Source organism: Trachemys scripta, chromosome 4 (assembly GCF_013100865.1).
Source record: "Trachemys scripta elegans isolate TJP31775 chromosome 4, CAS_Tse_1.0, whole genome shotgun sequence".
NCBI classification, from domain to species: domain Eukaryota; kingdom Metazoa; phylum Chordata; order Testudines; family Emydidae; genus Trachemys; species Trachemys scripta.
The window spans coordinates 64,117,200-64,248,789 of NC_048301.1; the positions used below are offsets into that span (position 1 = coordinate 64,117,200).

At 42.9% G+C, this 131,590-nt stretch overlaps 2 protein-coding genes and 1 long non-coding RNA gene across 9 annotated transcripts; 1 reads left to right on the forward strand and 2 right to left on the reverse strand.

Moving 5' to 3' along the window:
- Window positions 1–10,756: 10,756 nt before the first annotated feature.
- On the reverse strand, window positions 10,757–63,732 carry PSEN1 (presenilin 1). Of its 5 annotated transcripts, none has more exons than XM_034769246.1 (11): window positions 63,667–63,732; window positions 53,141–53,284; window positions 47,535–47,788; window positions 45,796–45,937; window positions 41,126–41,193; window positions 39,625–39,845; window positions 26,853–26,951; window positions 23,339–23,425; window positions 20,986–21,159; window positions 15,736–15,854; window positions 10,757–15,079 (listed from the first exon to the last, which is right to left on the reverse strand). In XM_034769246.1, exons 2-11 carry the CDS (start codon window positions 53,222–53,224, stop codon window positions 14,924–14,926), a joined length of 1,404 nt encoding a protein of 467 aa, XP_034625137.1. In that variant the 5' UTR covers window positions 53,225–53,284; window positions 63,667–63,732; the 3' UTR covers window positions 10,757–14,923. The 5 variants fall into 5 exon arrangements, with proteins under 5 accessions (XP_034625137.1, XP_034625138.1, XP_034625139.1 ...); XM_034769247.1 differs by having other exon boundaries at window positions 63,607–63,699; XM_034769248.1 differs by lacking the exon at window positions 63,667–63,732 and adding an exon at window positions 63,341–63,435.
- Window positions 63,733–63,765: 33 nt separating this feature from the next.
- On the forward strand, window positions 63,766–94,572 carry LOC117876821. 2 transcript variants are annotated; one of them, XR_004645556.1, is made up of 3 exons: window positions 63,766–63,931; window positions 65,498–65,600; window positions 94,315–94,572. It is a non-coding gene; the product is annotated as an uncharacterized LOC117876821 (long non-coding RNA). The 2 variants fall into 2 exon arrangements; XR_004645557.1 differs by lacking the exon at window positions 94,315–94,572 and adding an exon at window positions 66,616–66,652.
- Window positions 80,609–121,186, reverse strand: RBM25 (RNA binding motif protein 25). Of its 2 annotated transcripts, XM_034769249.1 has the most exons (19): window positions 120,996–121,186; window positions 113,109–113,229; window positions 106,027–106,076; window positions 104,276–104,446; window positions 103,874–103,931; window positions 103,306–103,466; window positions 99,551–99,733; window positions 97,292–97,345; window positions 96,966–97,049; window positions 93,178–93,458; window positions 90,401–90,623; window positions 89,952–90,041; window positions 88,832–88,905; window positions 88,009–88,159; window positions 87,235–87,559; window positions 86,310–86,584; window positions 85,573–85,671; window positions 84,249–84,296; window positions 80,609–82,235 (listed from the first exon to the last, which is right to left on the reverse strand). In XM_034769249.1, the coding sequence occupies exons 2-19, from the start codon at window positions 113,212–113,214 to the stop codon at window positions 82,143–82,145; spliced, it is 2,526 nt and encodes an 841-aa protein (XP_034625140.1). In that variant the 5' UTR covers window positions 113,215–113,229; window positions 120,996–121,186; the 3' UTR covers window positions 80,609–82,142. The 2 variants fall into 2 exon arrangements, with proteins under 2 accessions (XP_034625140.1, XP_034625141.1); XM_034769250.1 differs by lacking the exon at window positions 97,292–97,345.
- Between the last annotated feature and the right edge of the window lie 10,404 nt (window positions 121,187–131,590).

A 131,590-nucleotide genomic window follows, 5' to 3' on the forward strand; every position in this document is an offset into this window, starting at 1 on the left:
CAAGATTAATCTCATTCCTTTTAAAGCTCTAGTACAGCAATTCTCAAACTATGGGTAGGGATCCCAAAGTGGGTCGCACCCCCATTTTAATGGGGTCACCAGGACTGGCTTAGACTTGCTGGGACCCAGGGCCAAAGCCCAAGCCCCACCGCCCAGGACCAAAGACTTCAGCCCGGGGCATTGAGGCTCAGGTTACAGACCCCCTCGGGCTTTAGCTTTGGGCCTCCCTACCCTGGGGCAGTGGGGCTTGGGCTGGCTCAGGCTTGGATCCCCCCTCCTGGGATCATGTAGTAATTTTTGTTATCAGAAGGGGGTCATGGTGCAATGAAGTTTGAGAACCCCTGCTCTAGTACAACCGCTCCAGGGACCTGGTGTTTAGTTCTAGGTATCTCACTATCTGAAGGGGACTGACAAATTGGAGGGTGTTCAGAGAAGAGCAACATAAATGATCAGTGTGCTGCAAGGATTGGTTGATGAGGAAAGGTTAACAATTGCATGGTCCAAAGCATTTTTGAGACTGTTTTTCAGTCGTGCCTAATCCCCAAGTGCTCTGGGGAGAGGACTGGTACAAAAAAGTGCTTCCATCTCATTATTAAAGAAGGGGCTAGCGTACAACCAGTGGCTGCTAGTCTAGTCACATCAAGGTCAGACTAAATCAGAAGGCTTGAGTTAAGCCACTCATTGGATATAATGTGTCTAGAGCAGCCAAAGACCCCAACTCCTAAATGACCACCAACCCCTGCCACACAGGAGAGTGCACGTTTGAGAAAGAGATGTCAACAGATGGGCAGCACTAGTGGAGAGGCAGGAGAAGGGGAGCAAGAAAATTACAGGGAATAGCATAGGCTGAGGGAAGGGACTTCTTGAGGTTTTCCGTACTGGTTGGGAACTGCCACTACTGGCTGCAGCAGTACACTCAGCCATACTACCTTTTCAGCCCCAGAGGCAAAGGGGGGGGGGCGGCACACAAGCTCACCTAACATGTACCTGTATGTCGAGCTAAGGGGTGCTTGGAAGAGGGTGACACAAAGGCCTTTTATCTCCCATTAGAGTGACTGTACCCTGGGCATTTTAGTTTCTGGGCTCTTCCAAAGGAGCACAGGAGACACCCATGGGATAAGTCAATGTGCTCCCTCACACTGCCTCCAGGAATTCCTCCACACTGCAGGGAGTACAACTTGAGAATAGACATTTAAATTTGCAAACAACCAAACAAACAAAAAAAGCCCATTAATGACAGTGGATGTTAAAGCCAAACACAACCCAACTCAAAACACAAAACCTGGGAAATATGGAGTAAAGCCATATATCCACACACATTTCCTGCTCACTCATATACTCACCCCCCTTATCTACCACAAGAAACAACAGTAATCAACCAAGTCACCAACAGGGCCGGCTCCAGGGTTTTTGCCGCTCCAAGCAGCGCGCAAAAAAAAAAAAAAAAAAAGCTGCGATCACGATCTGCGGCGGCAATTCAGCGGGAGGTCCTTCGCTCCGAGCGGAAATGAGGGACCATCCGCCCAATTGCCGCTGAATAGCTGGACGTGCCGCCCCTCTCCGGAGTGGCCGCCCCAAGCACCTGCTTGGCAAGCTGGTGCTGGAGCTGGCCCTGGTCACCAAGGTGACACCCATACAACCTTAATTCTTAAAAGTAGCAGCACTATATTCCACAGTTAGGATGAGTGGTTTATGCCTTCCACTTCCTTCCAGTTGGATTTTGTATATGTAACCCTTCTGTCAAGTCAGGTGTTGTCAGCAGCAAAAACATGCCAGGTACAGTTTTCTAGAGGTTTCTATTGAAAACAAACACCAGAAAACAAACCCCCCCAAAAAACTGGGAAGCTAAATTACCTCCCCTGGGTCTCCATGACAGGCAATAATTCCCAATCTGCAAGCATTAAGTCCAGGGGTTTAAAACAAAATCTTTTTATTAGGGGTGGGGAAAAGGAGACACAGAATGAACTTGGGAAAGCCAGCTATTAACAAATCAACCATGTTCTGCAGGGTGTCTGAGCAAAAGTCTTAACCTCCTCACACAGCTGTGAGTGGCTAACACCTTCTAGCCCCGTGACTCTCAACCTTTCCAGACTACTGTACCACTTTCAGGAGTCTGATTTGTCTTGCGTACCCCCAAGTTTCACCTCACCTAAAAACTACTTGTTTTCAAAATCAGACATAAAAATACAGAAGTGTCACAGCACACTGACTGAAAAATTGCTTAGTCTCATTTTTACCATCTCAATTATAAAATAAATCATTTAGAATATAAACATTGTACTTACATTTCAGAGTATAGTATATAGAGAAGTTTAAACAAGTCATTGTCTGTATGAAATTTTAGTTTGTGCTGACTTTGCTAGTGCTTTTTATCTAGCCTGTTGTAAAACTAGTCAAATATCTAGATGAGTTAATGTACCCCCTTGAAGATGCCTGGTTGAGAACCACTATTCTAGGCACTTCTCTCCTTCTCCCCACCTCCTCCCTCACAGTTTGTTGTCCAGGATAGGCAGTCCAAAATTCAGGCAGGTCCTTCTCCAGCCTCTAAGGGAAGTATTGTCAGTGCAGTGCCAAGAACTCTACCACCTGACCCAGGTAAAGTGATTTCAGCTTTGATTGCTGGATAGGGAGGCCCACACCTGAGTCCCTTAGCTGTTGCGCTGTCTGGCTTCAGCCCAAGCCACCTCAGTGCTGTTACCTGTCTCAGCACTGCCTCTGCACTGTCTGCTGCCTTAGCCTGCCACCTTGAAGCTACCACAGCTCTGTATTCTGTATGCTGCCTCAGCTCATTGCTGATTTGCAGAAGGAGCGGTGGTGTATAAAAGTGGTTCTCAATCAGAGGTCTGGGGCCCCCTGGGGGGCCTTTCTCAAGTTTCAGGGGGTCTGCCAAGCAGGGCTGGCATTAGACTTGCTGGGGCCCAGGGCAGAAAGCTGAAGCCCCACCACCTGGGGCTGAAGCCAAAGCCTGAACAACTTAGCTTTGCAAGGCCCCTGTGGCATGGGGCCCTGAGCAACTGCCCTGTTTGCTACCCCCTAACCCTGGCCCTGGGTTTTATATGCAGAAAAAACAGTTGTGGCGGTACAGGTAAGCCGTGGAGTTTTTATAGCATGCTGAGGGGGCCTCAAAAAGAAAAAGGTTGAGAACCCCTGGAGTATAAGACGCTCTACAAAGTCCTTACCACCAGCCAGGTACTCCACTCTTCTCTCCTTTTCACCCTGTCCAGCCTCCCTAACCCAACTGTTCCTGCCTGCGATCTTGGCCATGGCGACCCCCTGCCTCAGGCACATTTGGTGCTGTTCTATTGTTCTTTCATTTCCCAACAGGGAGAATAGCATTTTATTGCACCCCAAGCTCAAAACTTAACTGAATTTTAACAAAAATGCCCCAAACTGCCAAGCCCCTTCAGTTGTTCTCCTGCTCCCCCTACCCTATGGAGCCTTTGCCCATCTGGAGTTCTCAGGCAACTCTGGGTCATTCTTCTCCCTGTTCACCAACAGGTGTCAGTAATGAGCTCCAAGCGCTCTAGAGCAGGGGTTCTCAAACTGGGGATCGGGACCCCTCGGGGGGTTGCTAGGTTATTACATGGGGGGGGGTCGCGAGCTGTCAGCCTCCACCCCAACCCCGCTTTGCCTCCAGCATTTACAATGTGTTAAAAATATTAAAAAGTGTTTTTAATTTATAAGAGGGAGGGTGGGAGTCGCATTCAGAGGCTTGCTATGTGAAAGAAAGTTTGAGAACCACTGCTCTAGAGTTTCAGACCATAGGGCTTACATACATATTGCTAGTCAGAATACCATGTTAGATGGATTATTGGGCCACTGCAAGATGACAATGACTGGGTCCTTGCATATACTTAGAAGTGATGATAGTGTAACAGAGAGTAGCTGATTTCCCATATCACTACATATGTATGTTTGCCTTGATACTTTTCAATCTCGTGAAATTCAAGGCAGCCTTTGTAGGTTCAGCTGCATGTACAGCTATACATTTTATTTATTTTGAACTAAAACTCCACACTGAAGGGTTCCCATCCACAGCCCTGGCCACACTTACTTACATTAGAAAACACAATATTAGAAAAGTTTACAAAATAAATCAGCAAATCATTGAAAGCAGCAGCACTTCCCTCCATGCTTCACCTAATCACCAGTCAGAAGATCAATACACTGCAGAATTGGTTTTATATCAGATGGCTGGGCAAAGGAAAAAATGTTGACATGAAGTGCACTTATGGATTTGTCTCAAAATTAGCATGTTAGGGAAATCAAATATGGAATAGTGGAAATCAGTTCTAAAAGTGACCACAATTACATCAACTCCCTCCTGGGCGTTGATAGGTCCTTAGAAAAATAAAACAAATGCCTTAAACCCATCCTAACAACACATGGAGAAGATGACAAAGTCTCAAGATCTAGCTACAAGGTCACCCAGACATCAAGCTGAGAGAGAATAGCTGTGACCTACAAATTTTTGAATCCTTGCCTGACTGAGAATAAAACAGACTGAAGAGTTTTGTACTATCACCTTCCTTGCAAATAAAATGAGATATTCCACGAGGCTATGCCTTATTTACATAAGGCTTCAAAGCATGAGGAAAACCAAAAACCTCCCATTCACCATCACCCCCATGACAGAGTGCCATAAGAGATTTCAGTCAACTGTACAAAGAGGTGGATGACACTGAAAATAATATATACACACACCATACATTTCACTTTCTGGGCAACATAGTGCCAGGCAGTGGTGGGGGTAGGATGTGTTGCTGCACAAATTATGGCAGCTGAGTATGGGAGGGAAGGGGGTGCAATGGTATCTTCTGGGAAGTGTAAGGAGAGGCAGTTAGGTAGAAAGGTGAGTGCAGGAGGATGTCCTAAGGTTATAGGGGGGCAGCAGGGTGTCTGGCATCCGGAACCAAGTGGGAATGTCTGAGGGAGCTTGCAACCATTGTGGTTGGAATTATTAATATTTATATGGGAAATCAGCAAACACAAGTTTATTAAATCCAAAGGCCAAATGGTATTTTATGCAGCTGCCTTAAACATGTCTAACAGCCTAAAAATAAACAGTCACTACACCCAATACAGTAACAACAAAGTATTCATAAGCATGTGTTCAGTATACTTACAAATGGGCCAGACCTAGTGATGACCATCTCATTTTGGCATATTCCAGCATGATTAGGTAGAGTCTGACAAAGAACCGGTCAATTCATAACCCTTTTACAAACAAATGATGTCATCACCAATCAGGGCAGGCCTTAGGGAAAATGGCACCTTGGGCAAACTTGTATTTTGGTGCCCCCCCACGATCACCTTGACCCCCGCTGGCTCCCCACTCATCCCCCCAGACTCCTGCTACCCCCTCCAGCCCCCCAACCCATTGCCCCGACCCCCACTGCCTCTCCTCCCCAGGCTCCATCCCCCTTGGGTCCCCGCTGCCTCTCCCATCTCCCCCTCCCCGGTCCCAAGCTCCCGTTCTGTGGCCTCACACAACAGGCAAACCCCTCTCCTTGCATCTTGACCAGGGTGCCCCGGGCTGTCACCCATCCGTAAGGCTGGCCCTGATGCCAATTATTAACTGTCGCTAAAAACCAAATTTGAGACAGTTCACCCTTATTTCCATTCTTAATCCAGATAAGATTTACAACCTCCTTTCTTCCGAAGGCTTCTCCTCCCCTCCTTCTCGCTGATGAACAGTTTTTGCACCTGGGTTCACATAGGCCCTAACGTCTGAGGTAACACTGGTGTGTGGGTGGGGAAGGGCCATGTTGGTTCATTTAAAGACAGATTTCTTTTGTCTTATTTAAAGCCATCTGCAGTCACCCCCATGTCAGAGGCCGCCATCTTAGAAATTTCCCCTTATTTCATTAAATTATTTTTTGAACCAGACATCCTTCCTACTTCATTCCGCCTGGCCTCTTAACTCATTATTTTCAAGGCCTTCCTTCTACTCGCTAGTCATGGCCTCTCTTTACAACATATATATATTTCCTTAAGGAAACTTAAGATAAATATAAAATTAAAGAATTAGAGTTATCCTACAATTGTTGTGCCCTTCATCTTCTCTTCCCACCATCACCACCACTTCTTCCTCTCAGCTGCTGCTTCCCAGGTTGGCCCAAACAGGGAGACTAGAGGTCCCTGGCAGGCAGCAGCAATTACAGGACATTTCTAGGGCCTACCTGGATGTGTGACCTCTCAGCCTGAGTGCAGGGATGTGTAACAAGACAGCCAAATGCCTGGGCGTGGCACAGCCTGTGTGACCCTTGGCAGCCCTCCGGAACATGAGTTTGGCAACCCCAAGTTAGATCAATGAGTAATCAGACAAATCACATTTTTCTACAGATCTGCAAGACATCAAATAAAGCTTATCAAATAGATGTTTTATGATTAATAAAATATTTGAGACTGAAATGCTAAAATGCTGTTATCACTTTGCAAATCCATTCGGGGAGGAAATAAGAAAAGGGTTGGATAACTGATTGACTTCATACTAATGTCACAATCCCACCAACAGGGACAGAACGATTGGCTGGTCTAACTCCAGTGTTACAATCTCACCACTTAGTACAGAGAGTTGTTCGGGGCTACAGAGCTGGAAAGAAGGAAGAGGAAAGATGAGGTAGGAGGTGAAGTTACCTCTGTCATCAGAACCCTGTGGAGGGCTGATCAGCTATGGATTTAGTATTTGTCAACCAGCGAGCACCACTTTGGAGAAACACTTTACGCAAACCAAATGGTTTTATTTGTACGGGTAAAGCATGCATCCTGCCAGGGGCTTGTCTCAGGCTTCAGAAAACACAAAAATGAAACGAGGTATATAGTGAATACAGATACAGACAAAACATATTGGCTTACACATACAACACTCAGTGGATTACTTAACTCCAGCGTTCCATGGAGACTGCAGTGGAACTAATTATAGTGATCTAGTAATGACTAGGCCTCAGTTCTTATGCTGAGAACCAGAACTGCCAAATCTTACTAATTGGGAGGAAAACTACCTCAATCTTGGATTCGTAGGTTTAAAGTCATTCCTGGTGGCAGTGCAGAATTTTGCAGTGTTTCAATGTGACATTTAATCCCCCTCCCCGCCCCTTCAAATTATGACAGCTTTATAACCATGCTGATTTAGATGGTGTTGCCCCTTGCAGAATTTGAAAAGTTTTCTGCAGGTTTCTGATGACCCTGCAGTCACAAAGTGGTAATCTAAAACAAACAAACAAGCATGCCCTACTTTGCAGCTAGAGAGTACATTTATCCAAATATATCAAGGCACTGCACAAAGAGGTATTTCAAATTCACTTTACAGACTGAGTGTAAACTCTTGAGGGGAGAGACTATCTTTCTGTATGTCTACCAAGCTTTTATGGGTCCTAAATCCCTGATTGGGGTCTACAGACACTACTACATATAAATAAAACAGGGAAAAAACAAAACAGAGGATGAAGCAATTTGCTCAAAGATGATTCTATTTCTACCTCTGCTATTGGCAAACTTTGGTTTCTTTCCTCTGTCTAGTTCTCCAATCCCTAGTCCATATTGCCTCCAAAAAGGGTCTAGTAGATTCACATAGTCAAGTGAGAGGTCTGTCCTATCACGTTCATTTTGCATTGTTTTCCTAGTGGCAGTGTTCCTATTAACCCTTTGTAGACTGCTCGCTTCAGAAAATCCTCATCAAATGGTATCAGACTGGACAGCAGCTTTAAGACAGTAATATTTCTTCATGCCGTTGTCGCTCTACTCCTCTCTCACATAACCTGCCTTGAAGATCCCAAAGAAGATAATCAAATGACAGCTTCAGCTCCACAGGAAGTGAGATTAAAGGATTTATTGCTGCTATGGCAACGGCCAAGTTCTACAGTCCTTAAAATAGTTTTGAAACCTTAGCAGATAACTGGGAGTTTATCTATGACTCACCTACAGGGATTCAGTACTAGTTACCCGAAGCCTTGACACTCACTTTATAAAAAGAAACCCTATTATAAAATGTAACACTTTTTCTTTTTAACATGTATTTTTATCCTGTACTTGGAACTCCCTGTTAATTGATGCTGAGAATAGAAACAGTGGTTGGATCCTTAATTATAGCGCTCTGATCACAGCTCTGTAAATAATATTTGGTGGGAGTTGCCCCAGATATTTTACATTGAGAGACCAGCTCCTGTTTCAGTTCTGTCCTCCATGTGGTGCCTGTTTCATGTCCTGAGTTGGGAACATGTCCCCTTTGCTGAAACTGAATGTGACAATAAGGTAGTCAATAAATAACCAAACATGTAGTTACAACATAAAGGCCAGACACCACCATCTTTGTCAAACCTCCCATTGGCATATGTGGGTGTTTTGCTGTGGACTGAAGGTAGGGTGTAATCTTACATTTATATCCTGGTGCACTGACCATAATTAAAAAATGGGATTAGGCTCTGTGTGCCAAATACATTTGATACCAGTGCAGTGGGCCCTGGTACTTCAGGGGATAACACAGACACTAACTGAGGGAGTTAGGACACTTCTCTTTGGGGCAGATTATTCCATGATGGAGTTGTTTGCAATGTCCTCTGCAGCATCTGGCACTGACTAGAAGGACCATCGGGCCTATATGGTATGACAATTTGTATGCAACAATTACACTGGAGAAGCAACAGAATTCAGCTTGTGCTGTCTTCTGAGGAGTGTTCTCCTTGGTTTTCAGCCATCACATCAATGAGCATGGAACCGTGCTTAGTTGTGGCTAGTGCTAACCCGATCAAAGGGGTAAACAGCTTAGTCACTGAAGTTTGCATTCAGAATCTCCTCTTCTGACAAGGGGAAGTTCTGTCGAGTAAGATGTTGCCCTTTTCACATTGTTTACAGACTAAAATTGCACTTAAAAAACCAAGAGTACACAGGAATTATCTATTAATGCCACCTGAAGACAAATTAAAAGCATCACCCAAATGTGAATGCAGTTTTAAAAATTGTAAAGGCCCCAGTTCAGACTTGGCGTAGCCTTACTGAAGGCTAGTATTTATTTATTATAGCACCCACAATATACCAAGTACTTTACAAACAATGAAGATGAATGGTCCCCTGCTCTAAGCTGAGGAGTTACTGCCACTTACAGCAGACCAAATTTGATCCTAAACTTTTGCTAATTAATTCAGTCACCTCTCATGCCTCAGTTGCAATTTCCCAGCAATTCCGAATCTAACAATGTCTCCATTGCAGGCAGAGCAGCCCTTTCCATGGTAATGGAGGGATGGCAAAATCTCAAACATCAATTCAGAGTAATCTCATGTTACACAGACCAGGTGATTATATTAAAGAGGAAGGGAGTAAGAAAAGAGACTCAAAGTGAAGCGGTGAATAAATTGTTAGCATTTTACTTTGCAAATCCTGAGATTTTAGAATGGTAAAGCAAGTATGCTCAGTTCTGTATTTAAAAAGATACACATTTCAGCAAGACAATACTTCTTAGAAAGACCCAACAGCCTGAATTAAGTCCAAAGTCTTCATTCTAGAGAAGGTGCTGCTTCTCTGAGCATTTATATGTAACCTTGAACGATCCCCAAGATATCAGACCTTAAAACTGGGACATTATTTAAAACATCCCTGAAATGTTGTTAGCTAGAATTTCTCCCTCTCAGGTCTTATATGGTTGGATTCATGGTGACTATGATACCAGGCTTTATAGGCAGAAGCATACAAAAATAGTACCAATAGTTTGTTTTTTAAAACGGAACATTTCTTGTATGTTAAACAGAACAGAAAATTTCTTACCAATACTTTCCTCCTACAATTCTGGATGTCTGAGAAATAGCAAGCCGTGAACAGATGTGGGGAGGGTTATAAAAAACCAAAGTTCTGAAGGAAAGAAGTACTCCTGTTGGTGAGCTTGCTCAAAAGTTGGTATTTATTTCTGGGCCACCCCCTGCAGCACCTTCAGGCCAAAGGAGGCCTCAGCAGAAGACAGAAGATCCACCTCATAGTGCTTGGTTAATGAAGGTGTTAGCTGTAGACCAAGTGGCTGCTGTGAGAACTCCAAAGAAACCCATGCAAACAAGCTACAGACCAAAATTATGTACTGAACCATTCTTGAGCAGCTACATTTGAGAAAGTCTTAAATTGCTTGTGGATAATTCAACAATACCACCACAGCTAATTTCATCACAAATTATTTGCTGAGTTCTGTTCATAATTTGAGTTCCATTTTCCTTTTTAACAGAGACAGGACAAATCCCAGTAAAGGAAACTTAAGTTTCCACACAACAGTGGTAAAATTGACTTAAATTTGCATCACTCAATAGGAATAAAATGGCTATGTTACAGTTTGAGGGGTGTAAGTCTTTCCCCCTACTCTTACAGCTGTGAAATCAGTATTCAGTGTTGTACATTTAGATGCTGTTTGTGAGGGGATTTCTTCCCGAATGACCTACATAAACGTTGCCTGACTACGATTATTTTTGCTGCATAAAACATCCTGAATTTCAACAATTTTATATCGCTTATTTCACGCCTTAATTATGTCTCATGTGGGTTCCTATAATTGGTTTTGACAGATTCTCCAAATTAATATGAAAGGAAGCTTTAAAAATGTGTTTTTATGGGAATCTAGTTTGAAGAAATTATTCCTTTGGGAAATAAGAGGCTTTTAAACATCTCTTTAAGACAAGATTCTTGTTCTTTAAACACTGAAGCTAAAATCTGCAGTGTTTAGGCCTCCAATAGAAGTTTAATGTTTAATATAATCATATTGAAACCACGACAATCAGCAAAGTTAAGATCCATGCATTCTTTATTTTAAATGATTAGACAAAGGAAAATTTGCAATAATCTATCAAAACTGTGTTTTATCAAGGATTGGAAAGGTGTTTAAAAAAACTTATTCACATTCAATTCAGATTATGTACAAACCAGTGTCTGTAAAAAAGAAAACAGCAAATGCTTGAGTGTAAAATAATCCAATTCCAATTCATATTCCAGCATTCCCAATGACCAAATTTATGCTGTAAAACAAGATACTACCATAGTGCAGACGTGTTCCACAGTCTTCATTATACTGGTCTCAACAGCATAGCTGTCAAAACAGTTCCCCCCTGCCCCTTTTTATTTAAGTGTTTTGAGAAGTTTCCTAACACTTCTTCATCCGTCCGGAAATTCCACTCAAATGTAGTCCAGGATAATTCTCTCTCACTGTGGTAATGGCAGAACAGTTGCCATGTACAGTACCAGAGTCCAAACAACAAATGCATGGTCTGCTTTTTACTCCAAGGAGGTTAGCCACTTTCAGCAGAGTTCAGCCCTTGAGTATTTGGCTTCAAATCAGGATTTGCTCCCAGGACAGTTTGAACATGGCGCTCTCTACACAAGCACCTCGACCTCCAGACTCGCCCTACACTGACTACATCTGAACGCAGATGCACCACAGTCAGGAGCTTCCAGTTATTTATAGTAGCAGCATTCAGTATAGCCATGAAAATAATTCCCTATTTACAACTATCTGTTATACCTATCTGCTCTGGACTAAATCTGAAAATAAAAGCAATGAGGAAGAAAACACATGGTATAAATCCAAGCGGACATTTTTAAGCACTCTTACAACTTGAGGTTTTGGTTTATGACATTTTGCAGATGAGTAGCCACGAAAAGGGACTAATCGCTTAGGAAAGTTTGAGAAGTAGGGAAGCGATCAAAGATGACAGAATTTAGTCTTGAAGCCACAACAATTACTGGTGAATCAAATGTGACAGACATGTTTGGAACACAGAGGAGAAAGAGCCACAGCTCCTGGGATAACACAATAAAAGCTAAGAGCTTCTGCAGATTGAGGTGTTGTCAATAGTGTTCTAATTTAGGAATCAATAACCCCCTCAAAGAGCTATAAAAGATACCAGAAATCTCTGGATTATACAAAGTAGACCAGATTGAAATAATCCAACAACAAATTAGATTTGTATTTTTATGGAAGGGTAGAAGAGAAATTATGATAGGACTTAACTTCATACTTGTGCATTAAACTCCAAATTCAGGAAATGCACAATGAACACTATTCAGTACTTGGTCCAGAAGGGTTAATTAAGAAGTGGTTTAGCATCACAGTATCGCATTCAGCACATGTGCTACTGTACTTCGGTGTAAAAGGGCAAATTCAGGAAAGAGTTTCAATCTTACTTTTGCATTTCCTGGCTTTAGCAAGTGTACTCAAGGCTTGATGTTATTATATTGGTGTATAATCTCCACCACAACCTTCTGTAACATAGCTAGAAATTAAAACTCCAGGATGGCAGAATTTTAGGCAGTGGAAGACTGGCAATTTAAATGTTTTGAGGATTCTGAGTTGTTCTTCAAGGGCCAAATTCAACACTCAGTGAAGTAAATACAAAGTTTCCTGTTTACTTCAACAGGCATTAGATTGGGCGCTAAGGGAGTCAGAGTTCCAGCAGTGACTATTTCTAACAAAAGATAACCTCTGCATTTTACTAATAACTCTGTTAACTGAGACTTGGCTCAAATGTACAAACAGATGATAGTGGTACCAACTTTTGGCAATCCTTTTCTATATAAAGAACAAGCAATAGTTAGAATGCCCAACAAAAAAAAAAAAAACAGCTGAATTTCTCAGAGATTAATGCTGATGAGAGGATCAAGTAACAACAGTAAAGAAAACTCAAACTGTAGAAAACTTTGTATTAAAAATCCAATTTTAAATGAAGTTCCACTCAAGTAATATCTGGGACAATGAACTAGTCCTTACAATTACACAGGCAGTTCTGACCTAGACAGCCAGAATGAGTACCAAGATGTGGTTACTTTATTAATGCTATCCATAATGAATTCAACAGGCAAATGCAGCCACTACCTAGAATGCAAATACTTTCAGATTAGAAGTGTGTGCGCACCTTATTTGATGTAACTGCCCTGATTTCCAGGTGCAACATTCTGTGGCTAGTAGAGATTTCACTGGGCAATACATAGAAGTTCCCAAGGACATTAAAGATGAGGCAGTTAAAGAAAGCAAAGCCTTCTTGGTATGCAACACAAATGCAAACACCTCAACATATTACCCAGTACTCAAACAACAACTTGAAAACGTGCATGACGTCTCAGTCCTATTACTACTCCAAGTTTTCTGAAGTTGAGCTCCTTCTGGAGGGGAAAAAGTTTACTTCAGAGGCTCTGTTTATACTGGTTTTGTCCATTAGGTGTCCAATATTAAACTTACATGAACTGCAATGCCATCAACAGTCAAACCTTTCCATCCACTCTATGCTTCATTGAGCTCAGCTGCACCAAAACCAGGCTCTTCACTTACACAAAATGTTTTTCTCCAATCTCATCCTCCCAAAAATGTCCCATTCTAAAAAATGTTCACCAAACACCAAATCATTGTAGTTTTAAATAAAGAATGACAACAAAACAAATTAAGGTGGGGTTAATTAAGTTTAGTTTCAATTTTTCACTTTGTATAAAGGCTAACAACCCATAGGCCTCCTTTCAGCTGTTCTGGGACTCTCTTCTCCCTTCTTAAGCTTCTCCAGGTTTCTCCAATCTCGTATTACATCACGCCTCACTATAACTGGGAAAAAAGGCCATACTTTTTATTCCCAAGCAACACTAAGTGATGTCTCACTTGACTAATGAATATTCATTTATCAATACACTACATAAAATAAAATCACTCAGCGTTAGGTGTTAGCCTGAAATAAACTTGAACGGCTGATACTAAAGATTAACATGTAACAGAGAAGTCAACTGACTGTTACTTAGGAAAAACATTGCCCTTCATTTTAATTTGCTGTAATCCAGATCCTTTCAACTATATGTTTTTGGAGAGAAAGGTTTGAAGGAAACTGCAGAATGTTACTAAAAATAACTCTCCATTTCTCTACACCTGACAATAGAAGGTTAAAATCCTGGAATGCTTTGGATGGAGATGCTGCTGCAAATGTCTGCCTATTTCATATGCCCAAAGATCCAGTGGGGGAGAACGGGAACTCAGAGCAATGCAGTCCTGTGTGGCAAATTGCCATCTAAAGGCAGGGTTTGAACTGATGTTATTCTAGCAAAGATTAGCAAGACGACAAAAATAAATCCAGAAATTGTCATGTAATTTTAGTAAAGAAAATTTTAGAGTATTAGTCCTCCAACCTTCTACAAGGATCCATGTTAGGACCTCACGATTGACTTGTTCCAAACTATTCAGTCCAAGCCTTGGTAGCTACATTAGAAATTGGCAGCGGTAGTACAGGATGCACGCTCTGTGCTTGAGAATGCAAAGTGTTAGTAAATTTGAGTACAGGCTCTTGTTCCAGTGTGAAAATAAGCTTTTAGACTTATCAAAACCAAGCACACTTAGGCACAGAGGCTATTAAGGGGTGGAACTCTCTTTAGGAGAGACTATTCTTTCTCCTTCGGTCCCATTGTTGCAATACCTGGCCTTTTCCTAATGACCCAAAGTGGGGTCAGGACTCAACTGGTGAAAAACATTGCTTTAAAGGTTTATATTGGATTGACTCTCTTCAAATGGTTTACCTGTCAAATCAAACAGAACTTTGCTAACTTCCTTTGTTTAACCTCATGGCAGTCTGAGTGCCTTCAGCGTTGGGAAAATATCAACCTATACCCAGGGCTCACGTTGCTGGTAGAAGCATTAGCAGCTTTTACACAGGTGGTCCTTATTACATGTTATCATTTAGAGATTGCTTATGACATAATGGCATCCAAGTTAGTCCATCCATTGAGAAAAAACCCTTTTTACACAGAAGAATCATATGGTACCCAGTGCAGTAGCTCAGGAAAACATGGGAGGAAGTTGCAATGATTCAGGCCAGAAATCTTGAGCATTGAACTTCACTGTCATGTGAGGACCAAGTAAAAATCCCTTTTTCCTCCCAGATTTTCTAGAGTCAATATAAATGTCCATAGAATATCAACTTCAACTGTGCTAGATATAAAACTGATGGAATGCTAGCTGGTCCATAAAGGGCTGCACCAAGTTATCTGTGGCAAAGTAGAAAACGAGCCCAAAGGTTATGGAGATTGGAAGAGCTGGTAAAGCCTTCTTAAAGATGGCAAGAAGCAGTAGAGTAAGGCACAGACCCTGGAAAGAAGAACAAGGAGACGTTACATGGTAAAACTCAAGCCAGCAAAAATATTTACACTCTACCCCGATATAACGCGACCCAATATAACACACATTCGGATATAACGCGGTAAAGGAGTGCTCGGGGTGGAGTGGGGGAGGCGGGGCTGCACGCTCCAGCGGATCAAAGCAAGTTCGATACAACACAGTTTCACCTATAACGTGGTAAGATTTTTTGGCTCCCGAGGACAGTATTATATCGGGGTAGAAGTGTATTACAGAACACATCAAGCTGAAGGGCTGACAAAAGGGTTGGTCAATTACATTCTTTTGCTTTTCCACATTGTGTAGTAAGTATTAATCCTGACATTAATAGCATTCAAAGTAACTCACTAATGAGCCCACTGAGTAAAGCACTGAAGTATATATTTAAAAGCCCACTGAAATCAATGGGACAAACATGAACTTAGGTGCTGTGCTGAACTGAAACTTAAGTGACTGATCCTGCTCCAACTGAAATCCACAGCAAAACTTGCAGTTTAACACCATGACAGCAAGATCAGGCACTGAATAACCAATATGCAAAATCCCAAAGGAAAATATACAACAGCAGCCCGCTTGGTCACTGAAGAATGCACTGAAATATCACCACCACCACATTACATTATACTCACAATTAGTATAGCTACAAAACAGGCTAAAGTTGTGTTCCAGTCTCCACTTGCTGTTGCTGAGGCCTTGCCAACCAGAACACTGTAGAAAATGAAATCTCCTAAACCGAGCTTTACTCCCCCTGCAATGGTAAAAATATGGGAGCATTACATAAAGACCCAAAACAACTCGCACCAATAGCCACAGCAAATGACTTCCGTTGCACGTATCTGACAGAATAATCCAAGGAACCAATAGAACACCCAAAAGCAACTAGCAGATTCTTCTTGACCGTCCTGCTGCAGAGCTGTTCCAGTCTCCAATACACATGAATGATATGTCGCAGCTTGCCAGTACACTTCATGGTATCGAGTTATAAAATGTCACAGATCAAACATAAGAAAATTTTTTTTATGCACACCCCCATTTTAAATTAAGTTAGCAAGGAGTTAAAATGGGAGGCTGGGAATTAATGAGAAGTAGAATTTTTTCAGAAGCCATTTTAAAGCAACAAGGGAAGAAGCACTTATCAGCATGACTATCTCTACCAGATAAACACTGACATCAGGAAAAGGAATTTAAAAGGGAAAAATGAATAGAATACTCAAAAATAAAATGTTCTGGAAGAAAAGGATAGCCAAAACGCAGTTCATAGAGTTCTACTATGTAGCTGACTTCATCTTTCGTACAGAGGTGTGACTAGCAAAAACTGCAGGTCCCAACAGAGTACTCCATTTTGACACAAACAGAGGTCATTTCTAACATCTCTAGAGTAAAAAGAAGGACCTCTGCCCATTTGCTCCACTTTATGCAAATTAGATAAGGTCTTCAGACTCCTAATAATTGCAAGTGTGACTCTGAATTGAGCAAGTTTGGATGTTCCTGTTATATTTGTTATAGATCTAAGTCACTTTCAATTGTTTCATTTTACAGCAACATTTGCCAAAGACTATTCCTACTACCCTGCCTAGTGGGCAGATGAGTCACTTGTTATTTTGCAGTTTCCACTTACATATCTTCCAGTGCACAAACCAACATCCAGCAAAACATTCCAGTGACCTCTTGTGTCTCCTACAGAGTCCTTCTTATGATAGCTCTGAAAGGCTCTTTGTGTAATTATGATGCATCTTTCAGATTAAATGGGTGTTTGTGGTTCTGCAGTACATGGACCCTTCAAAAGTGCATGAGCCAATATGCTCGTTTTTGTGGTAATTACCACCTTGGCAGGGACTTTAGTAGCATAATTTCCAACTAACAGCATTTCTGTAAAACAGAAGTAAAGAAGATTTCCTGTATATTTGTTCTACTAAATAAGGCTCAGACAGTGCCATAGCTTTTTCAAAGCCTCTATGTCAACACTGTCAAACACCCAGATGGTGGGAAGATCCAGCCCCTTGGATACTCTCATCTAGCCCACAGCTCCCTTCGTCACATCAGTGCAATCCAGCTCTGGACTCGCTCTGCAGGAACCAAGGGAGAGCTGGAGATTGAGTGGGCACCTGCTGAAGAGGAAGAGCTCAGGAGTGAGCTTATGCCTGATTGGCCATATGCAAGGAAGCCCCAGCATGCCTCCTCCTGCTATGGCAGCTGCCTTTGCATCTTCTGCCACTGGGACTGAGCCCCATTGCTTCGGAGCTTCCCTTGCCCCTCAAATTGTTTCTGCTCATCCTGGCCTAGCGGGAAGGGCCCCAGAGCTCTGCTACCCTAGATGAGGCACAGGTGGTCTTCTGCCCTGGGGAGGAAAATCTAAGGCTCCTCTTCTCCCAGCAGCTCCTCTCTCCTTCTCTCTTCTCCCCCTTTGTCCCCTTCTTCCCTCTCCCTCTCCTCATCTTTCCCTCAGGGTTCCTGATAACCCCATCAAGCCCTGCAGCACGAGGTTTATGGGAGTGGGTCCTCCTCTTCCCACCATGTTTTTCTTGTCACTGCTGCCTCCACCAACCAATCCAGCCTTCTGTTACTTTTCAGACAAGGGGAAAGGAAGAATTAACTTAAACAGGTGCAATCTACAGTCAGAGGAGACTGGAAAACATGCTCCTTACCGGTGAGTTTTGTTTCTCTGGCCCACAAACCCCAAGTCAAAGTACACTTTGGCCCTCACCTCAGAATTAGTTTGACACTCCCACTCTAAGCTATAATTATTGGATTTTTCTAGAGAGATCCTCAACAGTTCCCTTCTGAACTCAAACGAGTTCCCGTATTTTAACCATTCCCCACATTTATTTTTCAGCCTAGGTCTACACTTAAAAATTAGATCAATCTAGCTATGTTGCTCAGGGCTGTGAAAGATTATCAACCTATCTGCTGCCTGGATGGATTGACTGATGGATTATCTACATCGATGGAAAAACCCCTTCCATAAAGGTACGAAGGGTCTATGCTAGATCGGCATAGCTGCAGTGCCATAGCTGTGCTGCTGTAGTGTAGACATACTTCATTCCTATGGCCATTAGCTGGATGAAACTCTCTGCATCCCATCAGCACTGATCTTTCATTTGCAAAGTGGTCCTCTGTTTTGCAGGGACTCAGCATGGCTGCCCCTGAGCCTCTGCTAGCACAGGAGCAGGGTGTTACCGTACACCCCTTCCACTCAGTTCTTGTCCATGTTCACTAGAAATTTCTTGCGAATCTGGGAGGACTGCAGCTCAGGCTGCAACAGTGTGGGGAAAACAACTCCTAGACTGTCATTAGACAGGCAGTCCCATGAGGGACAGACTCCAGAAACCCTTTTCTTTACTACCTCTTAAACCTCTATGGTGGTTTCAGCTCTTTCAAACTGTGAGACAGACAGTCCCAAAACCACAGAGTTTGTAGTAAATCAAGATTACTGGTGAGGGGAGGGGAGGGGAGAAGAGATTAAAACAAAAGAAACAGACTGCATAAAACAGCTAGTCTTAAACCCAGCAAAAGCTAACTTAGGTCACTACTGGAAAATCAGCAGCACCTTATACGTCTCATCTCCCTGGAGTCCCTCAGTACCACCGCTCAGGTTACTCTGATCTGTTTACTGTGATCTCCCCTAAGATTTAACCATTATGTGTTTCCTAAATTCATTCAGGATCATGTTCACTGCTTTGGACCAACTCTTTTGGTTCCTGTTTATCCTGTAAGAACTATTACAGTTTGGAGCCTTTAGAATATGTACACACACAATAGGGTCTCCCAGCCCCACTTCAACATCTCATTTACAAGGATAGTTTCCCATACCCCTAAAGGCCATGCTTTCGCATCTTAATTGTCTTGACTGGAGGTGCCAATCCAAACATAACTCAGTCTGTCTTTAAAGAGACCAGTTTTATTTTTCTTATAAGTCACCTTTCACTTTATTGTACTCTATCAGCTATGAAGCACTGTCAAATTAACACTGATCTGTCACAGACGATACCAAGCTAGACGCCAAGTGAAACACTGCATGGCAGCACATTCCAATCCTACTAGATTACCAGGCTCCACGAGTATTAACATTTATTTTAATTCCTGGTGGAAAGGTTCCTTGTTAAAACTAAAAAGTCATTTTGGAAACAACTTCTGAATATCTAAAAGATCCGGAATTGCAGCTACTATTCAAAATTTAATTTCTCATCATATTGGGAAGCGCTAATTTAATGAAAAATGAAGTATTTGAAAATGGAAAGAATTATGCAGAGTTAGGACTAGCAGTTGTCCTGATCTCAGTTCTAAAGGGCTTTCAAGAGACAGCTGTAGAAGGAAATTGATGCCTTACAGTTACTTATCAGTGACTACAGTGATTAATAACCCAAGCTCCAGAGACAGATGCTAAACTTTAAGGGAAAAATTCAGTGGGGTCCTTACTGGATGCATCCAGTACAGAATTTGTTCACTTACCTTTATTAGCAAAGTGACATTAAAAAAAAATTACTTACAACATCCCAACTCGCTCTTAAAAACACAAAACTAGTGCTTGCAGTAACAGACTGTATCACTGTTTGCTCTGCACAGTGATCACTGCATGCTAAAACAATTCTCTCTCAAGTCAAGTTGTGTTGAACAGTAACTTGACAAAAAAGGCAGTATTCAGAATGCTGTCTTACCATGCTGATGATATTAAACATTTAAATACTGTTGCAGCGTATTAAACGCTCAGTGATCAGTGCAATGGCTACAAAGCTACTGCCACACAACGTGAATTTCCCAACATACTTCTAACAAGTTACTGCTGGCAGACAAATATGACCAGCAGCACTGTAAATATACTACTAGAACTACTGATTGTAGAAATAGAGGGAGAAAGACACACATCTTGGAACAATTTATTATTTTCTTCATTTAAAATACCCACGGGGCAGGGAGAAAAAGTGCCTACAGCCTGGGATAGGAGTCTAACAGTTACTTTAAATAACAATCCATTCAGAAAACTATAACTGTCTACCAACACAGCCAGTCTACACATAAAAGCATTAGGTCAGTTATTAAAAGACTAAAATACACTTCACCCCACTCCCAAGACCCTCTGTGCCCTTACGTGTCCTCCCCAAAAGCTCTAGCAAAGAAAGAGGCTTTGCAGTTTACTCCGAAGGTCAACAGAGATTTGGGTTATTTTGGAGAAAGGTAGGCAGTAAACGCCAAAGATGCTGTTATGAAATACACCCTACTAACATCCTACCACTATAAACAAGTACCTTCACTGATCACAACTATGGCAGTAACATATGGGGGGGGAGAGAGAGAGAGAGAGAGTCTGCCAGACAGGCAGGTCTGAAAATGCTTAGTGCTCTACTGGTCCAACAACACCTTAAATTCCACTGGAAACGAAAAGCCTGCCTGTGCAGATCCCTGACTACTGATGTTATGTGCTCAATGCGAGACACTGCATTTAACAAGGAGGCTGCTACGGGGGGGGGGGGGGGGGGGGGGGAAGAGGGGGAGAGAACAAGCAAGCAAGCTGCAACATCCCACATTGAACTTTGGTTTCTAATGAGACTTAACATGTAGTTTTGTGCAGAGTGTACTGTGGTATTCTAATCTTGAGGTGACAAAGGCATGGATCGCAGTTGAAAGGTCTGTATCCAAATGGATGACAATCTCTGACCACCAGCGGATTGAAAAAAGCCATTCAGATCTTTGCTGTTATATGATGGTTTAAGTCCATCCAGTCCTGTGAAGGACATCAGGTGGGTCAACATGTCCTAATCACTGGGGACTTTTCAGCCTGTCCTTGAAATACAGCGTACTATGAAATATGAATGAATAGGTACATTATCTTTAGCTGACTGAAAATCAAATGTACATTTATTCAGTCTTGGAACGATACTTACTCTCTTCTGGGTCCTCGCTGGTTTGGGAGTTACTAGGGAGAGCCTGAACAGCAGCCCGGGATTCAGGAGTGGATTCAAGGGGCCCTATTCTGCTATTCCTTTGTTGCTCCCATTCCGGATTGAAACCTCCGTCATCCATGTCAGCATCTTCATTCTGAATCTGGTTCGCTGCGGCTCAAGGGAAGAAAATAATATAAAACCTATTTCAAAAGTGTTTCTCATACATAGACACTCCTGTTAATACAGTAAGTGACATCAGGTAACTGTCCTCCTCTAGTCGGCACTGGTGAGACCTCAGCTGAAGTCTTTAGGAAAGATGTGGACAAATTGGAGAGAGTCCAGAGGAAAGCAACAAAAATGATGAAAGGTTTAGAAAACCCGACCTATGAGGAAAGGTTAAAAAGACTGGGTACGTTTAGTCTGGAGAAAAGACGACTGAAAGGAGGGACCTTCAAATATGTTAAAAACGGTTATAAAGAGGACTGTGATCAATTGTTCTCCATGTCCACTGAAGGCAAAACAAGAAGTAATGGATGTAATCTGCCACAAGGGAAATTTTAGGTTAGATATTAGGAAAAAACCTCCCTTGTAAGCCTATTCCAGAGCTTAATTATCCTAATACACCTCTACCTCAATATAACGCTGTCCTCGGGAGCCAAAAAATCTTACCGCATTATAGGTGAAACCGCGTTATATTGAACTTGCTTTGATCCACCGGAGTGCGCAGCCCCGCCCCCCCGGAGCAATGCTTTACCGCGTTATATCCGAATAAGTGTTATATTGGGTAGCGTTATATTGAGGTAGTGGTGTATTAGGATAATTAAGCTCTGGAATAGGCTTACAAGGGAGGTTTTGTAATCCTTATCATTGGAGGTTTTCTAACCTGTTTTTAAAAAACACCTGCTGCCTTCCTCTGCCTCCCAGTACCTCTATGGGCCTTGGACCAGGCCTTGCAGCCTGGGGAGTTGCCAGCCTGGAGCTCCCCTGGCTCTCCCCAGCCTTGCTTCACTTCCAGTACCCTTTGTGCAGGCAGCCAGACCCTGCTCTCTCCCAGCCTGAAGAGAGACTCCCCTTGGGCCTCTGGCTCACAGCCTTTTTTATACAGGCCAGCTGTGGCCTGACTGGGGTGTGACCCAGCTGCAGCCGCTTCCCCAATTGGCCCAGCTTTTCCCCTGCCACAGCCCTCTCCCAGGACTGTTTTAAGCCCTTTAGGGCAGGAGCAGGGTAACCACCCCGCTACCAGTTGGTATTGTGTTTTCCAAAGTGCATTACTCTGCACTTATCAATAGTGAATTTCATCTGCCATTTTTATTGCCCAGTCACCCAGTTTTGTGCAATCCCTTTGTAACTCTTCTCAGTCAGCTTTGGACTTAACCTTTCTGAGTAAGTTTGTATCACCTGCAAATTTTGCCACCTCACTGTTTACCCCCTTTTCCAGATCATTTATGAATATGTTGAAAAGTACTGGTCGCAGTTCAGATCTTTGGGGGTGGGGAGTGGGGGGAGTCCACTATTTACTGTGAACACTGATCATGTATTCCTACCCTTTGTTTCCTATCTTTTAACCAGTTACAGTGAGATGTGTTGATGCAATATGATGTTACAGCAAAATGTCATCACATTATATCATGATCTGGCATGACAACAGGAGGACATTTTGTCAGCAGAATGTCTTTGAATCTCTCCAGTGAAACTCCAGCTCTATACCACATGCTCTCTGGATGGGTGCCCTTAGAAAAGGGAAGAAAGCAGAATCACTCAGTATCATAGAGAAATCTATGAATGGACTATCAGGAAACCTGATCAAATCCTGCCCTTTCAATGTGGCCTTATTCTTTAAAATATCATTTTATAAACTTTGTCTTTCCCTGCACATGGATGTTGACTTACCACAACTATCCTCTGCATTGAGCTGAGCTCAGTCAGTACTTGTTGTTGAGACAAGTCTCTTAAATAGAAACCATGAGTTCCATAATAATGAAAAGCTGCAAGAATATTAACTGCATATTAACTGAATATCATTTGCAGTCAAGACAGATTATTTCTAGCAGGGCTTTCACTCTGAGGGAGTGGAGAACCATTTGTTGCCCTGTCTGTGCAAAAAAGTGTGTTTAAAAAGCTCCATCTGAAAGCAGGGACAGTTCTCTATGAAGTATCAGAGGGGTAGCCGTGTTAGTCTGGATCTGTAAAAAGCGGCAAAGAGTCCTTTGCATGCATCCAACGAAGTGGGTATTCACCCACAAAAGCTTAAGCGCCAATACATCTGTTAGTCTATACGGTGCCACAGGACTCTTTGCCGCTTTTCTCTATGAAGATGTTCTATAATAAGATAACATGCAAAAGAAATCCTTACCTTGTTTATCATAAGTGGAGCTTTTCGAAGCTTTCCGTTGGGCTTCCGGGTCTTCCTCAGCCATGTTCACTAGCCATATCATCGTTGCTGTTGAAGAAAAGACGTTGGTCAACATGTGTCAGAGGACAAACTGTGGTGTCAGCATTGGGCTATCGTTTCTCTACTATTTTTTCTGCTGCAACTATCTTCTGTCACAGGCAGTTTTACTTCCTTTTAAAATACTTAAAGGCATACTAATAGTTGGGATGAAGTCAGTTTCAGCTACAACACATCTTCCAGATCTGACTGGATACAGACTGGTCATAATAAATGTTATAAAAATGAAAACAGTCAAGTTGCAGCTGCCTTAGAGATACAGTTTCCCATTAAGAGTACACATTGAAACACTGAACTGATGATTCTCCTCCTACTCTCCTGTGCAGAAGCAACCAGATTTTCATTTGGAAGTATAATGACTGGTATTGAAGTAGCATCAGTTTACACAGACAGCGCTGGTAACTATCTATAGAAGCTATTTTTCTTTTTTAAAAGGCTGGTCACTTCTCCTATTTCTCCAATTCAATTTTATTCAATTTAAGTTGTTTATTTTTAGTTCAAGTTTGCTGTTTCCCAGCCCTAACTTCCACTTCTTGGGCATACAGAAGGGCTAAGACAGCTATGGGCAGATGTTACCAGTACAATAGAACTAAGGTTGTGACAGGTAAGTCAACCCTCACTCCATCCTACTCTTACCTCCCCACCCCCCCCCCCCCCTCCCCCCCCCCCCCCATCACCACACCCTTCTCTCCTAAGCAGCCAGCTGGAGTCTACAACATAAGACATTTCTACTGTGCTTGACATTTTAATACAGATGCCACCTGGGTTACGGAAACCCGACTTACGCAAATCCGCACTTACAGAAAAAGTTCCATAAGCTAGAAATAGAAGGGGTTTTTTTTTGGTGTAATTGTCGGGTATATGTTTCTGACTTGCGCAAAATTCGAGTTACGCAAGGCATTCCGGAACAGAATGCTTGCGTAAGTCGGGGAGCGTCTGTACAATGATTTCTGAATTAACATGATATTTGCTAGGTTTTCAGGACATAATAGTATCCCAAAGCTAGTATGTATGGAAAATGTCAGCGGTGGATACCCTAACAAGTCAGATCTCCAGGTAACAATCTGTCTCATGAGTTGGACTTCATCACATATGCCCCACCCTTCTATATCTGAGATGGCAATATCCAGATAATAAACTGCATTTATCATGAACTTCTGGCCAGCTTTTAAAACACTGATCTTTAATGTTAAATTTTTTTATTTTGGATGAAAACACTGCAGTTCCCCTTAAACAACTAGAGTCTTCCATTCAATTGTCAAAGTATTTTGGATTCTTTATAACTTGCCTTCTGTAGAGCCTTTCAGATGGTCTCAAACAGTTCCCCCCCCCCCCCCCAAACAACCCCCAACACCCCCCCCCGACAGGTATTGGCCCCATTTTATACAAGACAACTGAGGTGGGGAAGATCAGATAGCGAGTTAATGTCAGAGCTAGGAAAAAGACAACTCCTGACTCCCTGTCACCCACAAGACCAGAGTCCCTCCCCCAATTGTAAAGGGTCTTATGTATTTCAACGCTACAAGAGAGCCGACTGGGTAAGCAGTTTAACCAGATGTTCTGAACTTATCCAATCTGAATAAACAATGTTTAAAAAGCTCTTTACACTCCCACTAGCCAGAAATCAAGATGCAAGATGAGCAGGAATCCCCAGTAGTGAGCTCCATGGGTGATGCCCTGGTGAGAAGTCCAGCCCCAGCTGCTAGTAACGGAGAGGAAGTTGGCATTACCATAGTGGACCTCACTAGGGGGCTCAGTTTTTTTTTTTTAAATCAGCTTCTGTCTGCTGGGTACCTGATTAGTCTAAAATATGGCTGCTGGAAGGGAGAAATAACTCTCTTCCCTCTATCCCAGAGACTCTTAGCTGCTGGAGGTGAAAGTGTGTGTCTGGTACTTTATCTTCACCTGGCATTTTAGTTTCAGTCCTCCTCTTTCAACACAGAGTTTTCCTGAGCAGCAGCAAAGTAAAATTAGTTGATTCTTGACAATTTCATTGCTGCTCCCAGGATTATGAACAGCAGCAGTGAAAATGATCAGATTTGAGCTAGTTTTACATTGCTGCTGCTTACTGGAGCTGGGCAAATAACTGATTTTTTTGGTTCTACTTGAGCAAAATCAAAAAATTTGGAAAAAATGTTGGTGAATTTCAACCCAAAAAGGTCTTGTTTCCAGGTATTTTTAAAGGCCAGATTCACAAAACTGCCAGAGATAGTTGTGGTTCTTACCTTATAACTGTTAGCTCAATGGTTAGGGCATTCACCCAACATGGGGGAGACATTGGATCAATTCCCCCATTTGCCCGATATGGAGCTGTGACTTGAACTTGTGTCTTCCCCCACACTCAGGAGAGTGCCCGGACTATAGAACCTCCTGGGACAGGTGTCTCTCCTGTTGAAGCTGTCCCACTTTGTATAAAATACTTGAATAGAGAGGAAGTAAGAATCACTCTATAGCTCAGTGGTTAGGGCACTCACCTCGGACGTGGGAAACCGAAGTTCAAATCTTTGCTCCAATGCGTAATTATTTATACAAGGTAGAACAGTTTCAACAGGAGAGACTGAGAAAGATCATAACACTATATCCCAGAATACACCAAAATATAGCCCCATGGTTAGATGGGGGAGGAGGAGAGACCCAAGTTCAAATCCCTGCTCCATATCAGCGGGGGGAAGGATTGAACTAGGTCTTCCCCTTACTGGGTGAGTGCTTGAAGCACTGAACTAAAAGTTACAAGGTGGGCACGCCCCCTGCCCCCCCCCCCACACACACACTTTGTGAATAAAGCCTAAACATGTTTTGGGGTTAAAACTAGTCCGCAGATGTGTATCAAAATTGCAAATAATTTCTGGTTGACAAAGGACGAGCAAAACCGGAAGCAGACACACACAGAGAACACAGAAGCAGTTCACATTTAATGGGTTATTCCTTGCAACCATAAGCTAGAAACGTAATTTTTAAAAGTCTGAAGAAAATCTATTTCTTGCAGGAATACATGGGATAGGATCCCCTCGCTCACCAACATGAGCTTCCCCCTTCTCTGTGGCGAGTAGATTGTTTAAGCCCTGCAAATGGACAAATATTTCTAAATAGAAACAAAGCCTATCCTAAGCGTGCTAGATTCACATTCTACTGATGCTGTTTTGGCCGGACCAAGACCCTTTACCATTTTTTTCCATTTTAATTTAAAAAGAACAATATGTGCTGTTTTTATCTTGGAATATCTTATAAAGAACATATTCCAGGTTTCTGAGCAAATAGCAAATGAAAAATTGAGGCCCAAGGAAATGAAATGTGATCTCCAGCTGTGCATGCAACAGAACATATTAAAGCAAAGGAAGCCAATGGGATGATTACATCTCCTTTCCTCAAGGTCAGGCAAGAGATTACAAATCTAAAAGCCTTAATGAAATATACTTACAGGAGTAAATAAGTGCTGGGAAGAGTGTTTCATTTCTCTCTTGAGCTGTTTCAACCAACATACGAAGAGGACCTTTAGGACATAGGACAGCAACCAGATCTGCAGGGGAGAGCACACAGAAAAGATCCTGTACTACAGTATTACAGACTTGGTTTTTAAAAAGTTTTTATGTGAGAGCGGCTGCAGGGATTGGTAATGGGATACCCTCTAGGACGCTGCCTGGAATATAGACCAGGTTCATGAGTTTGTCCCAGTCCAGTTCTCAGTGATAAGATACAAGTCCAGTGGATGTAGATATTGGAGATAAATAGAGGTGATAGTTTATTATATCTAAATTATGTGGCAGGGACCCATCCCCCTTCAAGCCCTTTCCCCCCCATTCACTATATCCCTCAATTCTACTGCCACCTTTAGTGTCTGGCATACAGACATGTCAGCAGGGCTGATGAGGGGGGGAGAAGCCATTACAAATTACCGGGGCCCGGCTTCCCCCCCTCTTGTTGGCCTGTTTAGCTGGTCTGCCCTTGCTGGGGGGCCTGAAAATTTTTTTTCACCGGGACCCGAACCCGCTCTCAGCGGCCCTGGGTGTCCGTGCATGCCTCACTCTTGCGCACTGTAGGAGGTGCAAGAGTGGGAGACTGACTGGTCAGAAGTCTGGGCCTTTGGCATAAGCACATTCGTTTTCCATGTTTAACTTCTATGGTGTGCAAGCGCATGCTTCTCTTTGGTCCCTCCATGTTCCCCGGGGTCTGTTGCCCTCCATCCATTTTAGGTACTTACATGACCCCATCACTGCAGTAATTGAGTGCTTCTTGAATGTATTTATCCCCACAACACCCTTCTGAAGCAGGGCAGTATTATTATCCCTGCTTCACAGACTGAGAACTTAGGCACACATGCTGAGTGACATGCCCATTCCCACACAAACTCTGTGTAATTGAACCCAGGTATCCTGAGTCCCACAACAGCGCCATAACCACTGAACCATCCCTGCTGGCTCCAGTCATCAGGGCACACCCTGAGCTCCACTGGGAGAAGAGCCCTACTCCCAAGAACTTTAGGAATAAAGACGCTTATAACTCTGGCCAGCTGGACTTAAACCCTGCAGCAAGGCTCCCTGGAAATTGTGGCAAATTCAGATAAATACAAATATTGGGAATTTTAATAAATAAGAAAGCAAATACACTAACATATCTCTGGAGCTATTCTGACATTACTTTTAATGAGATATTACTTTTAATGTTTTTCATGCAGTCCCCAAACTGTTGTTTTTCAGCATGCTGTATATTTTTAAACTCAGACCATGTAGTTTCATCACAGAAGCTGGCAGAGGCAAGCTTGAGGTTTTGATGACTGGGCCGTAAACAATGCAGCATCTGACAGTTTTGGCAACCAGGAGGCAGCCGAAACTTTGTGTACTGGGGAGGGTGTGAATTCCTCTCCCTCTCTTGTAGGCAGTGATGGGTGTAACTTCAAATCTGAAGCAGGATTTAATTCCAAATTCCTCATTCCACACCCTTGCTGCCCCACTGCCCTCCATCACAATACCTATGGAATATCCAGCTCAGCACTGGGGGATAAGCACTCAATCTTGAGGTTTCTGTTAAAATTATAATAAACTGACAACTCAAACCTAATGATGACATTGTTGATGTTTAGATTGTTAACAGTCCGTTGCACACACGTAAACATCTGGTAGATCAATAAAGGAAGGTTAATTACTTTATGATAATGGAAGTCCTTTGAGATGCATGGTCCCTATGGCTATTCACTGCTCCCGCAACCAGAAATTCTTCAACAACAGTGTCTGTTGGTCCACACCAATGCACTCTTTCTCCTCGTGCTGCAAACAGACAGTGTGAGGGGTGGGGCAAACCAACTGCCTCTCCAATTCCAACTCTGTTGTGAATCACGTGAGAATCCGAAGCAGAAGAGAAGGAAGGTGGATTGTGAATACCCATAGGAACACATTTCAAAGAACTCCTGTTACTATAATGCAAGTAAGGCTGTGACTACACTGCCACTTTCAGCGCTAAAGCTTTTGTCATTCAGGGGTGTGAAAAATCACCACGAGTGACAAAAGTTTTAGCGTTGAAAAGCGCTAAAAGCTGCGCTCCCAGCGATAAAGGTACCACCGCCCGTTAGGGGTGGTTTTTTTTTTTTTTTTTTTTTTTTTTTTTAAAAAGTCACCAGGAGAGCTCTCCCATGGCTATAAAGCATGTCTACACTGCCCACGTCACAACGCTGCTGCGGCCACGCTGTAACGTGGGTAGCGTAGACATACCCTTACTTCCCTTTCTGTGAGTTCTAGTCTCTGAGTATTCACTATGAGTGACTCCCATGCAGTGCCTATTGAGAAGGCAAGTGCGAGGAAGAGCTTTGCACCACAGGCAGCGCGCAATGGAGGCTGGGGGAGGCTAAGCCTCCCCAAACCTCATGCCACTGGGGGGCGGGGAGGAGGGGAGATGGCGGATTTGGGGCCCCCAGAAAAATCACCCCACTCCGCCACAGCCCTGGGGCCATGGCAGGGGCATAGAGCTTTTCTGGTCTCAGTGCCGCAGGGGCGGGGCCAGGGGGAGAGAAGAGGTGGAGTAGGGACAGAACGGGGGCAGGGCTGCAAGTGGAAGGGGCACAATGGGGGAAAGGGCTCCAGGCTCAGAGCCCCAGGCAGAGCCAAGAGCTGCGTGCGGTCCCAGCCGAGGCTGAGAGTTTGACTCCGGCTGGGGACGAGCTCTCAGCCCCCGCCCCCACCCCTGTCCTCATAGCTCTGACTGAGCCCCAAACCCGCCCCCCTACCAGGGCCATGGGGGGAGGGGGGGGCTGAGAGCACAAGCAGGGGTGTGGCCTCAGAGGGAAGAGGCAGGGAGGGGGCTAACCTCCCCAAGGAGAACCTTCAACCGCCGCCCATGCTTTGCACCACAGTTAGCAGGATTACAGAAACGAAGGAAGCATCCTCAGCTGAGGCTTGAATCAGGGAATAGTGCCCGGTAAAATGCCAATAGAGCCAATCTGCCAGTCTATAGATTTCCAAGAGTGGGACTCCTTGAAAGGATGCCACTGAGGCAGCTTGCACTCTGGTAGAGTGAGCCCTGACAAATTGTGAAGGAGGGACTCCTGCCTTTTCACAGCAGAGAAAGATACAGCTGGAAATCCATTCTGAGAGTCCCTGGGAAGACATTGCCTCTCCCTTCATCCTCTCAGATATAGAGACAAATAGTCATGGAGATCTTCTAAAGTGCTTTGTCCTATCCAGACTGGATGTCCGCAGGGCTCCAGCATTCCGTTTCCTGCCTCTATATTCCTGAGGTCTTGGGTAAAAAACAACAACAGGTAGGTGGAGTGCCCAGTTCAAGTGAAAGTCAGATGGAACCTCAAGGATGAATTTGCAATCCAGTCTCAGGGATACTCTGTCCCTGTGAAAGACAATATAAGGCAAGTCCACCCTGAGGGCCTAAAGCTCAACTACTCTCTTGGCTGAGTAATGGCTGTGAGGATGGCTACCTTCATTGATAAAAGTAAGAGGCAGCAGGAGGCCAAGAGTTCAAAGGGCAGTTTCATGAATTGGGAAAGCTGTAGGTTCAGGTCCCAAAACAGAATAGGTCTTGATACTGGTAGGAACATTCTGATGGTGCCTTTTAAAAACTTGACTGTTATGGGTGAAAACCCTCTACCAGAGAATAAAAGACATTGATAGCTGCTAAACAAACCCTTAATTTACTAATGGATAGGCCTGTGACTATAAATGAGAGGAGACAGTCCAGGATAAGAGGAATGCCAGATTCCCTTAGAGGCAAATTGTGCCTCTGACACCACAGGGAGAACCACTCCCACTTGGCAGTGTAACACTTTCCTATAGAAGGTTTTTTGTTTTTGAAAAGGATGAACAGAACTTTCTCCAAGCAGGATCTCCCTAAGTCTGTCATCCATCCTAAAACCAGGCTGTCAAATGAAGGATTGCCGGTTTGGGATACCTGGTGCCACCCCTGTTCTGTGACCGTAGGTCTGGAAACGGTACAGGTGAATGCATGGGTGGGAGACCACCTGTAGGGCCCTGGTGAAGCAGAATTGCCGTGGCTGGTCTTTTGGAGGACTCATGGTGGGAGCAGAATGGGAGGAAAGGTGTGACCAGTGCGCTAGGAATGCATCCTCTCTGAGCAGCTCCCCGAGCGTCCAGAAAGCAATAAGTTGAGCACCTTCTGTTGTCCTGGGTTGCAAAAAGGTTGGAAGATGGGGATCCCCACTGGCAAAAGATTCATTGGGTGACAGATGGGTAGAGCTCCCGCTCGTGAAAATGCCTGCTGAGGCTATCTGCTAGGGAATTCATTACCCCAGGCAGATGCACTGCAGACGATGATCTGGTGCTGGATGCACCAGTTCCAGAGGTGCACCACCTCCATGCAGAGTGATGCAAACCTTGATCCCCTCTGTGTGTTTATATACTAAGCAGTGGTCACATTGTCTTATTTTACCTGGACCCGAGTGGATTGAATGAAGGGGAGGAATTTTTTGCATGCTTCATGGACTGCTTGAAGCTCAAGTTGGTTGACCTGGTGTGTGCCACTTTTAAGAAGTCCAGGAGCCCTGAGCTATATGGTCACCCAGGTGTGCCACCCCAGCCTCGGAGGGATAGGTCTGTCATGAGTGTCTGTGGGTGGGGCAGAAGCAAGGGACCCCCCCCCCACACACAAACTCTATTTCCATCGGGTCAGAGATGTCCAGACACTGGGAGGAAGTGCGACTCTCTTATCCAAGGAGTCTCTTTGGGACAGACCTTACTCCGCCAAACTTGGAGCCTGCGTAGGTGAAACCTGGCGAAAGGGGTCACATGAACGCATGAAGCCATATGGCCTAGAAGTACCAAGCGAGACCAGACTGCCATCTGAGGACTGAGACAGAGTTGGCTACCAGAATCTCATTGCGAAGAATCTGTACTGTGGCTACATGAATCCACGACTGCTTCAATAATATCTATAGTCATTATGGGTGTTTAAGTGGACACTCCTGGATTTTCTTAAAAGTTCCAAGGAGTGGCATATGTAGAGCAGGGCAGCAATTGCTATTCGTACTCCTGATATGACTGTCCCTTGAGGAGCCAGTGTCATAGACTCACAGGATTGGTGCTATAGCCCCAGCTTTGGAACAGTCTCTAGGAGACCCCTTCAGTGTGTCAGACCCTCTCAGGGTCTCACTCTTGCTCCAGGGTAAGCCAGGTGGCTCCACTGCCTCCTTACACAGGATTTCTGGGCCTGCAGCACTCCTGCTTCACACCTTGAGCTCTGAGCATTTCCAGTGACACTCACATAGCACTGGCAAAACAGTAGCGTTTATTTCTTAACTGGAACACAGCATAGGAAATCCTGAGGGTAATCTAGAAAAATGAAGGTTAAATCATAGTCCATTCTGATTAGTCCAGCCAAGCTGTAGTGAACCCCTTGTTTCAAGTTGTCTGTCTGTCTTCCTTCCTCCGTCTGACCTTCAGGGTCAAACTTTAGGTAAGAGCCCCAACTCTTCTCTCCCACCTCATAGCGCTCCAGACCCTTTATCTCCACCTGGGCAATCTGTTGTTCAGCTTCCCTAAGAAAAGGCAGGGAAGTCGCTGGTTGCTAGATGTCAATATTCTAGCAATTGGATCCCCACTGTCTTCTCAGATGCTCCACTGATATGGGGATTAAGGACCAGATAGCTAGGCAACAGTTACACCTATGTCTCCTAGCCTGCCCCAGGAGCAAAGAGTTCCCTTCCACTCACTGGGTAATAAGCCACACAGGGGAAACTGAGGCACAAACAAGCCTCAAAAATATTACAAAAATATTCCCACTGTGTCATAGTCAGTCATCCAGTCAGGGAAATATATAGTGGAGCGAGTAGCATATATGCACTGCCACCATCATCATGACCTTTGTAAAAACTCTTGGAGCTGCTGAAAGTTCAAAACTATTTTGCACTGGAGGTGCTTTGAGTCCATTCTGAAATGCAGGTATTTCTGTGTGCCGAGTGGAAAACAGGTGACCTTAGAACTGAGAGCCACAAAACAGATGCCTTCATTCAAGGAGGGGATTACAGCAGCCAGGGTAATCATCCTGAATTCTGAGTGGCGGATGAACACATTCAATTTTCTGAGGTCCAGGATGGGTCTCCAGTCCCCCTTCTATTGGGGATGAGGAAGTATTTGGAGGAAAAGCGCTTCCCCTTGTGTTGAGGTGGTACCGGTTCTATTGCTTCCAGTTGGATTAGGGAGTCCACTTCCGGTTTGAGGAATGGCTTGTGACAGGGATCCCTGAAGGAGGCTGGGAGGTGGGCAGGTTGGAGATGGGGTAGACAAGAATTCAATGGTATACCCTGTTCAGATGATGTCTAAGATCCACCTGTTTGAAGTTAAAAGTTGACACATTGGAAGGAAACAGGCTAGATGGTCTCCAAAGGAGTCTGGGGAGATTGATTGTGCAAGGACTGGCTGACGGTTCTCGATCGTCCCCATCAAAATGATTTCTTGATAGACGGCTGAGTCTGGAGAGGGAACTGTAGGGTGGAGCAGCATCTGCCTCGCTGTACCATCTGGTGCTTTCTTGGTGGCTCATAGGCCTTTTGGTGCTAGAATGGTGTAGAGTTGGCAAGTATCTATGTTATGGCAGTTTAGAATATTTTCTGCAAGGGGCTCAGTCCACTCCGCCCCTTGTACCCTCAGTTTGCAGCACAAGAAGACAGAGTGTGCAGAAGCAGATTAATGGACATTTCTATTGATGAGTTTCAGTGCATGGAGATTGTGCACCCATGGTGAATACCCATATGGACCAGCACTCAAAGAACTGCACATAACAAACCACGTAACCATTATAACTTGTCATCTTGTTCCCTATTCCTTATTGTTTGTTGCCATCACCTGCCATGTCTACAGTTACAAGTTCTTTGAGGCAGGGGAGATGCATATATTACTGTTTTTAAAAACTATACTTCTCTATAAAACCACTCTTGGCTATCTACAAAATTAGGTAGAAGTCTGCCTTGGTTATGTTTGGTTCACGTTTTTGAAGATTCTCTTTGCAACCGCCAATATTTTTCTTGAGTTTTAAAAATAAGTCATTAGATGTCATAATTACAATGCTGCTGCATAACTGCAATATATATGGAGACCTGTCTACATCAAAAGATCGAACTGCCACTGTTGTGCTATAGCATTAAACAATCTAGTTCCAGGTACTAATAAGAGACAAGCTAGTGTAAAAATATATTGTTGCTAAATAAGAGACTCCCCACAAGAAATGCCACTCAGCTGCAAATCGTGTTTCTATCTGTCTTTGCACTTTGACTTGTAAGTCAACAGTATTCTCAAATACAGCACTATGAAACTGCCAGATTTAATGCCTTGAAATCCCTCTGCTCAGTGTATACTACCAGTGGCTTTTCTTTGCAGAAGTCCAAAGCTAAACCAAGAGAGTTCTACAAAGGGAGTGCCAAATCAGCATAATCACTAACTAGATAAGAAAAATCTGCAAAGGCTGTGTCTTTGCATAGGTTAGAAATGCAGATGAACAAGCACATTTTATGAGGTAATTTGGATTCTCGAGACTAAATAAGTGGAGCATACAGAGGTATTTTATAGAATGTGCAAGTCTCACACAGGCTGCCAACCTGCCTGTTCCCACTTGAACAAGAGAAAGTGTGAATATTTATATATGGAGAGTTTGCAAAAACTAGGATTATTAAACTTAGAAAAAAGGAGTATTAGCAAGGATTTGACTGAGGTATTCAAAGTGATGAGCAGCATAATGAAATATGAGCAGCCCCCTTTTTCATCAAGTCCTCTGGTTCTTGTACACGGGACAACGAATGAAACTAAGAGAAGTAAATATAAAATCAAAGGAAGTCATTGAACCATACATATCAATAAAGGTGACCATAAGAGTATAGCTGTAGGAATACACTACTGGCCACTTGACCAGGATGGGCATTGTGAAATGCTCAGGGAGATCAGAAAGGCTACATAAAAAGAAAAGCCAATAATAATGGGGGATTTCAACTATCCCCATATTGACTGGGAACACGTCACCTCAGGATGGATGCAGAGATAAAATCTCTAGACACCATTAATGATTGCATCTTGGAGCAGCTAGTCCTAGAACCCTCAAGGGGAGAGGCAATTCTTGATTTAGTCCTAAGTAGAGCACAGGATCTGGTCCAAGAGGTGAATATACTTGAACTCCTCATAGGGTGATCAGATAGCAAGTCTGAAAAATTGGGACAGGGGCTGGGGTGTAATAGGAGCCCATATTTAAAAAAAGCCCCAAATATCAGGACTGTCCCTAGAAAATCAGGACATCTGGTCACCCTAACTGCTCAGTAACAGCCATCATAATGTAATTGAAGTTAACATCCTCATAAAGGAGGGTAGGGGGAGGGAAGCTACTGTGATAGGTTTCTTTGAACTTCAAAAAAGGAGAATTACACAAAAAAGAGGAAGCTAGTTAAAGAGAAATTAAAAGTAACGGTCACAAGAGTGAAATGCCTCCAGACAGCATGGAAATTTAAAACACCAGAATAGAGACTCAAACTAAATGTATACCCCAAATAAAAAACTAAAAACAGAAAGAGGACCAAAAAAAAGTCACCATGGCTAAACAGCAGAATAAAAGAGGTGGTTAGAGGCATCCTTTAAAAACTGGAAGACAAATCTTACTGAAAACAGAAAGGAACAAACTCTGGCAAGTCAAGTGTAAAAATATAATTATGCAGGCCAAAAAAGAATTTGAAGAGCAACTACTAAAAAGACACAAAAACTAACAACAATTTTTTTTTTTTTTTTTTTGTTTTTTTTTAAAAGTGCAGCAGAAGCAGGAAGCCTGACAGAAAAATCAGTGCAGCCACTGGACAATCAAGATACTAAAGCAGCACTTCAGGAAGACAAGGCCGTTGTAAAGAAGCTAAATCAATTCTTTGCACCAGTCTTCACTGTAGAGAACATGAAGGAGATTCCCATACCTAAGCCATTCTTTTTTAGGTGACAAATCTGCGTAACTGTCCTAGTCTGAGGTGTCAATAGAGGAGGTTTTGGAATAAGTCACCAGGACCAGAATGGATTCACCCAAGAGTTCTGAAGGAACTCAAATATGAAATTGCAGAACTAATAACTCTGGTATAAAGAGACAAAGAGTCCCGTGGCACCTTATAGACTAACAATCTATAAGGTGCCACAGGACTTGTCGCTTTTTACAGATCCAGACAGACGGATACCTCTCTGATACCTGTGGTATCTAACCTATTGCTTAAATCAGCTTCTATATCAAATGACTGGAAGATAGCTAATGTAATGCCAATTTTTTAAAAAAAAGCTCCAAAGGTGATCCTGGCAATTACATGCCATTAAGCATGAGCACAAGGCCAATTGTTTGAAACTAAAATAAAGAACAGAATTATCAGACACCTAGATGAAGATGATTTGTTGGGGAAGAGTCAACACAGCTTCTGTAAAGGGAAATCATGCTAACCAAAATATTAGAATCATTTGAGGGAGCTCAAAGCATGCGGACAAGGGTGATTCAGTTGATTAGTGTACATGGACTTTCAGAAAGCCTTTAATAAGTTCCCTCACCAAAGGTTCTTAAGCAAACTCAGGCCTAGATTACAATGGGCGGGGGGAGGGGAGGAAAGAAAATCGATCTAAGTTACGCAACTTCAGCACGTGAATAACGTAGCTGAAGTCGACGTACTTAGAACTACTTACTGCAGTGTCTTCACTGCAGTAAGTTGACGGCTGACGCTCTCCAGTTGACTTCGCCTGCACCTCTCACCCTTTACGGTGGAGTACCGTAGTTGACAGGAGAGTGCTTGGTGGTCGATTTATTGCGTCTAGACTAGATGCGATAAATTGACCCCTGCTGGATCAACTGCTGTCAATCGATCCAGCGGATGATGTAGACAAGCCTTAAGAAGTCATGGGATAAGAGAAAAGGTCCCCTCATGTATCAGTAATTGGTTAAAAGATGGGAAACAAAGGGTAGGAATAAATTATTAATTTTCACAATGGAGAGAAGTAAACACTGGATCACCCAAGGATCTATGCTGGGAACTGTGCTATCCAACATATTGATATATCATCGGGAAAAGAGGGTATGTGATGTGTCAAAATTTGCAGATGATATAAAATTACTGAAGATAGTTAAATCCAAAGCTGACTGAAAAGAGTTACAAAGGAATCTATCTAAACTGGATGACTGAGCAACAAAATGGCAGATAAAATTCAATGTTGCTAAGAGCAAAGTAATGCACAATGGAAAAAAATAATCCCAAATACACACAAAGTGATGGGATCTAAATTAGCTGTTACCACTCAAGAAAGATCTTGGCTTCATCGTGGATAGTTCTTTGAAAACATCTACTCAATGTGCACCAGCAGTAAAAAAAAAAAAAAAAAAAAAGTTAACAGAACATTAGGAACCATTAGCAAAGAGACCAATAAAAAACATAAAATATCATAATGCCACTATCTAAATCCATGGTATGCCCACACCTTGAATACTGCGTGCATTTCTGGTCACCCCATCTCAAAAAAGATATATTAGAATTGAAAAAGGTATGGAGAAGGGCAACAACAATGAGGAGGGGTATGGAACAGCTTCCATGTGAGGAGAGATTAAAAAGACTGGGACTGTTCAGTTTACAGAAGAGAGGGAGGGGGTATGTCAGAGCTCTATAATATCATGACTGATGTGGAAAAAGTGAATAGGGAAGTGTTATTTACTCATTCACATAACAAGAACCAGGGGCACCCAATGAAATTAACAGGCAGCAGTTTTAAAACAAACATAAGGACGTACTTCTTTACACAATGCAGTCATCCTTTGGAACTCATTGTTAAGGGATGTTGTGAAGGTCAAAAGTACAACTGGGTCCAAAAAAGAATTAGATAAGAATCTGATAACCGTGGAATTCACCCCTACCAGGTTGAAAATAGCCCAAATGTGGTGACTTTCAAGTCACATTGTGAAGCCTGTCTTCCTTGGGCTAGCACCCAGGGAAGGCTAAGGTGCTCTGAGTGTGGGGTTTCTTTGGGGAATCTGAGGGGTGGAGATTATTATTATTGGATAACTGCCTATTTTCTATTGGACAGGAATTGCTGCTGTTTGTTATTGTTATGGAGTGTATTTCACATGGATGGGACAGTCTTGTCCAAACATGTTATGTTGTTTAAAGTGAAATAAATAAAATCTTATGACTACTAACACTTGGATTCATGCCAGCTGTGAAACAAGGGCTTAATAAGCAGTTGACCTATGAAGGCCAAGGAAGACTCTCCCTACCTCATTCAGAACCTGGGTCAAACAGCTAGCACTACGTGCGTAAGGAACATTTTCACCCTCTTCCGAGGCATCAGGTACCTGAGGACAATACTGGCCCAAGATGGACAAAGGGCTAATCAAGTCTGATTAATCTTGTATTTCTACAAATATGGATGGGAAAAAAAAACAGACCCTCACCTTTCCTATCATCAGGGAATTTCAGATTTCGTGTCTATCTGCAGATAAAATTCACTTCTGCGTTTCCAAATTAATTCAAATTCTTTACGAGTAAGTTTGCATTGATCCTCCTCTTCGCTATAAGAAATTTAAATTATACACTAGGAGCTAGGGGTGTGATCACAAACACATGCTTGCGCTAGCTCTTGTCTTGGTCGCATGAGTATCAATAGCAGTGTAGCACGGCTAGCGGAGGTATGGCTGAGAGGTTATACCGGGGGTTATGAACTCAGCGCAGCTCAGCCTCTGCTGCCACTACCCATGCTATCACAGCTTCACTGCTACTTATACTCGCCCTAGCTCGAACGTGTACACAAGTAGGGGAAATCACATTCCTAGCTTGTCGCATAGCCGTAACCTTAGATATTCTGGCCTATTATGTAAACTAAATCAGTCTTTGAGACACATCTGCCCTTACAGCAAGATCATGAAAACCATAAAATACAGAGTACCACTCCTACGGAAGGGCTTCAGTGCCCTTTACAAGTGTATGATAACTGTCTGAGACGGGTTATGTGATCTCTAGGTATAGTTTATTGCAGCCTACTCTGGTATGAAACATAACGTATGATAGTCTAGAAAAGGAAATGACTACTATTCTGATTTGAACTGTGGGAGAGCATTTAACTGTGCCATGACTAGATCCTCCTGTGTGAAGGAACTTTTTCCTAAGGAAAACTCCTAGAGGAATTTCTGAGATTACCCTGTTCTTGTCAGGGGATGGACTGGCCCCCTTGGTATCTGGAGGACCCTACGGAGGCCACAGCTATCCACCTGAAGCCCTTGTACCCAGGATGTGGCTCCAGCCTCCCGAGGAACTGCTTCACTCTGTAAATACAATAGCTCCCAAAGGCCCTTGAGGGAGTGGGAGACACAAAAGTTATCGTCAATGAGACCAGAAGGAGGACTACAATATGGGTTTCAAGCCTATCCTCTCCTCCCTTGTACTACCCCAATTCCACTCCCATCTGCACTTCCTGCAGACCCCAGGGAGGGCCCCTCATAGGGTCCAGGATATGTGGACAGAGACGGTATTGCAGAGGCACTCAGAGGTAACAGCCATTTGAGGGGGACCTCCCTTACAGCTAACTCATGGGTAACACAATCTGGTCCCTGGAATTTGAGTAAGACATTAAAGCAAAACCCTTGCCCTGCCTGTGTTTGGATCCTGGATTTTATGCCTGGTCAAACAGATGGAAGAAGTGAAAGTAGGAAGAGGGCATGCCATCATTGCTGGTATTATGCTTTTTTCAGGATCTTACCGTATACTGAAATCACAGCTAGGATAAGCCACGCAGTCCATTCAGGAAGGTATTTAATGAATACCAGGGCCATGAGAGCACTGATCATAATGAGATATGCTTGCTGGAGCCGGAGCGGGCCTTTCCAGTGAATGCAGATCATTCCCACCACACCGAAGTTCCAGATCATGAGCGCGAGGGTAATGTAGTCCATGGCAACGTTATAGGTCTTAAAAACCTCACTAAAACATTTAAGAAAAGGAATTTAGATAAAGAAAACAGGCATCTGTTTCCCTAAAGCAATGGCAAAAAACAAAGAAGGCAAACTTGAGAATTAGATTTTAAAACTCTACACTCCATGTATTTTGACAAAGTTGTTCTTTTATTAGATCTTAATTAGATCTGACAATGACTCAAAGAAACAGTTTGCTTTTTGAGGAAGAGGTAGTTTTACAGGGCATGTTTCATTTAAACTATTTTAGGTTTACTAATTCAGTTTTCTGCAGTACAACCTTCTATTGACCCTCTTGTTTCCTTCTCAGTCACAGATCAAAAAGCTGCCAGCACAGGAGATCAATGCAAAGTAGTTACCTTAATTAACCTATAGATGGTCTTCCATTTTGTAAGTAAAATTTCAAAAAAATAATTTCCTTGCATACAAATGGCTCTATTAGCTACCTGGAATATCAACTAGACACGTACTACCACTATGTCAACCATGCAAGGGAAAGAGGATGTAGTGTGAATGCTTCAGCTGATCAGACATTGTCCTGGGCCCTAATGAACTGATTTTTTTTTTTTTAATTAAGAGAACAAAATATTCTCTGAAATAAATATATCTAAGAAATTTAAAGTTACGATGGCTCTCCAGGAATATAAGCCTGGGGTTCGTCATTCACCTTTGTCCTATTGGATGAAATCCTAGTGCTAACTCAGAGCTAAGAAAAGCATGCTGACTGTAAGAGTGTGTTTGGGGTTTGCACCACCATTATAGCTGCCCACCATTACCAGAAAGTAAAAATCTCCCTTTGAAGATGGAGCTATGTTCCTCAATCAGATATGAGAGATTACTGAATACAATGAATGGAAAAACTACCTTGCAGGGAACAAGTATATTTTCTCCAAGTCATAGGCAACTTCCACTGGCCTGCGAAAAAATCAGTGCTCGAGCATGCTGCTGGCACAGAATGCTGCTAAATGGCCATGCCTGATGAGGTGGTGAAGTGCTGCTTCAGGATCTGACTTACAGGACAAGTACAAAACCTTGAAACATGGGTCTATTCTGCTGTAGATGCAAGTGCATAACTTTCATTAGATAGAATAGAAGTGTGTATCGGTGGCAGAGCAGATTCCTTTCAGTAGATTAAGTCTTTTAGACTGTTCCCAAATAAACGCTCTTTGCATGGCTGACCCTTACCAATTACCATGGTGACATGAGGGCAACTGTTTACATATGCTTATGGTGAAGAGACAAAGACTGTCTGGAAGACAAATTCTGAAGCTGAAACTCTTGTAGACTTACCCCAAGTAGATGAATGAGAAAAAGAAAAGCAGCAATAGAGAAGAAATTATAAGCCAGCCATGGATCACCTGAAAGAGGAAGACACATCAACAAACATCTCCATTTCAAACTTGACATTTTAAAGTTAAATTACCGGTACATCTTTATCAAAAATGCCTTTTTAAAAAAAAAAAGGTTCAATTTCATAGGCAGAAGATACAGCAATATCTGAGCCCATTTTCAGAGTACCACTTACAGCCTCCAGCCTCTCCAAGAGGAAAATATTAATACCTGGTGGTTAGTGCAAGGGACTGAGATTCAGAAGTCTTTGGCTCCATACCTTACTGTCTACTGATACATTGATTTTTGGCTAGTCCCTTTACTTCTGTGCCTGAGTTTACCCATCTATAAAATGGGGCACTACTTAACCAACTATTGTAAATTGCTTTAGGATCCTTGAATAAAAGGTGCTGTACAAGTGCAAAGTATTTTTGGCATATTAACTTACAGCACTTTGATAATGTTGGATTGATGTCAAAGTAGAATATACTGCATTGTAAAATACATGAAAAAAAAATCTATTAATTTTTCTATTTAAAGAAATGAACAGCCCAGTTTCCAAATCATTAGCAGAATCTGTGTGTAACCTTACGGATAAAGTACAATGTCAAAGTGCTTTATTTATGAATTCTAGCATATTAAAATCAACTAGAATTAACATAAGGCATCGCGTAAGGAATGAATGAATAATGAATGTAAGCAGCTTTAGTATTTGCCCTTCATATGCAATAAAAAACACCTAATAGTGTGGCCTATACACATTACACAATTTGATACGTCACCATGTACATCAAGAAGACAACAGTGTTCTGAGATTAAAGTCTAGCAAGACATACATTAATTTTACAAAAAAAAAGTTACATTAGAAAAAAATAATCAAACCTTGTTTTAAGGCGTGAGAATACTTTGGGACAAGTCCTTCATACTAATGTCCCAGACTAAAAACAAAGATTGAAGAGAATTTGGAAAGTCCTATAACTATGATCATGTCTGAACTGACAGGCTGCAAAAAGACAAAATGCTAGATTTCCTAAGTACCAGATTACAAAAAACAAAGCTCTGAAATGCCACATCGAACTGGTAGAAAATCATCCAAAACCTAGGGAAAAAAGTAATGAAGGAGGGGAATGGACAGTCTCTTCAGAAAAACAGATTCCTAGAATTGTAAAAGTCAAAAACTCCAACCTGTTAAAGACTTCGGGCAAGTTCTGGCCTTAAGAAGAGTACCTTTGAGGTGCAATGGGGTATGAAATACATAAAATATAAAAAATATTTTTTCTTCTAGACAAGGAACCTCACACACAAGCTAACACACAGACCCCACAACTAGATTAAAGTTCTTTGTAGATAAACAATTCAGAAGCAGTAATTTAGTACTTGTTTGAACTGAGTAAAATGGTACAAAAATCCTTCCTGTGTTGAAGTCAGATTCAGAACAGAATTTACTGCTCAAAACAATATACATCCAAGAGAACTCAATCTTTCTGATCTGGAGCTTTGTTTTTCTCTTTATTTCCCTCCCTATGAAGGGTTTATATTGGATTTTAAACATTTTTAAAAACAATAAAAACTTCTTATGAAATTTAATGTTTTACCTTGTAGAGATTATTTCTGTTTCAGCAACAACCTTCTAACAAACAAGAGTCAAGTTTCATATATGTTTTAGATTTTTTTTTTTTTTTTAAAGTGTGTTCAGAGGCCAGTGCAGCATCTCTTCCACATTCCTTCTCTTCCTCTGGGCCATCCTTCACGATGTATCCCAGATTACAAAAAAACCTCAATGTAACAAGACTTGTTGGCAAGCCTGGGTAACCTCACAGGTTGGCCTCTATATCCGATAGAGCCTTCTCAAAAAAATAAAGGCTGTGCAGCTTTCTCCTTTGCATTAAGCATTCTGTTTTTAAATGCTGTTAGCAGGGAAGACATCACATTTCTGTCACCACCAACTGTTACAAGGGGAAGAACGCTGAAGTTGGGAGATCAGCTTTACAAATACCGTGTAAGGCTACACATACATTCTGATAGAGTGGAAGAGTGGATTTTGTTTTTAAAAACAAAATCTTTTCAGGTCACTTTGATGGACAAGATGACATAACTTTATTGTTAAAAGAAAGACACATTAGCAATAAGAAAACTCCAAAGAAAACTGTCCCACTCGCTAGGAAGAGAAGAGACCTGGAGGTACAGTGTGCCTGAATACTAATGTCCCATTCTAGCAAAGACCAGGTCTGCTCTACTGAACAAATGCCAAAAAGTGCATAACTCTAAGGCAGTGGTTCTCCACCATGGGTACACAGAGGTCTTCTGTGGGATACATCAACTAACCTAGATATTTGCCTAGTTTTACAACATGCTACATAAAAAGCACTAGCGAAGTCAGTACAAGCTAAAATTTCATACAGATGACTTGTTTATGCTGCTCTAAATACAATACTTATATTCCAATTGATTTATTTTATAATTATATGGTAAAAATGAGAAAGTGAGCAATTTTTCAGTAATAGCGTGCTGTGACACTTGTATTTTTAATGTCTAATTTTGTAAGCAAGTAGTTTTTAAGTGAGGTGAAACTTGGGGGGGGGGGGGGGTACGCAAGACAAATCAGACTCCTGAAGGGGATATAGTAGTCTGGAAAGGTCAAGAGCCACTGCTTTAAGGCCCCAATCCTGCAACACTTACATGTGCTTAACTACCCTGAGTAGCCTCACTGATACACCTAATTGTTTCAGTTAGGTATCACAACATTTTCCACCCCAGTAATGTGTGTTCTTCACATTACATGGCTTTTCAAACACTAAATGGTTTTCAAAACCACCTGTCCTTTTCTCATAGAAGTTTCTCAACACACTTCATGTGAAAGACAAGTGTTATCCAACATATTTCATAACATGTCATGGCAAGTTTCTAGACTTCTGATTAAAACATTCCCATGTCTCACCTGACAATGGCTCCTACACTAACTGATTTGTTGGTACAGAGTCAGCTTGCCTGCTAAAACCTGAATAAAAGTGAGTTGCCAAGGTTTGCAAAATACAGGGAATTAAATCTGGAGCTCTGGCAGTAAAAGAATTTGCTTAGACAGACTGAAAACATGGGGGAATTAAGGCAAAAATAAAGATACATGAAAGAATAAGAAGCTACTCAGATAAGCTTAGAAGGCGTGATTTCTGATGGTTAGAGTCAGAATCTGAAATCAGGACTAGCTCTACTATTGATTTGTTCTGTAACCTCATGCAAGACACTTCACATTTGGGCCTCAATTTCTCCAGTTGGAAAATTGGGACAATACTTTCCCTACCTCAAAGGCGTTTTCCCAGACATAATGCCTGAATGAAAGGCACTACAAATGAGCAAAGTAGATACCATACTGCCACCATTTGGGATGTCAAATATTCTTTAGCTAGAAGTTTGTTTCTGTTCACTGAAATATAAACTAACCGTGATTCTCTACATACCCAGCAGAAAATTAGATTTATGTTCAGCAACTGGGTGCCTGGATTTTTTCAGTGCAGAGGCCTGGAGATACTGTGTTAGCCTCATTTAAATTCAAAAATTCAACATTTTTCATGAAGCAAAAATCACTACCAAAGCTCCAATATTTATTTTGTCATTAAATTTAGTTTTATGCAACCTACATATTCACTTTCTGATGTGCCAAAGATTTTTGTAATGACAGTGCACAACTGCACTGTAGAAATGGCCAAGGGGAAGCTAGAGGTTTTGGCAGCTTGGTAAGCACAGGTGAGACTTCTGGCATATGGGGAGGCCCAAAAAACAGTTTGGGATTGTGGGTTTAAGCACATCAGTTGGCTGCTTCTACTAAAATGATCAGCACTGAAATAATTTAAATATCTATTTTAAACTATCATTGTTAGGTTTTTGAGTCAATACCCCATTGTGATAGATGGGGAAGTTAACACCTCATAAATCTTGTTCCAGAGTGCCTGCAGACTCAGGCAGATGTCACAATGTGGCAACATTATCAAAAGACTTTTTTCATTGCATCCATGCAGGTTAGAAACTCCTCCCAAAAAATCGCAGAAGCTGTAACTAAATTTTGTGGCAAGGAGTGAATTTGAAGGCTAATTCTGTGACTGTAGAACACAGATACTCAAGGGTCTGACTAAAAGACAGTATATCATTGTTATTCCACATCCTGCTTTATTGAATATTAAAGAAAAAAAAACAATCAGTGGGCCAAAAGCAGCCCACACCAGCAGCTTTAACATGGAGCATTGACATATGGAGACTACAAGTTCTAGCAAGTTGATGTGACCCTCATCTAGATTAAGTCTGAGCTCCCATTAATAATACCATTATATATTTTTGAGTCCTGATCTCAGGTGACATACCATCACACACAAAAATTGCTGTTGAAGTGCATTTTATTATTGGCAATGCCAAGATCATGCCTTGTCCCCTTTTACTCCATGAAAGACTATGTACTATCTGATACAATAAATTGTCCATTCCCCTCCCAATATGGGGAACAAGGCTCCAAAAACTAAAGCAGTGAATGTCCGTGCTGCCAGTTTAATTAATCATGATTGCTCTTTCCCTGACAATACATTTCAGGAAATAAAAGGAGGTTAGCAGGATTAATTACCAAGGTTAACTGCATCTGTGCTCACCTTATAGCACCTGTATTTGTAAAGCACAACCAGGAGTATGGTCATGACAATGATGACACTGATCATGATGGCAGCATTGAGAATAGAGTTCAGGGCTCTCTGTCCCACAGTGTCTGTGTCTTCAGTGAACGGAGTGTAGATACTACAATACAGACCAAAAAAAGAAATGAAATTCCAATACATATTCCACATAAATGTTTTCTAGATAAAAGCTCAGGATCAATATGTAGATATTTAAAGCCAATTTCCCTCTTGACATCTCAGTACTTATCTTTCAAATTAAAGTTACAAAAGTGAGTTATTTTCTGCTTAATAAGAGAGCAACCAACATTTAAAAGCTATTTTATGTATAGCAGCAATTCTCAAACTGTAGGTTGGGACCCCAGAGTGGGTCGTGACCCCATTGTAATGGGGTCACCAGGGCTGGCGTTAGACTTGCTGGGGACCGGGGCCAAAGCCCTCAGGCTTCAGACCTGTGTGGCAAGACTCAGATTACAGGCTCCCTGGGCTGAGCCCTTGGGCTTCGGCTTTGGTCCCCCCACCCGGAAGAGTGGGGCTCGGGCGGGCTCAGATTTCAGTCCCCACTCCTGGGGTCATGTAGTAATTTTTGTTGTCAGAAGGGGATCACGTGCAATGAAGTTTGAGAACTCCTGATTTATAGCATGCAAGTAAATGTGAATTAGATCACACTAAGTATATTTGGTCCTTTGTACATACACCATCTAGTGGATATTCAATAAAATGCAACCTGAAAATAAAAATGAGTACAGCAGGGGAGGAATTAGATTTTCTGTTCTGTGGGAAATTCCATGAGTTTAAAAAAAAAAAAAAAAAAAAAAAAATCAAAATCTATTCCAAAACAGAACAAAACCAAAATTTTAAGACTTCCTAATGCAATTAAATTAAAAAATAGTAATTTCAGATCACGTTTCATTCTGATCTTAACATTTTAAATTTTTTTCAATATCTATTTTGAAGCCACAAACCAAACATGTTGTGACATTATCAAAAAGCTGTGTCAGTTTTTTTCCTCCAAAAATGAATTTTTGTTAAATTCAGCATGTTTCCACAAAATGTTTTTCCATTGGACAATGCAGATCTGTTGAAATTGAAAAATTTAGTTGGAAAATTTCTGGACACCTCTTGCTAATGTATTTATTTCTTTGTCAACAAGCACCATAAACAAACCTGAACCCTGCATACATATGGATGTTCATTAAGCTCTCATTTTTCATCACTAATGAAGCTTTAATTTCTAATGGAGTGCAATTTTCATGGTCTGTGCTCAGAATTAAGTCCATATCACGTAAACATCATACAAGAGGCACAAACTATTCAGTCAAAGGCCAGAATTCAGATGAAAGTAATGGTGAACAAATTACCTTGAGAGAGGTGCTTCTACAAGGGAGGGTTGAAATTATTGGCAAAGCAGCAAAGAGAAACTTCAGGTTTCACCACGGTAAGTCCTTTAACTTACGCAAGCACAAGAAAAATTGGGCTGATCTGGTAGGAGAAACCAGTCTGGATCAGTCTCCAGGCTGACTGGAGCTGGGAACAATGCTGAAAGTAGGGCTGCTGGACTCCAGAAGGACCAGCATCAAGCCAGGGCTTGGGCTGGAGGAAAGGTAATTGTATAATATAGGCACTTGAAGATGTGCAGACACATAGTAAAGGAAAGGATTCCCAGAAGACCCAAACCAACAAAGACAATACAAAAAATCAGAAGATTTGATACATACAGCTGTCCATCCTTGCGTGTATAAAAGCTGACAGACTTGATGGTTGCAACAACTACCACCATGCAAAGTGTGACAGGTGCAAAGAGCATAATCACATGCTTTGCCCCATATTTCAATGTCAACTCCTCATCTTCTTCGTCCTGTTCCACCACTTGCTGCACCCTATTCTGTGGCTGCCCATTAGTCTCTGATTCAGGGTTGTCATTGCGCCTTCGCTCACTATTATCATGGCGTCGCCTCTCACTGTTGTCATTCTGCAAGATAAATAATCCCATTTCCCATAAGCATCTGTTTGCAACCTGTGTTCTGTATGCTAGGCCAAGGAGGCTATGGAGTGGGGAATGTATACTGTACTATTTACTGTCATATAGCTTCAGCAGCAAGGATCTAAACGACACCATTTACAATACACTATATGAAAACTGTGGATAGAATGCAAGCATATAAAGTAGGACTGTCAAGTGATTAAAAAAATTAATCACAATTAATCGCGCTGATAAACAATAATAGAATACCATTTATTTAAATATTTTTGGATGTTTTCTACATTTTCAAATATACGGATTTCAATTACAACACAGAATACAAAGTTTACAGTGATCACTTTATATTTATTTTTTATTATAAATATTTGTGCTGTAAAAAAAATAGTATTTTTCAATTCACCTCATACAAGTACTATAGTGCAATCTCTTTATCATGAAACTTGAACTTACAAATGTAGAATTATGTACAAAAAAATAACTGCATTCAAAAATAAAACAATGTAAAACTTTAGCACCTACAAGTCCACTCAGTCCTACTTTTTGTTTAGCCAGACAAACAAGTTTGGTTACAATTTGCAGGAGATAACGCCGCCCGCTTGTTGTTTATAATGTCACCTGAAAATGAGAACAGGCATTCGCATGGCACTGTTGTAGCCAGCATTGCAAGATATTTACGTGCCAGATGCGGTAAAGATTCGTATGTCCCTTCATCTTCAACCACCATTCCAGAGGACGAGTCCATGCTGAAAATGGTTCTGCTCAATAACGATCCAAAGCAGTGCAGACCGACACATGTTCACTTTCATCATCTGATTCAGATGCCACCAGCAGAAGGCTGAATTTCTTTTTTGATGGCTCAGATTCTGTAGTTTCCACATCAGAGTGTTACTCTTTTAAGACTTCTGAAAGCATGCTCCACACCTCGACCCTCTCAGATTTTGGAAGGCACTTCAGATTCTTAAACCTGGGGTTGAGTGCTGTAGCTATCTTTAGAAATCTCACATTGGTACCTTCTTTGCGTTTTGTCAAATTTGCAGTGAAAGCATTTGTGACATTGCACTCCACGTGTTTTATGGAAATATGCTTATGAGTGTGAATATAATGCAACTGGAATATGCTTTATGCAAAAGGCCTCTTGTAAGGTATCATTACAAAGCTTATAATCTACTGAGGGTGTTCATCCTATTTGTATGTATGATATGAAGTATAACTCTAAGGTCTTACTGTAATTATGCAAAGTGTGGGCCATTAATGGTGGTTTGGAAGCTTGATGGCTCCCACTGACTAGGACAATTAGTGTAAATGGCTGTGTTTACTTGCAAATCTTCCTGGGTATGTGTGGGCCAGCCCTGGAAGAATGAAATCTCACAGGACATGTGACCATGTAACAGGATACCGGAATCCATCTTAAACCTGGTGCTTTTCCATTTAGGAGGGGTGGGAATAGAGAGACAAAGGGTTCTCACCTTGGGCCAAAGGTATAAAAGGGGGTGGGGCAGAACAAGGGGGGGTCCCAGTCATGAGAAAGCCCCTGCTTTTTACCTAAGATGCTTGCTGGAACTAACCAGGACTGTGCCAGGGGAAAGGATTGGGCCCAGCTAGGAAAAAGTCTAGTCTGTGAAAGAAGCTTATGGGAACATCTCTGAGGGTGAGATTTACTTGTAAACAGTTGCTTAATGTATTAGGCTTAGACTTGCGTGTTTTGTTTTATATTGGTGACTTACTTTGTTCCATCAGTTATTACTTGAAATCACTTAAATACTACTTTTTATACTTAATAAATTCACTTTTGTTTATTAATTAACCGGGGTAAGTGATTAATACCTGGGGGAGCAAGCAGCTGCGCATTTCTCTCTATCAATGTTATAGAGGGCAGACAATTTATGAGTTTACTCTGTATAAAGCTTATACAGAGTAAAACGGATTTATTTGGGGTTTGGATCCCATTAGGAGCTGGGTGTCTGGGTGCTGGAGATAGGAAACCTGCTGAGCAGTTTTTGGTTGAAGTCTGCAGCTTTGGGGGCGTGGACCAGACCTGGGTCTGTGTTGCAGCAGGCTAGAGTGTCTGGCTCAACAAGGCAGGGTTCTGGAGTCCCAAGCTGGTAGGGAAAACTGGCTCAGAGGTAATTCCAGCACGTCAGGTGACAGTCCCAAGGGGGTCTCTGTGACCGAATCCATCACAGTGTTCTTAAAATGAACAACATGTGCTGGGTCATCATCCAAGACAGCTATAATCTGAAATACATGGCAGAATGCAGGTAAAACAGAGCAGAAGACATACTATTCTCCCGCAAGGTATTCAGTCAAAATTTAATTAGCACTTTTTTTTTTTTTTTTTAAATGAGCATCATCAGCGTGGAAGCATCAGCATGGAGCATCATCAGCATGTCCTCTGGAAAGGTAGCCAAAGCATGAAGGGGCATACAAATGCTTAGCATATCTGGCACATAAACCTTGCAATGCCGGCTACAAAAGTGCCATGTGAACGCCTGTTCTCACTTTCAGGTGACTTTGTAAATAAGAAGCTGGCAGCATTATCTCCTGTAAATGTAAACAAACTTGTTTGTCTTAGCGATTAGCTGAATAAGAAGTAGGACTGAGTAGATTTGTAGGCTCTAAAGTTTTACATTGTTTTGTTTTTGAGTTCAGTTATGTAACAAAATAAACTTACATTTGTAAGTTGCACTTTCACAATAAAGAGATTGCATTATGGTACTTGTATGAGGTGAATAGAAAAATACTATTTCTTTTGTTTATCTTTTTACAGTGAAAATATTTGTAATAAAAATAATATAAAGTGAGCACTGTTCGCTTTGTATTCTGTGTTGTAATTTAAATCAATATGTTTGAAAATGTAGAAAAGCATCCAAAAACAGTTTATAAATTTCAATTGGTATTCTATTGTTTAACACTGCGATTAATTTTTTTGAGTTAATTGCGTGAGTTAGCAGTGATTAATCCACAGCCCTAATATAAAGCAATATTAGAAACTCCAAAACAGGATAAGTTGTTAAAATTGATGTTGCTTTTGTCCAATAGCATGGATTTGTCTTCTACATAAACAAATTACAAATTGAAGGGCCTATTTTTTTAACTTGGATGGAGATACTGTCGAGGCATGAGCATCTGAAAGCAGACGTTAGCCCAAAGTTTGTAACAATTGTAACTTCTTATACTATTACTGAAGATGGTGACAATGTGACATTTGACACTTGTTGCATGGAAGTCCCATGAAAATTATTCTGAAACCAGTCTTTATGCTGTTTACAAGCACTACACTACACTGAGAAGAATCTATCATTATTAAAACTGGAAAAAAAAAAAATCTACAAATCAGTCTGGCATTGCATTCCCACAGTTTTACAATTTTTTAAAGAAAACGGATGTATGAATAGTAATTAAAATCTCAGATACTTCACATTTTTAAAATTAAAAAGACAATTCTCATGAACAACAAACTTGTGGAATGAGTATATCGATTTTTCCCTACAAAAAGGGATTTAGTTTAGATCAGCAGTCCCCAAATTTTATAACACCCTTTCCCTAACAGACCTTTCCATAGCTAGACCATCCCTGCCAGGGGTTTGTCTCACCTGTTCTTAAAAACCTCCAATGACGGAGATTCCACAACCTCCCTTGGCAATTTGGTCCAGTGCTTAAGCATCCTGTCAGGAAGTTTTCCCTAATAGCAAACCTAAATCTTCCCTGCTACAATTTAAGCCAATTGCTTCTTGTTCATCCTCAGAAGTTAATGAGAACAATTTTTCACCCTCGTCCTTGTAATAACAGTTTTTAAGTAGATAAAAAGTTATGTTCCCCCTCAGTCCTCTCTTCTCCAGACTAAACAAAATTTTTTCTCAATCTTTCCTCACAGGTCACGTTTTCTAAACCTTAACCATTTTTTTTATCTGGATTTTCTCCAGTTTTTACACATCTTTCCTGAAATGGGGCTCCCAGAACTGGATGCAATCCTCCAGCTGAGGCCTAATCAGTGAGGAGTAGAGCGGAAGAATTACTTCTCGTGTGTTGCTTACAACACTCCTGCTAATACATCCCAGAGCGATGTTTGCTTTTTTTGCAACAGTGTTACATTGTTGACTCATATTTAGTTTGTGATTCACTATGACCCCCCCAGATCGCTTTCTGCAATACTCCTTCTGATCCCCAGATCCAAAGGCGCCAACTCCATGGGAGCTCCAGGGCTGGAGCACCCACAGGGAAAAAATGGTGGGTGCTGAGCTCCCACCAGCAGCCCTCCTATCAGCTCCCCCATCCTCCACACCTTGCACCCGCCGGCAGGCCCCGCAGATCAGCGCCTTCTCCTTCCTCCCTCCTGTGCCTCCCACCTGCCGCGAACAGCTGTTTCATGGTTTGCAGGAAGCGGGGGGGGGGAGGGAGCGAGGATGTGGCGCGCTTGGGGGAGGGGGTGGAACTAGGTGCAAAGGGGCAAAATGGGAAGAGGCGGGATGTGGGTGGGGCCTTGGGGGGAGGGGTGGAGTGGGGGCAGGACCTGGGGTGGAGCCAGGGGTTGAGCATCCCCCAGCACTTTTAAAAGCTGGCGCCTGTGCCCAGATCCCTTTCTGCAGTATTCCTTCCTAGGCAGTCATTTCCCATTTTGTATGTGTTCCTTTCTAAGTGGAGTACTTTGCATTTGTCTGTATTGAACTTCATCCTATTTACTTCAGACCATTTCTCCAGTTTGTCCAGATCATTTTGAATGTTAATCCTATCCTCCAAAGCACTTGCAACCCCCTCCCATCTTGGTAAAATAAGGTCCATATAGCCCAGTATCCTGTCTTCTGACAGAGAACAGATAATCAAGTGATTACCCCTGTTGCCCGCTCCCAGCTTCTGGTAAAAAGTTTGTGGTATCGTCCACAAACTTTATGAGTGTACTCTCTATGCCATATTATCTATATCACCGATGACGATCTTGAACAGAACCAGACCCTGTACTTGATATGCCTTTACAGCTTGACTGTGAACCACTGATTACTACTCTCTGAGAGCAGTTTTCCAACCAGTTATGCACTCACCTTATAGTAGCTCCATTTAGGTTGTATTTCCCTAATTTGTTTATGAGGTCATGTGAAACAGTATCAAAAGCCTTACTATAGTCAAGATAATTTTTCACTTGACCACAGCTCAAAGAGCCAGGAAGCATCTACTGCTCCCCCGCCCTCCCCCCCATACCTAAAGTTTGTTACCCTGTCAAAGAAAGCTATTAGATTGGTTTGACACAATTTCCTCTTGATGAATCCATGTTAACTGTTACTTATCACCTTATTATCTTCTAGGTATTTGCAAGCTGATTGCCTGATGAAGTAGTTTGTTACTTACAGTATTGCTCAGGTGGTTGTCAGGGAAGTTTTCTGTCAGCTGCCCATGCTGGAACTGAGGTAGGTGTGCAGATAGCTCTGTCATTGGGACAGCTCTGTGGAAACCAATTATTGCTACACAAAACAGATCTTTCCTCTTGAGACACTGCAAGGAAAAGCAGATGTGTTAAGATTCCATATTCACCCACTCTTAAAAAAAAAAATCTTTCATAACTCATGTAGACACAGGATAACCATTTCCCCTGCTTCTCTTTGGTGATGTACAACCATGCTACATTTTCATGAAAATCTGCCCTATGGGGATTTCCCAGCACAAAAATAAAAAAAAAATATCAGAAAAGTCAGTCAGCCACGAGGGTAAACAAAAGAAGCACCAAGTTTACGATTCTATAAGTCACTGAGAAAAGAGGATAAATTCTTTATCCCACCTTGAGCAATTATGCAAACATTCATTGCACATTTGTTCACAATGTAAACGATACACTTGTATTTTTAATTAGACTGCAGAACATCCTCCTATAACTTTCCTTAGCCTCATTACCTCACACCATACCCCACAGCCAAGTAACAGTAAACCACATGCAGGATTCTTCACTCTTGGTTCACTCATTCTCAGGTTGGAGATCTCTCAGCTTCTTGATGCAAGTTTATAGTTTTACATCTTGACATTTGAAAAACTGAAGTTTGACACATAGCATTTAGTATCTTTAATGCTCTGGCAGTTGCCTGGAGTTACACAGAACAATATTTCCATTCAATTACTAAGCACAAAAACCTTCAGCAAGCCTTCAAGTATCAATGCATATTCACCTAGGGCGACCAGACAGCAAGTGTGAAAAATCGGGACGGGGTGGGGGGTAATAGGAGGCTATATAAGAAAAAGCCCCAAATATCGGACTGTCCCTATAAAATCAGGACATCTGGTCACCCTATATTCACCCCCCCCCACCCCCCAACAGATAGCACTTGGGCAAATTTACTCAAATGTGCCATGCATAATATACATGTGGCAGCCCCAGTTATTATTTAAAATCTATGCAAACTCTAATGTAAAAACAATAAGATACATATGAATGAATCTCTCCCGCACCCCCACCCAACAGCTAAGTCAGGGGTCAGCAACCTTTCAGAAGTGGTGCGCCGAGTCTTCATTTATTCACACTAATTTAAGGTTTTGCATGTCAGTAATACATTTTAACATTTTTAGAAGGTCTCTTTCTATAAGTCTATAATATATAACTAAACTATTGTTGTATGTAAAGTAAATAAGGTTTTTAAAAAGGTGTTTAAAAAAGGGTTAAGGTGTTTAAGAAGCTTCATTTAAAATTAAATTAAAATGCAGAGCCCCCCGGACCGGTGGCCAGGACCCGGGAAGCGTGAGTGCCACTGAAAATCAGCTCGCGTGCCGCCTTCGGTATGCGTGCCAATAGGTTGCCTACCCTGAGCTAAGTACTAGAGGCAGGACACAGGAAAATAATTTAGTATGAGTTTTAGAGAAAACCAAGTGACAAATGTGGGGGTGCTGTTTAATAAATAATATTGTATCTGGATCTCTCACTAGCTGAGTGTTTCCATACCATACATGGAAATTGATATTTCTCCCTAGAGGTCTGTTTGGGTAGTAGAGTCTATCCACCTCAGGAAAGAGACAGGAAACCCTTTCTAATGACGACTTCCACTTAATGGTCATTAAGAGACAATGCCAGAGTGATTAGCTCTAATGGCTCCAGCCTGCTCTAGTAACATGAGAGGTAAGTCCATCTAAGGCAGTGGTCACCGACCAGTCAATCCTGATTGACTCCTCGATCCTAGAGGATCTCCCAATCAATCATGATCTCTGGCAGCAAGGCAAGCTCCCTGCCTACCCCGGCCACACGCTGCTCCGGGAAGTGGCTAACGAAGCCCCGCTGCTAGGGGGGAGGTGGGGTAGGCAAGGGTCTCCCTCCACGCGCTGCTCCTCCCTGCAAGCACCACCCCTGCAGCTCCCATTGGCCAGGAGAGCTGCAGGGATGGTGCCTGCAGAGAGGGGCAGTGCGTGGAGCCATGTGACCCTCGCCCCACATTGGTCCCTTCTGGAAGCGGTGTGGGGGTGGGGTAGGCAGGGAGCCTGCCTTAGCCTCGCTGCACACACTGCCGACTGGGAACTGCTGGAGGTAAGTGCTGCCCGACAGGAGGCTGCACCCAAACTCCATACCCCCTCCTGCATTCCAAGCCCCACCCTGAGCCTCCTCCTGGAGCTAGTACCCCATACCCCCTCCTGCACCCCAACACTCTGCCCCAGCCCTGACCCCCCCCACAGAACAAGCACCCTGTACCCCCTCCTGCACCCAAACTCCCTCCTAGAGCTTGCACCTCTCACCCCCTCCTGCATCCCAACCCCCTGACCCAGGCTCAGCCGAGAGCCCCCTCCCACACTGCAAACCCCTCGGCTCCAGCCCAGAGCCAGCACCCCTCCCAAACCCCAACTCCCTACCCCAGCCCGGTGAAAGTGAGTGAGGCTGGGGGAGAGTGAGCGATGGAGAGAAGGGGGGATGGGGTGAGCAGGGCAGGGTAGATCCTGGGTTGCCCTTAGATTCAAAAAGTGATCTTGGGTGTAAAAAGGTTGGAGACCACTGATCTAAGGCTATGTCCACACTAGCACTTTTGTCAGTAAAAACTTTTATTGGGCGGGGGTATGAAAAACACCTCCCCTCCCACCACAAGTGACATAAGTTTCACTGACAAGTGCCGGTGTGGACAGCGCTATGTCAGCGGGAGGTGCTCTCCCACTGACATCGCTACCGCTGCTCGTTGGGGGTGGTTTAATTATGCTGACAGGAGAGCTCTCTCCCATCGGCATAGAGCGGCTACATGGGAGACCTTAGAGGTGCAGCTGCAATGGTACAGTTGTCTCGCTGTAAGGTCTCTAGTGTAGATATAACCTCATTGAGGATTAGTCTACACTGGGAACTTACATTAGCACAGATAACTGCGTCTCTCAGGGGTGTGAATGTTCCACACTCGTGAGAGGTGCAGCTATGCAGACCTAACCCCCAGCATAGACAGAGCTAGGTCGATGGAAGAATTCTTCCATTAACCTAACTACCACCACTTGGCAAGGTGGATTAACTATAACGACAGGAGAACCCCTCTCTCCCATCAGTGAAGGTAGTGTCTAGCTGTGCCACTGTACCTTTTTAAATGGAGACAAACCCTAATGTGCATCTAGGCTCTTGGTTTTAAAATCTTTTCCTCAAGGGTCATCTCTTCACTACAAAATTATGTCAACCTATGTTATGGCTGCATACAGTCCCTGCATTTATTACAGCGTTTGTGTGTGTCCACCCTACGCTCCTTGTGTCAGCGGTGCGCATCCTCACCAGGAGTGCTTGTATCAATGCAGAGTGCAATGCACTCTGGGTAGCTATCCCACTGTGCAATTCACCAGCATCCAGCACAGGGTGATTTGGGAAGTTTCTGCAATGCCTCATGGGACAAAATGAGTCATGCAGGGGTGACTGGGAGCATGGATTCAACTTCCCATAATGCAGTGATCTCCATCCCATAATATTTAGTGCCTCTCTTCAAAAATCCCCGCAAATCCACACGTCCCTCCTTGCTGTTTGCCATCTGTGACAGAAGCATGGATCCTGCACAGCTCTGCACTATTGTGATGAGCTTTGCAAGAATGGGCTGCCTGATCCTGCAGTATTTGCAGAGCTGCAACAGAAGCCACGGGGAACATGACGATTCCTTCGAGGCTAGTTTGCTGTGGGACATAGAAACAAACAATTCATGGTTGTTGGCAGCATTCAGGGAGCAGCTGCAGATGGTTGAGTGCTGGTTCTGGGCCCAAGAAACAGGCACTGACTGGTGGGATCGCATTGGCATGCATGTTTGGGATGACAAGCAGAGGCTGCAGAACTTTCGGATGTGCAAGGCCACATTTCTGGCCGAACTCACACTAGTCCTTCAGTACAGGGAGACCAAAATGAGAGAGACAGTAACAGCTGAGAAGCAAGTGGTAATTGCACTGTGGAAACTTGCAATGCCGGATTGCTATTGGTCAGTTGGGAATCAATTTGGAGTTGGGATACCCACCGCGGGGGCTGTTTTGATGCAAGTGCACAGGGCCATTAAGTGCCTGCTATGGAGGACTGCAACACTGGACAATCTGCAGGACATAATGGATGGTTTTGCAGCAATGGGCTTCCCGAAGTGAAGTGGGGCGACAAATGGCACACACATCCCTATTTTAGCACCAGACCACCTTGCCAACGAGTAGTATATCAATAGAAAGGACTACTTTTCTACAGTTATGCAAGTGCTGGTGGATCACCAGGGATGCTTTACCAACATCAATGTGGCTGGTCAGGGAAGGTGTATGACATGAACATATTTAAGAACAAAGGGCTGTTCAGAAAGATGCAAGCAGGGATCGTCTTTCCCGACCGGCGGATTACCATTGGGGATGTTGAAATGCCAATAGTGATCCTGGGAGACTCAGCCTACCCCTTTCCCCCAGGGCTCATGAAGCCATACACCAGCCACTTGACAGCACCAAGGAGCACTTCAACTACAGGCTCAATAGGTGTGGAATGACAGCTGAATGTGCCTTTGGCCATTTGATGGGTCATTGGCATCGTCTACTTACGAGATTGGACCTCAGTGAAAAAAATATCCCAATGGCAATAGCTGCCTGATGTGTCCTGCATAACATCTGTGAAGCCAAAGGGGAAGTTTCCGTTGGGGTGGAGGGCAGAGATGGAGCAGCTGTCTGCTGAATCTGAACAGCTAGATACAAGGGCTACAAGAAGAGCTCAGTGCAGAGCTATATGGCTCAGCGAGCCAGAGTGGTGTGTGTAGCTGTAGTGTGCGCTGCCTGGCCTTGCTCTTTTGCTCAATGAAGTCATTGCTGAGTAGCATGGGAAAGCGTCCTACTGAAGTGGAAGAAATAAGGCAGCCCTCCCAAGAAGCCTTCGGCAAAGGATTGCAGACTATCCCCATGAAAGTTTAATCAAGATTTCTAGGCAGGATTCACAGGACATCCCAGTGCACGTAAACCAACTGCTCCACACAGCCCTCTGCGCCTAACTCTAGAGGGAAATGAAATGCAGATAGCAACTTTACCTCTCTTGGTTGTTTCACTACCTCTTCTAGCACAATTAAAAAGAGTAAGTCAACAGATTTGTCCTGCTACTTTGAGGGTTCCATCCCTGTAATTTCAAAGCAAACCACGTACTTACCAGAGGTTCCTTCCTCAGCATTAGGATTGCCCGTGCTCGACTGTCGGGACTGGCTTGGTGAAGTAAAACATGTCCTGGCTCTCACAGCTGGATCCCCCAGTTGCCTGTGCCCCAGTTGCCTTTTCCCCATACTCTTCCTTGTCCACTTCCTCCTCCTTGCTGTTCATGGCAGGCGCCTGTGACTCAGGCTCCTCCGAAGTATTCACCGAGCTCTTGGAGGTGGTGGTGAGGTCTCTACTGATGGCATGAAGCTCTTTGTAAAAGTGGCAGGTCTGTGGCTCTGCACCAGATCGATCGCTGGCCGCCCTTGCCTTCTGGTGCAAGTCTTTGGCTTTCACATGGTAGTGTGGCTGGTCCCTCTTGTAGCCCTTCTCCTACATGCCCCCAGCAATCTACTTATAGATGTCAATGTTTCTACAGCTGGATTGGAGCTGTGCCTGCATAGCCTCTTCTCCCCACAGAGGCAACCTAACTTTGTAGTGCAGACCAGGCCTAATGCTTTGTTCAAGCTACTAAATAAAAACACTTGGTTTTAAGATGGCTCTTGGTCAATATTACTGATCACAGGTTCTTGAAGGGAAGAAATGCAGTTGCCCAAAACCCACTTGGACCTGCTGGGCAATAAGAAGTTGGTATAGCGTACTAAGCGGGCCGGTCTAACCATCACAAGATTCCACCCCGAGACAGATAAGGGAAAAAGACCGAACACGAGACGGGGGTGCACTTAGAAATGAATGTGACATCACAGTGAGACAAAGTATCAATGAAAAATGAAAGAGTAGCAAGGAATCCATAATAAAAGGGCACCATCTAAACTGGGTCAAACTCATAAAAACAATCTTTAATAAAATCTAAATCAAACACAAATGCTTCAAAAAATTTTAGCAACAAATGAAAATAAAATTGCTTTAAAAACAAATGAACATTACCTAGCCAAGTGGTTCGTTTCAGGTTAAGTGGTATAGGGTTTGAGTTTTGAGGAACATTGGTCTACCTACTATAGGGAGAGGAGGCTGTATAATTTGGATGGCCTCCACTCTAGTAAAAGAGGAAACCATCTCTTGGGAATAGGTTGGCTAGAAATGTCAGGAGGATATTAAAGTGACAGCAAAAGTGGAGGGTAAAAAGAGGGAAGATATGATCGTTCACTGAGGATAGACTCAAGATGTCAAGAACAGCATTAATCAAGGAACCATAGGATAAGGAGAAAAGAAATTCTTTAATTGCCTAAACACCAATACTAGGAGCCTGGATAACAAACAAAAGGAATTGGAATTGCTCATTTATAAGTATATATTTGATCTATTTGGTATTGCTGAAACCCGCTGGGACGATTTGCACTATTGGAATGTTAAAATCAATGGTTATAACCTATTTAGGAAGGACTGAGTGGACAAAAGGGGAGCGGGAGTGCCACTCTATGTCAAAAATGGCATTAACCATTTCTGAGTCACTGATCACTCAGACGAAAATTACCTTGAATGCTTATGGATCAATGTCCTAACACAAAGAAGATGGGGTAATAACTGGTGTCTACCATAGGACATCAAACCACACTAGGGAACAGGATGAACACTCCTATCTGTAAAGTGTAAGGAATAAAAGAAATGCATGATCATGGGGGACTTCAATTTGAATGACATGCTTGAGATCTCATGCTGCCAGTACTAAAACATCCTTGACATTTCTAAATATTACAGATTATTTCCACCTAGTCTTGATGGAACAAAGGGAAACTGATCACAGAACTGAAAATTAATGGTAGCTTAGGTACAAATCTTCGTGACTTGATTACATTTATAATGGGCAAACAGAATAAAGTCCAAACCATAAGTACCTATGTGGGAAACAAATATTTAAGAATGGGTTCTTCACTCTAGCAGAGAAAGGTATAACATGATCCAATGGTTGGAAGTTGAGGCTAGCCAAATTCAGACTGGAAATAACTAGGGCCCTACCAAGCCACAGTCCATTTTGGTCAATTTCACGGTCACAAGATTTTTAAAAAAGTCAATTTCACAGTTTCAGATGTTTACATGTGAAATGTCAGGGTGTTGTAACTGTGGGGGTCCCTACCCAAAATGGTGTCAAAGCTATTGTGGAGGGGTGATGGGGGGGCATCAGTTTTGGGGGGGGGGCAGGGCTGGCCTTATGGGTGGGTGACCAGCCAGGGCCTCCTACCGCACATTGGGCTCCAGCCGCTAGTCTCAGCGGGGCTGGGGCGGGACAGGACTTCCTCTTCCCCTGCAGAGGCCGCTCCCAGGTCAAATCCAGCTCCAAGAACCTCCCCCAGCTGCAGTAGGAGAGGGGCAGGGGCCCTTGCAGGGGATGAGGAAGTCCCGTCCCTATCCAGCCTGGCCAAGATTAGCAGCTGGATAGGAGTCGTTGGCTGGGGCACCCCCAGCCCTGCCCCTCTCCTACACTAGCCAGATTTCACTGTCCACAGTGCATTTTTAATGGTTGTTAACTTGGTAGGGAACTAGAAATAAGATTAAACAGAGAGAGTAACTAATCACTGGAACAATTTACCAAGGGTTGTGGTGAATTCTCCATCGCTCTCAATTTTTAAATCAAAATGGGATGTTTTTCTAAAAGATATGCTTTAAGAATTATTTTGGGGAAGTTTTATGGCCCCTCTGTTTTACAAGATGCCAGACTAGATAACAACGGTCCCTTCTCGCCTTGGAATCTATGACCCTAAAATGTTTGAAGTCAAAATATTACAGTACTGAGAAGAACCTAGAAGTGAACAAGTATAAGCAAAACTGACTATTTTCCTCATCAAAATGCAAAAATGTCAGTAGTGAGTTACAGTCATGGTAAATTTAATTTTAAAAACTTTTTACATTTACTCATCTAAGTTATTAGTAACGTGTAAACAAATGTGTTTCTCTGTAACACTATTAAGTGTCTCTTTACATTAGGAACAGAAAGGAAAGTGTACTTCACCCAACCAGAAGGCAATTGTTTTAATTACCAAACACTCCAGAGTCTGTTACAAACTTCTTAACAGGACATCATCTGTTTTAGCAGTATTCCTTCTAAATGTGACAAAGCAATTTTGCTATTGAAATTTCTATCTTTCCTTAAAGTGAGCAAACTTACCTTGTAAAAGTATTTCTCAGTCTAAAAACCACAGAAAGGTAAACCTTGCATTATTTAACAAATTACTTGAACTGGGATTTTGTTTTAATTGCTAGTATAACTTCAGTGTTGATCTAGAAGTTAGAGATATTACTTTACCATCAGCAGCAGTTTGACAAGGGATTCTGAGCAATGCTATCACCAGTGACATTTCCTGGCAGTTTCAGCCCTGGTAGTAAGATCAGTGGATAGTCAGATGTGGTCAATACACTCCCTTCTCCCGCTATTCACAATGAAGGAACCTGCAGGACTGAATTGGCTATTGTCACTTAGAGGACAGAGAACATCTGATGATATGAGCTGGTAACTTTAATAATCCCACTGTTTGGTCTAGCATGACACTAGCTGCGGCAGAATTCATTGGATTCTTAACCTTACACTGTGAAATAGCATTAAACAAATCACCCAGTTTGACTCCTCCCTATAACTCAGTCTGCTCAATGCTTTAGTTTAGTTTCTTGTATGTCCAGTTCATTGTGTCCTCTTAACCTCACTTTAAAGAAATTGCCACGACATCTTTGTTAGATGCATGTTATCCCTCGGAAGAGTAATGCAATGTGGAATTCAGTTACGTTCTTAAGACTTCTTATTTCCTGAAGTTGCAGATATATATCTAACAATGCCATGGAAGCAATGTCAGGGCTGGGAATTGCACATCACTGCTTGGTGACCCATTGATTTAGAAGAGGTACAGACAGACTGCAAAGGAGGTACTTTCAAGTCCTATGAAAGGGGATTTGTAACCATAAAATAGTATCTGAGAGGTGCAATGCTTAGCAGATGCCTCATTACCAAAATGCTCAAAATCCCAACAATAAGACATTCTTCCTTGAAAACCCAGTAAATCTGCCTCTGCAGCACTCCTCAGAATCAGAGGCAAGCACTAAACTCAGGTCCTCCAAGCACTGAGAAGATCTGGATCTCTTCACTTTTAGCGCAAAAGAAACCAGTATTGACCAATAAGGCGACAGTCCCACAGTTAACAAAACAGCTGTAGGGTAAAGCTAAATTACAGGAAATACATATCCTAGATGTGTCAATGATTAGTGCAGTATAAATCCATAGATTAAAAGGACCCAGGAATCCCTGCTACGCTTTTCTTCAGGACAAATTATGTTTCCATCAATGGCTATGACCAATTGGTCAGCCACTTCACAAGAATTTGTTAGAAAGGAACCGCCTCTCTCCATTTCATCTTTTTAATGTTGTCAGAATTGACTATCACTATGGTACTGGACCCTTTCATAGTCCACAATTCTTCATTTTCTTACCACACAATTCTAAATTTTGTTTCAAAGGCAAGCATAACTGAAATCTTCCATCAACCACACTGCTAACCTAGCTTCTACATAGTAAAGCCCAGAAAACTACAGCATAAAGGCTAAATGCTTAGGTCTTGTATTAATGAATTAAAAGCTTCCCTCCAGTCTCAAGTCAGATGCTTAAAAGGTGGGAGCACCTTACAGCAGGTGTGATGCAACTTCAAGCAGCTGCTACCCTGAAGAGTTTTTATTAAAAGTCTAAAGAAGATAAAAAAGATACATATGATTCTGCAACCAAAGTGAAACTCTTCCTGTATAAGTGATCCTCGCCAGAGCTTTTGTTTGTTCGGGGTGTAAGAACATTTGGTGCAGGTTAAAGATGTCAGAGTTACACCCTGGGTACAGGAGGGGCAGCAGCACCAGCGCCTCCAACCTGCCCAGCAGCGACCCTCATCTCCTTAGATTGTAAAGCTCTTTGGGGACAGGCACCATCTTTTGTTCCGTGTCTGGGCAGCGCCGGGCACAAGGGGCCCTGGGTCAGGGCTGAGCTCAAGTAACACAAACAATCACCGTCAATTCGGGTGTGGAGGAAGGAAGCACTGGTAGGAAGAGCCCGGGTCCGTCCCTTCAACCCCCGCCTCTCTGGCCGTGGGCCTCCTATCGGCCCTGCTGCCCCGGAACACAAGCCGGGACCGTCCGGGGACCTGCCCCTCCCTAGGCCCTGCGGGGTCAGCGGCTCCCGGAGCGCTCAGCGAGCGGGGTCCGGGCCTGCACAAGGCGCACCCAGGCCGGGCTCCGGGGCCACAGGGGCTAGAGCCGCCCCCAGCGGGACTCACCCGAGACTCCGGGCCCCTCGGAGCACGCGGCCGCCTCCTCCCGCCAGACCCGCCACTCACCGCCGCTGGTTACTTGTTTCCCTTCCGAGCGTCCGTCCCCAGCTGCTTCCGGCCCAGGCCCCGCCTCCACCCGATGACCTCACTTCCGCTTCCCGTGTAGCTTCTGCGGTGAACCCCGCGCCACCCGGCGAGCGGGGTCGAGCCCGGCCGGCCTCAGCCGTCGCGGTCGGTCAGCGGCAGTCACAGCCCGGGAATGAGCGCGGTGTTTGCATTGACCCCCGCGCGCCCGCGCCCGGAGCCAGCAGCCGGAAGTGCTGGGTGTGAGGTGAGGGAAACGGGCCGGGGGCAGCCCCAGCAACTGCAGCATCCCCGTCATTGCCTCGCGTTCCACCCTGCAACCCACCAAACCTCAGCCGCCCCTTGCCGAGCTGCAGCGGGTGTGGCTGTGCGAATGCCTCAGCATTGGCTGTGTAGGGTCATGACCAGTCAGCCTCGCACTGCACCTACACCATCAAGAAAAACAGGGGCAGGAGTACCTGAGAAAAAGGGTATTAGCCTTAGATTTTGCTGTGGCATATGCTCTCTCCTCCGTTGTAAACTAGTTGGACCTTTTCCTCAAACAGGCATCTCCAGTAGTTACCCCCTAAACAACTTTAGCTATCACTAAAAAGGGCAGGAAGGACCTGGTTTTCAACAAGTAGATCATTACAGAAAAGGGGCCCAGTTTCCAGTTCTTGAATAAGATGGACTTCTTATTCACCTCAATTTTAGAGAAAGCATAACCCTCACCAGCACCTGCTAATGTAGAGGACTTTAAGCTCTTCCCGGATGCACAGTAAAAAGTACTACTAGGGAGGCTCTTAAGAGATCTTGTCCTTGAGTCTCTCCATAGTTACTTATTTGCAATCCAGAAAGCAAGGCTAGAAGTGTTATAAACTTACTTTGTTATCTTACCTTTTTATCCTGTTCTAAAAATAATTAGAAAGTGAGAAACTTCCTATAGCAAACAGAAATTTCTCACCCTGAAATCCTTCAGGCTCATGGTTGACATTAAGCAACATGAAGTAGCATAGGCAAAGGAAAGCAGCATTTTTTTTTGTTTTGTTTTTTGTTTCTTACCACAAATCCAAGTTTGACAGAAAACCAGAAAGGCTGATGCAGATGCAGCAAATACACGATATTCCAGCTTCACATATGTCATTTCTGGTCTATTTACCCTAAATATAGGATCACTAAAAGTCATCCCACCCAACCCGTCATAGGAAAAAAAGCCCAAGTCACTCAAATGTTATCACTCTGCCCTAGTTCCACTGCACCATCAAAGGGGCTGTCAAGACAAAAGGGATAAAGCAAGACAAGCTTTCCTCAGAGGAAGACAAAAACAACAAGGAGTCTGGTGGCACCTTAAAGACTAACAGATTTATTTGGGCATGAGCTTTCGTGAGTAAAGGAAGACAGGCTCAGGCAGGGGTTAAAAAGATTAAACATGGATACAAAAATAACTGACAAACTGGAAAACCTTGAACATCTGTTAGACTAGAACAATCTCCAAGGGAAATGGGAAGCCTGTTTAAGATATTCAGAATTTAAGTAAACAAAATACTCAATATAAGCAACAATCCTGCAATTATTGAGAGAGGGACTAGATCTTAGAATTGTAGGAAGAAGCTGAGTGGACAAAATGTGTAAAACAGGCAAAATTTCAGATAAAATAGCTAAGTTGGGCAATATACCTAAGTGTTACTCTGCCAGGCAAGTCTAGCTCTCAAATCAACTTTTCTTGGTGTTGCAGTTTTAGTGAACTAATAGGTACATTTTCACCTCCAATAAGTTGCTGTTGGGCCTTGAGTGTTGTGCTTTGTGGGCCTAACAGGCTTCTCTGTTTGACCAGGGCAGTTGCATCTGTTCACCGTGTTCGAGTTAGGAACTGCTGGAGGGTTGTCTTTGAATTGATACAGGCTACTGCCTCACAGTCTCTGCTTTTTCTTACCAAGGTAGGTTGGTTCAGTGGGGTACTCAGAATACAAAAAAGGCGTTTGGTTGTTGGTATGCCACAGATTACAGTCTTCATGCTGCCTTTAAATAACCCATAAAAAACAGATGGCAATCTACATAGCAATCTTCATCTTCCTGTTGTAAATTAGTAGTAATGAGCTTGTCCTGTTTGATCAAGTACCAGGTGGAGGGAAGACTAGGGGAGGGAAATGCTTCAAGAACAGGGAGCCATTGCCCTATATATGACTCATCATGACTGACTGAAAAATATTCTCCAATTGAGAGGTAAAAAGAAGTTACTCCTCACTTCAAGATTTATTTTTTTAAATCAATGTAAAAAAATTTAAGCTTCATGTAAAGTCAGTAAGCCTGCTTTAGTAAGAGTACAATAATGGGGACTTTGTGGGGATGGAGGCAAATAAAGGTTTGAAATGGACTAACTTACCTTATCTATTATATTTGAAGGATGATCCTGAATTCCATTTTCAAAATGCCAAAAACTTTCAGCTTTCTATGGGTTGTGTGGATGTGCTGAGTGTTTTACAGTACCATAGTCAGTCATAAATTGTGAGACAAATTGAGTCAAACTGATGCCTGTAAAAATAAGGCTAGTCAGTAAGGTTATCAACTAGGGCTGTCAAGGGATTAAAATAATTAATTGCACGATTAATCGTGTTGTTAAACAGAATACCATTCATTTAAATATTTTTGGATGTTTTCTACATTTTCAAATATATTGATTTCAATTAAACACAATACAAAGTGTATAGTGCTCACTTCATATTTATTTTTATTACAAATATTTGTGCTGTAAAAAATTTTTCAATTCACCTTATACAAGTACTGTAGTGCCGTCTCTATCATGAAAGTTGAACTTACAAATGTAGAATTATGTACAAAAAATAGCTGCATTCAAAAATAAAACAATGTAAAACTTTAGAGCCTACAAGTCAACTCTGTCCTACTACTTGTTCAGCCAATCACACAGACAAAGAAGTTTGTTTACATTTGCAGGAGATAATGTTGCCTGCTTCTTGTTTACAATGTCTGACATGATCATCAAAGGGGCTGACAAAGGAGGTGCTGTAGTCATAATGAACAGGTCGGATTATGAACAGGAGGCTGCCAGGCAACTCCCCAAGACCACATTCTACAGGCCACTATCCTCTGATCCCACTGAGGAATACCAAAAGAAACTACACTATCTGCTCAAGAAATTCCCAGCTACAGTATGGGAACAAATCTACATGGACACACCCCCAGAACCCCGACCAGGGGTATTCTATCTGCTACCTAAGATCCAGAAACCCTGGACGCCCCATCATGTCAGGCATTGGCACTCTTACAGCAGGATTATCTGGCTATTTGGACTCTCTCCTCAGACCCTACGCTACCAGCACTCCCAGCTATCTTCGAGACACCACCGACTTCCTGAGGAAACTACAGTGCATTGGTGTTCTTCCTGAAAACACCATCCTGGCCACCATGGATGTAGAAGCACTTTACACCAATATTCCACATGAGGATGGACTACAAGCTGTCAGGAACAGTATCCCTGATGAGGCCACAGCACGCCTGGTGGCTGAGCTTTGTGACTTTGTCCTCACCCACAACCACTTCAGATTTGGGGACAACTTATACCTTCAAGTCAGTGGCACTGCTATGGGTACCCGCATAGCCCCACAGTATGCCAACATTTTTATGGCTGACTTAGAACAACGCTTCCTCAGCTCTCGTCCCCTAGTGCCCCTCCTCTACTTGCGCTACATTGACGACATCATCATATGGACCCACGGAAAGGAGGCCCTTGAAGAATTCCACCTGGACTTCAACAATTTCCACCCCACCATCAACCTCAGCCTGGACCAGTCCACACATAAGATCCACTTCCTGGACACTACAGTGCAAATAAGTGATGGTCACATAAACACTACCCTATACCGGAAACCTACTGACCGCTATATGTACCTACATGCCTCCAGCTTCCATCCAAGACATCACACGATCCATTGTCTACAGCCAAGCCTTAAGATACAACCGAATTTGCTCCAACCCCTCAGACAGAGACAAACACCTACAAGATCTTTATCAAGCATTCGTAAAACTACAATACCCACCTGGGGAAGTGAGGAAACAGATTGACAGAGCAAGACAGGTACCCAGAAATCACCTACTACAGGACAGGCTCAACAAGGACAACAACAGAACACCACTGGCCATCACATACAGCCCCCAGCTAAAACCTCTCCAGCGCATTATCCACAATCTACAACCTATCCTGGAAAATGATCCCTCACTCTTACAGACCTTGGGAGGCAGGCCAGTCTTCGCTTACAGACAACCCCCCAACCTGAAGCAAATACTCACCAGCAACTACACACCACACCACAAAAACACCAACCCAGGAACCAATCCCTGTAGCAAACCTCGTTGCCTACTCTGTCCCCATATCTACTCTGGTGACACCATCAGAGGACCCAACCACATCAGCCACACCATCAAGGGCTCATTCACCTGCACATCCACTAATTTTATATATGCCATGTGCCAGCAATGCCCCTCTGCCATGTACATTGGCCAAACCGGACAGTCCTTCCGCAAAAGAATAAATGGACACAAATTGGACATCAGGAATGGTAACATACATAAGCCAGTAAGTGAACACTTCAATCTCCCTTGGCCATTCATTTATTACAGATTTAAAAGTCACTATCATTGAACCAAAAAAACTTCAGAAACAGACCTCAAAGAGAAACAGCAGAACTAAAATTCATTTGCAAATTTAACACCATTAATCTGGGCTTGAATAGGGACTGGGAGTGGCTGGCTCATTACAGAAGCAGCTTTTCCTCTCCTGGAATTGACACCTCATCTATTATTGGGAGTGGACTACATCCACCCTGATTGAATTGGCCCTGTCAACACTGGTTCTCCACTTGCGAAGTAACTCCCTGCTCTCCATGTGTCAGTATATAATGCCTGCAATTGTAACTTTCACTCTATGCATCTGAAGAAGTGAGGTTTTTACCCACAAAAGCTTATGCCCAAATAAATCGGTTAGTCTTTAAGGTGCCACCAGACTCCTTGTTGTTTTTGTAGATACAGACTAACACGGCTACCCCGATAATTGACACCTAAAAGTGAGAACAGGCATTCGCATGGCACAGTTGTAGCTGACGTCACAAGATATTTACATGCCAGATGCACTAAAGATTCATATGTCCCTTTATGCTTCAACCACCATTCCAGAGGACATGCGTCCATGCTGATGACAGGTTCTGCTGGATAACAATCCAAAGCAGTGAGGACCAACGTGTTCATTTTCATCATCTGAGTCACATGCCACCGGCAGAAGGTTTATTTTCCTTTTTCGGTAGTTCAGGTTCTGTAGTTTCCGCATCAGAGTGTTGCTCTTTTAAGAGTTCTGAAAGCAAGCTCTACACCTTGTCCCTCTCAGATTTTGGAAGGCATTTCAGATTCTTAAACCTTGGGTCGAGTGCTGTAGCTATCTTTAGAAATCTCACATTGGTACCTTCCTTGCGTTTTGTCAAATCTGCAGTGAGTGTTTTTAAAACGAACATGTGCTGGGTCATCATCTGAGATTGCTATAGCATAAAATATATGGCAGAATTTGGGTAAAACAGCAGGAGGCATACAATTCTCCCCCCAGGAGTTCATCACAAATTTAATTAACACATTGTTTTTTTTTAAATGAGCATCATCAGTATGGAAGCACGTCCTCTGGGATGGTGGTCAAAGCATGAAGGGGCATATGAATGTTCACCGTATCTGGCATGCAAATACCTTGCAATGCCAACTACAAAAGTGCCATGCAAACACTTGTTCTCACTTTTGGGTTACATTATAAATTAGAAGCAAGCAGCATTATCTCCTGTAAATGTAAACAAACTTGTTTATCTTAGCAATTGGCTGGACAAGAAGTAGGACTGAGTGAGCCTTGTAGGCTCTAAAGTTTTACATTGTTTTGTTTTTGAGTGCAGTTATTTTACAAAAAAAATCAGTATTAGTAAGGTGCACTTTCACAATAGAGATTGAACTACAGTACTTGTATGAAGTGAATTGAAAAATACTATTTAATATTCACTGTGCAAATATTTGTAATCAAAATAATATAAAGTGAGCACTGAAATTTAATACATATTTTTGGAGGTTTTCTACATTGTTAAATATTTATTTCAATTACAACACAGAATACAAAATGCAATCAATATTCTATGGTTTAACAGTGAGATTAAAACTGATTAATTGCGATTAATTTTTAAAATCAAGATTAATTTTGAGTTAATTGCATAAGTTAACTGGGATTGATCAACAACCCTATTATCAACATGAAAACGAACACAGAGAAGACACCTTGTTGGATATTTCTGCTGCTCATATTATTGACACTTAGATTCCAAGGTGGTAGACCCCTTAGCATTTCTTTACATTGACAACTTTACAAGTCTGCATGCCAAGTCATTTGACATATCCTACCTCTTCATACACAAAGGTGAAAATCCTGGCCCCATTGAAGTCAATGACAAAACTACCACAGACTTCAATAAAGCCAGGATTTCACCACAGGTGTCAATCATGTGGTCCAAAATTATGCCACCTAAAGTAAGTTGATAGCTGCATGAAAATAGCAAGTATTAATCTGTCTTTATGACACCTGCATACAAAGTTAAGTATTTTCCTTATCTGTAAAATGGGGAAGAGAGCCAAATTCATCCATGGTATAACTCTTGAAATGGAGCTACAGCAGGGATGAATCTGACTCAGAGGTTAAGCCAGAGGCTTAAGGTCACTAAGGGAGCTGCGTCAGCAAAGGCTTTACAACAACTCAAGTGTTCCTGGCTGTAAGGCCCTGAACTCAATCTATAAAACCATGCAAGATTACAAACAGTAAGGTATCCACCCTTATTTAAGCTATAATTAGGGAGAAATCCTTCTAGTCCTTACCTATATCATGGTGAGACAGTGAACTGCTTAAGGCATTTCTGAGGCAGAGTTCTAGTCCTCCCACAGAGAAACTAAAGAGCAAACGCTACTAAATATGCTTAAATTGCACCTAGTGTCAGTTTCCTCCTTTTTAAAGAAAAGGTGGGGCACCATAAACATGAACCATTTCTAATCTCGCAATATTAAAAGCTTTACCAAATCTTGATAGTTTAATATCTCAACACTTGCAGTTCACTGGAAGACATGAAAGCAAGCTAAAATGGTTCAGAAAGACTTAATACTCAATAGCTGTTTCATTCCGAGAAATTAAAAGTGTGAAGTTTCTTAGTGAAATGTAGTAACAGCTTAGACACCTGAAAATTGGAAGCAGTAATTTACTAAAACACAAAATATTACTCCAAGAGTAAATGTTTGCCATCTCAGTTTTTTTTAAAAGGCGTTTTTTATATCTTCTCATTTCATATGTTTAACTCCCATTAATGGGAATGTGCATATATCAAAAGAATAGAACCCCATCAGTGAGAAATGAAGCTGGCATCCACTTCTGTCCCCATTACGGCAAGTGGAAAAAAAAAAAAAAAAAGCTAGTATTGAATAGAATCACTGGTATTTCTAATTTGGAGGTGGTGGAAGAGGGATTGAGGAGGAAAAAAAAAAAGTCATAAATTAGCAACACAAAAGGAAAGACTGACGGTATCAACTACCTCAAAGCACAGACTTGACAAAGACTCTTCAACCCTGAATTCCAGATTGACCTAGGGGGTTCAGCTACAGCTGCAAGGTTAGTAGAGAAGACATACTTGGGTAGCAGTGTCACACCTTCACTTATTCACATTAGACATGCGTATCAGCTCCAGAAAGTCTTCAGGAGTGTAGACTCTGCAATGTTGAAACAGTCACCAATGAACAGTGGCTGAAGATGCCAGCTATAAGTATAATATAGCATCTGAAAGGAATGGCTCAGCTGTATAAAGCAGAACCTTTGAATACTTCAGGAATGATAGTATAGTTCCTGAAAAGTAAAGCAACTCTTCAAAGAAACCATTTATCTGCCCAATGCCATCAGACTGCTGCAATAAAAATCCAACAAAACAGGACCTTCCTTGACATTTTATGTGCAACGAAGCTAAGCATCTTATTCGTGGTTCCCCTTTCATTTCATTATACATACTAATGAAAAATGAAGGTTACTTGGAACCCAAGTTGAGAAGACTCTGCATATTTACACCTATGGATGTGGCATTGTCTGGTGGCACCTAATAGTAGGCCCTCCTCCAAGCAGTGCCCCTTAGAACCCATGTGCACTGCCTTCTCCTCACATCAGCATTTCCAAACATTCCCAGTGCAAGGCTATATAAGGAGGTACTGCACTACAACCTCAGTTCCTTCCACCGCTAACTGGGAAAGACAATTAGACTTTGAAAAAAGAGGGGAACGTGGACAAGAAGTGAATATGCAGAAGCATCTTGAAGAACTCTGGTTACAAGGAATCAGCTTTCATTTCTTCGAGTGGCTCTGCACATTCCCACTTATGGGTAGTTTGACAAGCAGTCCTGAAAACCAAGGAGGTGAGAACAGAGTCCTAGTTAAATAATTGAAGGACAGTTCTGCCAAAGTTAGCATCTTCTCTTGAAGCTAGACTATAATGTTTAGTCCAGGGGTTGTCAATTATTTTTTGTCAAGGTCCAGACTCCAGAGAAACATTTTTTCACATCGCAACAACAAGAACGATAAGTAAATAAAATGATTTTGCAGTCTATTCAAAAGCATCTGTCTGGATTTGACCCACAGTCCACCTATTGACTACCTGGGTTTAGTCAATATGTGCACTTATTTCCAGGTATCAGCCTTGCAAATTTACTGAATAGAATCACGTTTAAGACAAGCAAAAGATGCTGTTACAGCCCTAGTAAAACAAGACCGTACAACAGTAGGCACAGAATTTCTGCTAATTTGTAAGACTGAATAAAATCCATCTGGAAGTAGTCTGAGCAGACATTCTGAGCTTTATTTTTCTTAACCTAAGGAAAAAAAAATCTAGATGAACTCCAAAAACTCTGATTTCAATTTTATTGAAGACCCATTCTAGCAACTAAAGTATGTAACACAGATTCCCCTTTATTAGCATGAGATTTTGGGGGAAAATGGTAAATTTATTTTCTGATTGATATGAAACAGATAATATTTTTGGTAAAAGCCTGGGATCAGGTCTCAGAACCACTTCATCTTTATGAAAATTTGTAAAATGGCAATTCAGCCATCAACCAGAAGGATGAATGAATTGCACGCCCTCATGTTCTATCAATAGTGGAGACCACTTTAATAGACAAATAAGGAACATTCCACCAGCAGCTCAAAAGGTAGCCTCATAAGCATAGACAAAAGTCAGATTAAGGGACTGAATCCCTTAAAGGAGGATACATGTTAAAAGTCAGAAAATTTACAAATGGGTTATCTAAACAATGGTAGAAAGAGAGCTCTACCATCAGCCAAAATATGATAAGCTGAAATAGCTGCCAGGTAAACTTTTAAAGAATAAGATGACCTTTCAGATTTTAAGTACATAAAATGTTTCAAAGTACAGGGTATGGAAGCTGAAACTGGAGATTCAGATTTTACCTGCATGTAAGCAACAAATCTAGACATTTTAAATGGTAACACTTTCTAGTAGACAGTTTTCTAGAATTAAGCCATATATTCTGTACTAATGCAGATCATAACTATTCAAGACTAGTCAATGTCTGATAGTCTCTCTTAATCTGACTGCTTGGGCTAAGGATCGAGATGAACTATCCTGCTTTGTTCCTGTGACAAGAGCAGGGCCAGCTCCAGCATTTCTGCCGCCCCAAGCAAAAAAAAAAAACAAACAAACAAAAAAAAAAACAACAAAAAAAAGCCATGATCGGCGGCAGCAGCAGTTCGGCGGCAGGTCCTTCGCTCCTAGAGGGAGTGAGGGACCTTCTGCCCCCGAATTGCCACACATACCGCCCCTCTCCCTTGGCCGCCCCAAGCACCTGCTTGTTAAACTGGTGCCTGGAGCCGGCCCTGGACAAGAGATCTGGAGACAGAGAAAGACACATATAAAGACTGACACCTAAGCAAGTCTGTATACCACTGGGGCAATCAATAATATCATTTTTGTCCTGTCTTGGTTAATTTTCACCACTTTCTGAAATAATGGAAGAGGTTGGGGGAACATACAAAAGACCCCTTCCCCAGTATACAAGGAAGGCATCCGAGATGGACTGACTGTCCCTTTCCACTCTTGAACAGAAGCGAGGACACTTTTTGTTGATCCTTGTATCAAACAGTTCTACATCAAACCAGACCCAAAAGGAGAATGTCTTGTGCTACTTGATCCTTCAAGGACCACCTGTGCATCTGAGAACTCTCTCTGCTGAGAGAATCTGCTAAGCACATTGCTCTCCTCTGCTAAATGCAGGGCCACTGGATAGATCTCATGAAGAATGCACCCATCCCATAATTTGACCACTTTGGCATATAACTGGAAAGAATGAGGAACCCCTTTTTTGTTCATGTAAAATAGAGTGGTTGATTTGTCTGTCACTGACTGAACCACCTTTCCTTTTATACAAAGAAGGAAAGGTATGAGGGGCAAATGAATGGCTCTTAATTGTAAATACATCTATTGCAAGATCTGTTCTTGAGAAACGCAATGATCTCAGATTGCAAATTGACATTAATGGACTCCCCATCCATTGTTTAATGCATCTGATGTTATAATGACCAATGGCGAAGTGGGACTGAACAGGTTGCCTCTGGGAACATTTGGTCTTTCCGTTTAAGACCGTGGCGAATTTAGAACATCCTGAACTATGGTGACAGAACATTTTAAAGACTGTCCAGGTAGAGTGTGTGGATTTGAGATATCCAATGCTGCCTCAGTCTCATTCTGAGATGAGCAAATGGAGTTACTTAAGTGGGAACTGCCATCAAACCCAACAGATCCAGGAAGAGGATAACTTCAGGACTGACAGGCTCAAATTAGCAAAACCACTTGCTCTACTTTTAGAAATCTGTCTGCTGGAAGAAAAGCTTTCCCTGCTATTGAGAACCTATTTATAGAACCTATAAAAAGAATTCTCTGAGTTGGACAGAGATTTTATTTTTTGACATTTAGAAGCAGACCCAGAGCTGAAAAGAGAGACACGGTTAACATGATGTGAAGTGACAGATCCTTGCTTGCAGCAGCTTTTGGCGACCTATAATATGGGTAAACAAAAATACCACAGAAAGGCACTTTGAAAAAAACACTAGGCGCTATGATCCCAATGGACAGGCCAGACACAAACACCTTGTACTGGAAATTGCATCTCATCACCATGAAACGCAGGTAATTTCAATGACCATGTCAGGTAGAGACATGAAAGTAAGCATCCTTTAAAATAGAGAATGGCAAACCAATCCATAGATGCAAACAAGAGTTATAGAGGCCAGGGTTAACATACAAAATTGGAACTTCCAGATGCATCTGTCCAATTTTAGTTTTAAGAAAATTGTATAGACATACACACCCTTTTTTCCCCCCTGTACCAGGAAGTATCTTGAATAGAACCTCTGACCCCACAGATATTTGGGAACCACCTTGACTACTCCTATCTGGAGCAGCTTGTGTAGTTCTGTAAGTAGAATAGCCTCATGGCAGAGTTCCCTGAAAAGAGGAGGGTGGGGGAACTGAATGACAGTCTCTCTCAATAATTTATAGTGCCCGTAAGTTGGATATAACCAGCCTCCATTTGTTGATGAATTGAGCTAGCATTAAATTAAAAAGGACAGATGCTCACTGATTGGTCCACACTTCTCACATCATATCTGAGGCCTGGTGTTCAATGAAGACAAAGTAAAGGGAGCAGATGTTTCATCTTAGGTCTGGATCTGAAAGACCTCTTTTTATGCTGGGTTTGAAATGAAGCTGGGGGTTGATGTTGCTGACATCTCAGATTTGAGGAAAAATAAACAGACAATTGAGGGTAATATTGCTTTAATATCGAAAAAGGACAGTCCTTTCTGAGCCAGGGCAATGAGCAGTGGATCTAATTTCCTTTAATTTTTCCAACAATTTGTCAGTCTTATTGCTGAAAATATCTGTCTTTCAAAGGGGATGATCTTTCATCTTAATTGTAGTAAAAACAACAAGGAGTACTCGTGGCACCTTATAGACTAACGAATTTATTTGGGCATAAGCTTTCAGGGGCTAAAACCCACTTTTTAGCCCACGAAAGCTTATGTCCAAATAAATTTTAGTTTATAAGGTGCCACAAGTACTCCTAGTTGTTTTTGCTGATACAGACTAACACGACTACCACTCTGAAACCTTAAATGTAGTGTCTGCAGCCAGAGAAGACAAATGGAGTTAAGCCTGCCTTCTCAAGTTAACTGTGGATGCAAGTGCTCCGGTGAAAGTCTGAAATATCAAAAGACGCTCTGAGGACATGCTTTCCCACGTTCTGTTCTACCAAAATAGTACCAAGAATGTCAAAAACTCATTCCTCCACAGCCACAATGGAAATTTTGAGCATCCTCAGAAGTGGAGAAAGCAGAAGTTGCACTCACATGCTCATCAGGTGACAATCAGGTTCAAAAATCAATATCCATTTGTTCCTGCTTAAAAAGAGGAGCTGTCTCCTTATCCTCATCCTCTTCTTTAGAAAGAATATTAGGTACAACTGTCTAAGCTGCCAATGGGTCCAGAGGAACTAGATCCAAGGACTGTTAACTGGATCCTTATCAGATGAAACACCAGCATCTCTCCCTCCATAAGGAGGATAATCCAAAAATTCTTGTGGTTGAGCCCAACAGAGCCATGAATATCACAGTTGCCAATCTCTCCAGTGGGGGGGATGCAAAAAACACACATAGGAGGAGGAAAAGAATCATGGAGCATACCCCAGGATGAATCAGGTTTCTTAAATTCTTCCTGACTTCCTCTTAAGTAGGAGCCAACCTCAGATCCATTATGAACCGTACCAGAGACGGTAATGAAACCATATGGTCAAGAGAGAAAAAAGGTAATAAAGATATGCCTAGAGACCCCATAGGAGTCTTAGGAAGTGATGGCATAGATGGATCTGGAGAAAGGAGAAAAGCAGAGGAAATTTAGTCTCTTCAGGTGAAGAAGCAGGTTGTTTCTTCTCCATCAACAACTTCCTGTCAGTCAGATCCAAGGAACACAGACACAAGAAGGTGCACATCAGTCAGCACTGTTAACATCCTCTTTGGATCGGAGGATAGTCCTGGAACAAGAGTGGAAGATGGAACTGGCGCCATAAGCCTGGAGAGTATCAGACCAGAGAAATACTCACGTCCACAACTCTGGACTTCAAATCGGTTCTGGGTTCCACTTTGGGTTTCAAAATCAGAAGCACAGAGGTTATGTCAGAATTGGATGGATCCAGTAAGTCGGACATATAGGATCTGGCACTGCTAACACTTGCCACCTTTACCCTCAACCTTTTCAAAACCGATACAGTTGGAACCAAAATGGCTCTACGTTCCTTAGCAGGCAGTCGGCTCTTTTCTACCGACGGTGCCTTCGAAGCTTTGACAGCTTTAATCAAAGGATCAGGAGCCAGCACTGACAAAGATCCCAACAACTTGGAACCCTTACACAAGTTAAGACTTGCTATATGGAAGTAACCAGAGCTGAAACAGGGCTCTTGATCTTTGGCTCCCATGAACCTTCAGAACAAGATAGTGTAAGCAGCAAGAGCTTCTTAAAGCAGCAGTTGTAGTCTGTTCCACCAGTCCTTGCATGCTCTGTGTGTGAAAATCTGGTAAGCAGAACACCCAAAAGGAGAGTAGCCTTCTCCTGGACACCTAACGAGTTCATCCAGTGCCAGGAAGACAGCTGAAAATGAAGCCCATCTGCTGCTGCTGCTGTTCCACCTTCACGTGGACCCAACCTTATGTACTATCTACAGGGCCCTACCAAATTCATGGTCCACTTTGGTCAATTTCACGGTCATAGCTATTTAAATCTGAAATTTCATGGTGTTGTAATTGTAGGGGTCCTAACCCAAAAAGATGTTGGGGGATGGAGGGGGGAGTGCAAGGTTATTGTAGAGGGGGTTGCGGTACTGCTACCCTTACTTTTGCGTTGCTGCTGTTGAGGCACTGTCTTCAGAGCTGGAGAGCAGCGGCTGCTGGCTGGGAGCGCAGCTCTGAAGGCAGAACTGCTGCCAACAGCACCACAGAAGTAAGGATGACATGGTATGGTATTGCCACCCTTACTTCTGTGCTACTGCCTCCAGAGCTGGGCCCTCAGTCAGCAGCCGCCACTCTCCACCCACCCAACTCTGCAGGCTGCAGCGCAGAAGTAAAGATGAGATGGCATGGCATGTTGCCACCTTTACTTCTGCACTGCTGCTGGTGGGGCACTATCTTTAGAGCTGGTCGCCGAGCCAATAGCCACTGCTCTCCAGCTGCCCAGCTCAGTAAGGATGGTAATACTGTGATCCCCCCTAAAATAACCTTGCAACCCCCTGCAACTTCCTTTTGGGTCAGGGCCCCCAATTTGAGAAATGCTGGTCTGCCCTGTGAAATCTGTATAGTATAGAGTAAAAGCACACAAAAGACTAGATTTCATGGGGGAAGAACAGATTTCACGGTCCATGACACGTTTTTCATGGCCGTGAATTTGGTAGTGTCCTATCTATCTATACTTAAAACTACCTTAATACTAAAAACTATACTAAGAACTTCTGTCTGGTGCAGCAGTTGGAAGGAACCGAGGTGGTAGAGGGCGCAGTTCCCCCTTATATAGCCTCCCCCTCGGAAATGCCAAGAGAAGGAGTAGGAGAAGGCACATGTGCGCTCTAATAGGCACTACAGTTGAAGAAGGTTCTACTGTTAGGTGCCACCAGGTGGTGCAACACTGGGAATATGAACCTGATATTTCAAGGGAAATTGTGCTATATTTGTATATTGGTATTAATGCTGCTGGGTTAGTCTCAGGATATTCAGAGCATCTGTATGGCTTTTTTTGTTTGTTTTTTAAAACAGAAAAGTTAAAAATTGTAGTGCCCTGCACAATGGGGCCCTGATCCATGATTAGGGCCTCTTATTGTTTCCAAAACACACACAAATATTTTTCCTTTAATTTATACCATAGTGAAATGTATCCCATGATAAGAACAAAGTATCTGATGTGGTGCTATAGCACACCATACCAAATTTCCATCAAAGTTTATGGGACAGTTAACCAAAAGATCTCATGACCAATATATAGTTAATCCACTTCCTCACTGTACTGACATGTCAATAGTATATATTCAACAAGCCCAAGTTTCCACATGTTCAGAGAATAAAATAATTTAGAATGGTCAGGGAATGTCAAATATCCATTAAAACAGTTTATGCACTGTAGCCATGTTGGTCCCAAGGTATTAGAGAGAGAAGGTAGGCCAGGTGAAGAAGAGCTCTGAGTAAGTTTGAAAGCTTGTCTCTCTCACCAACACAAGTCGGTCCAATAAAAGATATTACCTCACCCACCTTGTCTCTCAAAATAATTTTCACAATCAACTGTAGCAACTCTTTTGTAACGGCATTTTGAAATAACCCTGTTCCTGTGTGTTGAAGAAAAAAAAAAAACACTTAAGGAAGAGACATTCTATATTAAGAATTGTGCAGCGCTATTAGGGATTACTTTATTCTGAAATCCATTCCAGCAAATAGTAAATCTCTTCCTTTTCTGTATACTAGTGATGTCAATTCCATTTAATGCTTTGAGATTTAAAAAACCTAGAAACATCAGAAATATAAGTTTTCAAACACTAACTGATTGTTTTAATAAATATGTTTACAGGAATCCAAGGGGAAAAGACTTAAGTCCATAAGCACAACACAACCATAACCAGAGAACATCCTAGAGGATATTGATCTTTGTATATTCACAAAAACTAGAATCATCCTCCTCTAAGTGGGTGGAAAACAGCTCAGTAAAACTAGTCTCAATGGTAAACCACATTAATAACTGTTAAGTTACATGCTCAACAAGAAACAGGCAACACTAGTATGAAAACTTTACAATCAGTGTTGCATTCTGAAAGGGGGGAAAAAATCGGTTATGAACCTGCAGATATCTGATCTTGTGCACTCACTACCACCAAACATAAATGAGTGACAAATTCTCAACTTCCTTAAAACCAGTTTCCAAATAAATCACTAATCCAATAATTTACACACTTCTGAATACTATTTACCCAACTAATCCATATTTGCTTAATATTTCAATTTAAATTTTTACAAAAGTCTTGTCCACCCAGACCTCCATTCAACTCAGTTTCTCTAGGAAGCAAGTGCACAAGCATTCATCAAATTCATTAACATAATTTAATAGGCAGGTATGTAGAGCAACCCTACTGGCTGAGTGTTCTGCTAAGCAAAGATCGAGCTTCAGTTTCATAACCTGTTGGGTGTTGAGCAAAATACCAAGTGCAGAGGGCAGTTTGTGTCTCAGTGACATTTGCTTGGCTTGATTAAAGATCAGTTCAACTTGCTCTGCTACGGTACCATTAGGGACAGAGATGGGAAGATTGTATTAGAGGGAACAAATAAGGCCTTGAATTTTTAGGTTCAACCAGCTCCCCCTTCTCTCTTCACTCCCACCCAGTTCATAACTTCAAATTTCATCAGCATCTGGAAGAGCCCCCAAAGAAGGTGGTGGAGGAGGGGAAAAGGGTGCCACTCGGGTATTATCATGTGGCAGTCATACACGTTGAGCAAAAACTAGCATGGAGGAGGTTGAGTGTGTGTGGATGTGCGCAAAAAAATGAACCCAAACTAAACCACAACATAAAACAATATTAGATCTCAACCCAAATAAAGAAAAGCACACTTTAAGCATACAAACTCAAAGGGATGAAAAGGGCAAGTTAGGACCACATCTGCACGCTTCTGTTAAGCCCATATAGAAGAGGAAAAAATTTCTCTGTGGACATTTGTTCTGGTTCCTGACCTGGAATAGATATGTTCAATAAAATGGCATGCTGCATGAAACTCCAAAAGAATTTGAGCCCCCAAATCAAATATATACATTTTTAATATTTGAAATATTTACATGGCGGAACCTTTACACGATCCCATTTGTTAAGAACAGTGTTTTCAAATGTCCTCTTAAGATGCAAGAATCTAATAACTCAAGGTCACAGTTATGCTTTCTAAACAGGTCAACCTGTATCCTTCAGTTAAATACAGTTACACAGATACTTGAACAGCTGTACTTAATTTGTTTGCTAACAAGAATTGTGTTTAAAAATTAAAAATGTTTGAGATAGTTTTGCTCCCTGGAAAACATTCATCCTGCAATCAAGATGGCTCATCGCACATCATCAGTGCCTTTTTACCTGGGTATGAGATAAAAAAATGCAGTGTACAGTACATCTCATCATTTATACTGCATCAGTTTGTTTATAAAAATCCCATACAGACAAGGCAGGAAAATATCACCCTCTTTCAATGATAATACAGACTGCTTACAGTACAAAGAATGAAGGAAAACAAAACTAGGACTGGTTTGATAGTACACATAAAAACAGACTTCTACATTGTTTGAAAATGTATGATTTAGTTTTATAAACTGCTGTAGTTAATTACATCCTTCAACCTTTTCTTTCCCAAAATGTCCTAAACTGGCATATTAATTTCTCTTCTAAATTCTAAAAAAGGTGTTTTAAAAGTAATTTCTTAAAAAAATCAGTCAGATTATTTTTGGAGGTAGGAAGGGCTAGCAGAGAAGGGCTAAAATGAAATAATTGTGCACAAGACATCTGAGGTAAAAAAGCATTAAATAGTGCTCACTGAAGTCATCTCCTCATCATAACTAACAAAGAATAAGAAGCATCCTGTAATCTGCATTCCCTTTATGGGAAGGTTGAGCATTTGCAGGAGGAATCTGGCCACTTTCACAAGGAATTCTAAATTGGCAAAACACCACCATTTTTCCTGCACATTCACATACAATGAAAAGCTTAAGGCCACTCCTCTCCCTAAGTCAGATGAGGGGGACAAATCAACAGTCGCAGGCACACGCTCACACACATACTGTGAAAGCTGAGAAAGTCGCTCCATCCACTTATTCTATTTTTACAATTCTAATTTCAATTCTATTACGATCGTTCTTTAAATAAAAAGGGGGGGGAGAAGAGAGAGACGAGGATGATACACTTTCAGTAAAATCAATTCTCTTGGTCTGTATGATATAGTTCCACATTAAGTGCAAAGGTTTGCAAAACAATGGAGTCTTTTTAATATTTACAAGGAACAGATTTGCCGAACAAGATCACCAGAGACTTGTACAGTAGCTGCATCTTATAAAACATACCAGTAATTGTACCTGGTGAACTATAAAGAGAAACAATGCAGGATTCATATAACCATAACCGAGGGGGGCTGAGTGGCCTCAACAGAGCAGAGGACACGTTTTTTTTCACATTTTCTATGTAAAAAAAATACAGGTCTCACAAGTGTCTCCGAGGACAGAGAAAATTCAAAGTTCTTGAATGATGGAAAAGGAAAACAAAAAAAACAAATGGAACCCTAAAAGCAAGGAGAGTGCTTTACTTCACTAGACCGATTTTCTTGGCTTCTGTTTCGTATATCAATAGCCTCCACATTTTGACTATAAAAACTTCCGCTTCTTCATCTAGTACCTACAGGTGGGGGGAAAAAATATATTAGGTTATTGTGGGTTTCCAGTTAGTGACACTACAGTTAAACTTAGCAGAACGACTTATTACTTTGGTAGGGTTCACAGGAAAGAAACGTTTGGGGAGCAAAATAAATAGAGTTATAAAGTTATTTTCCATCATTAAGCAGCAATACTAAGTTGTTCCTGGAAAAAGTTATATGTATTATTGTCAAGTGGTGGGTGATATGATCCTAGTACACAAAATTAAAAAGCTTTTGAATTTTTCAGTAAGGCATTATATAAAGTTTAACGAGTACGGCTAGGGTCCTCTGATTTGCGTGAGCAGATTGCAATCACTTCACATATTTTAATTTGAAAGTGAAGTGAACCCAAGTTATTTCATTAAGTTGACTTCATGTCATAAGTACTTATTTTTATTATAACTCCAAGTAATCAATGTTACATTTAGTCTCCTAGGGAAGACCATATTTTAGTCACAAATTAGGGATAGGGCCAACTGAAACTCTGGATCTGAATCCTAAAGGTCAGGAGGATGAGAGTGTAAATATCAGGAGTTCTGATCCATATCTAAACTTTGTGGCTGAATCCTATATCTTTAGGATGGGCCAAACCAAAAATCTTTTTTTCCGAGCCTCCTTCTGAAATTTGGGAATGTTGGAATCTGGATCCAAATTTTGTGGCTAAGGGTTATCTCTGCAAGCTATACAAGCAGTGGCACAGATAGTTCGCCTTGGCACCTCTCTTTCACAATGTATTCTATTGCTATTAAATATCCGTGCATCATGGTCCCCAACCGCTCCTTTCCCCATCAACAGTTGTTTTACAGAATAGCAACTGAGCAATTTTAAGTTTCAGAAACATGACTGCATGACAACGATCCAACAGGCTGAATTACAAAGCAGTGTTATCCTCTTATCCCATTCTCCAGCACAAGTGACCATGCTGCTATCCTCCCTAACACAGAGATATGCAATCTGGAGGTCACTGCCAACTCTTCCTTTTCCTACACAATATATCAAAAACCCAAGCCTTCTTCTCTGTGTAAGCCATTAGTCTGAACCTGAGCACTACAGCCACCTGTGTTCTGGTCTCCCCCACATCCAATCTGCCCCCTTTTAAATGTGAACAAAACACAGCCAGTAAGGTCAGAATCTGACCTCCCTATTGCTTCTTTGGATTCTTCCAATAGATCTGTTTCACTTCAAGTTTCTCATGATCATTCTCTATGTAACTCTGCCTTCTTGTTCTCCCATGCATTTGTTGCCCCATTATGCCACCTTGATGCCATTTGTCTGCTCCTCCAAGTGCCTCAATTTCTTCCATGCTGCTCCCTATCCTTCCGTAAGATGTCCTTCCTGAGCTGACTCACATGGCCACCATCCTCTCCTTTAAATCCCTTCTGAAGACCCACTTTTTCTGCAACACCTACAAGAAACTAACTAAGTCATCTATTTCTTTTCCCTTTATCTATCTTATGAATTAATTGTTATTTATGTGGAGGGGGAAGACAATGTTGGGAGGGCACAGTGTCACGACACAAACTGAAGCTTGCAATTGCCTCCCCCATCTCTGTAATGGAGCTGAACTCAAATCAAAGGCAAGGATGTGGCGCCAGTCCACTTGTAAGTGGACTGATTTGACATATGTAAAATCTAGAAAATGACAATTTTGGAAATGTTCAGAAGAAAACTGGAAATGGATGTACATTAAACATACTACACTAGCCTAATTAAGAAAGTCCATCATCAGTGACAGCAGAATGCTATCATCATGTATGTGCCTGTGCTTCATCCTAAGTTTACAGTCAATTACTATACCCAAGCTACTGCAGAGAAAGGGTCCATAACTGATGAATATTGGCAGAGATTCAACAAAATTCAAAGTTAGAAATTCTGAGTCTGTAAGTATTAGATTCTACGTAATGTATACGAGGCAACAAAACCAACCCGTCTGAATTGAGAGGTATGAGTGGGCCAGGGGGAAAAGAAGTAATTGATATTCAATTTCAGCTTACCATGGCAACATCGTCCAATATGCTCTGCGGCGAACTATGAGCCATAACCTGAAAAAAATAAATGGTTTTCAGACTACAAACTGAGATCTGAAGAACTGTACTCCTATTAAAGATCTCCGAAAAATTAGCCCAAATTTGAAATTGCTATAGCAAGCAACCCACTTTCGCCACAGCAAGTTATTAAGAATCCTTAAAGACTGCTCCTACACTTCCAGCCTGGCTGTGCTAATTTGGGGAGTGAGGGGGAAGGAATGTCCCCTCCTCCAACCTGGATCTGCTATTGGGAGAGGATAAGGGGAGAATAGCGAGTGGGTGGGTATCAATCATCCCCCATCACTTTGTTTTATTTGTTAGAGATCTGAATGGATGGTATTTATTCTAACATATTTGAAATTGTTTTTCAGCGTTCAAAGTCCTTTTCCAGGAGAGGGTGGCATTATATATAAAATTCAATAAAGTTTAAACAAATAAATGAAAACTCTGCTAAAATTAATACCTCCTATCAGAATTGTGCTCCAGAAGCCAGGCTTTTATTTTAAAAAATAAAATAAATGTTTCTAGCCTTATGGCTGTGAAGAAACCTTTTTTAAAAAGTGAACCAAATGTAAAATCAGTCCAGTGGTCTCTGCCTGAATCTGCAAACAGCCTGTTCCAAAGCTGTTACAAGTATCAACTGCCACATTAATTTCAAGGATCTATTAAATCTGAAATCTAACGAGGAAAATATCAGTATCACCATGGTTAAATATTTCAAATACATTCATTTTATATCCACTTAACGTGCTTATTCCACACTCTCAAAATGTATCCCACATTTTTCTCAGGTGCCAAAAGTCTAACTTTTCTGAACCCAAAAAGCAAAATCTCTTGCTTCCCTCCGAGAGCTTCTAACAGTTATGGATTTTCAATAAACACTAAAAATTAAGACCTATGGGGCAAGGTAAAATAAACTGAATTAAATATGAAAGTGAACAGGAATAATATACTGATTATTCACTTTCCTATTATATAAAAATCTTTTTTAATTCATCTGAAGTTTCTGCAAAATCTCATCTGTTGCCTTGGAGGGTCTCACTACAAAAATCCAGTTAAGTGTGCAGCAGACTGCAAAGAGCCTTGGGTATATGCATACTGTGAGTAAGTAAGTATTAAAGGAGCTGTCTTGTAATTGGGTAAATGCACTAAATCTGTGTTGGCTGCTTGCTACTGGTCAACATTACAAACTGGTAGTATCTTCAAATGGTTATTCTCCAGCCATTGTCTTTTTACACTGGAAACAAAACCCAGATGTTTAGAAAGTTATTCAGAGGAAAATTATATTAACCTTTGAACAAACAAAATCAACTAGTGTGGCTTCTTCTTCACCAATATATTCTATTATTTTCTTGTTGATCCATGGTCTAATTCGACGTTCCATTAATGTCTGAAAAGGAAAGAGAACACCATTTATGTCAGACTATTACCATCATCCTTACTGCCCATCAGTACTACCCAGAAGCCAGCTACTAACAGTGATGCAGAGGATCTAACACACAAATAGCTAGTGAAAGATCCAACATTATATAATGTCAGATCAATATTTTAATTCAATGTATACCTGGCCCAACACAAATGCAGACCAATTTTCTGCAAAAAGTTATACTACCTAACAGAACTGGTTAGAAATCGAAAGCTATTCCTCAGGGACCTGGTGACACAGTAAATTAAATGTCCCTAATTCTCACCTATGGTTTAAATCAAAAAAGTCTTATGGTCTACAATAAGTTTCTAGTGGACTTTTGGTCCTATCATAAAACCCATTATATAAATTTGTATCACCAACTAGGGAGAGGCCCAGGAGCTAAAATAAGCAGGCTTGGCATGATACGGAGTAGATGCTATCTGTGGACAGGAAGTACAGCATCAACTGTCATGTTTGATTCGAGTCAGAACTACTGATGTGACTCATGGTGACATATTTTGTCTTTTTAGTGAATACCATGGTGCATCACTTGGCAGATTATGCTTTCTGATCAACATTAGCTTTATTTTTTTTTTTTAATTAAAGAAACAGTTACTCACTGAATCCACAATAGACCAATCAAGAGGATAAGCAAAAAGCTCTGGTTTGGCTGTGGGAATTTTCTCAATAAGACTTTTAATATGTTTGCGCTTTTCTTCTGTATTGACATTGCCCTTGGAAGAGCCTTTATCTTCTTCACCATAATCCAAGGGGACCAATTTCCTTTTCCGGGGCACATCATCACTGTCTTCATCCTCAAATTTATTGAATACACTGTCCACGGGGAGCTTCTTCCTCTTCACAGCATTGGGCTGGCTTGGACTATTGCAGGCACCTACAAAGAAAGGCAGGAGAGAATAATAAAATATTTGTAATTTGCAACTGAAGGTAGTTTTGTCTGTCTTCTCAGTAAAATTCACACCCCTAAATAAGGAATAGGGATATAAAAATTGTTCTCTAGTGCTTAGAGCAGAGGAAATGGGAGTCAAGACTCTTGTTCTATTCTGGATTCTGTCACCACTTTACTGTGCTGCTCTGGGAAAGTCAGCCTTTCTATCCCTTATTTTCCTGGTCTTTGAAAAATGTATTATGAATAAATGTTTGTAAAGCACTTCTGGCCAGAGCCTACTGATGTCAATGGACAGATTTCAATGGACTTTCAGTCTGACTCTTACAGGTCTTCTAACAAAAGACACTAAGTACAAAGTATTAATCACAGCTCATTAGTAGAGCATTCTTTAGGAAACCACTCACTTAGCATGTCAAACCTGTTTTCTTCTTCCCAGATTTTAGACAAATCAGCTAATATATTAAGATATCTTTGAGCAGGAAGAACATCCTAGGTACTGGCAATTTAGCATATCAAGTTGCTCAGTTTTGCTCCCAAATCTACAATATAATTTGGAAAACTGAATTGTTTCTCAACTTCCTATGTTTCTTCTCTCTACAAAGCCTCAAGAAAATTGAAATGAAATGCCAACTTGCCCAATTTGAGGCTAAGTCCTATTTTAGGTTTATGCTCCTCTGGCTGTTGCTGATCAGGCGAGTTTTCATGAGGGATGATGATGCCACAGGGAGATTCATCACCAGGGGTGTTAGGGGTTCCGTTGCCACTAGCAGATGAAACAGATGGGGCAGAGCTGATGGGTCGTAGGGTTGGTTTAAGGCAAGGCTTTTGTTCCGGTTCCTCCTCCTCTTCCTCTGGTTCTTCCCTTTTTTCCTCTTTTTCTGGCTTTTCTTCCTCTTCTTCCTCAGATTCTGGCTCCTGTTTGATTTGTGGCTGTCGGCGCCTTTCGGCCTCTTGTTCCATCTGCAAATAAAAAGCCAATTAGCGAATGTAAAAACCTCTCAAAACCAAAATTGTGCTATTTGGGAAGATTCTGAAAAAGGACCTACTTAAATGTTCTGCCCTTTACCCCATGAAGTGTCCACTGCATAATTGGTTATTAAGGCCTAAAATATACACAAACCCTACTACTGTCTTCATAATCAGATAACCCTGTAAATCCAAATAATTTTTTAAACTCCATTTTATCTGGATTTTTAAAAAAATAATCCAGATTAACAATTTTGTGATACTTACATAAAGACTGGAAACCAAAAAAGCTTTCCATATCTACATTTGGACGAATAAAGCATATATTACCACCAGATCAACTATAAACCTCTAATTTATTAAATATGTGCTCAAACATTAACTTTGCCTAATACTACAAAGATATCTATGCATTTTCCTTTGTCAGACCAGTTGCTGCTTACCCTCTGGAGTTCTGCATCTGGATCTGGATGTCCTTCTGCCAGAAGGCGCTGCCTGATTTCTTCCAACTCTTCTTTCTCCCTCTTCCTATCTCGTTCATCTCCTTCCATCTCTTTCTCCCTATCTCTCAATCTCTTTTGAAGAGCACTACCCCTGAAGAAGATAGAAACTTTGTGCTTAAAAGTTAAGAACAATCTAATGAAAGCCTTCTAAGACACATAACTGCTTCCATTCATTTTTCCATTAAGTAAAACCACAAGATGTATAAGTGCATCTTGAACCCTCTATTCTCATGATGGGAGATGCTAAAATGTCAACTTCCATTCTATACACAACTCCAAAGAATCAGCATCATCATGCTCCGCAGATAATGAGACATGCAGAGAGACAAGTGCTCTTTCTGAAATCCTGAATGAAAAAATTATAGTTATTTCATAATTCACAGCCCCAGTATATAGAGCAGAGAAATAAGTTTATATAGAAGTCCACTCTTCCCTCCCTTACCCACAGTTTTGGGACTACTTTGATCTCATGTTCTGCCTCACCCTAATGCAGTGCCCTCATCTCTGTTAAAGGAGTGGGAAGGAGAGGATGCTCCTTGAAGCAGTGAGTAGCAGTAAAGTGTTATCCAGTTCCCTCAGATTTTGAATGTATTGACTCCATGAGGTAATCTAGCTACTTATGATCCTTATCACCACAATATTTGAGTGCCAAGTTTCCTGTAAACCCATGCCTCTTATTTTCTACCAGTAACCATGACAATTTTATTAAACAGCTAGTTAACGAGGACTGGATTATCCTGCTTGGTTGCTTACTCAAACGTACCTGTAATATTTTGGATCGTCTCTGTCATCATCATAATCTTCTAAAAATTCTTTTAGCCGTTTGGCTTCTTTTGCCTGTAGCAAGTAGAGACATCAACATTACTGTAAAGGTTTTCTATTCCTTCCTCTCAGACAAAATACATCCAGTTTCATTCTATCCCTGTTTAAGCTATTGGATACAAATTCCCCCTGCCAGCAGATGGAGTGTTTCTGGAGTGGCATCACCCCCCTCCTCCCATATAATAGTGTGACAACTCACTAATGTTTGTCCATCTCTGACTGGTAGGATAAATGTCCCTCACTGGCAAGCACTGAAGTTCTCATTATCTAACATCTTGAAGCTTTTTCATATGGTCAATATTCTTGTGTCCTAAATAAGAAAACCACAATAGGGTTCTTCAAATAAACTCTTTATAAGCCAGTTTTTTAATGGATTTGAAAGTGTCAGTTTAAATGGGCACTATCAGTTCCATTTAGTCTTGAAATTTAGATTTTATAAAACCAAAAGTTTCATCAACAAATAATTCTAATTAATAATTTTAGATTTAAATACTCCTTTGCAATGTGCTGCAGCATTAAGCTCATGCACGAGCCAAAACGTGGTAGAGGAACAGAATCTTAAAAAACCCACCTCGTTCTGCAGAATCTGAACATGCCAAGCATACCACACGAGTACATACAGCAGACTAGATCTGACCAATGTTTTATACATCAAAACAGACTACGTTTACACTGAAAACTTGACAGGTGTGTTGGTCACAGTTGTAACATTTCATACTGAAGGTGCAATTCTCTGTAAGACAACTAGAGTATTTTGCAGCTGCCTGCCTCTCTCCCTGTTTTGCTTCTGCTAGAGCCAGGCAACCAAGCTTCATTTTTCCAGGATCTCTTACCTAACGCTTCTGCTTTACATTTTAAAAGCCATTTATCACAATTATGTGGCTAGTTAGCTTTAAGCTATTGTGTACAAAAATCCATGTGTTCTGTTGATGTAAGCAGGACAATACATTACAGGATATTTCACAGTAGCCCTTTATGTGAAGAAAGTTACAGAATCTGTCTCAGTTCTAATTCAGACACAGGAAAAAAATTTAAATTCAATTGCAAATAGCGAATCTTACCATTTCCCTTCGTCTTTCTTCTTCCCTCTCTGATTCTTTTTCATATTCTCTAGTTTTCTTCCGTTCTCTGATCTCCCAGTTTTTAAGACGCTGCAATAAAAATATACGAAATACTCTCCAATCTCATGAGCATTAAAAACAACTAAAAAACAAAACCAGTTTCCACATACTTAGAAATAATTAGGTCAAGATACACAAATTCGCTATTTATAGTTTAAACCCTTGGAATGAATGGGCCAGAAATTCCCCTCCAGACTGATTTAATTTGTGTAACGTGTTCTGAATCCTGTCATCCAGTGCCAAAGGGTTAGATATGGGGTTGGGAAAAAAGTGCACTGTTGTGCAGTAAGACAACCACCAAGAAACACATGATTAAAAAGTCACTGACATCAGAAGCGACTTTCCAAGTAACTTGAAAAGTTTGAAAAGTATAGCTACTCCCAAACTACCTCTTGATAAGCAGCTTCCTTCTCACGTAGTTTCCTTTCCAGCTTTCGGCGTTCATAGGCATCCTCTTCATCCTCTTCTCGGTCCCTTTTCTTGTCCTTTTCTCGCTCACGCTCCCGTTCTCTCTCCCTTTCCCTTTCCCGCTCTCGTTCTCTCTCCCGCTCTCTCTCCCGTTCTCTTTCCCGTTCCCGCTCCCGTTCACGTTCTCTGTCTCTGCTTTTCTCTCTAAGGACAAGAGCCAAATACAATTAAGCATATAACCAGCTAGCTTATCTCCTCTACCAAACACACACAAACTAGTATTGGATGTAATTTCAAACACATAATACAGTATTGATACATTCTCTCAGAGTGGATTTGATTTAAATCAAATTGATTTAGATCATGATTTAAATGACTAGTCAGGAAGACTTGATTTAATCATGGATTTCTACATAAAAGTGCATTCTTGTCGGTTGTTATAACCTTAATACATATTCTTCAAAACTCTGAGATAGATGAGATCCAAACTGGGTCTCTTTTACAGCCTGCTGCCATTATAGGTTTTCCCTTCTAGTGAGAGAATGGTATGGTAGACCTCAAACCAATGAAGGGTACACTCAGAAAGACCTCAAGACTTCTGGAATATGCTGCTCAAACAGTTTCACTTTTGTTTCTACTGCCTGTCCCTCCCTTCTCACATTTATCTCCAGAATTCTCCTTGTCCAGATCTATTCCGCCCCCAACAATCTTCTATTCATTGAACTTTTTGAAACTTTGCACTTTTAGAGAGGTGTAAGGGATTGACTCTGTGTACGCAAATTTGCAGAGGGACAATAGGGTTGAGGTCTGTTATTTCTCACCTCTATATATTATTTATTTTAAAAAAACATTTTTCCTGTTAACATGCATGTTATTTCTGGAGACACGAATCCACAGTTTGAGAACTGCAAAACTAAGCATTTCTGATGGTATCTTCTAGACTGAGCACTGAGTCCCATTGGGTAGATAGAAAGATTAACCTAAATAATCTATACAGAAGCCCCAGGAACTCCGTAAGATTGGGTCCCTAATCCATGAACTATTGGAACTCATTTACAAAACTTTTCTTAAAGATTACATGAATATATTGTCTCATACTATAGAATTAGAATTTATAATCCCTATTCCATGATGATATAACTTTGAGCTATAATGTCTCTCTCTTTAGATGGGTTTTTCCCTCAAAAAGCATTTTATCAAAAAAATCCGATTTAAATAAAAAAAAATCAATTAAAAAAAAAGTCATTGATTGTTATCCACTCTGCCTTCTCTGGAGTTATTCCTCCTGTTATTGTACAAAATGATTAGCTATAGTGATAGTTTTTTGACTATGTAAATCTACATTTAATTTTTGCTGTTTTTTAAACCTGTTTCTTAGTCAGCCCAACCATAAACACTTGGAATCACTAAGCTCACATGGCAGTAACTAGTATTCAAGGGTCAATGTTCTCTAATAGTTTTCCACATACATGCCCCAAAGCTCTTAGTCCCCTTTATTTTCCAGGCCATCGTTTTACAGTTTAAATAACTCTTAAGGTTTATGCTACTTGCAGAGATCTCAGTTTGAACTGCAAGCTCAGTCCCTCATTCTTCGGGCTACCAGGAACAGAGGTAGGTCAGGTTAATCGTGGTGAAAAGGGAGAGCAGGTCTTGCTGAGCAGAAGTTAGGATCTTTTTATTTCTTTATATTTATGTATAAAAAACTTTCCCTTATCCTCTTAACAAAGGATATCACCTTGCTGAAGGACTATTACAGGGAGAGAGAAGGGACACCTCATGATGGAGGGCAGATGCTCTGTCGGAAGGGATCTTTGGTGGGGATATAGTGGGAATAATGCAACCAGTTATGAAAAAATAACCCTCAAACCCAATCAGTATGAAAGACTCACATCCAGCTGCCTCACCCAGCCCTATAAGGGTTCTTCTTTTCTTTCTCCCTACCCATCCCAAAAGCAGAAGACAATAAGAAAGCTAGATAGTTGTGCAAGGTATGAAAGATCATCTTTCCAAAACACCCCTCCACCCTTCTCCCCCCCCCAAAAAAAAAAAAAAAAAGAGAGAGAAGTCAGCCTGGACAACTGGCTTAGGTATGAATACTGCCCCTACTCTATTTTTTATATAGGACATAAAAAAAAAAAAGAGATTACTGCTGGCCTGAAAAGCCTTGTATACAAAGCTTCAATCTTAAATGAATTTAAGGGTATGTTATCACCACCTACTGAGAGATATTCACATTTATCATCTTTCACATTATTTTTAACCCTCTACTGCCCCATAAGCATACCAATTCTGACACTGCGTAATACCTCCATCTGGCTCTACCGCCACAAGACCAGGACCTCAAAAGCATTTAGTCAGTCCCTTAAATTAGGGTGCACCTTCTTGAAACAATCTCTCCCTCTTCACATTTGGCTCACAACCTGCATGCAGACTTTGCATCACCATGTTTAGCCACTAGCTTCTTTGCAGTTTAGCTCTGTTCATACTGCCGATTAGTTAGGATGACAGGTTGAGCAATAAGGCTTCACCTTTGTGGGAACTGTCATATGCTTTGTGTACTTTTGATGTATAAAATAAGTTTTTTTTAGATAATATTTCCCATTTTACATGGACTTTTTTTTTTTTTTTAACTTAGAAAAAAAGACAGCTCTCAATCCTAAGTTGAAAGAAAAACCCAATACATTGAACTATATTCACTTGCGTAAGCAGCCTTAGCAAGAACTAGAGTTCTATTTCAGCAACTCAAACTTTTATTTACCTTGATCTGCTTCGATCCTTGTTGCGGTCTGAGCTCCTTTCACGGTCTCTGTCTCGGTCTCGATCCCGGTCTCTGTCTCTGTCTTTAGTCCGGTCACGATCCCTATCCCGCTCTCGTTCACGCTCCCGTTCTTTCTCCTTCTCTCGTTCACGCTCCCGTTCCCTCTCTCTTTCGCGTTCCCTCCTCTCTCGTTCACGCTCCCGTTCCCTCTCTCTTTCTCTCCGTTCTTTTTCAATTTCCTGTCTCTCTTTCTCTTTTTTGCCTTTTTCCTCCTCCAGTTTCTAGAAACCAACAAGAGAACTTTCACAGTTAGTTCCATAATTGCAGGAATCTGATAGTCCCGGCGCAACACGCAAGGCTGGTAATGGATGTACCAAAACCGCCAGTGATTTAACATTTAATGTATTGAATAGTTTGAACTCATAAGTATGAAATCAAAATGCAGCAATCACAAGACTAGATTTCGTGCAAAAGCATAGATCTACACAGACCAGCAATCTCCAACCTTGGATGGCAGGGTAGGACTGGCCTTGGATTGTTGTATAATGACTGAGCTGCACATACACCGTGCACTCCCAATCACGGTTCACAGCAGAGCCACAGACTCCACAGGTGCAATGAACCACTTGGGTACAAACAAAATGAACTTTTAGCTAATAAAATTCATTCTTCTGAGCTGGACAAACAGAATTCAGTTGATGCCCATTGGGACAGAGTTGTTTCCCCATGGTCTCAGCAGACCAAATCAACCCTATCTAAAAACTTGGGGTAAAGAAATTCATCCATTTGCACATGGGCACACATGCCTCAACAGTGAGGAGGGAGCTGGACCCCTCCCACTTTGCCCTTCCTAAAGAGCTCTAACTATTCACTTGTAAAAAGTGAATTCTGCCGAATGGAATCCTCAACTTCCACCCCTACAAGATGGAAAGATTAAAAAAGGTTGGAAATCACTCATTTGAAATATAGAAACTAAAGGGTTATCGGCTACAGTTTTACTAAAATTGTATACAGTTGCAACTTTTCCATTTAAAAATAGTATCTATAACCAGGACTCCTATAAGACAATAGAAAATACATCAATAGAATGATAGATAAATCCATCCTTGGAAGCAATTGTGGTGTGTTAACTTACAGATGCTGTGCTAGGACATGGATCGCCAACACTGGATTAACTTTGCCTATAAGCTATGTTTCTGGGAGGAAGAGCAAGTACACGGTTCACAAAAATACCAAACAACAAAGACAGACCAAGTTTGTCAGCCTGACAGATGCCAGAACCCCACATGGTTTTTACACATACTGAGCAGAAAAAACAGGTTTTATCCCCTTTGGCTCCACGTTTACCACCACTGTAAAGAAATTAAAAACTGAAACAATAAAATGTGCATTTTCTTTTCTTTTCTTTCTTTCTTTAAACAATGTATTTAAGACAACTTTAAAAAGCAATCTTACCTGGTAAATATTCTTCTGTCACATGCCCATGGACCAGAGAACTGACAAAGGGTTACAGAAATAAAGCTAATTCACAAGAGATCAATATATCCAGCCACCATACATACCACACTGCATTGATAGTAAAATATAGGCATGCTAGCGTTGGATACATTGAAATCACAAAAGGAAAAAGGGATTAAAAAATGGTAGGAAACGGATATTACAAAAAACAAAACTTAAAATTCTACAAAATAGAGGGGTGAAAACTTAGAAACTAAGTGAAATTCTTTTATAGATGTCTTATAATGTAACAAACTAATATGGTAAGATGTTAGACTATGCTATGTCAACTTTCAAAATCAAACTTACCTCAATTTCATATACTTTTAAAGAAAAGTTTATATACTGAAACAGTTGATACTTACAGATTATTTTAGATGTTCCAATAGAAATTTCTTTTGCTGAATTCCTGGATTTTCTCTCAAATACTTGTTCATAGCAAAAATTTTTGTCTCAGAGACATCTTTTATCTGTACAAGTTTTGGTCTCTTATGACCTATTTTATAAATTTGGTTCCTTAAAAATCTAATAAAAGAATGAATTGGCCTATCTGGTTCATATCAAAACCTCATTTAAATAACTGCTACCAGTGTAAACAGAAGAGTCTGAAGGGATAATGGGATGGAAAAAGCATCATAGATATAATGAAGTAATGAACAGGAAAGGACAGATAGAAGAATCATAAATCTTACCTTGAGCTCTCTTCAGACTCGTCCGTGCTGTAAATGGACGCCCCCTGCAAGGCTGATACCCTGACAGTCTGTGGTTATTGTTTTATAAACTCATATTAAAAACATGCAAAGGTTCACTGTGCTCACTAGCCAGCTGCTATGGATTCAACAGCCCTTTTAAATCATTCCACCCAATATAGGCAATGGCCACTTATTATAATTGAAGTTGATTTTAAAGTTAAGAAATCCAAAATATCCCCCCCCAATAAAATAGATCAAAGGCAGTAAAATGCCTGACAGCTTCTGAAACAGTGAAGCATATTTTCATTTTTTTAAACCACGTGATTTGTTTATATTTTGTACCAGTGACTTGACAGGGCCTGGAATTAAACACAACTTTTCTGTGTCTCACCATTGACCAGTTTCATATTTAATTACTGAAATTCACCAGAAGATCTCTTCTGGAATTCTTTTCCTTAGGCTTTCATTCCCAAATTGAGTGGAGAGGAAAATCCAGTATTTACATTGCCAGCAGTGTTCCTTTTGCTTTATGTTGATAAAGTTGTGTGAAAAAGTACCACCCAATAACTGCCCAAGGTAAAGCTGAATAACAGGGGTATGCTTCACCTTATTGCACCTTCAACCTTTTCATCAATGTCAACTTCAGGTATTCAAAAAAAGCGTTTGCTCAAAACGTGAACACTGGTTAATACTTCAATGGGTCATGGACCACCTCCACTCTTGCTGGGGAAAATTAATACTGCCTTATAAGCTAAACATTGAAATATATTACATGCACAGTTTGCATTTCACTATCCATTTGTACCACCTTCCAAACCAGAAACATTCATAAATGCACTGACATTAACAGAAACTTTTGTAGGTGGGAACCCTGAAGTGGGATTTGCTGTGCACAACATTTCCAAGCCAGTTACCCCTTTGCATATTTTTCTGAGGGGGCATCCATAAATATAATAAAAAACAGAAGCTCATACTTACATCCTATTCCATGTTACTTTCCAAGCTGAGTTTCATCTTGCATTAGTCACCATATGATCTCTATCATAATGGTGGGGGTCAATGAATAGATTAGCTTTATGGGAATTTACAATTCTTCCATGCATCTAAATTTTGGTAATTCTGGTAACCACTGACCTATTTTTAATTTTCCCCCACTCAACTTAGAACTATTAAAATAAAAATGTCAAATTTAAAAGTAAGTTTCAGTTCTCCATAAAACGTTTCTTTGGATTACGTTATAGCTGTCTACAGAAACACACTCAAGTGTATGTCTTACATTGCAACCTGTTTAATCTTTAGTTATAAATATATCTAACCTAATGTATGTGTAGAAACTTAAGTTGTGTCTATTCATGATAAAAGTGAGACGACTGCAAAGCAATCAATAGCAACTAAAAGAGTTACAAATGCCAAGGGCCACTTAATGTGGTATGTGTTTTTTGCTGGCTTTTAAATCTCTCTCTCTCTCTAGATATATATATTACACCTCATTATAAACAGTATTTTAAGTGATATTGTATTGGTAAATTTTATAAAAGAGGGTTTTTTGGATTCTGTAAAAGCCTAATTTTGTATCAAGTGCAAAAACAAGAATACTACCTTGTGTGTGTCTCTGAATTTACTGATCTCTCTTGATATCAGGTCTCTTTTGTCTTCCTCCATTTCTATAGCATTTATATCCTCCTAAAAAACAAGGGGGACAGGAGGAAAAGCATTAAGAGCCATCTGTACATACACAGAAGAACAAGAGAAAAGCTCAAGGTTAGAAGTTTTGTACCAGTCTTGTAAGAGATAAATATACCCCTTCTGCAGTACCAAACCTGACAGTCTGATGTTAATGAGTGAAAAATCAGATGGACAAGAGTCACAAATCTGGCAACTAGCAGTAAACATAGTCATTGTCAAAGCCTACAATGTAAACGAACCTTGGTGATGAGTGGATAAGGTATCAGTGGGGCCACTGGAAATCTGCGGAAAATCTGCGGAAAAATCCACGGAGATTTTTTTTTTTAAAAATAGATTGCACACTACTCTGAAAAACAATGTTTTGTATGTTTGTACTATAAGCAATATTGTATTGCTGTGATCTTATTTTTTGACTCAACAAAATTACAGAAGAACCTCGCTAATTCTCCCTTCACTGATCTATTTCTCAGCAAAGATTTAACAGATGTTGTAGTGAGGTCTCATATTAGTAAGACATCACAGAATTACAAAGCGTACTATAGGACATTAGTACACTATAATAATGTCATAAATAAGACTAAACTACACTTGTCAAAATAAGTGATCAATACATTGTGGTGCATAAATCTCGATTTTGTTTATTTACTCGCTAATTCGCAAAATTTAGTCATCTGCAATGGGTCTCCTGGTAGTTAGTGCGAATTAGCGAGGTTCCCCCGTGCTTGAAATTCAAAAACAGATTCCACTCACTCGCCACTCCTCCCACACACCCTCATCTCCCCCACATCATCCATCATTCCTTCATCCAGTGGAACTAGTGAAGGACTCAGCTGCTAACATCAGCAGTTTTCTTCCCATCCCCTTCAGGGGGACAGAAGCCCCAGAACAAGCAGTTTTTTTTTTTTTTTCCCCACATGGCATCTTCCCTCCACCTCCCACCCACAGATTCTTCTCTCCCCCTCCTTAAAAGTCAAAGGAGTGATGAACTAGGATCATCTCCCTGCTCCCACCTGCACCCCCACAGGCCAAAGATGGTAGCCTCCAAGATTCTCGTTTCCCTACCCATCAGGGAGAGAAGGCAAAGTGCAATTTCAACCCAAGAGCTGCTGTGTCTTTGGCAGAACATATTAATCTGCTCTGCTAGCTCAGACTGGTCTAAAGCTAGATCATGCAGAGATAGCAGAGTTCCAAAAAGTACACTTAGCACTCGGCTCTTGCAAGATTATAGTGGCATGGCAATGTGATAGTATGGTCATCTGTCATTATCCATGACCAGAGATAGCCACAGCACAATAAACATTTTACAGTATTTTTTGTTTGCATAATATACAGCCCACAGCATTAGACAATGACTTTATTCTTAGATTCTTATCCAAAAAATCTTGCCCCAAAGAAAGTGTGAGGAAGGAAATCTAAATTCTCAACTCAGGACTTCTATTCCTCAGGTTATTTTAGACTAAGAATGATGTGGGGATGATATACTCACTCCCAGAGGGAGAGGTGTTGCTTCTTGCACCGCTCTTTCACACCCCATCAGCAGCTGAAGCTGCATTACTGCCTTGGAATGGGAATTATACAGTAGATTTAAGCAGGTAAAAATCTCAGTCCAACTAGATTCTGATTTCTTGCAACCTTGGGTGGAGGGTGAGAGGTGTCAAGAGCTCATTTTCACATGGTTAGCGACTCAATTGCAAAAGCGAAGTCTTAACTTGCCAATTGTAAATTCTTGGTTTTCCCCTCTTTTCCAAAGAGTTTATTTTAGTACACTGAAAGGATCACCCATAAAGGAGGTTTGCATCAGAACATTTCTGCCAAACACTAGATGTTTTGTGTGTCACAAAGTATAGGAAAGCCAGCTGGCCAAACACAGCCAAACTAAAACATTTTTATAATAATAGTTTTATAGTAAAAATAATAAAATTGTAACATGCCTTTCATCCCTGGAGGATCCCAAAGTGTTTCAAAACTATACACGTATACCACCACTGAAATGCAACCACCTCAGGGGTGTAAAGTAGCAACAACCAGCTGACTCATGGCATGCTATCAAACAGTGGGGAGAAGAGAAATTTTTGATAAAGGACACCAGAGCAAACCACTACACTTACACAAAGTGTTCTGGGATCTTTAAGTGTCAACACAGAACAGGCAGGATCTTGTTTTTTAAGGTCTCATCTGAAAGACCTATAGACACTCAATAAACTGCACCGAGTTCAACGTATCTACCTCAGAGGGATGAAAGGCTGAGTCAAACCTGCCAAGATTCAAACCTGTAGTTCCAAGAAGTCTAGGTGCTCAGACCCCCTAAACCATCCAGAGGGGATGGCATCTAAAACTGACTAGATTTCAATTTAATACATGAAACTGCTGCTGACATCAACGCTTGTCGATTTGTTTTCTCATCAGAAGTTTTGGGTTAAAGTATTTGCACAGGGTTTGGCCATTATATAAAGGTGAGTTGAAGAAAAATCTGTTTTGTCCAAAATCAAAACACATACGTCCTCCTTCTTTTCCTTTTTCTTCTTCCTGGGGTGAGAGTCAGATTCCTGGGAAGGGGCATTGAGCTCGCTGGAATATTCTCGTATTAATACTTCAATGGCCCCTTTAATTAACTGATCTCTTCTCTTTGTTTCCTCATCCAGTGCTTCATCGTCGTCATTTGTAGACTCTGGTCTGGAATTCTAGGGAAAGTGGCAAATTTAGAGAAATCAGCAAACTGTCACACTAAATCCCACTCATGTAAGAGGAAGAATTTTGTCCCAAATGGTCGTTTTTATTAATAATCCTGCTAGTGCCTCTACAGTGTTTACCAAAGTTTAAGAACAGCTCTCAACTGCATCCTATTGCTCAGACCTCCTCACACTAGCAGTGCCAGAGAGGGACCACATTCCAGGGTTTTACAAGTGGAATAGCTGTAGACTGCAACAGGAGGATTGTGATAAGACCGACAAACAGATCAAGGTCAAGGAAGAGACAGAGAGCAAATGGGGAGTATCAACAGCTGTGGCCCTAATGTTGATCTACCATAGCTTCTGGTCTCTGTCTGTCAGGAACTGTAGATCACTTAGACCTCTTCAGTAGCTCACCTCTAAGCTTTTTATTTATTTATTTATTGGGGGGGGGGGGAGTTCATTAGACTATCATACAATAAAAATGTTTTCCTTTTCTAATTTAAAGCAGTAAGCTGTGGGGAAAGAGCTATTTTAAAGCAACATTTCTAGAAAGAAAATATCCCTGCCATTCAAGAAGTCTCCTTATTGCTGATCATATATTTATCCTCACTTTTTTCTTCTCCAAGTGGGGAAGCAGGACAAAGGGAAACTCTGGGAAAGGATCTCCTTGCACCAACGTTATGCAGAAGTTTATGAAAAATACTTTGGATAAAGAATATCTTGCCCATTTACTGCCCACCCCACCATTTTGTAAAAAAATGGAATCTCACCTGAGAATCCAGTTGGGTGTCTCATCAAGCGATAGGTGGTGGGTAAAAGGGGGGGTAGGGCAAGGGAGGGAAGGGTCTGATGGAGCAGCAGCTAAGAATGAGGGGGAGGAAGGGTTCAGTTGGAGCTGAAGAGGCTGCCAGGCCAAAGGAGTAGACTGAAAGAGCTAGAAAGCGGTGACAGGGAGTGGAGCTGAAGAGGTCCAGGGAGAAGAGGTGATCACGAAGAGGAGCTAATTAGATCAAAGCGTTGCTTGGTTTATCTCCCTCATATTAGAAGTTAAGTGTTGCAATGTATATTAATACAAAATAAAATAAAATCAATAAAATAAAATAAAAAAAAATCAAGAAAATGAGTTCTGAGAAGAGCACTGCAACTTTCTGATCTGAGAGTGGCCCTTGCATGCCAAGGAAGGCATGAAAGGGTTAATAAGGAACTGCAAGCACTTTGATAAACTTTTAATGCATTTACTATAACTCATATTAGTGTTTCAGTGGAGGTAGTATTTCATAACTACTTACATCAATATTCCTCAGCAATTCACATTTCCTTCAGCCACCAATAATGAGAACATACCAGAGTCTAATTTGTCTACATCAATGTTTCCCAAATTTGGGATGCCGCTTGTGTAGGGAAAGCCCCTGGAGGACCTGGCCAGTTTGTTTACCTGCCGCGTCCGCAGGTCCGGCCGATCGCGGCTCCCACTGGCCGCTGTTCGCTGCTCTCGGCCAATGGGAGCTGCTGGAAGTGGGGTGGGCTGAGGGACATACTCCCCGCCACTTCCAGCAGCTCCCATTGGCCGAGAGCAGCGAACCGCGGCCAGTGGGAGCTGCAATCGGCCAGTCCTGCGGAGGCGGCAGATAAACAAATCGGCCCGGCCTGCCAGGGGCTTTCCCTACACAAGCAGCGTCCCAAGTTTGGGAAACACTGGTCTACATCATTAGAGAGATGCCAGTCAAAACTATATGAAATCAGGGTACAGAGCTTTTCTATATGGATATCAGTAGGTTACTCAAAGAATATATCCTAAAAAGAATTAGGAATTTTCACTATAAGTGATTAAATTTATTGCCATCACATCGCAACTGACCTTCTCTGCCTTGCTACACCAAAAAAAATTCACAGAAGGCACAATCCTTCCTGTTCATGTCCTACAGCTGCACTACAGTGTTAAGGTTACTTACAATCCCAGCTGTAAGCATAGAAATATTATAGCTGTTGCCAGAAGGGAACACTTTGACAGAAGTGAGTGTTCGAGTCAAACTTTCCTCCCTTAATCTAGGTTAGCAACTAGAGTACTTGCGCCATATCATAGAATATCAGGGTTGAAAGGGACCTCAGGAGGTCATCTAGTCCAACCCCCTGCTCAAAGCAGGACCAATGCCCAGACAGATTTTTACCCCAGTTCCCTAAATGGCACCCTCAAGGATTGAACTCACAACCCTGGGTTTAGCAGGCCAATGCTCAAACCACTGAGCTATCCCCCCCCTCCCCCCCCATGGATTTCACCTTGTTAGCACTTTGTTGTTCTGAGCAATAGTCTTGTGACCCCCATATGCAAGATAGACAAAATTATGTTAAAAACCTGAAGTCATATTGGTTCTGATTGGACAAAAGTATTCATATTTCCAGCATATTCTGTGTAGCTTTCTGAGCTACTACAAAGCGCTGATTGCAAAAGTTTACCAACTTTTTTGTGTTCATTATCTACAAAATGAAATTGAAAATCTACTTTGGCCAACTAGACCTATGAATAATTGTTGCTTCAAGAAGCGAGTGCCCATTGGTATATGCCTTTGCTTGGGACAATTAGAGAAAAAGTGCAGGTATTTTAAATGAATGAACATGCTCTATTACCCTTGCTAAAGAGAAGCATCTAGCAAAAATGGGCCGCATTAATCTTTGGTATAACTACTAGTTTCAAGCAAGTTACACTTGTGATGAATTTGGCCCAGTAAATCCAGCACACCAAACTACCCCAGAAAGACAATTAAATAATTAAACCAGAAAACTTAGAATGAGTTAGATGGACAGTGACCCTGGTTGGATCCCCAACAGGTTTCCCTCAAGTCAAAGATGGGGGGAAAAAAAAAAAAAAAATACCCTGCATGCTTAATGTTACATCTGCTTGTGATCTGTTCACTGCCTTATAACTGCAAAGAAATAAATCTACTTTTCTGAGTTTTAAACTACTGTGAAGGCTGCAAGAGAAACTTAATTCAGGTCCCTCAACTGGCTCACGGATTTTGTAACAAACAATACATTTCTATAGGTCACTTTTTAAAAGACGTCTCAAATCTCTAAACATTAAGTTTCAGAACAGTAAGGTACAGTATAATATGTATTACTCCTTTTCAGAATGGATATAAACTGAGAATCAGAGATTCAGGCCTGGCTGATACACGGTGATGCATCAATTTAAAGCTGTGATTTTGAACAGATTTAGTTCAATTGGTGCAACTTTGCATGCAGACACCCTTAAATCAATTTAAACCTAGCTTATATTGGTTTAGCATGCCTCAGTAAATGTACAAAGGCAAGCTAAACTGAAAAACAGGTGTTTCCATTGGTTAAATATGCAAATTTAAGTGCAGACAAGCCCTAAGGGTAAAATTCTCAAAAATGCTTAAGTAGATTAGGCTCTCAAGCTCCACAAACTCTCAAATGGGATTTAGGAGCCACACTCTCGCCAAAGTCATGGAGTGAGTTAAGAGCTGAGATAGGAATAGAAGCCAAGAGCCCTGGCTTCCAGACCTAGATAACCCTGTCCCCGCCCCTCATTACATAGTGCAGGTCTCACATTGCATACCTACCCCATTGGAAGCCCTTTTCTTTGCTTTCCATTCATCTAGCTGAGCTTTTGTCTTGGCATCAACTTTAACTAGCAGCTTCTTCTCTCCAATCTGGAGGTCATGGAGTAGTCTCAGAGCTCGTAGAGTGGATTCTGGTTCTTTGTATTCACAAAACCCAAAAGCTAGAGATTGATGATTGAGATGAAAAGCAAAAAAACAATGTCTTCAGGTAAATATTTAACAGCTTTTCCCTTACAGACCATTAAATATCTTCCATATTGGGAACTTTGAACTAACAGGTTCTCAAACTTTTTAAAAAATATTCCAGAAATATGCATCATAAAAGGGAAAATATTTACTCTGCAAAATTTACAAAGAAATATTCACTGTATTATTCTCAAAGAATTACAAGATTTAAGATTTGGACCTTGTTCCTTTTTTATAAAGATTTAACAGGAAAAATTGCCATATGCAACTCAATTTAAATGCAAAATATTAGAGTTATATTAATTTGTCAGTATATACTTTAAAAGCTGTCTGATAATCAAAATAAATTAATCTGATCAGGATGCCAAAAAGCAACACTTACCTTGAAGTTTTCCAGATGCCCCTTGCACTCTCTTCCAACTCAAAACCAAGCCACATTTCTTGAAGGCAAAATTAAGAAAGGAATGTTACCATTTAATAAACTGTAAACAGTTGCTCACACAAAACAAGCAAAATGTACCATTCTGTGAAGGAATCAAAAGAGTAAGCGTTAATTTTGCTAAAAATCTTCTATATTCCTATTTGGTACCAGCTGAAAGAAAGCTATTCTGGTCAAACTGATTGTTCACTTTTCACACAAGTCTAATGAACATGTCATTACTGCACCATCAGTGCCCAACTTCACTGCTTGTGAATTAATCTCACCACGTTTATAGTGATGACAGAATATTTACATTACACACCAGCTGAGGATGAAGTCTAACAAACCAACCACTGCACTTACAGCTAGGAGCTGTCTTATAAGCATATCTGATGCCTTCTCGGAAATGTTGCCCACGAAGACAGTGGTAGTGGGACCGCTATTTTCATCATTTTCTTTATTCTTTAGACCAGGGTGCTCTTTTCTGGGTCCCAAGTGCTTTCCAACCATGGACACTGTGGTAGGAACTAAGACCTATGGAGGAAAAACAAAATGTCTGTATCTATTTTATAACTTACCAGAAAATGGTTTAGAGCCTTAAAACAAGGAAGAGTTGGAGATATAGAGGTGTTTCACTACTAAGTTTACAGCATAGCATGATAATTGCAAGCCAATACAGCAGGACAGTAGTTTTAAGATTCTACACGGAATATAATATATATTGCCTATTAGATTCGAAAGAATGAAATTGTTATTTTAAAATCATTGCTGGAAATGCAAGGCAGAAAGAGGTCTAGTTGTGCAAGGAGATCACTTTTGGATACGATGTTATGAGTCATCTTTAACTCAGTACTTGCTTCAAAAATGAACAATGAGCCTGCCATCCTTTGATATACTGGTACACCTTAACGTCCTATGAGAAACAGATTCTTAACAGTTATGACCGTAAATAAAAGATTAATTCTGGCTCAAAAAATACTCATAGCACCAAGTACAATGTCCTAATACTTCCAGACTTTACCCAGAAACCAATGTTTTACTTTATCAATCCTCACCCCTCCTCTATGATAGCCTCTTTTCTTGAATGTGAAGAAGAAATGTTTTGGGAACTGGAGCATATGTATGTAGGTATGGTGCAGTCATGTGTGTGAACATCTTCCAGTCATGTTATAAAGAGGGTTTAAAAAAAAATTATATATATATATATATATATATATTCATTGTGTGCATGTGCTTATTTCTTCCTCATCAATTCTTTAAGGCCAGGGGCAGAACCTTATTTCTTCCAAGATATTGAATAATACATTTGTTCCAGCATCTTACTGCTATAAAATACATAATTTAGCATGAGTATATTCCTCTGTTAGAGACATTAGGTTTTGGACTGATTTCTTCAGCAGATTCCACTTTTGCAAGATTTTAGTAACAGCAGTCCCATTAGTTTAGATGGAAAAACAGCTAGAAAATGGCTTTGAAACCTAGAATGAACCCAGATTTTATAGTCAGAAAACAACCCTACATGCCAATAAGAATCCATGCGTATAGATAAAACCACTAAAAGCAGATTTTCCCCTCAAGGTCTCCGTAAGTCCTGAGCATCTTTCCCCTCCCACAGCATTGTAGCCAAAAAGGACTTGTTAGAACTTGCTCAGAAGCTTGTCAGCGCTGACTCTTCTGACCAGTTTAGAAGCAGTGTTGGGTGATGCACTCACCAATACGGGCTACGAAATACCTCATGGCACCCTGCAGGCCTACTGATCTGGTAAGCAAGAGACCAGTCAGCCAACCCTGATGTTTTGCACAGCAGTGCAGAGTATTATCACGAGGTCATCTCTAAATTACTTCATTTGAGATAGAAAGTTCAACTTTTATTTCTATTTGCAAACAATAACTGTTTCAATTTCTAGCAGTTAGCAATTTCATATACATCCTTTTAAAATCTTGCCCAGCTCAGAGTTTAATATGTCAATCAGTCTAATATTTAACACCAAGCTTTTCCTTTCATGATTATGAATGTTGTTAATGAATTGGGGGCAAATTACATATAGAGTAGTTTCAATCAATAAAGCATGTTTTGTACACATTACTTTGCCCCTACTCCCAGTACTACTTACCGTTGGAGCAGGAGCCATAATACCCATTGGTACTGGAATCATGGGGGTCCCTGAGAGAGACAGAGAGAATATATCAATGTTACCCACACACACTCTAGAATAACAAAGACAGAATACACCTGAGCCAATCACTTATCACTGTATGCCAGGAAAAAGTAGTAAGTAACACTGTTGTGCAGACATGCATGCAAATCAGCGAACAAATTCAGAGCAAATATGAAGTTCACAGTGCATACTATGCTCACTGTATGGATAGCTATTCAACATTTTCCTATCATTTCTGTTTATTCTTGTCATACCACGTAACACCATGCATACAGTACAACATCCAAATCTTGCACTGAATACAGAATTAATTTCCTCCTGGGCAGCTCTATGATATTCTGTGTCGTATCTTAGTTCTTTAAAAACATTAATGAATTTATGTTGACAAAACCCCTTAACCACAAGACCATTCTCTCTCTTCCTGAAGTTCACTGGCTCATTCACTACACACTTTCCAACTTCTCCAACAAACGAGGCCTTACAGACAACAGCCTCATTCCCTACTTGATTCATTCCCACAACATCAGTCCTATGCACTCAATGAGGCAGGGGTCCAGTGGGGGGGAAAAAGTATGTGGTCATACAATTAAAGCCTGTATCAAAATGCATATGTACAAGAGGGCCAAACTAGGGTTGCACTGGCAACTTTAATTCAGGCATTTTGTATGTGCGTGTGCTTGAGTTTGCAACCTTGATGTTTATTGTAGTAAATTACATAACAAGCCAGGGGTCGGCAACTTACAGCACGCGTGCCAACCGATTTTGAGTGGCACACTGCCTGCCCGGTGAGAGGAGGAGGAGGAGGGGCCGGAAAGCGCCGCGCTGAGGGAAGAAGCAGGGGAGGAGGGAAGCTTGGCTGCCGCAGGACCAAGCTCCTGCCTCCGCAGGGGAGAGCGGGGGAGGGAGGACTCCAGCCCCACTGCCCACCGCTCTCCCCTGAGGGGGCAGGAGGCAGAAGCTTGGTCCTGCGGCAGCCAAGCTTCCCTCCTCCCCCGTTTCTTCCCACAGCTTGGTGTGTTGCGGCCCCTCCTCCACCTCCTCCCTCTCCCTGCCGGCAATGGCCCTTGAGAGGGGGAGGGGGAGCGGAGCGGCTGCTCCCTAGAGCAGGCAGAGAGAGGAGGGGAAGGGGGTGGAACAGGACATATCCCTCCCAGCCCCCTGCCATGAGCTGCTCAGGGCAGGGGGCTGGGAACACCCCCACGAGCCGAGCACCCCAGCCCTCTGCCCTGATCTCCCCCCCAACACCCAGCCTTCTGCCCTGCACCCCCAGCCTTCTACCCTCCACCCACACCCCAGCCCTCTGCCCTGCACCCCCCCACACACACCCAGCCCTCTGCCCTGACCCCTGAACCCCCCCACCCTTCTACCCTGCACCCCCACACCCACCAGCCTTCTGCCCTGAACCCCCCACATCTCCACTGCCCTCTGCCCTGACCACTGAACCCCCCCAGGTCTGGAGTCCCGGCTGCCGGCCCCTTGCCAGCCGGCGTCCTGGCCACAGGCGCCGCTCAGCCCGCTGCAGGCCTAGGTGAACAGAACCCCAGGCTGGAAGCGGGCTGAGCAGGCTGGCGGTGTAAGATCAGCATTTTAATTTAATTTTAAATGAAGCTTCTTAAACATTTTGAAAACCTTGTTTACTTTACATACAACAATAGTTTAGTTATATAATATAGACTTAGAGAGAGACACCTTCTAAAAAACAACAATATGTATTACCGGCACGCAAAACCTTAAATTAAAGTGAATAAATGAAGACTCAGCACACCACTTCTGAAAGGTTGCCGACCCCTCTAACAAACCTTCGGTTTTTTTTTAAAACAAAAATTGAACACACAAAACATTTCATCAGATGAAACTATATTGACTGCGTCTCTCCCTCTACCCCAAAATGGGTCATTGGGAACTTTAAACCCACAGCATGCTCCACTATTACCTGACCTAATGGAGTAACTGTAAGCAGTAAAAGGTTATCATCATCTCTGGTGTTATCTCTGTTGCCTCTCCCCAGCTCCAGGCACTCTGCAATAGCGAGTGAGAGGAAGAGAGTCTTGCGCACACGCCCAGCCCTGCTACCTAATCCAGGTGTGGGGCAAGCAAGCTCAACCCTATCCAGCTGTGGGGTAAGAGGGTTCTGTGTGTGGCAATCTGGATGCCAGCAGCTTGGTTGGGTGTCTGGGGGATCTCAATGCACGGGGCTTGTTGGGGGGTGCAGAGTGCAGCAAGAATGGGACTCTACAGGGGGGATCCAGGTGCAGCTGGTTGGGGCTCAATGGGGTGGGGATAGGGTGACCAGAGAGCAAGTGTGAAAAATGGTGACGGGGGTGGAGAGTAATAGGCACCCATAGAAGACAAAGCCTCAAATATCGGGACTGTCAGTATAAAATTGGGACATCTGGTCACCCTAGGTGGGGGTCTGGGTGCAAGAGGATTAGCAGAGTGATCCAGGTGCAGGGAGGGTGGGGCTTGGCAGGGGGGTTGGGGAGGGGGTCAGGTGGATAGGGGGCAGTTCCCCACAAAGTGAACCCTCCTCCCGCAGCTGGGGAGCGATGGGGACAGGAAACGGGAGTGCTGAGCCTCCTGCAGCTGCGGGAGGTTCCCAGGGATGGGTCTGTGTGGTAGGTTCTGGTCGGGGCTCGACCCTTCCGGACAGGAGGGGAGCCACACCGACTCACTGCTGGGGAAACAAGTAGTCCGTTAGTCCCAACACTCCGGCTCTTTAGTGCAGAGTCGGAGCAACCACAGTTAAAGCTCAGGCCCTTGACTGCAGGGGCTGAGCGAGTAAGCCGTTCAGAGGCCCGGTCCTGGATCGGGGCGGGCCAACACAGGTGAGCTCAGGTCCTGGTTGCAGGGGCTGAGCGAGTAAGCAGTTCAGAGGCCAGGCCCTGGATCAGGGCGGGCCAACACAGGTGAGCTCAGGCCCTGGTTGCAGGGGCTGAGCGAGTAAACAGTTCAGAGGCCAGGCAAGGCACGCCTAGGCTCTCTGTAGCCGAGTGTCGGATGAGGGGGATGCCTGCCACCCGTGAGTGGGGGGTGGCAGGGGGGAACGCAGGCCCACCCACTCCACTGCGTTCCAGCCCGGGGCCCTAACAGCGGGTGTTGCCGCTGCTGGTCAGTGGGGTATCCAGACCGCAACACACTGACATAGGCTCACATTCAGTGGCAGCCGGACCGGGGTCGGCTATCCCCGGGCCACTTCCGTAATCCCCCTCAAAGCCTACCTCGGTCGTTGCGCCGGGATCGGGCCAGTCCACCTGCATGGGCTCCTCTCTGCCCGGGCTCGGCGGCAAGTCTGGTAGCTCTGCCGGGAAGTCTGGCCAAGGGTCCTCAGGCGGCTCCTCTGGATAGCAGCAGGGGGGAAGGGGTTCGGGTCCCGTCTCACCCTCAGGGTTAGTGGGGGCCTGTTCCCAGGGGTTCTCCCAGTGGCCGGCGTGACCGGGCTCCGGTGGCTCCTCTTCGTAGCGGGCCCGGGGTAGCTCAGGCCAGCCAGGGTCCAAGCCCCGGTCTTCGACGGTCTCCCGGCCAGGAGCTCCCGGCCGCACGTCTGCTCCCTGCGGTGGCTGGGCTCCAACTGGGCTCAGTCGGCCGGCCTTTATACTTCCTGTCCCGCCCCTTGACTTCCGGGGGGCGGGGACAGGCGGTGGTGGTCCCACCCACTCTGGTGCCGGCACGTGGGCTCCCTCTTCTGGACAGGAGGGGAGCCACACCGACTCACTACAGTCTGACCCAGCCCCAGGAGCGGCACGTGCTGGAGAAGAGATGGCAATTTGTGTCTCCCCAGGCTGCTCCCCATGCCCAAACCAGATATGCCTACTTGGGACTGCTGCCTGGGAGGGGCGCATGAATCAATTATTCTGCAAGGAAAGAGTAAAATCCGGAGGGGACATTAATTCTGCACTTGCACAGTGGCACAGAATTCCCCCAGGAGTAGCAGTCTGGTCAACACAAAGGAGCTGTGTGTGTATGGAGTACACCCAATGCTGACAATCAAGACAATTTAGCTGCTAAACTAACAAATCTATACTGAGCATACATGAACTGTAATTTTTCAGATGCTTATAACTTGATCATATTTAGGTGAATCTTCATAGGGAGAGCAAAAGGCACATTCCTGACACCATGACGAGACACATACACACACTTCCTTGCCAAAATTTCACCCCATGTCCCGTTGTAAAGTATGAAGGTGCTAGAGCTTGTCATTGAATCAGCTGTAGGATCGTTTTTAAAATGCAGCTAAAGTTTGGCAAAACACCTGAAAACAAGTAACAAAAAAGTATATGGCAATCTTAACTATAGCTGTCACTATCTGCCTGTAGTATTATTCATAGAAGAGTAGAGAAGTGAAAAACTAGTGTCCCCTCTTTAGGGAAATAGGTGTTATGCCCACACACGAGTACATTAGCGATGCAGATCACACTTTCCAGTTGCAAGAAAGACCATGATATTTTCAAAATCCTTCTCTCTTCCTGTTTATACCCCCTATGGATTGCTACCACTGAAACAATGAATTTGTTTTGTATAAGGTCTTCGTCCTATGTGGTAATAAGCAGACCTTCAAATAACAGAAGCTTATATGTCTCAAGCATATAGATCAAACACTTTAGAATAGATTCTTTAAAATGCCATTGCGAAAGAAGGGAGATGGTACTCAGGCCATACTATCAAAAAAAAAAATAGGCTTTATAAAGTCTTGCAATAGCACGCAAACATGTCTACACACTCAGGACATAGTAATGGCAAACAGATTACAGTTCTGAATTTCACTACAAAGCTTTCAGTGGCAGAATGTGTTTATTTAATCAAGAAGTGCAGCTTCAGCAGAAGAGAGATAATATCCTGTTGATCTCAAAAACTTTTATTTAAGTTTTAAATAATGTAATGCAAGAAGGGATTGGTGGGTGTGGGAAGGTGTGCATGAGTGTTTTTATATTCTACAAACCATTCCAGAATTACCCACTAGGACATAAAACTGTGTTAACACTGATAGTCATATATGCAGTTCAGCCAGATGGCTTCTGAAAATATTTTACTCTACCAGACACCAGTGGATAACCCATACAGCCACACACAGGGTCAGCAAGGCATTTTCTATAGTCCATGTGCTGTGCAGCATTGTGCAGCATTTTGCAGCAGTACTTAACTGCAACATAATGCAACAGCTGCTCTCACCCTTCTCTCCCACTCCACCAGCCTCCAGCTACTCCCTGCTCCCAGCTATGCAGCTGAAGTGCAGAAAGAAGAATGTGCTGTTAGCCTGAAAAAGTAAAGCTTCTGTCTTCAGATTGAGGCTGGCCTGTGCATTGGGAATGAGAATAAAGAATAAGCAATCAATGAAAGAGAAACTTACAGAATGATAGCCCAATGATTAAGCACTGGGAGCAGAGGAAGAAGAGACACTGGAAGGGGAGTAAATGGAAGCAGAGGGAGAGATTTAAAAATGGAAGAAGAGAGACTGGGAAGCACAATAAGGAGACAACAACAGAAAATCAGAAGGAAAGGAATGAGAGAGAAATTTTAATGTTACGACAGGTTTAGCAGAGGATTTTAACTTGCTTTTTGCATAAAATGGGCTTATAAGAGTCCAGTCAAAGCAAGTTTTACCCAACACACACACACAAAACAGGTCTAAAAATTAGGCACCATGAGGTACTAATAGGTGTGTCTTCACCATGTGATAATGCCAGAAAGGGCACACATTCCCACATGAAGCAGTATTGGAATAGTTATCCATATGGCCTACTGACATCTGTTAAAACATAGAGCAGGATATTTAAGTTGTATCTCTTGGAGGAGAAACATGGTCCACAGAGATCAGTTTTATTTTAGGCAGTTATATATGTTCTTAGAAAGTTATTCCAAAACCAAATGTGCAGCCAGTAATATCTTCCATCCCAAGGATCCACCTTGTTCCTTATGAAATCTCAGAACACTCCTCATGCCTCCAGAACATTTTGCTTGCTTAGAAAGCTAGAGACAGAACTAAACTCAGGGCTCCCAGAATTACATACAGAGTACAACAACTAGACTGGCTCATCCCCAACTTCTTCTATGTTAGGGGATCTCATGGTCCCAAAAGTTGCCAACCTTGATAGGAAAAATTTAGATGTGACACAAGGATTAAAATAAAATCTGTGTTTTGCAAACTGGACTAGATTGTAAACTCCTTAAGCTATAAGCCATGTCTTCACACAGTGTTTAGCACAAAAGGGCCCCCTCTTGATTGGGGCCTCTCAGCATTACAGGCAGTCCTCGACTTTACGACGTTCAACTTATGATGAACGGCACTTACGACGTTTCTGAATTGACACCCTGGTTCGACTTATGACAATTGGTTTAGACTTTACGACACTTGGTCCTGCAATGGAGTGTATTGTGGTTCCGAGTTATGATGTTTCGACTTACGACACAATTTTCAGGAACCAATTGTGTCGTAAGTCTGAGGACTACCTGTACTGTAATATAAATTGCAAGGAAAGGTTCTCAGTGTTCAAATTAAAATCATGGCCAAGGGACTGCTAATGGGCTCTGTAGCCTTTCACCTATGGGTTCAAGTTCAAAACAGGCTAGCAGCTACTAAAAGTTGCTGCTATATTTTCCTAGCAACCCCCCCCACCACCACCACCAGGGTATCCAAAAGTCCCTTCCATCGTGTTTGGGTTACCATCCAAAGGCTGTTACAGTGACCTATTTGAAAAAAGTTGAAAGCTGCAGTCTATTGCCAAGTAGACAGGTGTCAAAACCCAGCATCACAAACAAATGACATGGGGAGCCAATCTCAATGGAGAGAATGAGGAATAACTAGACACAGAAACTGAGCTATTCTCACCTTAGAAGTTTTAATTTCTGGTCAGAGAAACAATGGGCATAACAATGGGAGCTTACTCATATTGTACATTTCTATGGATGAATAGGGTCTTCAGCCTTAAAATACCTGTATGCAATTGCATAAGTGCAAGAGTGAATACAAAAGGTTTAAAATTTAGTACAGGAAAAATTCACTTGGTTCCATGGTGGTTCTACTTGCTAACATCACTTACCAGGAGGTACAGGTGGAGGAAAACCAGGAAACTGTGGAGGTGGAATCCCAGGTGGAAGTGTTGGGATTCCCATAGGAGGGCGATTCAAGTGAGGTGGAAAAGACATCCTTGCAGCAGCAATCTAAGGGGGAAGGGAAAAAAAAGATAGCCTCAAAATATCATCTATTCAAAGTGGAGTGAACGGATAATCACCACACTAACTCTGATTTTCATCCTTTTAGGGACTGCCTGTTGGAAATGCAAACTTCAGTTTTATGTTTCCTTCCCCCAATTAAGCAATAACGCAGCAGTAGTGGAAGACTTCTTTTCTAATAGCGCTATTATTAAACATGAAAGTCTTGCCTTTTAGGATGGACTGATGCAAGAGATTAAACTAATTCTTTATGCCAAACATTTCACAAAGAACTGTTTGTAGATAACGAGCTCAGAGAAAATACAATATGCACACAGGAGTTACTTTTCCAATATCTAAAATCAAAAATAATTTCAGAACCAAGTTTTGCAATAAGCCAACTAGCTCTCCTGCACAGATGAAGTGGTAACGTATTAAATGTTTGAGAGTCAAGTTACCGAGGGTCAGAATCCGGATTTCCTGACACTTTGCTAAAAGCAATATCTATTAGTGGGACAAACACCAGGAAAATTCCTAACTTTGAACACAAAGAGCTGATAGGCATGCAGAGGGTTCTCCGGTCTATTTTTAAACTTGCCAGTTCCTATGTTTGCTGGTTCAACTTGGCTGGTAGCTGATGAGCTGAAGAGTCAGCATGCTACCTACCCATAATAACATTCTAAAACGCATTCACTATTCAGACACAGTCACTATCTATATATACACTTACAAGAGACCACTTACAGTTGGAAAAGTGCACACGCCTCCTACCAAAACAGAAGGGAGGTATATACTCTTAGTTTAATAATAGTTGTGAATATAATTGCTACGATAGTGCTGAAACTATCTAAAAAGTAATCTAGCTTGTTATTCAAATATCTGGTCTTTACAGATGAAACTGGTGTTAAAAAAAACCAAAAAACCCCATATGCTCATCAGCATTATTTGCATGTTATCTGTTTGAGCAAATACCCTACCATGAGCCTATATTCTTAAGTAAATGGGGTACCACAAAGTCAGAATGCCAGACTCAGCCACTATCCCTGAATCAACAGGGTTCCAATCCTGCTGGAGGTATGTTTTTTGTCCAGTCTTAAAAATGGGTTTCGTTTAGCAAGAGTTGGTTATAGAGAGATAATTTGGGGTGGGAAGGTGTCCCCCAAGTGCAGGAGCCAGAATGAGCAGGATGGTGCAAGAGCTAGATGTATGGGGAACAAGAAACACTTTCTATACCCCACTCATGTTGGAGCAGGGAAGTGCACGAAACAAGAGCCATTGAGCCTAGGAGTACCTCCCATACATGGGAGCAAGCAGGAAACATGGTAGTGCTAGGATGTTAGCACTAAAAGCAGCTAATACCACTCTCTACCATAACAAGAGATACAGACAGACCTCAGAGTCTAGAGGAAGGAGTTACATGTGATATTAGAATTCAGAACCAAGATTATTTTCACAGAGTCTGGAAGAACTATGGAAATAAGCAGGCGTGTACACCAGGGCCAGCAAGTCCAAGCATATTTGGTGGTGTTACTCTTGAGCTCACGTCAAATATACCTCTAAGCAGGAGCAGAAAAAAAAAAGCTATTTCTTAAAGTTCAGTTCCTACTATTTAAAATGGAGCACTATGCAAGTTTAGTATTTTAAGTTAGCCAATTAACAAAAGATTCAAGTAGAGACAATGTCTCTTTCACTGGCCAAAGGGCATCTAGCTCTTCCCACCACAAGTAAAGGTAAAATATATCTGTGATACAAGACCTGAGGTGGTGGAGTAAACCAGCTAGCAAACAGACGTATTCCCACAATTATGAGATCTAAGCTATACTTACATCACACAAAATAGAAAAAAACTTTTCTACTGTTCAATTTTTTTAGCATGTCTCTCCTTTCTATGGCCCTCTCATTGCTGTACCTTTCGACATTAAGCTTTGAGAATCAAAAATATACTGTCACATACACTTGACTTAGAACAACCCAGTTTAAAATAGCTGAAACTACTAACATCTAAGACTTCTGAGGTGGGAGAACGAGGAGATTCCCTTCTCCACCTAGGTTTTTTTTAGTTGTGTACTTTCCTAACCAAAAGCCAAATGCACCATATGCACCCTTGCAAGCAATCACTTCCCAGGGTCCCAGGAAAGGAGAGGTCTGAACAAAGGGACTCCTCCATATATGGATACATAAAGACAGTTTTTGGGAAGGATGGCAGGAAAGAACTATTGGACCCAGATTTGTTCCAAATGAACTGGAGGCTCATATGTCCATATAGGCTAAGGTTTGTTTTTTATCAAAATCAAAGCAAAACCTAGCATTCAACGGAATAACCTTTAGCCCTCAACATGAATAAAAAACAGTTGGTAAGGAACAGACAGGGTTTACAACCTTTCACATCTAGGCCTACACTGAATGGAATGTGTTGCTATCTACACAGCTTGAAAAATTCACCAATTTAAACTTGTTTAAAATAGGAACAAGTTCCTAGCCCTTGAAAAGATCTTACTAATGTGAATCAATTCAATGATATAGTCCTGAGTGTGTAGAGAGAGCTCCAGTACCTCTGCTATCCATAGCTTTCACATGCAACAGCAAAATGAAGTTAAAGGGAACAGAATATGTTTTTTCTGCTGCTGTGTAAAATTCTCTTGGAAGAGTAAAACTGACAAAGATGTCAGTTTCATTCTCTGGCTATTAAGGAAAGCTCTGAAGAGCAGAAGTAGATACATATATTGAAGCTATTCTCAGTGAAGGGAAGTTAGGGGAGAGACATCTTGTAGAAGCCAGGGGGTTGTTTTGGGTTGTTTTTTTTTTTTTTAGGGGGGGGGGGAGGGGGGGGGTGTCCAGGAACCAGAGAGAAGGAATTGAGTAGCAGGATTTCTCCAACAACAATTAGTAAACTCTTAGATGAGGGAGAGAAGAGCGCATGTGCTCCTTCTCCCTTCAGTCAGTCAGAAGGGCTTGGTGGTTCGAGTTAACTGCTAGGGTTGCCAACCCTCCATCCAGGTTTTGCAGGGATTCTCTCGGAATTACACCCTATCTCCCGGAAGCTACTGAAGCCAAACTGGGAGATTTTAGGCGCTGAAAGTCTGGCAGCGCAGCAGGGCTAAAGCAGAGTCCCTGCCTGCCCTAGCTTCACGATGCTCCCCAAAGCAGCTGGCACATCCCTGCAGCCCCTGGGGGGCAGGAGTTCTCCGCGCGCTGCCCCTGCAGCTCCCATTGACCAGGAACTGCAGCCAATGGGAGCTGTGGGGGTGGCAATTGCGGGCAGGGGAAGAGCCCCCTGACCTCCCGGGATGCAGAGACGTGCCATCTGCTTCTGGAAGTGGCGCAGGACCAGGGCAGGCAGAGAGCATGCCTTAGCCCCACTGCGTCACCAACTGGGAGCCACCCGAGGTAAGCGCCTCCCAGCCAGAGCCTGCGCTCCACACCCCCTCCTGCATCCATCCGCTACCCAAGCCCGTAGCCCCCTCCTGCACCCAAACGCTCTCCCAGAGCCCACACCTCTCACCCCCTCCCACACCCCAACCTCCTGCCCCAGCCCTGAGCTCCCTCACTCACCCAAGCTCCCTCCGAGAGCCTGCACTCCAACCCCCTATCCCAACCCTGAGCTCCCTCCTGCACCCAAACTCCCACCCAGAGCTTGCTCCCTGCACTCCCTCCTGCACCCCACACCCTGCCCCAGGCTCAGCCCAGAACCCCCTCCCACACTTCAAACCCCTCAGCCCCAGCCCTAAAGCCCACCCCATCCCCAACCTCCTATCCCAGCCCAGTAAAGTGAGCGAGGGTGGGGGAGAGCAAGCGAAGGAGGGAGGGGGGATGGATGGAGTGAACGGGTGGGGCCTCAGGGAAGGGATATTTGGGTTTGTGTGATTAGACAGTTGGCAACCATATCAGTCACGCACAAACCAAAGGCTAATACAGAAAGATATGAGCATCCAAGCACAGTCCAGAGAGAATACCCTAGTAGGCATCCTAGTAGTTGGGGTATGGAGCTTCTCACCAGGTGCTGCCCTTTCCTACTGGCCTACCACTAGTAGGGTTAGCTTTCTGGATCTGATAAATTTTTCAAGCTCTGTCCACTCAATAGGTATATGGTAAACTTCAGATTTCTCCCAAGTGTTAAGAAAAAGTGTGAAGTAAGCACTTAAATTATATCAATATATTTTCACAAGTGAGAAGAATTTACAAGTGTATATTCGCAAAAAGAACATGAGTACTTGTGGCACCTTAGAGACTAACAAATTTATTAGACCTGTCAAGTGTATATTATAGCTCTTGTTTTTATATTACCTTATGCAAAGTTACAGGTGATTTCACTAATGCATTAACATAGTAGGACTTTGAATGAAACTGAGCCTACACAAAATGTATCAGTGATTAGAGTCCAGAGTTCAATACTTGGAGAATAGGTGTCTACAACATTGAAGTCACCATCACAAGTGATGCCATTCCAAATACTGAAATAACGTGGAGACTGTACTACTGTTTTATTACCAAGCACTTCCATTACATCACGGTTCCTGCATATTAGCAAGGAAGCGTGGGAAGCTTGCACTGCTGATGCCATGTTCACATTCTGTGGCTAAAGAAACTAAAATTTCAATTATTCAGAGTACTTCTGAACTTTAAATATATAGAATATATTTTGAATAATGGTGGGTGAGCAAACAGGTAAGTAGATCATGAATTTCTCATTACTAGAATCAGTAATGTAATTAAAGCAATCAAGGACATCTTTAATTTTTTATTAAAATGGACATATAAGCCTCCTTGCAGAAATAACATCTTGATGACAATAACTTGACACTAGCAGCATTAATTCCCAGAATAGTTTTCCATTTGTTTTAATATTGGTCTTTTCAACATGTGGTTGAGCAAAATGTGCTGTTTCCTTTCCAAAGGTAACTAAAACCTATAAAAAACAGCATTCTGTATTCCTCATGCAACAGTTAATTACAACACTGGATGTTAAACTGAGGCTGCACTACACAAGGTGTTAGTAACATCAATTGTAGCACAGGAATTACAGAACCTTCAACTCTTGCCAGTTGTGTGAATAAGTGATTAATGCAGTTTCTGAAATATGGAAATACTGTTGGTGCAATTCACTTTTGGAAAATTCTTCTATTACTGTTTGGTTAACCAATCTCAAAAACAGCTTTGTCTAGATCAGAAATTTAAGCTTGGTTTGTTCAAGTCTTAGGTAAAATCTGGTGCACATGCAGATATATTCCAATATATATTTTAGTAGTGTTTTTTTGTCTGGACTCCAAAGTCTAATTTTATATACAGCTGGTTGCAGAATTATGCTGGTGAGGCTTGTAAATTATATCATCAGAATTGCTCAAATTAAAAGGATGTTACAAATATTCTGCTGGTGATTTGAATACTATGTTACCTTGTATTTTGTTAAAAATGTGCAATCTTTTCACCACATCAGTGTTTTAAATACTTTCTAGAACAAGCAAAACTCCTAGGGTGAAAAACTTTAGACAATTCTGAGTATGGGAGTCTTCAAAGTCTAGTCCTAAGTAGTACCACCACCAAACAATGAATAAATGCCCTTTTATATGTTGTCCTCAAATAATTTGCAAATTTTTCTTTTCACTTAACAGCACAGGTTAGCAAGAAAAATATCAAAAAGATTGCAGAACAGGGTGAATTCTGGAAGAGGAAACTGAAGAAGAAAATTGTTCTGGTCAGTATTGCCATTGAGTTCAATGTATGCAGGAGTGGGGTCTAAATTAGGTCAACACAATCCTCATTATAGAATTTTAAGCTATTTTGAAGAAGAAAACAGCTAGAACTACAGTTTGCCATCATCTGTTCTGTTACCGTATTCTTGGCATACTGGGATTTCGCTCAATACAGCTGTGTAACTCAGGGATGTGGATTTTCACCTTCTATGCATGCAAGGGCTGGCCAAGAGGCAGCACACTCAACCAAAACAGCAGATAGCCATTATCCTTCCCATCACTCTTCCCTCCCTCCCTGCCCTGCCTCTCACTGCAACACACTTTATTGTTTAGTTCCTGATCCTGCAATTTGTTGTGCTCACACAAAGCTCCACTTTGTGGAGGCCAATAAGGGGCCTGCCTGCACCCCAACCCTGAGAATGGGAGAAGGATTCCTCAGCAACATGATTATATCTCCTCAGTGTGGCTAGGGCTACAGCATCCAATGCACCTTCTTTCTCAGGAAATCTTTAGAGAGGAGCATGAAGACCCAGAAAACTATTCGCAAAGCAACTACTGAGGGGGTGTCTGGCCCCCATAAAAAGTACAAGAGACACTGATTTAGGCATCTCTCTCTCAAGGCCTGACTGTGCCTAGAACCTCAACTTCCACACTTACTGCATTGCACTGGTGGTGGTAGCTTATCTCAGGGGTGGGCAAACTTTCTGGCCTGAGGGCCACATCTGGGTGGGGAAATTGCATGCGGGTCCATGAATGTAGGGCTAGGCCAGGAGGTTGGGGGCTCAGAGTAGGGGGTGCAGAGAGTGTGAGGGGGCTCAGGGCAGGGTGTTTGGGTGCAGGAGCGGTTGGGGGTGTGGCCTCCGACCCAGCGCCGCTTACCTTGAGTGGCTCCGGAGTGGCAGCGGCGCACAGCGGGGCTAAGGCAGAAAGCTCTGCGCACTGCCCTCACCTGTGGGTACCTTCCCCAAAGCTCCCATTGGCCTTGGTTCCGCATTCGCTGCCAATAGGAGCTGCGGGGGACGGTGCCTGCAGGCAAGGGCAGCGCACAGAGCCCATAGGACGTGGTGCTGGCCGCTTCCAGCACAGCCACGGGGCTGGCAATCCCGCAGGCCAGATCCAAAGCCCTGATGGGCCGGATGCGGCCCGTAGTTTGCCCACCCCTGGGCTTATCTTCGCCTCACAAAGTGATACAGACAGAGAGCATGCATGTGTGGAGTAAGTTGTTAGAGGGGGAATAGTCTTCCCTTCATTTTAGTTAAAAATGGAGTCTCTAACAGAGGAAGCCTCCATCTCCTTCTCAGAGATGGTATAGACATATCTGGGGAAATGAGTGTTGTTTAAAAATATTCTTATCAAAACTTTTAAAATGCTAGACTCCTTAGAGTCAAGTTGAAAGTTTTGTTAATCACAGCCAACTAACATATTTTTGAATATGATTGTCCTTGCTCACATTTCAAAATCACATTTCACATCATGTTAGCTAAAATGTTCTCTCGCAATACATTTTACCAGTCTAGACATCATCAAAACCAATACAGTTTAAAAACAAATTAGTTAGTCTTGGTCTATCCTAGTGGGATCCACAGCCAGCTAGCATGTTCTTAACCACCATGGGTTTTGGCCAGAGCAAGTGCTAAGTAGCCTACACTGACACATGTAGCTAACACCACTCACTCTCCACTGGGTCTACACAGGGCCAGGCAGTGGGGACGAAGAGATTCCCCTCCCCCCCATGGAGGGGGGAGAGAGAAGATGGCTACGCTCCGCGTTTCCAAGCGAGAGGATGGCAGGTGGCCCCCACCCTCAGCGAAGGGACGGCCCCGCCTCCCCCCTCATAGGGCAGAGACTCTCCGCTCCGGGGGGGGGGGGGAGGGGAGGAATACACCGATGCACCCGCCAGTGCGAGACTCGCCCACCCCCGGCGCTGGGCAGCCCCCTCGTGGTCCTCGGCGGAGGGGGCGGGTTCTCCCCAGGATGGGGAGCGGGGTTTCCTCGCGCTCCCGGGGGAGGGGATTGCGTCTCCTCCGCGGGCGGGTGGCTGGGCGCCGATGGCGGCTTCTCTCCCCACCTGTCCCCAGGACTCACCCTCCTTCCCTGAGGGGCAGGAGCCGCGTCCGGGGCACCGCCTCTGCCTCTCCTGCACACGCCAGCCGGGGATGGGGAAGGCCTGTCGCGCTCGCCACCTCCGCCGGGCTTGGAGGCCTCTAGGCCGCGAACACACCGCACAGAGCCAGGCGCGCCGCCGTGCTGTGCTGGGGGTCACGTGAGCCGCCCCTTCCGCCAGCGTCCCGGCCTGCACCGCGCCGCCCGATCATAGAGGCAGCCTGGGAGTTCTGACAGAACGTCCGCGCTATACGCACAGAGACACAAAGCGCGTCTTACCATAGAGTGGTGAGGGCTAGAAGGGCGTAGGGGAAAAAGGGGCGTCCGGCGCCATCTTTGCTGGTGGCAGCCAGGAGCGGTAACCACTTGATTGACCTTTACTAGAATCGCCATCTTGAGGTCAAGTGGCCGCGGGCTGCTGGCGTCTCACCTGCCTAACACAAAAGCATCAAGGGGTTGGCTTCCCCCTCCTCTCATCGCGGCTCAGTACAGCCGCACCCCATCCTCAGCCCTGGCACCGTCCTGCCTGCCAGGTGCCAGCATCGCCCCATTGCTCAAGGCCATGAGCCACCCAGGACGTACTGGTGTAACACACAGCAGCTACTGTGGGCGGGGGGCCCACAGGGCGACAAGGGTGCCGCTGGCTTCCCTGGCCCTTTGCCAACAGCGAAAGCGCATTAAATGGCATTTAAAAATACAAAACGCTGTCGTCCCCCCCGACTACTTTCCCCTATAGGCAATTACTGTAGTTACCAGGAAGATACCATGACATTGCCAGTGGAAAGAGGAAGTACCTGTGAGCATGAAGGGGAGGAAAGAGATTGTCTTGTATAGACCATTAAAAGCTGGGCCACAGTAAGTGTAAGTTTGAGAATCTGTTTTACACAATAATTCAGCTCATGTTACATAAATCAAAAAAGGCATAATCTACCTCACTATTTCTTTTTAAAGCTTTCCTTGGATTATATGCACAATACATAAAGATAAGGACAAGTCTTTGCAGGATCATGGCCAAAAGATAGATGCATTGGTGGTATAGTGGTGAGAATAGCGGCTTTTGAAGCGGTTGCTCCAGGTTTGATTCCCAGCCAATTCAGGGAGGCATTTTCTAACAAGCATCTACAGTGGTGCAATTGGTTAGTGCAGGGGGGAGTATTCCTGGGCTTGTGAGTTCAGGGCTCACCCAGAGCTTTAGTTTAAGTTGGACATTAGAAAAAACTTCCTAACGGTCAGAGAGGTTAATCACTGCATAAATTGTCTATGGAGACTGTGGATCATTGGGGATTTTTAAGAGCAGGTTGGGCAAACACTGTTGGGGTGGTTTAGAAAATACTTAGTCCTGCCTTGAGTGCAGGGGACTGGACTAGATGATCTCTCAAGATCCCTTCCAGTTCTATGATTCTATGGCCAATCCAGTCCACCCACTTTCAAGTCAAGGGAAGCAGTGTTCACAGCGAGTGTTGTATATACAACAGCTAGTGCCTCAAGTCAAAGAGAGCAGAGGGTGCTCACACTACAAATTTACAGCTGCTTTGTAGTGGTCAGTTTACTCAATGTTGCAATAGTGAGAAAGGAGGATTCAAGACAATTTTCAGGAGAGTATGGGATAATACCTATAACACAGACAAGTAATGAAGAGAGCAATGCTTGGGGCAAAGTTGCTGTCCTATGAAGAAATCTATTTAATATATTTTGTTACAAATACAATGCTGGAGAAATTTGCCAGATGTTCTAGATGAACAATAGCCTTCACAGAGAGCCTGCCAGTTTTTGTTGGCCTGCCTTGTAGAGGCTGAGGCCTGGTCTACACTAGGCGTTTATGTCGAAGTTAGCGCCGTTACATCGAATTAACCCTGCACCCGTCCACACCGCGAAGGTATTTAGTTCGACATAGAGGTCTCTTTAATTCGACTTCTGTACTCCTCCCCGACGAGGGGAGTAGCGCTAAATTCGACATGGCCATGTCGAATTAGGCTAGGTGTGGATGGAAATCGATGCTAATAGCTCCAGGAGCTATCCCACAGTGCACCACTCTGTTGACGCTCTGGACAGCAGTAAGAGCTCGGATGTTCTGAACTGCCACACAGGAAAAGCCCCGGGAAAATTTGAATTTGAATTCCTTTTCCTGTCTGGCCAGTTTGAATCTCATTTCCTGTCTGGACATCGTGGCGAGCTCAGCAGCACTGGCAACGATGCAGAGCTCTCCAGCACTGATGGCAGTGCAATCTCAGAATAGAAAGAGGGCCCCAGCATGGACTGATCGGGAAGTCTTGGATCTCATCGCTGTGTGGGGCGATGAGTCCGTGCTTTCCGAGCTGCGATCCAAAAGACGGAATGCAAAGATCTATGAGAAGATCTCTAAAGACATGGCAGAGAGAGGATACAGCCGGGATGTAACGCAGTGCCGCGTGAAAATCAAGGAGCTGAGGCAAGGCTACCAGAAGACCAAAGAGGCAAACGGACGCTCCGGATCCCATCCCCAGACATCCCGTTTCTACGAGGCACTGCATTCCATCCTCGGTGCGGCCGCCACCACTACCCCACCACTGACTGTGGACTCTGAGGATGGGATAGTGTCCACGGCCGGATCCTCGGACATGTTAGCGGACGGGGAAGATGAGGAAGGAGATGAGGAGGACGAGGCAGTCGACAGCGCTCACAACGCTGATTTCCCCGACAGCCAGGATCTCTTCATCACCCTTACAGAGATCCCCTACCAACCCTCCCCAGCCGTTACCCCGGACACAGAATCTGGTGAAGGATCATCCAGTAAGTGTTGTAAACATCTAAACATTTATTTGTAACAGAACATGATTATTAACAATGTAAAAAATGGGTTTCTCATGATTAGTTTGATTAACTTAACGGTTCAGTCATGGGCAGTGCAACTATTTCAAAAAAATCTAGCAATGTCCGGTTTTGCATGATTGTCCTGCCCAAGCCGCTCTACTGTTTAGTCCCTGCTACTGCAGCTACAGTAAGATGCGGTCTATATGTCCGGGGATGGAGCAGAAATCCTCCTGGGACATCTCAAGGAAGCTCTCCTGCAGGTAATTTGAAATCCGCTGCATTAGGTTCTTGGGGAGAGCAGCCTTATTGGGTCCTCCGTAGTAGGACACGTTGCCGCGCCACGAGACTAGCAAGTACTCCGGAATCATTGCTTGGCACAGCATGGCGGCATACGGCCCTGGTCTTTGAAGGCTTTCCCGGAGCATTCTCTGTCTGTCGCTCTCAGAGATCCTCATGAGGGTGATGTCGCTCATGATGACCTGCTTTGAATGAGGTAGGGGAATGTTAGTGTTGGGACTGCTTTACCGTTCCTTTACAGAACTGTAACCGCTGGTTTGCAGCCACGCGGTGGAGGCGGGAGAGGGTCAGCCGAAAGGGATCGTTCCCGGGGACAGCCGCGAGGGTGTGGGACAGGAGCAGACTTCCTGCTTGCCGGATTGCTGGCAGCAGGGACCGACATTGATTTCAATGTGAAATGAGGCCATTGCTAATATTAAAGTTTTAAGCTGCCACGAATCTACGGCTTACCATGTCTGCGTGCAAGAGCAATTCCGTTGTCCTGACAGGGTTCTCAAAAGTGCTCTGCAAAACCCCAGACACTGAATGCGAAGGCCGAGAATTCGACCTTGTGCTGAGTGCGCATGTGATAGGTGCTGTGCATGGTCCTGTTCACAGAGAAAGACTATGTTCTTTGTTCACAACTACATTTATCTTTCTGAGGAATTCACTCCCTTTTTCCCATTCCCACAGCCCCATCTGCGACTGTCTCACAACCTAGCCTGTCATCACACTCCCAGAGGCTAGGGAGGATTAGGCATAAGAAGAAGAGGACACGGGAGGACATGTTCTCAGAGCTTATAGCCTGCTCCCGAGCCCAGGCAGCACAGCAGACCCAGTGGCGGGAGAACTTGTCCCAAATGCACCAAGCCAACATGGATCGGGAGGAGAGGTGGCGTCAGGAAGACCAGCAGGCGACTCAAACCCTGCTTGGACTACTGAGGGAGCAAACGGACACGCTCCGGCGCCTTGTGGATGTTCTGCAGGAACGGAGGCAGGAGGACAGAGCCCCGCTGCAGTCCATCTCTAACCGCCCTCCCCCGCCACCAAGTCCCATACTCCCTTCACCCAAAGTGCACAGAAGGAGAGGCGGCAGAGTCCCTGCTAACTCTCACTCCACCCCTGCAGAGAGCTCGAGCAGCAGAAGGCTCTCATTCCCCAAAGTTTGACAAGTTCTTTCCTTCCCGCCTGACACAAGCCCCCGTCCAAGTTTCACTTCCCAGTCCCATGTGTAGTTGATAATAAAAAATATGTTTCTGTTAACTACTGTTTCCATCATGTTCTTTTGGAGGAGGGGGGGAAAGGGGGTTGGTAATTGGACAGGACAGTCAACTTTGGCAGGGTACATAGTCGGGGGCAGGCACAGCAGCAGGGCACATACATAGTGCAGTGATGCAGTGACTACTTACCCTGGTTAGTCTGGGAGGTTCTTTTCATGTTATGTGGTGGGGGGTGGGTTGCTCTGTGACTTTGTGGCAGGGGAGGGCAGTTAGAGATCTTAAGCGGCGGTCCTTAGGCAGGATCACAGAGCCACACAGCAGGGGATCTGTAACCGTCCCCCCCCTGCCACAAAGTCACATAGACCCCCCATACACACAGTCCCTATCAGGAGGGGTGACAGGCTCCGTTGAAAGAACCATCCCACCGCAGCGGAGCCTGTCAGTCCTTGAGTTTAGAAGCTGCATTCGCGCGACTACACTACAGCCGCTCCGCACCACAGTCTGCGTCCCAGTTTTTAAAAATTCCCGCGAAAACAGTATTAAAGAAAACGGTGTGCTTTAACAAAGTAGAACTATTTTTATTTTGAAACGTGTGTTGGAAGTGGGGTGAAGGCTTCTCTGTACACAAAATTAGAAAGTCACAGGTTACCCTGCTCACTCAGGAACTTTGCTTTCAAAGCCTCCCGGATGCACAGCGCTTCCCGCTGGTCTCTTCTAATCGCCCGGCTGTCTGGCTGTGAGTAATCAGCAGCCAGGCTAATTTCCTCAACCTCCCACCCCGCCATAAAGGTCTCCCCCTTGCTCTCACAGAGATTGTGGAGCACACAGCAAGCTGCTATAACAATGGGGATATTGGTTTCGCTGAGATCACAGCGAGTCAGCAAGCTTCTCCATCTCCCCTTGAGACGGCCAAAAGCACACTCCACCACCATTCTGCACTTGCTCAGCCGGTAGTTGAAGAGTTCTTTTTCAGTGTCCAGGGCACCTGTATAGGGCTTCATGAGCCAGGGCATTAGCGGGTAGGCTGGGTCCCCGAGGATGACTATAGGCATCTCCACATCCCCAACAGTTATTTTGTGGTCCGGGAAGTAAATACCTTGCTGCAGCCGTCTAAACAGACCAGAGTTCCTGAAAACACGAGCGTCATGAACCTTGCCCGGCCATCCGACATTGATGTTGGTAAAACGTCCCCTGTGGTCCACCAGTGCTTGCAGCACCATTGAAAAGTAGCCCTTTCTGTTAATGTACTGGCTGGCCTGGTGTTCCGGTGCCAGGATAGGGATGTGAGTTCCATCTATGGCCCCACCGCAGTTTGGGAATCCCATCGCTGCGAAGCCATCTATGATCGCCTCCAAGTTTCCCAGGGTCACTACCTTTGGCAGCAGTACATCAACGATTGCCTTGGCTACTTGCATCACAACAACCCCCACGGTAGATTTGCCCACCCCAAACTGGCTCGCGACTGACCGGTAGCAGTCAGGCGTTGCAAGCTTCCAGAGGGCTATGGCCACTCGCTTCTGGACAGTCAGGGCTGGTCGCATCCGGGTGTCATTGCGCTTCAGGGCAGGGGACAGCAACTCACAAAGTTCAAGGAAAGTTCCCTTCCGCATGCGGAAGTTTCGCAGCCACTGTGATTCATCCCAGACCTGCAGCACTATGCGGTCCCACCACTCAGTGCTTGTTTCCCGTGCCCAGAATCGCCGTTCCACGGCATCAACATGACCCATTGCCACCGTGATGTCCTCGGCGCTGGGTCCCCTGCTTTCTGAGAGGTCTGTGCTACTCTCAGACTTCAGGCCATCACCGCGTTGACGTAGCCTCCTCGCCTGACTTTTCTGCATCTGCCTCAGGGCAACCTGTATGATAAGCTGCGAGGCGTTGAGAGCGGCCACAACTGCAGCGATGGTTGCAGCGGGCTCCATGCTCACAGTGCTGTGGCGTCCGCGCTGTCAATGACTTGAAAAGTGCGCGAAATGATTTCCCGCCGGCGCTTTCAGGGAGGGAGGGAGGGCGGGAGTGATGGACGGATGACGACAGTTACCCAAAAGCACCCTGGCCCATTTTTTTTTTACCCAGAAGGCATTTGCGGCTCCACCCAGAATTCCAATGGGCGGCGGGGACTCCGGGAACTGTGGGATAGCTGCCCTCAGTGCACCGCTTCCAATGTCGACGCTTTCCCCGTTAGTGTGGACTCACAAAGTCGAATTACTGTCCTTAGTGTGGACACACACGTTCGACTTTGCAATATCGATTCCAAATATTCGATTTAAGTAAAATCGAACTACTCTCGTAGTGTAGACAAGGCCTGAGACAATATTTCAGTTGTGATAGCACATTTACTCCTTGTCTTCTGCTAACACGATTGTCAATTGTGGCAGCAGGTTGGAACATTCAGCAATGAGATACCAAACTGAGTACACTAACTTGTTTCACACATACTCCTGAGCAGCCAGCAGGCCAGTGAAAACATCAGTCTAGCACACCATTTCTCTTCAACCTGTTTCCATTAGATTTGTATAAATTATTAGCAAAGAGAATTGTAGATTTGCATATGTACAAGGCTGAACAGTTTTGGCAGTAGTACACTGTTTTATGAATACCTGACTCTTTTAGAAGTAACAGTTCTTTACTATAGGCTGTTAACTTAAATAGGATAATACATAGATTAGCTACAGTTATTTCTCCATACAGTAGCTACAATTTATACTTCCCCGTAACTAATAAAAAAGGCTACGTTTTAGTCACAGGTCACTCACTCACCCACTCATGCCCGTCACCCCAATCGGGGTATGGGCTGCCAATCACAGATCTCCAGAGTCCTCTATCCTGAGCCATTTGCTCTAGCTGGTTCCAGGTATAGCCCATTTTTATGCTATCAGCCTGAAGGTCGCATCGCTAGGTGTTTCTTGGACAGCTTCTTTTCCGCTTGCCTTGGGGGTTCCACCACAATGCCTGTCTAATGATGTTGGTTGGCTGCTTGCGTAGTGTGTGTCCTATCCAGCCCCACCTTCTCCTTCTAATTTCTTCCTCTGCTGGAAGTTGACGGGTCCTCTCCAAGAGGTAGATGTTGCTGATGGTGTCTGGCCAGCGGATCTGGAGAATCCTTCTAAGGCAGCTATTTATGAAGGTCTGGATCTTCCTGGTGGTTGTTTTAGTTCTCCAGGTTTCAGCTCCATATAATAAGACTGATTTCACGTTGGAATTGAACAGTCTAATCTTTGTTGCCAAAGACAGCTCTCTGGAGCTCCAGATGTTCTTGAGCTGTAAGAAAGCTGCTCTTGCCTTACCGATCCTTGCTTTGATATCTGTGTCCGTGCCACCCTGTTGGTCGATGATGCTGCCTAGGTAGGTGAAGGACTGCACTTCTTCCAGAGGGCTTCCATTCAGTGTGACTGGGTCATTACTGATGGAGTTAATCTTGAGGATCTTGGTCTTGTCCTTGTGGATGTTGAGGCCAACCTGTGATGAGGTGGCTGCCACTATGTTAGTCTTCTCTTGCATCTGCTGTTTGCTATGCGAAAGGAGTGCAAGGTCATCGGCAAAGTCCAGGTCATCAAGTTGGGTCCACAACGTCCACTGGATTCCGTTCCTGCGCTCATAAGTGGATGTCTTCATAATCCAATCAATGACAAGGAGAAAGAGAAATGGTGACAACACACATCCTTGTCTGACTCCGGTTCGCACCTGGAAGCTGTTTGTAAGCTGCCCTCCACGGATCACTCTACAGTGTATGCCGTCATATAAGTTCTTAATCAAGTTAACCACCTTTACTGGGATGCCATAGTGCCGAAGGAGCTTCCAGAGAGTCTCTCGATCCACGCTATCGAATGCTTTCTCATAGTCAACAAAGTTGATGTACAACGAGGAGTTCCATTCCATAGACTGCTCGACTATGATGCGGAGCGTTGCTATCTGGTCCATGCATGATCTATTTTGCCGGAAACCTGCCTGCTCATCTCGTAGCTGTGGATCGACGGCATCCTTCATTCTCTCTAAGAGAACTCGGTTGAAGACCTTCCCTGGCACCGACAGAAGTGTGATTCCTCTGTAGTTGGCACAATTGCTGAGGTCTCCTTTCTTGGGGATTTTAATAAGGTATCCCTCTTTCCAGTCTGCCGGAATCACTACTTCTTCCCATATCTTCTCAAAAAGGGGGTACAGCATTTCCACTGAAGCATCCAGATCTACTTTCAGGGCCTCTGCTGGAATATCGTCAGGTCCAGCCGCCTTCCTGTTCTTCATCATAGTGATGGCTTTTCTGATCTCATCTCTGGTAGGTCTATCACAATTGATTGGAAGGTCTTCGTTGGCTGGGTCAATGTCTAGTGGATTTAGTGGTGCTGGTCTATTTAGGAGTTCCTCAAAGTGCTCCGCCCATCTATTCATCTGGTGTTCTATTTCTGTTATAGACTTTCCCTGCTTGTCTTTGACAGGACGTTCTGGCTTGCTGAACTTTCCAGACAGTCGCTTGGTGATATCATACAGCTGTTTCATATTACCATTGTATGCTGCCTGTTCTGCTTCTGCTGCCAGTCCATCCACATAATCTCTCTTATCCTTCCTAATATTCCTCTTCACTACTTTATGGGCTTCAGCATACTCTTCTTGCGCTTTAGCCTTTGCTGCTCTAGTCCTGCTGTTATTAACTACTGCCTTCTTCTTCTTTCTATCTTAGTCAAAGTCTCTGCTGTGATCCACTCTTTCTGCTGGTATTTCTTGATTCCAAGCACTTCCTGGCATGCTGACCTAAGTATCTCTCTCACTTTCTGCCATCTGTCGGATACACTGTCTTCCTCTTCCTCAGACCGATCCTGTAGTACTGAAAACTTATTCTTCAGCGTCAGTCCAAAATCTTCCTTGATCTTATGATCCTTCAAAAGGCTGACGTTGTACTTCGCTCTTCTATCTGACGTGTCTATCCAGTTCTTCTTCAGCTTCAATCTGGCCACCACTAAGTGATGGGGTCGGACGCTACGTCTGCTCCTCTTCTAACTCTAACGTCCTGCAAAGATCTTCTGAACTTCTTACTAATACAGACATGATTGATCTGGTTTTCTGTCGTGCCTGCTGGTGATACCCAGGTACTCTTGTGGATCCGCTTGTGAGGAAAGATGCTACCTCCTATGACCAGGTTGTTAAGTGCACACAAATCCACAAATCTCTCTCCATTCTCACTCATCTCTCCCAGAGTGTGGGTCCCCATGACTTGTTCATATCCTGTGTTGTCAGGTCCAATTTTGGCATTAAAGTCTCCCATAAGGATGGTAATGTCTTTGTCTGGGAGAGTCTCTAATATTTTCTGAAGTCTGTTGTAAAAATAGTCTTTGTCCCCCTCTTCGCTGTCATTGGTTGGCGCATAGCACTGTACAACATTCATCTTAATCCTCTTCATTTTAGTTCTGAAGGATGCTGTGTGATCCTGGAACCATGTGCCTCCCACCCAATCAGTGCTCTCTGTGTCTGCTTGGACAACATGAAGCCTACTCCCTGTGTGTGGGGTGCGTCGCTCTCTTCATGTCCGGAATACAGCAACAGCTCTCCTGTCAACAATCGTCTCTGTCCAGCTTGCGTCCATCTTGTCTCGCTAATGCCTAGTAGGGTCAGGTTGTTGCTCCTCATCTCTGCTGCGACCTGCGCCGTCTTTCTTGACTCGTACATGGTCCTCACATTCCATGTACCGATGGTAATCCTCCTAGTTGCAAGAAGGGTAATCGGCTTAGTGGCTTCCTCACGACTTTCACCACCCAGCGTCATGCGTCTTCGAGTTGAAGGCCCTTCTTTTTCCAGGCTAAAAGTCTCTGTTATCTCTCTTGTTGGAGTTTCTGTAGCAAATTAATTTTTTACGGGGTGGAGTTGCTAGCCCCATGCCCAACCCTCCTCCTTTATCCTGACTTGGGACAGGCAGATGGCCACAAAGGACCTCTCTGGTGGAGTTTTAGTCACAGGTATTTTTTAGTAAAAGTCATGGACAGGTCACGGGCAGTAAACAAAAATTCATGGTCTGTGACCTATCCATGACTTGTACTATATACCCCAGACTAAATCTTGAGTGATTTGGGACAGCGGGTGGCCCGGGGGTGCTGTGGCTGCTCTTGGGGGGGATGGCCTGGGGGCACCACAGGTGCTTGGGGGGGCAGCAGCACGCAGCCCGAGACCCCCACTGATGCGGGGGGGGGGGGCAGCGGCCCACGGCCCAGGACCCCCACTGGTGCTTGGGAGAGCAAGTGTCAATGTGCGGCCCAGGACCCCTGCTGGTACTGGATGGGGGCCGCAGTGGATCAAGACTGCCCC

Excerpts from the sequence above, each read along its gene's own strand:
- PSEN1 (XM_034769244.1), bottom strand. The coding sequence starts at position 58,385 with ATGCTGAGGAAGGAACCTCTG. Across the intron at positions 23,426-26,852 it reads CCCAGCACTTATTTACTCCT|CAACGATGATATGGCTAGTG; the intron begins GTAAGTATATTT and ends TTTCTTCAACAG. Across the intron at positions 15,080-15,735 it reads GTTTTGTAGCTATACTAATT|GGTCTGTGCCTTACTCTACT; the intron begins GTGAGTATAATG and ends TCTTCTTTCCAG.
- RBM25 (XM_034769249.1), bottom strand. The coding sequence starts at position 113,214 with ATGTCTTTTCCACCTCACTTGAATCGCCCTCCTATGGGAATCCCAACA. Across the intron at positions 90,042-90,400 it reads AGGAAGCTGCTTATCAAGAG|CGTCTTAAAAACTGGGAGAT; the intron begins GTAGTTTGGGAG and ends TTTTTATTGCAG. Across the intron at positions 85,672-86,309 it reads ATTGGTCTATTGTGGATTCA|ACATTAATGGAACGTCGAAT; the intron begins GTGAGTAACTGT and ends TTTCCTTTTCAG.